Source organism: Phragmites australis, chromosome 4, assembly GCF_958298935.1.
Source record: "Phragmites australis chromosome 4, lpPhrAust1.1, whole genome shotgun sequence".
NCBI lineage: Eukaryota > Viridiplantae > Streptophyta > Magnoliopsida > Poales > Poaceae > Phragmites > Phragmites australis.
In genome coordinates, this window is record NC_084924.1 from 42,320,907 (window position 1) to 42,464,676 (window position 143,770).

General features: G+C 43.9%; 9 protein-coding genes and 2 pseudogenes across 12 annotated transcripts; 4 read left to right on the top strand and 7 right to left on the bottom strand.

The window, feature by feature from the left end:
• The first annotated feature begins 22,341 nt into the window (after positions 1–22,341).
• On the top strand, positions 22,342–23,738 carry LOC133914424 (calcium uniporter protein 2, mitochondrial-like). The gene is made up of 2 exons (XM_062357529.1): positions 22,342–22,924; positions 23,023–23,738. Exons 1-2 carry the CDS (start codon positions 22,388–22,390, stop codon positions 23,497–23,499), a joined length of 1,014 nt encoding a protein of 337 aa, XP_062213513.1. The 5' UTR covers positions 22,342–22,387; the 3' UTR covers positions 23,500–23,738.
• Positions 23,739–23,823: 85 nt separating this feature from the next.
• On the bottom strand, positions 23,824–24,891 carry LOC133914425 (pathogenesis-related thaumatin-like protein 3.5; annotated as a pseudogene).
• Positions 24,892–33,980: 9,089 nt separating this feature from the next.
• Positions 33,981–40,799, bottom strand: LOC133914426 (serine/threonine receptor-like kinase NFP; annotated as a pseudogene).
• A 9,876-nt stretch (positions 40,800–50,675) lies between these two features.
• LOC133916599 (probable E3 ubiquitin-protein ligase ARI2) lies at positions 50,676–56,232 on the top strand. The gene is made up of 7 exons (XM_062360338.1): positions 50,676–51,157; positions 51,260–51,292; positions 51,422–51,698; positions 52,321–52,801; positions 54,757–55,305; positions 55,377–55,549; positions 55,690–56,232. The coding sequence occupies exons 1-7, from the start codon at positions 50,984–50,986 to the stop codon at positions 55,845–55,847; spliced, it is 1,845 nt and encodes a 614-aa protein (XP_062216322.1). The 5' UTR covers positions 50,676–50,983; the 3' UTR covers positions 55,848–56,232.
• Positions 56,233–58,682: 2,450 nt separating this feature from the next.
• Positions 58,683–63,091, top strand: LOC133916600 (uncharacterized). 4 transcript variants are annotated; one of them, XM_062360340.1, is made up of 12 exons: positions 58,683–59,109; positions 59,245–59,336; positions 59,521–59,593; positions 59,749–59,832; positions 60,281–60,397; positions 60,568–61,005; positions 61,138–61,544; positions 61,692–61,791; positions 61,881–61,937; positions 62,026–62,112; positions 62,246–62,374; positions 62,498–63,091. In XM_062360340.1, the coding sequence occupies exons 2-12, from the start codon at positions 59,314–59,316 to the stop codon at positions 62,882–62,884; spliced, it is 1,902 nt and encodes a 633-aa protein (XP_062216324.1). In that variant the 5' UTR covers positions 58,683–59,109; positions 59,245–59,313; the 3' UTR covers positions 62,885–63,091. The 4 variants fall into 4 exon arrangements, with proteins under 4 accessions (XP_062216324.1, XP_062216323.1, XP_062216325.1 ...); XM_062360339.1 differs by having other exon boundaries at positions 58,686–59,109; positions 59,191–59,336; XM_062360341.1 differs by lacking the exon at positions 58,683–59,109 and having other exon boundaries at positions 59,192–59,336; positions 59,433–59,593.
• Positions 63,092–64,278: 1,187 nt separating this feature from the next.
• On the top strand, positions 64,279–65,380 carry LOC133914427 (non-symbiotic hemoglobin 2-like). Its single transcript, XM_062357530.1, has 4 exons — positions 64,279–64,506; positions 64,611–64,725; positions 64,848–64,964; positions 65,062–65,380. Exons 1-4 carry the CDS (start codon positions 64,385–64,387, stop codon positions 65,200–65,202), a joined length of 495 nt encoding a protein of 164 aa, XP_062213514.1. The 5' UTR covers positions 64,279–64,384; the 3' UTR covers positions 65,203–65,380.
• Positions 65,381–88,567: 23,187 nt separating this feature from the next.
• LOC133916601 (allene oxide synthase 2-like) lies at positions 88,568–90,281 on the bottom strand. Its single transcript, XM_062360344.1, has one exon. The coding sequence runs from the start codon at positions 90,159–90,161 to the stop codon at positions 88,716–88,718; it is 1,446 nt and encodes a 481-aa protein (XP_062216328.1). The 5' UTR covers positions 90,162–90,281; the 3' UTR covers positions 88,568–88,715.
• Positions 90,282–102,232: 11,951 nt separating this feature from the next.
• LOC133916602 (allene oxide synthase 2-like) lies at positions 102,233–104,004 on the bottom strand. Its single transcript, XM_062360345.1, has one exon. It carries the CDS (start codon positions 103,848–103,850, stop codon positions 102,411–102,413), a length of 1,440 nt encoding a protein of 479 aa, XP_062216329.1. The 5' UTR covers positions 103,851–104,004; the 3' UTR covers positions 102,233–102,410.
• An 18,147-nt stretch (positions 104,005–122,151) lies between these two features.
• On the bottom strand, positions 122,152–126,567 carry LOC133916603 (wall-associated receptor kinase-like 14). The gene is given in 4 exon segments (XM_062360346.1): positions 122,152–122,594; positions 122,596–123,742; positions 124,540–124,614; positions 125,582–126,567. Coding segments are annotated over 4 exon segments (2,109 nt in total). The 5' UTR covers positions 126,333–126,567; the 3' UTR covers positions 122,152–122,458.
• A 2,363-nt stretch (positions 126,568–128,930) lies between these two features.
• On the bottom strand, positions 128,931–134,926 carry LOC133916605 (conserved oligomeric Golgi complex subunit 6-like). Its single transcript, XM_062360348.1, has 11 exons — positions 134,563–134,926; positions 134,411–134,463; positions 133,745–133,892; positions 133,508–133,615; positions 132,999–133,066; positions 132,408–132,531; positions 132,185–132,331; positions 131,784–132,044; positions 131,420–131,704; positions 130,365–130,508; positions 128,931–129,676 (listed from the first exon to the last, which is right to left on the bottom strand). Exons 1-11 carry the CDS (start codon positions 134,776–134,778, stop codon positions 129,170–129,172), a joined length of 2,061 nt encoding a protein of 686 aa, XP_062216332.1. The 5' UTR covers positions 134,779–134,926; the 3' UTR covers positions 128,931–129,169.
• Positions 134,927–135,098: 172 nt separating this feature from the next.
• Positions 135,099–142,167, bottom strand: LOC133916604 (nuclear pore complex protein NUP133-like). The gene is made up of 8 exons (XM_062360347.1): positions 141,896–142,167; positions 141,567–141,691; positions 139,706–141,475; positions 138,492–139,207; positions 137,713–137,871; positions 137,198–137,516; positions 136,632–136,699; positions 135,099–135,975 (listed from the first exon to the last, which is right to left on the bottom strand). The coding sequence occupies exons 1-8, from the start codon at positions 142,069–142,071 to the stop codon at positions 135,439–135,441; spliced, it is 3,870 nt and encodes a 1,289-aa protein (XP_062216331.1). The 5' UTR covers positions 142,072–142,167; the 3' UTR covers positions 135,099–135,438.
• Between the last annotated feature and the right edge of the window lie 1,603 nt (positions 142,168–143,770).

Consider the following 143,770-nt stretch of genomic DNA (forward strand, 5'->3'; position numbering starts at 1 on the left):
CTATTACCTGACTCGACACGAGGAAACTGAGCAACTTCCCTGAGGGACTCTGAACGTGCACTTTTTCGGGTTCAGCTTCATGCGGTACTTTCGAATGTTTCCTGGAGGTTTGTGACCAGGTCATCCTTGGTCCTACTCTTATGACCACGTCATCAACATATGCCTCGATATTTCTACCGAGATGTGGTCGAAGGATGAGCTGAATACATCGCTGGTAAGTGGCACCGGCTCTTTTCAAGCCTAAACACATTTTTACATAGCAAAAGACATCGAAGGATGTTACAAAAGCGGTTTTCTCCTCATCTACCCTATCCATACTAATTTGATGGTACCCCGAATAGGCATCTAAAAAGCTTTACAGATCGCTATCGGCAGTTGAGTAAACAATCTAGTCGATCTGGGGTAGAGGGAAGAGATCCTTTGGGCATACCTTGTCGAGGTCGGTGAAGTCATCGCACATCCTCCACTTATCATTAGGCTTTTAGACCATGACAGGGTTAGGCAGCCATCCTGAGTACTGTATCTCTTGGATGAAGCCTACTTTTAGGAGCTTGTCGATCTCTCCGCGAAGTGCTTCCTTTCGTTGGGTACGAACCGATGCATATTTCGCTTGATAGGTCGCGTGTCAGGTTGCACAGATAATATGTACTCGATCACGTCCCTAGGGACTTCGGGCATATCAGACGGACTCCAAGAAAAGACATCCATATTTTTTCGGAGGAAAGTGATGAGCACAAGTTCCTATTTTGAGTCCAGGTCAGCCCCTATCTAGATCATGCTGGATGGGTCGACGTCATCTAGGCAAACTTCCTTGAGTCAATCGTTGCGATTGGCGACGATGTGGACCTTCATCGTGTGACACTAGGCTCGGTGATCTCGGGCCTTGACCTAGGAGTTAGCTCGACCATGTCGAGGCTCCTCTTGTCACAGTGTAGGGCCATCTTTGGATTGCCCAAATAGTGATGGCTCCTTTGGAACTAGGGATGTTGATCGTCTGGTACGCATAGTAGGTGATGGCCATGAACTGGGCCATCACTGGTCACCCAGGATCGCATTGCAAGCAATCCTAAAGTCCACCACATCAAATAGGACCTTCTCAGATCTAAAGTTACTCGGCAAGTTGAAGGTGATGGACAACTCGATCTGTGCCAACAGCTTGGCCGAAGAGCTGGGGGTGATTCTGAAGGAGGATATGGTTTCAATGTACTCCTTAGGATCTGCAGGGCGTCCAGTGCGTAGACGAAGAGGAGATTGATGGAGCTCCCTCCATTGATTAGCACACGCCCCGTTTAGAGATTATGCACCATGGGTTCGACCACGATGGGGTAATGACTAGGGCACTTGATGTATGTGGGGTGGTCCGCCTGGCTGAAGGTGAAGGGTACCTGATATAGTCGAGATGTCCCGATCTTTCGATGAGATGATAAATATCGATCTAGTGGATTTGGCTCTCGCGACCCAACTACAAACAAACAGTTTGTGACACCTTAGCAATAGCAGAACCAACTCTGAATGGTTATTGACCTTGATAGAGAACAAGATTAACTTGAACACAAGGTTCAATTCCCGCGAGCAATCGAAGAACCAACAAGAATAAGAAATGGCAATCTGAAATTGCAAATAGAACTAAAGATCTCAAAGTTGTCGACACAATAGGTGGGGTTCTCAAATGACTGTTTTGATAGGTGGTCATCCGACACAACCGAAGAACAGAAGTTTGCACAAGGGCTAAACTAAACACAAGAAAACCCGAGAAGCCTAAAGGGATGCCTAGCTATTTATGAGGGTGGGATGACAACAAAGGGGAACCCTAGGTCGTCCTCCACCAGGTTGAGGCGCACACACCTTGGGCCGGGGTCCCAAAGGAAGTTACAAGGCCCAAGGCCCGTTATAGGTTGTGCAGCACCTTGTTTCTTTAATTCCATATTACTCAAGATGAATTTTGAGGTGTTGCTAAATTCGTTGGAAAGATAATGATACAAGCTTTCTATGAAGTACAAGAACATCCAAGGAGCCCGTATGCAAAAGTGACGGCTGTTTGAAATTAGCGTTGTCATGGGAGGCCAAATTATACTCAAGAATATGTTCAAACTCAGTTCTCAATCAACTTTATTTATCCTCCATGCATGTCCTCCTTCCTTTACATTAATCCATACCAACACTTCTGAAAATGATAACATACACAACTCATGGTGCAACACACTTTGCTAAAATATATAAAAGGTAAATCTAAAATAGAATGCATGCACCATAGTTTCATTTTTGTATAACATAGGCATGGTCATATGTGAGCCAGCAATGTCCTAATCAGTACCTCCAACCACTTTAGCCACGGACTCGGAACCGGTACGGTCGCACATACTTCACGGACCATTGACTTGTACTCCCTATTCGAGAAGTACATTGCGGCGCCCCCAAAGATATGGTGGATCATATGCTCGACCTGCTGGAAGACCAGAGCCGACTGGTCGGGGTTGGCCCCGTCCTCGCCATCGTCATTGTGCCTAGGCTTGTGTTCCCCAAGATTCTGGTCAATTATGCATGGAATGACCTTGCATTCGGTTAGATCGTGGTCGTCGGTATGATAGATCGAGCAATAGCCTCTACCCTTCTCCCCGTCCTTCTCAAAGAGACAACGCAATTGGCTAGTTTGCTCAATAGCCATGACGTCGAGCGTTCTAGCCTTGCACTTGTTTTTTTCTTTCTCCTTCTGCCGACTCCTTTGAAAGAAGTGGGCTGGTCGAAGGTTGGATGCGGCTTCATGCAGATCTGGGGCTCTCGAGCCTCGGCAGCTTGTGCACATTTTTCTGCAAGCTTAAAGAGCCCGGTGGTGCTCCAAACTTCCTTGGTGACCAGCTTTTCGACCAATCTTCTATCTGTGAACCCCCTTCAGAATGTTATGACCACATACTCGCTTGTGATCTTTCAAATGGTATTTCGGCATTTGGTGAAATGCCGAATGTAGTCTTGCAACGGATCATCATGTCGTTGCCTGACTGGTACAAGTCATCCTCGACCCTTGGTCGGGCGTAGGTTCCTTAGAAGTTGGCAACAAACTGGTCACATAAGTCTTCCTAAGACAGAATCGACCCGTGGGGGAGGTTCATCAGCTAGGATAGTGCTGAACTGGCCAGGGCGGTCGCGAAATAGTTTCCCATGACCTTGTCGTCGCCTCCCACGGTCTGCACCATGGTGGTGTAGATCTGCATGAACTCATCCGGGTTGGTCGAGCTATCGTATTTTTTCCTAGGACTGGCCGGAACTTGTCCGCCCAGTGCACCTCTCGTAGCTAGGCAAAGAAAGTGTTGCACCTCATCTTGTACCAAGGAGCTGCACATTGTTGGGCTGCTACACGCGCTCGAGGAGAGAGCCAACGGTCCTGCATCCCTGGCAAAGGCGAGTGACAGGGCCGCTTGCCCTTTTGTTGCTCTCGTCGGGCGCGGTCCTCCTGTTTTCGGGTGGCCCACTAGCCATGGATTATGTCGCGGAGGTCACGGTGATGAAGCGAGTCACATAGGTTAGCAAGTGGACTATCCTGGCACGATGGGGGTCTCCTCGTATTCCCTACCACTGACGGAGTCTAGGGTTCCTCCTGCCGCAGGGCTCACTGTGAACCCTGTCAGCCACCATCTTGACTGTCCCTTATGGTGGACGGGGTGGCAGCTGCCACGGTCTAACGCCGAGTGGTCTCTACCAAGAGGGTGACATCGCACAGCCACGATGGTACCGGTAACCCCACTTGTACCTCCACCGGCGGGTGTCTTACTCAGTATGCAAGTTCTGCGTGAGGGTCATGGCCTTATATTTGAGTCGCTGACTACGGAGTGGTGAGAGATTGTGAGGGGGGAGCCCTCAGCACTCGCATTCCGCGTGCGGTGCGACGGCCTTGAAGACAACGCTGCCAAGGTCTCTACCTCATGTGGGCGTTCCCCCATGTGGTGTTGCTGTTGTCAGACTGTCATCAGACTGGTTTCCCTATTGGCCTCTAGATTGGGACTCACATCCGGTTTCTGTGGAATGAGAGTTATTGTTGCCCTCCCTCCTTCCCCCCCCCCCTCCGCTGCATGGCCCGCCATGCAAACTTCTTATTCAGTCTCAGAGTCTTTGGACTCCAGCTCAGTATCCCATGCTTGGAGCATACTAGGCTCATCTGGGTTGTATCCCATGTCGAAAACCTCGGGATGGTCAGGGTTCTCGAAATGGGACTCCACAGCCGTCATATATCTAGATGTGGGTAGCCTAACCATAGCATCCAAACTTGTAGAAAATGTGAAAAATGCACCCATACCTGGCGCACCAATTGTCTGGGGATGATCCCTGATAATGAATCCGGGATATACCGGATGATGGGTGCATTAATCTACATTTCTATTAGGTGTATATCAAACTGGACCATCCAGGTTAAGGCCTCTCATGGGATAATAGCTACAAAGTGTGTTCTCTTCTTTTTACAAGTAGGGTCTTCACCCCTTTATATATTAGGGGAAAAGATATTTATACAAATAGACCATGCCAAAATAGTTGATAGATCTACACATGACGAAGCCTAGCTATTCCTAGCTCATCACAATGGTGGGTACGCATGCCCACCCCACTTTGGTCATCCTGCACGCTTTGTACCATCACTGAATGATGTCACGCTCACTCGTCAGACAATCCTGTGACATTAAATGCTATGAGACGGGTCACTGCAATAACACGCCGCCCCACGACCATGCCTCACCAAAAGCCAACGCCTGGGGAAGGAAAATACTCGAGTAGGAAACATTGAATAAGACTTGACTAATTAAGTGAGTACCTACTCTGCGGCCAACAAGGGATGGTCGCAAGATCTTGCTTTGCGATCAGAAGGCTGGTTGCATGAGCCTTGCCGTGGTCGTGCGATGAGGTCGTTGTCTTGACAATATCTACTACCGGCTGACATTTGGCGATGTGAGACCTGCCATGTGGGGAAACCCCTTACCTATTACACCGACAGTTATATTCTCTACTACTAACTTTGAAACAGTGTAAACAAGATAACACGGGTTTTCGTTCCTAGGAGAGGTCACACCTCACTCCACATTCTCTATCATTGTATTTGGTGTATCTCTAGTACCACATAGCTTCTGACAGATAGAACTAGCAACCTCATCATACAAATATCTAGTCCACACACTCACTTGTCAAGGATACACATACCCCGAGTCTAACCAAGTGAGGTTATTGCTTTGCATGTCCATGACCATGGACACGGTTATTCAAATAGATTTACAGTCTATAGAGGTTATACATTATACCCACACGATATGCTCAGCTTCCAACCATTGCAAGCAGAGGAGTGAATCATACCAAGATGCTCCAATCACCTTCCCTTTATGTACTATACTACGAGACACCCCAAGTGCTTCAGATTTACGCAAGGGATGACAGGGTACCACCGAGACCTTCATAAAGAGTCTGGTTCCATAAACATCTGCGAAGCACCTGACAGACGCTTGGGTGCTCGTTGCTCCTCGGCCTCTTAGTACAACATCCAGCTTGGTTGGGAGATAAAAAGGTCTAGTCCTACCCATAACAGGACACATGGTTGCACTGGGGTAGCTTAGCATGACGGCACAATGATTCGGTACTTATACGGCCGAGGCAGGAATCTTCATATGGCAATGAATACCATCAGATAACTCAAGCCCCTAAAAGCATCCTCACCGGAGGACTACTCTACTTGCCCCCGCCAAAACGGTTTTCACCCATTTTACACACCACTCTCCATATCCCACACTACATCAAGGATTCCACAATCACCAAACATTCATGACATATGAGTTGAATTGATTACTCAGTGAAGCGACATCTCTGAAGAGATGTATTCCATAGCGACATCTCCGAAGAGATGTATTCCATAGCGACATCTCCGAAGAGATGTATTCATCCTAAGTTTGCTAGATATCAAGGCGTCGTCCAATGTTAATATAGATAACAACAGGTAATCCTATGTTGATATGTATTATGGATGATGACATTTAAAGTATGATAATTGTTTGATAGGATTTAACTATTACAAGCAGTTGAAATAGCACATACGATGATAAGTCAAGTTTTAAGTTGATCAATTAGATTATTAAAAACATGGGTTCAAAATGATTAAGGAGATAGAACTTGCCTTCTGTGAAGTCTTCTTCTAGACCTTGGTCGAATTCTGGCTTCTCTGATTCCTCAGTGAAGTCTTCCGGTTCTGCAAACGCGATCACGATTAACGACGACCTATACTAGAGAAGAATCAAATAATACCAAATAGAAAACCAAATGAGCCCTAAAGGATATCAAACTGAGATAGAAAGATATATCTCAAATTTAGATGAATTTAGACGAAAGAATAGCCGAAATCAAAGTCAGAACATAGAAATTATGACTCTTGGAAGATTTAATTTAAAATTAAATCGAACTAAAAGGTAGAATTCATGGGTGGGGCCCATAGGTGGGACCCACTAAACAATATTGGGGGCCACTAAATAGTACCCATGCAGGGCCCACTACACAGTGATCGGGTTGGCCTAGATATGGGCTTGGGCTTGGGCTTAGGCCTAGGCTGGGTTGCACAGTGGCTAAGGCAGTTGGGCCGGCCCACGGGGACACGGCCTTCGACCGATGGGCTAGCCAGCAGGAAGGCAGCTCCCACGCCGAGCCATAGCCTGCTCGGCTAGGCCGCGCCAGCGAAGCCATAGCTTAGCCACGCACGTGCGTGCTCGTTGGCGGAGCAGAATAGCGGCGGAGTGGGATGCGGCGAGCAATCACAGTGGCCTCGCGCCAGAGAGCTCGACAACATTGGTTTCTCGATGGAGCTCACGACAAGAAACATACCCCGGACATCTACTCACCACGAGGATCTCATTTTGGGTCTTATCAACAGCATGCAACAAGCAGAGTGATGTTAAACGGCAGCTAGAGCAGGTCAAGGCGGTGGAACAGAAGTTGGGCAGCACCTCCTTGCTAAATGCATGCACGGGGCATCTGCAACCTATGACTACGGCTTCCAACAGCTCCACTATGTGAAGGCCGGTACACAGGGATGGCAACGGTGGCTGGCGGCAATGAGGGGCTCACAGGCAGCGCCCACGGACCACTGACCAATGGTGTTGTGCTAAGGCGAGCTCCAGCTAACCTAGCGCGCTATGAAGAAGGGTAGAGGGAGAGATGAGGATACTCACCAGCGTCTACGGGGAAGGAAGACGGCCAACAACAGCGATGTTAAGCTCGGCCTCTTGTGGGTGTGCTTTCTCCTAGCTTTTGGACGAGGAAGGGTGGCACTCTACAGTGGACGGCAAGCTCCTCTTGCTCCTCAGCTGCTCGTGGGGAAGAGGCGGCGACGACAGGGTAGTGGCGGCGGTGGAGGAGCAGACATGGGAGAAAGGGGGAAAAGGGGCCGGGCTTCCCTTTTTGTAGGGTGAGGGGGAGTAGGTGGTGGAGGTGACGGTGAGAGGGAGCGGCTTGGATTCTTGGTGGTGGTGCCTACCAAAAATCACGCAGTGACAGTGGCACTGCGCTGGGCATCCTCTTGTGTGGTCACCCAAGTTGTGGCGTGTCAGAGGGTACCTCTTGTGGTGCGTCTGTGAGAGCAGAGAGAGGGGAGAGAGGGGGGCGGGCGGCAAAGTCGCCAGTGTCTTAATGGCATGAGAAAGCAATGCGGTGACTAGAAACAGTGGCGGTGAGCTGGAGGAGGGAGAAAAGCATGGCGGCAGGGTCTGCACATTAGTGAGGGAGGGCGAGCGTGGCGCGCTGGGCTGGCGCACCAGCTGGGCTACGCGGGCGAGCAACGAGGCCCGAGCGCTGAGGGTGAGGTGCTAGGCTAGCACAGGGAGGGAGGAGGAGTCGGGCCAGCGCGCTGGTGGGCTTGCGTAGAGAGAAAATGGAGAGGGAGACTCGAGAGAAATAAAAATGGTTTGGAATTGATTTTGGTAAATTCAAATGAAGATATTTGAATTTGGGTTTGGATTTTGGATTTGGGTTTTGGCATTAATTCAAGTAAGAGTATTTGAATTGGGACTTGCTGCTTGAATACTCCATCTGGTTGTAAATGTAGGTCGTTTTAGACTCCTCAACTATTCTCTAAATATAAGTCATTTTAAACTTTTATGTATTTTTTCTCTTTTGTTCCTGTCTTGCTCTTATTTAATAAATGTTATCACTCTCACAAATGAATGAGTTATCTTTTCCAATGCAGAATAAATAAAGGGCAACAAAGCCATTTGATCTACTTTCTTAATTCTTATGTACAAATCTAAAACGATCTATATTTGTAATCGGATGGAGTATTTGATTTCTAATAGTGCTGCTTGACACAGAAGTAGCATGTGGACGTGGCCACCAACAACACTTGCTTCTTTTGTGCTGCTTTGCCCTTCTTTTTCACAAGTATCTGGGATTCAGGCGGGAGAATTTTTTTTAACCAGGAATATCAGGTATTATATCGACAAAAAAATTGAAATGCAATACGCACTAAGCAATATTGAATTTCATACCAAGATCTTTAGCTCCTAAAGACAAAAAAAAAACTATAGGACTATGAGATGTTTACTTACTGCTACTGCCACTCGTAAGGGACAAACCAACATCAATTGTCTTCCACCCCGAATTGAAGGAGTTTCGAAAACTCCCAACAATCCGATGTTCGCACGCAAGTAGGAGACAAAAAATAGGAACACCTATAACAACTCATTAAGTATCTAAAGCCAAACTCCATCGTCGACTATTCGAAGAGGTGAAGGCTTAGATATCTGCACGATGCTTCTAGTAAAGAAAGCGATGTTAGCAACAACGCCAGTCGCCTGATATAGTAGAAACCAAACTAAAGATTTCTCACCCCACGAATAATAGGATCTCAAACGGAGACAAATGCTATAGCCTCAAAGGCAACGCCTCGAAGGAGGGAAACGACAACGACAATGACATCCACGGACGCGCCGTCGTCGTCAGATCTTAAATCAGGAGTTTTCACCCCAAGCTAGCATCGCACTGTCCCCTCTTAAGGCCCGTCGCCATGAAGGAGCACGTCGACCGGACCGTGGCCCCAAACTCACCGCCGCAGCTGCAGACCTCCGCCGATGCACGATCCCGTTGCCACGCCGATGAACAAGTCGTGCCCGAACGCACGACGCTGCGACACCACTCCGCTCACGCGGGCCGCCGCACCGATCCGCGGCGAACCCCGGCCTGGAGCGGGCTGCACGACAGTGTGCCGCTCAGATCGAGGATAGGACAGCCAGCCCCTCCGAGGACGCACACCGGCGCCGGCCATGGAGTCAACGAACCATCGTGAATTCGTGACCCGAACTTAAAACCTGGGAAGAAAAACGAAGAAAACGGGAAGGGGGGAGGGAGACCGCGGACGGTCGCCGTTTGTCGCCGCTGGCCACCGTCGGCCGGCGGCGATGACGATGGTCATGCTGATCGCGTGGGCGGGGGTGGTTAGTTGCTGGGGATTTGGTTGCCCCCCGTGTCACCTGGAGACGACGTCAGGCGGGAGAATGAAGCATCGAGAATCGTATGCCATGCCGCACTCCGCACTTGTGTTCTTCTAGGCGATACACTTGCATACTGCTAGGACAAATCAATGCTACGTATCTAACATATTCGTTGCAATCAGCTACAGCTGAATCTTTGCTAGGACGCTGTCACACCAGTTATCCAAGTTTTCTCAGAGATGCGAAATCCGGTGGATTCCAGTGTTCCAGTGGCAGTTGATGAGGCATCGCGCATTCACTGAGGGGGTGTTTGGATGCGTGCATCCACGCGTGCAACGTTGGCGTATAGGATGATTAAGACGGACGTTTGGATGGGATGACCAGAGCAGTCTTGCACGCGTGGGTGCAAGCATACGGTCGGATGTTGCATCCGCGTGTGCGTTCGATTCGGCCGTAGCTGCCGTCCTGACTCGTCGGATGCAACTGGGCCCACTCGTCAGCGATAGCGAGCTCCTTCCTATAGCTTTATATTCAGCTTACCAAACATAAATTTAAATTTAACCTGCATCCGCTCATCTAACCAACCAAACACATTTCTTTTTCAGAATACGAATCCCCTTAACCTGCTTCCTTTCATCCAGAATATACGATGCAGCTCTACAAAACCTCGTGCGGACAACCAAACACACCCTGAGATTCCCCAAGAGTATCGCTCCTCTAAGATTCAGCGAGATTTCTCCTGTAATTATCATACAGTGGAACGATTAGACAACAATGCCTGCTGAATGTTGATTTACGTGCAAGGCTAATAGCCTTACAGCCAAAGTGCTTTACGAAAAGCTAGCAAACGATCATTGTTGTCTTTTGAAGATTCATTAGCCTAGTTGAAATCCTGTTGCGGCTATACATATATCTTCGGATATAGAGGCCAAAATATTCTTTATATTCCATTATCTTAAAAGAAAGTTGAAAATCATATTTATTGTTAAGTGCATGTCAGTACTGTTAGTGCCAAAATCCTACAACTAGGCTTTCTGCGTGGAGTGGGGCTAAGTAACTCTAGTCGTGTTGTTTACTCAGACCAATATTCTTCTTCTTTAATTTGACCCTCGTTGGAACGTAAGATTACTTAACCCTACAACCAATGAAGGGTCATTTTTAGTTGACAAACTACCATATAGATTTGGGTTCTTTCTGACAATTATTATTCGAGAGTCATGTATCTTTCAGTCTGACTGATCTAGCACAATGAAAAGCTTAATTCCATTAATACAGTAAACTAAGCTCCAACTCAGTCAGCTTTTCACTAACCAACCGACTAAATTCTCTCCATGCATTCCAGAAAAGTAGAAAAGCAATTGCCTTGACTCTCAGAAAAGAAGCTTCAGTCTTCAGAGTTGCCCAAGAAATTAGTTGTTGATTCAGCTTGCCAACGCAGCATGTCATGTTTGTCATATCTTCAATTCAGTATGATCTGCTAGCTAGCCTTTGCCCGTAGGGCTTCCAATAAACCACACTAGATATTCTTGTCATATATCGACATGAACCGGTTCACACACCTTGAATGTAGAACTCATGTTTAGTTTCCAACTAATTTCGAAACCATTAACATTTCTTTTGGGGAAAAAAACAAGGCTCTTAACTAACCTCAATCTTTATTGAAGGATATTTGCAAGCATAAGAGCAAGTCCAATAGTTAACAATTACCTAGCTATAAGGATGTCCATGTCAGCTTGTTGGGAGAAAATATCCCAACCCATGGATACCCAGACGAGGTACGACGACATACTATGGCAACTATAATTTCCAAATTAGTATAACATAAGTAAAAGTAACAACGGGCCAAAAATAGCCTCATACGTATATGTTCGTAACATAATCTTAGGAGCAGGATGATAATTTTTCTTATCCTATCTCCCTATAAAATGAGCCCTCAAGGGTCAGGTAGAGGGGAACGAGACTTTCTTCACTCATTCCGCAGACTCTCTTCCTCTCACTCTCTCCCTCCTCTGGGCTCAGTGTTCTTCTCCAAGCTTAAGCCTCCTCTGTTGGGAGGGGCTCTCTCCGCGCTCTATGTGGGGCTATTTTTTGTGCCGTAACAGATAGCGCCATCTGTGGGGATCTCCAAGCACATCGCTATGTCGAAAAGGTAGGGAGGAGACTGAGGGGATGCGGCGTGCAACCACCTATGGAAACTACGTTGCGAGGGCATTGCGCTGCACATACGGCGGCAAGGGGGTCCGCTGCTCGTCCTTGCCATGGCTTCCATTTGTGTCGTCCGACGCGCCCAAATCCGCTGGTGTTCAGATCTCCACCGCTGTCTTGTTCAATGCCTTGACCACTGCTGCATGGCCCGTGTGGTGCTCGTGAGGTTCACATTCAATCCCAAGCCAACCCTGGACTAGGGATGAAAACGGATGGGATACAGACGGATAATGTAATTCCATATCCTTATCCTTATTTTCAATTGGAAATGAAAACAAATACATAAATCTCAGATACGGAAACGAATACGGTTAGCATCGGAAACAAAACGATGCGAATATGAATCGAATACAAACACGAATCTGGATATCTATCAAATTATAAAGACCTCTTAAATTGTGCGTATAAAAATAACAAGATAACTAGTATAACATCACACATAAGGGAAATAAATTATGTGTATAAAAACAACAAAAATAATAATATAGTTTAAGTATTTAGGGCTATGGTGGGATGTTGCCATGTTGGTGATGGTGATGGGCTTGTTCTTCAATGCACCTGGTGAATCTGATATTATTCGTATCCTCATTCGGATATTATCCGTTTTCATATTCGTATATGGCTCAAAAAGCGTTTATGTATCCTTATCCGGATAAGAAATATTCGTATTCGTAAACGATTCGAAAATATCTGTATCTGTATCCGGATAAGACCATTTGTATCCATTTTTCCAAATCCAGAGCAGAAAATATCTGAACCATTTTCAAGCCTGCCCTCGACCACAGGGGTTCAGGAAGCTACATATAAGTGTGCTGCCCCTACATAGCCAAATAAATAATCAGCATGAAGATTCTCATCGGTAAAGTTGCTCGCATTAAATTTAGACTTTGGTGCCTGTGTTTAGATATGCACGATGTCGCTAGACTGCACAGCTAGTGCCAAAAAGGGGGACAAGACTTATCAGTCCATGCACACTCTAAGCGGTGTCGGAGCATTACACCAGCTGCCAGCTATCGCTAGTCCCAGTCATAATGTTGGTAGACATACTGCGCATGCTCTAGGGACATGCGAGCATGGTCAAAAGGCATGTAGCTATCTACTCCAACTCATATGGCTCCCCAGACTCCGGCAACGAAGGCGTGTCGGGCCTTCTTGCCATGGCGGCTTTGGAAGACCCCGTTTTGGCCTTACAAGCCTCTGAGTTGGACTTGCGGCATCTACATACCTTCGGCAGCACAACTTTATACACATCGTGGTAGGGCAGCATGTCACCTTCCTATCCATAGCAGGGCATGGCGCCACAATGCTTTACTAAAATCCTCGCGTGGTCAGACCATGTCGCCGGGGTATTTATTTACTTAGTGTAGGAAATACTATTATATTTATTTACTTGTCGTACGCATACAAACTCTCTATAGTCTATGGTGTACATCAGAGAGTGCACGTGGATGGTACTGAAGGGTAGCTCTTGAGCTTTGTGATGTCCATATGTCCTTTCCGTTGGCAAGCTTATCTTTTTGTCAGAGGCAGGCGCATGAGGTTATGGCAATCCAGCGTGCCCACGTTTTCTAGGAATGTCTTGCTAGTACAACACTATGTATGTTGTAGGGTCACATCGATATAGAGCTCCATAGTAAAGTCCCCTCGCTATACCTTGATAGCTGAGTCATAGCCAGAACTGGTAGAGTGGCTTTTACTAGAATGCGTGAACTGGTCATTTAATTCATACTGAACCATGGGCAGAGCTATGAACTATGATAAATAGACAATAGTAAAAGAAAAAAAATATATGCATGCATGCTTCCTGCAAATGTGTGGCCACACAAGAAAGGATCGGGTTCGGAATGATGACATACGTGATAGAGTTGGTGTAGCACCAATTGAAGAGAAGCTTGTCCAACATCGTTTGAGATGGTTTGGGCATATACAACATAGGCCCTCAGAAGCGCCTGTACATAGCGGAAGAATAAAGCGTGCGGATAATGTCAAGAGAGGTCGAGGTAGACCAAACTTGACATGGGAGGAGTCTGTAAAGAGGGATCTGAAAGACTGGAATATCACCAAAGAACTAGCCATGGACAGGGGTGCGTGGAAGTTAGCTATCCACGTGCCAGAGCCATGACTAGACTTGCAAGATCTTATGGGTTTCATCTCTAGCCTACCCCAACTTGTTTGGGACTGAAAGGCTTTGTTGTTGTTGTTGTTGTTATGCTTCCTGCAGATCATGTTTGCAGCTGACACACATCTCGCGGAGCTCCAGCTTCACGCGTGGCCTCCGACTGACGGAGTTTGGAGCTCGCACTAGACCAGGCTCTGGCTTTGATGGCTTCACACTGGATCATGCCCCTCGGCCTTGTTCCGAAGCAACGGCTTAACAAGCCCAGCCTCACAGGGCTCCGGTTCGAGGCCAGCTTCCTAGGTTGTGTGGTCCGGGGTCAGTCCCATGTGTCAGCTCTGCAGCCCATGTACGCTGGTTGCTTCAGCATCGCACACAATTGCCTTTGCTTCATGGGTCGATGGATCGCTTTGACCTTCCCAGGACTCCAGAGTCGGCCTTCGTGGGTTGCTTTGACCCTTTGCAGGCAACCCTTTCGGCCTCATGGAGCTCTGGCCCGGAGATGGATTCACGAGCACCAGCACCTAGCGTCTACCGCAGGCTCCAAACGGCTTCACTAAACATGGGATGGCCCACGCGCACCCTCTTCGACCCGATTTTCCCCATGGGCCAAATCAACTCCGGACCGTAGAGTCAGCCGCACGGAGGTGAGCTCACGGTTGCACATGCATGCAATTTCATACACGCTTTCATGATGCCAGGGAGTGGCCCTTGCATGCACATGAATATTAATCTTGCATGCTTACATCAGTGGTATCTACACTTGCTCCACACCTCGTAGGCTATAAGTCTCGGTCGTACGACACATTGCCCCGACGGCCTCGTGCCTCGGTAAAAACCAAAGACAATTGGATGAGTACTCCAATCACGGTGGCACTTTCTCCACACATCGTAGGTTATAAGCCTCGATCGTACAATGCACTATCCCAACTACCCCGTGCCTCGGCAAAAACCCATGATGAGTGTGTAATCCCATCACAGTGGCACTTGCTCTGCACCTCGTAGTCTATAAACCTCGGGTGCATGATGCACTGCCTAGCTGCCCCGTGCCTCAGCAAAAACTCACAACGATGGCATGAGTAATCCCATCACAGTGGCACTTGTTGCGTACCTTGTAGGCTATAAGCCTCAGCCATGCAACGCATTGCCTCGATGGCCCTATGCCTCGACAAAAACCCATGACGATGACGTGAGTAATCCCATCACTATGGCACTTGCTTCGCACCTTGTAGGCTATAAGCCTCAGTTGCACGACGCACTGCCCCGATGGCCCTGTGCCTCAGCAAAAACCCACGACGATGGCATGAGTAATCCAATCACAGTGGCATGGCTCCGCGCCGCGCACCTCGAAAGCCATATGCCTTGATCGCGTTGAGCAACAAACACTCTGCACCTCAAAAGCCACATGCCTTGGTCACATCAACCAATACACCCTCCGCACCTCGAAGGCCGCAGGCCTCGGTTGTGTAGAGCCCTGCACCCTTCACACCTCAAAAGCCACATGCCTCGATCACGTCCGGTCCCACATCACTGCACTACGAGGACAACATGCTACGATCGCGTTGAGACCCAGCGCCAGAGGCCATGGGCCTCGGACCAAAAAGTTCACAGTCGTTGCCTCAGAGTTTCTAAGTTACTAAATAGGTGTGCTTGCTGCTCGCTCACGATCAAAAGACACGAGGGGGGCCAGGGGGTCTGGAACTCAAAATGTTGGGCACTATGCAATGTTCGAATTCCTTTTGGCGTGTGTGAGGGCAATTGGCACAAGACCCAAAGAGAATAGGCGCATTACCCTGTCAGACGTGCTGTCATTACCTTGCATCATCATGTACTTGCGCCAGAAAAAGAGAAGAATATCTCACCAGCACATAAAATCTCCGTTGTGACGTTTCAAATTTTGAAAGACTTGTTATCAGAGAGCCTGTTCGGACTGTCTCCATCAAGCCTAATCGCCACCACTCGTGGCAACCGCCAAGGGGGTCACGGCGCCCAGCCACCCCTTAGCCCCTATGTCGACCTCACCTCTGGTGGAGCCATCAACTCCGTCTTCGGCCACCACCACAGGGCTCTGGACCACACTGTCTCCATCGAGCCTCGTCTCCCCCTCGGCTCTAACGTCAACTCTGCCTCCAACCACTATTACAAGGCTCCAGACCACACCGTCTCCATTGAGCCTCGCTGCCGCCGCACGCGGCAACCGCCAAGGGGATTGCGGTGCCCTACTGCCCCTTAGCCACTACGTTGACCTCACCTTCGGTGGAGCCATTGACTCTGCCTCCGGCCACCGTTGCGGGGCTCCGAACCACACTGTCTCTATTGAGCCTCATCGCCGCCGCATGCGGCAACCGCCAAGGGGGTCACGGTGCCCTACCGCCCCTCGGCCCCTACGCCAACCTCACCTCCGGTGGAGCCGTTGACTTTGTCTCTGCCCACCGCTGCAGGCCTCCGGACCACACCATCTCCATCAAGCCTCGTCGCCGCTGCACATGGCAACCACCAAGGGGTTCGCGATGCCCTACCGCCCCTCGGCTCTGACGTTGACCTCACCTCCGGTGGAGCCGTCGACTCCGCATTTGGCCACCGCCGCGGAGCTCTAGGCCACACCATCCCCATCGCTCCGGAGCCGTCGACTTCGTCTCCGTCCACCGCCGTGGGGCTCCGGACTACACCGTCCCCGTCACTTTGAAGCTATTGACTTCATCTCCGACCACCGTTGCGGGGCTCCAGACCACACTGTCTCCGCCGAGCCTCGCCGCCCCACGGCTCTGACGTCGACCTTACCTCTGGTGGAGCCATCAACTCCACCTCCGTCCACCGACGCGGGGCTCTGCACCACACCGTCTCCATCGAGTCTCGCCACCCCATGGCTCCGACGTTGACCTTACCTCCGGTGGAGCCGTTGACTCCACCTCCATCCACCGCCATGGGGCTTCGGACCACACTGTCTCCGTCGAGCCTCGTCGCCATCACTCATGGCAACCGCCAAGGGGGCCGCTTCGCCACTCCACCATCGACTCTGCCTCCAACCCCCACCACGGGGCTCCGGACCACGTCACCCCCGTTAGGCCTCGTCATCGCTGGGAGGGTCGGAAGGCTGTTTAGGATATCCTGACTCTGAGGTGGGACTGGAGCTAGTTCTTTGTGCATCTGCTTGCCCCTTAGGACCTCGGAACCAACGGATGAGGGGGTGCTGTTGGGAAAAAATGCTCCAACCCATGGATACCTCGATGATGTACAATGACATACTATGACAACTATAATTTCCAAGTTAGTATAGCACAGGTAAAAGTAACAACGGGTTAAAAATAACATCATATATGCATGATTGTAGTATAATCTCAATAGAAGGATAGTAATTTTTTCTGCCCTATCTTCCTATAAAATGAGCCCTCAATGGGTAGGCGGAGGGGGGCGGAACTTTTTTTCACTCATTCCGCGGACTCTTTTCCTCTCACTCTCTCTTCTTAGCTCAGTATTCTTCTCCAAACTTAAGTCTCTTCTATTAAAAAGCTCTCGCCGCGCTATGTGAGGGACTATTTATCGTGGCGCAACACAGCTGTAGACCAGTTTAGAGCCTAACTCACACAACAACTTAATTGGCTCTTCCCGTGCTTCAATACAGAATATTTAATTACATCGGACCCATCTGTCATACTCTACTAGTCATCATCCCTTTCAACCTCTCTCCACTTGGCGGACCCAGCATGTGGGGCGGGAACCTCGGAGCACGCGTACAGCCGGTCGACGGAACAAGCGCCAAGCTCACTTCCCTCTCTTCTCCAGCTCACATGCAAACCTAATGTGTTGGGCGATACGACAGTTATTGGACTCGCTCTAATCGTCCATTGTCCCCTTGCCAATCCTCGAAAGCATTACATGCCATTTTCAGGACTAACCTTGAATATGCTACTGGTAGAACACAACTGAACAGGGACGTGTTCGGTGTTCCCTCCATGTTGCCAGCTCCCAACTTGGCTCAAATTAAGGTTCCATCCGGTGACTCGATTACTTGAGGATAGCAACGCGACCCAGTGAGACTTCATGTCTCAGAACAAGCATCGGCATCAGCACCGGTCCCGTATCCCGCTGGTGGCGTCCCCGTCGATCCTCAAGGGGCGGTAGAAGGAACCAAAAGCACGGAGCAAGTGCCCCGGCCCGTCGCATATGTTCGCAGCATGTTGATTTTAGTGGCCGGAATCGGAGATCCCACTAGCTTCGCTCGCTCAGGGTCCACGCTAATCCGTGGCATCCACCATCGCGACCATTTCGTCCTAGGAAATGCAGTGGAAAGAATCTTTCCGCGCAGTTGCAGCCTGACACGGCGCGCCCGGCCGGGGTGAGCGGTTCCCCGAGAATTTGGTGTTCTTGCGCGTGAGATTGCCGATAAGTTGGGGGTGGATTCAGGGATCGGCAAGCAGCTTGCCCTGCCTGTCTGGGCAAACGATATGAACATGATCTCGACGACAGCGAGAGGCTGCTTTGCCTTTGAGAGGATATGCATGCATCATCGGAGCCCTAATCTACTGCCAACTTGTGACGGGACGAATCGAACAATGCCGCGTATGCATGCATGTTGTCAGTGCTCAGTGCCTCAGTGAGGTGAGATCATGTTGTCAGTGCTCAGTGGGGGTGAGATCAGTGCCAGCTGTGTGGGGCATATGTTCCGAGGGTTATGGAAGCGAAGTCACCTCTGGATAGAGAAACAACCCGTAGATCATCAGCATTGCAATTTGCATTGTGGCTGCCTAACTGCCAATGCGTGCTGTCTGCCAATGCTTAATTCCACTGCAAAAATAGTTTCCTGCTCCTACAAGTTTACGTTGTACGCGCGCATTTGCTGACGCTTATCGTAGTTTCAGCTTTACATTTGTCATGTTCCTGCTTCACGCAGAGAGAAAACGGGTGAGGCTACTAATCAACATTGTACAATCTGGGTAAAATGGGTCGCACACCCAAAGCGTAACAATTGGATGACTAACTTGTAAAGCAGAATCACCCGGTACGAACCAGCTGACATTATGCAGTACTATACTACTATATAGTTCCCTCCCCCCGGAGAATAGAGGCGGTGTAATCTTCATGTCTTGCTAATGACTAATTCCTGGAGTGATCAGTGTCCATGAAGATTTGTTGTTGTAATTTACCATCTAATGTGAAGATGACTGGCTTGATTCACATGGTGTATGAAAAAATCTTCGCAAAAAAAAAAAAAGTTGGTGTATGAAAAAACCTTTTTTAAGAGAAGATAGCATAACAATTATACGATCTGGGTAAGATGGGTCCATGTGACACTCGTGCTGTCCTGCTAATGGCCATATTTTGATAGGTCTCAGTTTTCACGTGTTGTGAGTTTCTTTTCTTTTTTTAGTTACGTTTAACGTCCAACGTGAACAATCATGCATGGTTTTGTGATTTGATTCACATATATAGGGTGTAGCAAACAAGATTTTGTAAGAGAAAATAATTTAGCAAAGAAGTTGGCCAAACATGTTCTCAGTATGATAGAAAAAAGTTGGATTAACGTCAGCAAGAACTGAGTTCATGATTATTGTTAGTCGTGGTGGGTTATCTTATTCTAACTTTGTAGCGGTTAGCTTAATGATTTATTAAGAAACTGAGCCTAGCTCAGTTCGCGATTTTTTCTCTTTATACGATTGCTGAGTTGATGACTTGGTGAGAGTGTGTACATTCACCATCCAAGTCCGAGTCTTCTTCAATTCAATTTGGGTGTAAATTTTCTTCAGATGGAACACATGATGGTCGGGTGCCTCCTATCTGTATCCTCTTTTTTGTTGTTACAAAAATTTAATCACGTATTAGAAGGGTAAAAGAGTTTGATCCAGTTAAGTCGACACTTTTAACATGGGATGGCGGAACAGTCCTCTAATCGGATATCTGAAGCCCGAAACTCTAACCAAATGCAGTGAGCAGGAAAGATACTATTGACTGCTCATCCGAAACACCGTACGCAGTCTGGTGGATCATCAGCAAGGTATGGGGAATACATGTCCATAAGGACTTGTGGGCTCATGGCTTTATCTCAACTGTCCGTCTATCTCACCTGATGTTTATTTATCTATTAATTTTTCTTATATATTCTTTAATTTTTTACATATTTTTTCAGTATTAATTTCAACGCAAATAAATGATCTTAATCAATGTTCACAATTTCGCTGGCTATTTTTTTCAACCACGGGTGAAATCACCAAAATTCACAGAATTTGAGCAAAATTTCAAAAATTTCGGACAAAATAACCTAACCAAAATTCATAATGTTCGGTCAAAGCTGACCGAATTACCAAAAATTCAGGCGCACCGAGCTGCAACAATTGAGCCCGGTTTGATAGCATATTTGTAAAAAAACATAAATAATTGTGATATATGTCACAATCAACCTAACTAAATATACAAATAAAGAATCATTGTTTGCAACTGTACTGAAGATAGAATACATTATCATTGTTTTTACCAAGCCAAATGAACATTTGAAAAGAATCAAGAAGTTCCATTCAGACATTGACCCCATAGACATCAATATTTTATCTCTTTGAGGGTTGAAAACTGTCAGGTTCCTCATCCAAGTATTATATGCAGCACTAAAATTTCAGTGGGAGGAGGTTAAGTTACCGCTACAATATGATGAATAAAAATGAGTTATGGTGGTCCGGAATAAAGACCTGAAATCAAGCTGTGTCGACCTAAGTCTGTAGACACTCTGAGACAATCAACACCAAATACAAAAACACCAATACATCATCCAGTGTTGAATGCAAAAATCTACTAGCCATAAGTTGTCCAATTTAGACAGGTAATTAAGAACAAAAAAACAGGAACAAAATTGGCAGCATACACAAGTTGGGGAGTACAACAGTGGTAGCAATGCCCTTAGATGCCATGGGCAGCACTGGAGGGTTGTGGTATGGTACAACCACGGGCTAAAGAGGGGCGCAACGATAATGCAACACTTAAGCAAGAATGCAAGATGAACACTAGAAAAAAAGGGGGATGAAACCAAAAACACTAAGGATCTATGGGATGTGGCGGAATTTCTGCAGCAGCGCGGGGTCCTGGAGGACAGCGGAATGTCCACAGTAGCGTGGGGTCGCAGATGAGGCCAGGCAGCGTCACCGCCACTCAGGTAGGACGAGGGAGGCTGGAAGACGCACGGAACCACGGACGTAGAGGCTCGGTAACCGCCGCTCGGGTGGGACGAGGGATGAAGAGAGGCAGGAAGACGAGCGGACACAAAGGTTCAACCGTCCGGTGTGGCAAGAGGATAACGTGAAGAAAAATTAAATTTTATGAAAACCGGCTTTACATATAGGGAGTTTAGGCTGCTCTATCAATTAGGATCAGGTCCATTTAAACTAGGATGAAGTTTTTTATCGAAATAGACCAATTTCAGTCTAAGCCGAATTCGCAAAATTCACAAAATTCAGGTCATTTTGATCGCAAAATTTCACCAAATTTTTGCCAGTTTTTTTTTCTAGTCCTAATAAGTTATGTGTGCACAGGAGCTGGTGAAAATTTCACTTTGGCAAGGCATGGGTTGCCCCTCCGACCATCCATCCAAACATCCTACGTGTCCAGCCTCATCTGATCTGATATGATACGGTTGGCCATTTCTTTAATTTCTCCTAGCTACCTGCTTACGTACTCATTCACTATAATGAAGAAGATGAAGGTTATTAGAAAAATCAGCATAAACGATAGTCCCAAGCATGTCCCATTTTGTGTCTAGTCCCATATATTTCAATCGAACTACTAGTTTGACTTGTGAATAATGAAACGTTTTTGTTAGAGGATGACTCGATGAGAAGATCGATCCACAGAACACGGTGAACCCGTGCACGCATAATTCTAATCAGGATAACCATGCGACGCGGCGACGCGCCATGCTTATCCCGGTTAGGTGAGCAAGGGCTTGGTCTTTGCAGATGCATACACCTATACTGTTGTACGAGTCCTCCTTTTTCTTTGATAAAGTAAAGAGTTATGGTTTTTTACATCGTTCAGTACATACAATCTAAACTTATTATTACATCGTTTTAATATGAAGGAAACAAAGGATAAAACAACAGAACCTACAGTAATTTCACATTTTTGTACTGCAATGCTACTCAGACTCAGCGAGTGATATTTAACAATATATTAATGACAGTAATATTTTGTACTGTTAGCGTGACAAAAGAAATTACGGTTGCTATTTATCTCTCGGATGAGTTTTCTCCTCTGCCCGTCTATCGAAATTGTGCCTGCCGATTTGCTTTGGGATGTCTGTAATTTTTATGATCCCACAATGAGCGCGAGTGTGAATTCACAATCACACAACTCATGAATGGCATGCCCTGTGACAGCGATTGAGATAGATAGTTACCACTATGATATCCCTCAGTAGAAAACAGCGGAAGGTTAACAATGATGAGGCCTCCACCTATCCCCCTACATCCACACACACCCTTAGTTTAGTTGCACGACAGATTTGTGGCCGGCTTCACCACCCTTTGTGCCGCGTTCGGACTTGGCTGGCTTACCATTTCCCGAGTATAAATGCCACCCCTACCCTTCCCACCTCCACGAAACCATTCAAAACTCTATAGAGGTCGTGTCAGAACAGCAAAACAAAATGGCATTCCACCGAACAATGGCACGGTGCCTATGGGCGGGAAAGAACGGGGCCGCCAGCGCCGGGGCCATTCCCAAGCCTCCAGCCCCCATCCCCCCTGCACGGCGGCCGCTGCCGGCCGTGGACGACTGCCCCACGCTCGCATTTCTGCGGCCCCGCCCGGCCACCGTCGGGTACTCCACCGCGTCCGTCCCGCTCCCGGCGCACTGCTTCCCCGCCCTTCCCGTCGGGGACCAGCTGTTTTACCGCCTCCAGCTCGACGGGCTTATGCCGCCTGTGAGCACAATAACGCGGCCGCCTGAGGAGATGGGCGTGACGGTGGAGCAGCCGAGGAAGGTGGCAAAGGCGGCGGAGATGGAGGTGGCGAGGACGAGGTTGAGGTCCAACGCCCAGAGCGTCGTATCCGGGTCGGAGTTCGCAGCGCTCTGCGTCGACATTGCTGGCGGCGTCGAGGGCGGCGGCAGGCTGGCCCGGGCGCTGGACGAGTCCGGCGTCGTCATCGTCCTCGGCGACGCCGTCTTCCTCCGCCCCGACATGGTACGGCCTAACGAACACCCAAGAAACGTTATACGCGGAGTCATACAGAGAACAGGCCCCGCCTTATATATGCTTACGCATCTCCATGTGGTGTTCAGGTAGCGAGAGCGATCGGGAGCATTCTCCGGGCGAGACAGGTGGCGCCGCGCGCAGGAGACGAACACGAGGCGCGCAAGCGAGAGCTGGAGGCGATGGAGGCGCGGAAGGCGGTCATCGACGCGGAGGCGGGCGCGCAGGTGCGGCGCGAGCTGTGGTGCGGGCTGGGCATCCTGGCGGCGCAGACGCTGGGCTTCATGCGGCTCACCTTCTGGGAGCTGTCGTGGGACGTGATGGAGCCCGTGTGCTTCTACGTCACGTCGCTCTACTTCATGTCCGGCTACGCCTTCTTCATGCGCACGGCCACGGAGCCGTCCTTCGAGGGCTTCTTCCGGAGCCGCTTCGCGTCGAGGCAGCGCCGGCTCATGCGGGCGCGCCGGTTCGACGTCGACCGGTACAAAGCTCTGAGGGAGGGGGAGGGATCCTGTTGTGCCGTGCAAAGCGACCGCGACGTGTCTCGGCACGTGCAATACAAGTAACTCTGAGTCTCTGACCCCAAGAGGTTACAAGTCCGGAGCCTGGAAGAGTTCGCTTGGCTTGGATCAGGGCACGGGAAACGCGCCATGGTCAAGTCCCCATCTACTCGTGGATCAAACTTTCTGTATCGATTCACGAGGGGAAGTGTTGTAGGCTTGCACATAACGAACGTTCGTTTTGGTAGGACATATTTTCACTTGCCACTTATATGGACTGAACATCTGTGTTTTTTTAAACGCATACATGTCGAGATGAACAAACTGAACAACAGGCCTTTGCAATTATGCCTGTACATACGCTCACACTGACACGACCTCAACCACGTCCTACTGCTGCGATGGACAGAATGTGATGAGGTACTGCGCGCCGGTGCCGCAGGTGAAGGTGCTCGTGGGGTCGTCGTACGCGTAGCTGTACCGCTGTACGCCGCGGGGCACGCCGCCTTGAACAGCCTCGAGTACTTGGTCGGCCCGCAGCTGTTCGGGCCCCTGTGCTCGCCCGTGCAGCAGTACTCCGGCGTCCCGAACGCCTCGCAAGCGCTCCGGCACGCCACAGTCGACGAAGACGACGGCGTCTCCCCCTGGCCCGCTCCCGCCTTCCTGGACACCTGCAGCTCCGCGGGGCACAGTGCGTTCACGTCCCCGACGCACCCGGCGTACCCGCACGTCGCGAAGTTCACCCTGGCGCCCGTCGCGTTCACGCCGATGCCGACGTTGTACCCGTCTACCAGGCTCACGTCGTAGAAGTCCTTCCCGTCGGCGCCTCCCAGGGTGAACTCCGCGAGCGTGACGGGCGGCGCACCGCCGAGGGAGCAGCTCACGGCGCCGCTGCAGTTGCCGGTGGCGCACGAGAGGGACGACGCGCCGGAGGATGGCACGCAGCCGGTGCGCGCCCAGAGGCGGCGGGACCAGCCCGTGGGGGCCGGGCACGAGACGGTGGAAGAAAATTATATGAGATCCTTTACAGAAAAGTCCCCGTGAGACCCTGATTCACGCTATTCGTTCTGAATCTAACGGTCTGATTAAATATATGTGAGAGAAGTAAAGTATACGTGTCACATAAAGATATGGATCTTTCTGTGAGACCCGATCTCATATAATTTTCTTTCCAAAACGGTGGCGTTGGACGAGAGCTCGAAGCCACAGCCCCCGACGACCACGGCGCTGTTGCCGGACAATGTGGATGTGGCCGGCCAGATCGTGTGGGTGCAGTTGTTGTGCAGCGTGAACACCGTCGTGCCGGCTGCCCCAGCACCGAACTTCACATGCGACCAAATGACCCCTTCATGTGCAGACGTAAACGTGAGTACGGCATTGCTGCAGCATGAGCACGACATATAACTTTGCAGATGTACCAGTGAGGAGTAGAAGCTGTGCGATTCGTATGGCTCCCATGGAAATGGTTCGATTCGCGCTAGAAGAATCTCTGTTGTACTGAGGCGAATGACCTGGCACTGTCGGTCGATGGTGTCGTGGACAATGTATGTTGGAGCTTGCTGCAGCTGGAAGAGGAATGTGCAAGCAGTAAATTATCAAGCACCGTACTTGTCTGATTTATATAGACGTATAGTTTGTGTGGCTGTGTCAACGCGAGAGGGATGGCGATTAGGTGGGAACTCGGGAGGATGCATCGGAGTTCGTTAAGAATTCGAACGAAGGCACGGCACGCGCCCAAACGCCGTGGTTATGGGCCGAAGGAAATTTGATAAGACTTTTTGGTGAAATATTTTCGTAAGATCTTGTTTTACGTTATTTCTCTTTGATCCAATAGCTATATGTGTAAGAGAAAGAAGTAGAGAACACATATCACGCTCGACCTATGGATCTTTCGATAGAACGTATCTTATAAAATTTTCTTCATCCTGAGCAACTTGTGTACGCGTAAATGTAGGTGCAGTGGCTGAGATCAATTAGCACACAGTTTCACGTGTGGTTAATCCTGCTAATAGTTTGGGCCTAAACACTTTTAGTGGTTTGGTTCTTGTTTTGGGCTAGCTTTGGTAGAGTGAGAATGGGAATGGATTGGTTCGGTTTCGGTTGCTCATGAAAATGGCTTGGGATTGATTTGGTTATGGGCTTGAATTTTTGGGTTTCAAATGGTTTCTACAATTCTACTCATGTTGGTCCTGCTTCTCCACCTCATGCTCTTCAGCTCCATCTTCTCCTTAGATCCGTCGTCAGCGGATGTGGGATTCGGTTCCTCTGACTTCACTCTGGTGAAATCAGAGAGGAACGGCGTTTTGTGTGAGGATGAACAGTGCCTGTGACGCCGAACACTGTAGCAAATCCGCTGGTTACTGTAGTGCTTTTTACTGTCCATTACATTGTACCGTCAAATCTAGCCCGTTCATCTTAAATCAACAGTTGGCAGCTCATTGAAGTCACTTAACTTCACCCGAGAGTAAAGTCAGACGATCTCATTTCGCGGAGACGGAGCTTGCCCAGAAGCGGGAGGGACAAGGTGGCCATCGCAGCGCACCCGCTGTATGAGCGGCTCCTGAAGGCACACGTCGCCTGCCTCCGCATCGCCACCCCTTTTGACCAGCTTCCGCGCATCGCGCTGGTCGCCGCGCGGCCACGACCTATGGCCGTGGCGAGAGAACCACACTCCGGATGTGAGGAGCTCGATCTCTTCACGGTGGGAACCGAATTTTCTCCTTTCTCTCACGCTCTTACTGTGATGAAGCTGTAAGGTTGTCTGGTGGTTCGCTGTGTAGGTTTTGACGTTTTGTGATTGAATTCGGGTGAACTGTGTGGCTGGATGATGTAACTGGCATGATAAATATTTTGGATATATTATGTGAAAATCTGAGGATGAAATTAGGTAGTTATTCTGCAGCTTTTGCTTAATGTTACTGCAAATTAATCGCTTCTCAGTACTGTGTCGTAATCAAGAACATATGTTTGTTTTCTTGACCTTGCAGGACTAGATTTTTTTCTGTAAACAGGATTGTAGAAAATAGGAGAAGCCATTTTCTTGTGGATGCGAAAAGGATTTGAGTGCATACATTAATGAGCATTAGCTTGGGATCAGTTTTTCAGCACGTATTATTGCAGCCAGCAGTGATTAGTTTCCCTCTTTCTAGATGTTGAATTTTGGATTTCCTTTGACCCTTACGGTGGTTTTAGACTGCTGTATACGTACCACCTCTTTGTGAAAGAAGGCCATTGTTATCATTATCAGTTAGGCATCAAATCGAAGGTCTCCCTGTTTTAGTTTGCCCACTGTTATTTTTTATGCATAGTAGCATTCATTATTTGCATCTTCATGAGGACTCCTTAATGGTTTATAACTGAGTAGGTAACTATCCTAAGGTGTTAGGACAGTCTAGGACGTCAACTCATTTGCGTTGAACTTTGTTTAAGCTGCTCTTGCCTTAACATGTCTGTAAACACATGAGAGAACTCAAGAATCCATGATGAGCCTCCTTCCTCTCAACCACAACATGGTAGGAGGTCAAAGGTGTGGAACATTTTGAGAAGAATTTGGTATTGATCCATAGTCATTTGAAGGCAACGTGCAAGTAATGTGGACTAAAATTACATACTAAATCTAGCACTAGTAGTATTAGAACTCATATCACTGAGTCTTCCCTGGAAATGAAATTGTGGATGCCGATAGAAAATGTAGGAATGAGAATGATGATTAGAGGAGGGTGAATAGGCGTCTCAATAAATTTCTTTCGAAATAGATGATCTTTTCCTATTTCTCATCCAACGCACCTCAAAACGTTCAAGCGAAAGCAAAAGAATCAGAGAGACAAAGGAAGAAGACCAGTTCTATGGCAATATAACTCTACGGATGAAATATGAACCATAGGTTCCATTCAAGACTATTTTATGTGTCTTTGTGCTAAAAAACTCGTAACTTTCAAAAAAACTAGAAAAGATGGACACCGGACAAGGTTATCCTCCAAAATAATAGTCTAGTGGCAAGGGAACTCAAGACCCGCTCAAATGCATGAGTATGTGAGTATTTAAACCACTAGCATTAAGAAAAATAACCCTGAAAAGGTAAAAAACTGTAGCTCAAAGAAAAGATCACAAGGGTAAAGAATATCTCCAAGTTGATGACCTAAAGGAAAGATTACTCAAGACCCATGAGCATATACTCGTATGCTCAAATGAAATCCCAAATCAATTCAAATCACATCAAAGCTCATGTAAAACCGAAGATCATCAAACCAAATAAATGACAATGTCAATCACTCATCACAAGTAAACCAAGTCACATTTCAATTTGGTTTCTCAATATCCCCCTTGATGAGTGCATTAACAACCCTTAAAGTACAAAGATTTTGGTTTGAAGAAATTAAAACAAGTTAAGCTCATCCAAGTGACAAAACTCGAGAAAGAGCAAAATATGTCACTTGGTATAAGAAAGGTTGCAAAAGCCCTAAGAGAGGTAAAGACGAGCCAAAAATCTCAAAAGAGAAAAAAAAACTCAAAAATCCAAAAATACATCCCTTTGTTGAATATTTGTACATAATATTTTTGGGTATATTTTCTCCCCCTTTAGCAATACAAACATCAAAGATAACAGACTATGCAAAAGATGTGCAAATGAAATGTAAGCCTACAAAGCTTCACATATAGATCACAAAGCACTTGCAAGAATTAGAGATGTCAAAGCACTATGAGAAGTAAACAATACAACTCAAAGACGCACAAAATCTTGAAGTGAGTTCATGTCACAAACACCATGAGTGAAGCAAGTTTTGATCACGTTGTTCAATTATCTAAAAGATATCATCACAAAAGTATCCACGGTTTCATGATAAGTGAAAAGATTAGAGAAATTAGTGTTATATCAAGTTCAAACTAGGCAACCAAGTTAAACCCGACGGGATATACAAACACCCACATATCAATCCAAATCTTAATTTGACAATATGAAAAAGAACATTCTTAGCACATTAAAAAGCACAAGTTAACTTTCTCATTTGATCAGTTAATTTTCTCATTTGATCATTTAACTATCTTCAAGTGAGTTTTAAGCAATCATGGATTCACATCTTTTGCAAACCACATGAAGCCTTAAGCCATTATATTGGATTCAATTTTAGCTCAAAACTTGATTATTTATTTTATTAACTCAACATAGAATTCAAGATATACAATTTTTCACAAAGCCAAAATAAGTTGTGCATTTGCGATACAAAAGATCATATGCTCTCCCAAGGATTAATCATGGGATAAACATTTATATAGATAAAGGTCAAAGATCACCAATCCCCTAACTGAATAAAGCGGTCTAGCACAAGCTTTTCACAAAACTAGCTCTAATTTAAGCATTGATCAAGCTAAAGCAAATACTCAGGGGTGACAAGAAATTATGTTCACATTTCAAGTTCATTTTTTAGAAAAGACAAGCTTGCTCAACAGATTTTATGCCATATTTCAATAAGGATCTAAGCTTGCATAAATTGTTATACATCTACTACACTTAGCACAAATTCACAACTAGTACAAGAAAATGCAAAGAACATATAAGTGAAGCTTGCTAACATGATTATATTACAAAATACTATACAATGCAAATGCAATAAAAGTAAGATAGAGTATGTACAAAGGTAACTTCCCCTCACACAATATCATAGGGATGGCACACACCAAACTCTCCCCTTAAAAAGGCAAAACTTGTTGCATCTAGAGACTTGGTAAAGATATCGGGTAGCTGGTGTTGAGTATCTATGTAGCTCAACTCAATGTCTCCCTTCTCATTATAGTCTCTCAGAAAGTGAAATTTCATATTTATGTGTTTGGTTCTGTAGTGTTGAACTGGGTTATTGGCTAAGCTTATAGCACTGGTGTTGTCACACAAAAGTGGCACACTCCTGAAATCTAACCCAAAATTTCTCAAGAAACAACCATCCACAAAATCTATGAGCAACAGCTAGCAGCAGCTACATAATCAGCAGTAGACTGTGCAAGGCTAGATTGCTTGCGAGAAGACCAACACACAAGAGAAGTATCCAAAAAATGTCAAGTACCAGAGGTACTCTTCCTGTCAATTCTACAGTCAGCAAAATCCGTATCCGAAAAACCTCGAAGAGAAAGTGAAGAGGAAGCAGAAAAATAAAGTCCATACTCGAGAGCATGCTTGAGATACCTCAGAATACGCTCCACCGCTCGGCGGTGAGACGTCCTTAGTAAAACCTGGAAGCGAGCACACAAGCAGACGACGAAGTAGATGTCAGGTCTTGTCGCCGTCAGGTACAGAAGGGGGCCGATCATGCTCCTGTACTCCTGCTGGTCCACTCCTCGCCATTATTATCCGGATCAATTGTTATGCTAAACTGTTAATGTCAGGCACAACAAAAGGGGTGCTATTAAACATAGAGTGCAATAATGCTATAATCCATACATCAATTTTCGATTCAAAATCCTTGGTGGCTACGCAAAACTAAATAACTGATCATGTGCTTCGGTGGGATAACAACTGTGGCCAACCTCTGTCGAAGTGTCGAGTGGTACAGCTAGCTAGATATTTTCTTCTTCCTACAAAGCGCATGATTCAATCAAGGCAAGAGAGTCCTCCTAATCGTACGTAGGGAACTCCAATTTTTTGGTAGCAAGGCACACCCATATGTTCCATCTGATGCTAGCGCAAGGCAAGCCCTTAACTGAACATGCATGAGAGAGTAGTCTTGGGAGTTCAAAAGAATCTTTATTCACCAGCTGTCCTGAAGGATCCTTCGATATAGTCTAGTATGTAAAACTCCTAAAAAAGGAAAACTATAATTTGGCGAGCAACAAAAGGAAATTTTGACCATACTTATCCTGAAGTACCCTAAGATCATACACTTCCTCTTGCCTAGCCTCCAGTGGCCCATGGGGTTTGGACGATAACATTAGGCAACCAATTCTATATGTGCATAATTCCCAACAGCAATAAAAGCTAAAACACTAAAGGTTTATGACATTCAATCTCACATTGCTAGAAAAAGAAAAGGAAAAAACAATGCTTCTAAGAATTCTAGAGCAAGCAAATGGTTGAGAGGTCTACTGTTTGAAAGATAGTCAAGCAATAAAAAATTAAAAACCCCAACAACTACTGCAAATAACCTATCCAGTTGACAATTAATGAAGATACTTGTGCAATATTACGGTACCGAACAATTGAGTTAATCCATACATCTGATACGAGTTGTGCAGGAGATAGGATAGAGTAGGCGCTCAAAGTCAGAGGTGTGCGCATAAACCAGCCTAAAGTGTTCAGTGTTCATCCACATTATTATTCATGAAAATCCTCACTCCCCAAAACTCAGCTCCCTCCATGGGAACAGAGCTATACAGCATTACATGGCACGAATAGGAAGGCACGAATGGTGAGAGGTTGGGCTGGGGAAGAAAAAACCCCGTGCATGGCTCTCTGGCTCTATTTCTAACCCATTTCATTCCATGGTGAAACATACACTGCTGTGATGAAACAATGGAGAAGACTGCAATCCCGCAGGAAAATGAGAAAACTCGCAGCTTGAGGCACGTGGATTTCTTGCAGCTGCACGTCTTGGACCCTTCCCTTCCTCTGCCTTCCAACTGATCCACCCGACAGAAGAAAAAATATCAAGGATGAAAGGGTATGCAGGAGCCAATCGCACGCAACGAACCAAAAGAGGAAATCGGAGGCAAAGCCGAAACTTTGCAGAAAAGGGAAAGGGGAGGAGTGGCGTGTACTTCTTTTTCCTGTCGGAGTTGCCGCTCGGCTCCGCCGGAGGCGGCGAGCGGGATGGGGACATGTGCGGGGTTTGGAGCGAGAGGAGGGGTGGAAGGAGTAAGGGAGATGGGGAGATGGGCTTCGGTGCGGGGGGGGGGGGGGGGGGAGGGCGACGAGCCGGCGGCGGATACTGTGAGAATCCCGCCCAGGCAGCGTGGAACCGCCACAAATATCTTCTGGTTTTCCGAGGTTTCTCCGGGTTTCTAGGACGGTAGTCGGTATTTATGAGTTTTTTATTGAGTAAATTATTATTATATTACTTGTAATATAAAATTATAAGTATTGCGAATAGTAATATAAAATTATATGTATTTTGTATTAATTTTATATAAAATCTGATTTTAATTATATTTATAAAAAATGGTTTTATGTTTATCTAAAAATTTAAAAAAATTGTATGTGTTTCATAATTTATATGCAACCTATTTTAATTTGACTCACACAAAAATTATGTGTAAAATTTAAACTAAAATTATTTAAGAAAGCTATTTTTATAATGCCTAACAATTGTTAGGGAATCAAATAAAATCCTAAAAATATGAAAAAATTCACTAATATTTTATTATATGATGAACTAAATTTTAAAATTATTTTAGTCCTAGATTATATGTGAAAAAAAGGAGCTCCTTTGTAATCTCTATTTATATGCTCTATTTATATACTTACAAATAAACTCATTTTTCATCATATAACTTAGGACTGAAAATAATTTTAGAAATTAGTCAATCATATAAGAAGAATATCAGTGAATTTTCTATATTTTTGAAATTTTATTGAGGCACTAACAATTATAAGAAGTTATAAAAGTAAAAAAAAAAAGAGAATTTTAGTTAAAATTCTACACAGGTTTTTTTTAATCTAATTAAAATGAGTTGCACATAAATTATGGAATACATAAAAAAGTTACAGGATTTTTGAGGGCGTTCTTTCTTACAGCATGGGAACACTGGTGTTTTATAGTCCTTCATCATACGCTAGAACACATAAGACAATTTTTTGGGTGAATCTAATTAAAATAGAGTTTTGTGTGAAATTAGTGTATAATACTTAGTTGTGTGTTACTGAACACAATACTTGTAGTTTTGTATTACAATGACATAATATTTATAGTTTTATGTAATTCAATCTTTTTTATTTGATAGGTGGGGAGGTGGGAGTAGGAATATCAATGAGGACCCGATCCCCGATTCTCCACGAGGAATTCACCTATTAGGGGGCGAAGATATGAAAATTTTATCCCCCACAGGAATACAAATGGTAGAAAAATGATTCATATTAGGTCTAACGGGAACTGGTATGGGAAAGTATTCCCCATCCTCGTTTCTCACAGGGACCCATCTCAGGCCCATATATTCAAATTCAGCACTGCGTGGAAATTATCTGCTCACTATTATGTTTGTTCGTGAGGACGAGACTGCAAGAGAATGATAACGAGACACGTATGTGTCTTGGTCTAACACCAAACCCAGAGAAGAATGAGCCAACCAGACTGTCGCATGAGTGGACTCGAGGCACTCCACACATCTTGGGATGACGAGTCACCTCCTTCCTCAGTCATAGAAGGCCCTAGCCTGGAAGCTCCCTCACATTGCCCATCACCAGTACACCTGCTATGCCACACCTGACGGGAGAACTGCTGCATGCACCCGTGTGCTCCACTTAGTAGAAGGGACAGGTTCCCCATTCCACATGAGGAGACAGGGATGGGAAAGAAAGTAGTCCTCACGAGCGGAAGTAGGAACAGAAATGAAGAATTTTCCTTCCTTCGAAGACAAGGATGAAGAATCATTCTCTGACGGGGAATTTCCCGTTGATATCCCTAGGTGGGACGATGCACTAACCACCTTTGTACTTATACGGTAGAAGAGATAGATATTTGTTTGTTCTTCGGCCTAATGTGTCATTTTTTTCAAAATTCCTATTCAGCTGAGGTCAAAGAAGAAGCTGGCTTGCCAGCAGAACTGAAATAGCGTCGGAAAGCAATCAATCCAAGTGTAGTTCATCAGTTGAATCAATCGTCTATATTAGCATCTTATTACCAGCGTTAGCATCAATCGTCGGACTTTAAGTTCAATCCTAGTTTAAAATTCCTGCTGGAATACTTATCTGATACAGTGCAGCTTAAGAAGCTGCTGGTTAAAAGTTCCTACCAGTTGTTGAACCTTTATTTTCTTAATGACATCGACAAGTTCAAGCAAGAACAAAAAGGCATAAAAGCAGACACCAAGAGATCATTCCAGACTTGGTTCAGATTCACGCTGCGATGTAACTAACCATCATAATGTTCTTCTTCTACAAAGTAGGAGCATGTTGTGATTGTGCCTACGTTTATGGCATGCTAGGAGAGGAGTGCGCTTGTTTAAATATTTCATCAGGCCATGCTGATCTCTGACCATTTACTTGATTGGTCCGGCCAACGATCAGTTCACAGTGGTTCATGTGACAAGTGGCTTCAAACTGTCCTAAGGACACTGGTTAGAAATGGTTCCAAACCGTGTTGAGGACTTTGGGTTGAGGTGGTTTGGGCTGAATTTCCAAGGTGTGGGTAGCGGCGTTTTTGAATGGAAGTAGCTCTGCTCAGCTAGCCTTGTGTGGAGAAAAATCTCGTTGAAAAGCGAGAAAAAAAAAAGGGAAGCCGAACGCTGCCTGTGTGTAATGGGCTAATGAGCCCTATTGGGCCAACCAAAACACTGTTTGTAATCGTCAAAACGTCACCACAACAGAATCCTCCGCGACTCGCTTCAGCCCGTTAATCTTTTTCATCTTATTGGGCTGCTACCGCATCGGCGATCCCGATGTTGTCCTTCGAGCTGGGCTGCCATAGCTTCTCGAACGCGTCGGCCACTGACGACGGCTGCGCCAGCACGGCCGCCGCGCCGCGTCCTCCTCGGTGCAGGCCCTCGCCATGCCGGCCAGGCTAAGAGCAGCGTCCATATGGTACTCGCTCGCGAGGGTGGGGTCCACCCATTTCCTCAGCTTCGCCTCTCTCTTGTCCCCGGCTTCCAACACCACCCGGATCTCCCGCCACAGCATGCCGCCCTCCTGCCGGACAGGAGCTCGAGGAGCAGCAGCCCGAACCCCGAAGGCGAATACGTTGGAGCTCGTCGCAGCGGCCTCGAGGCTTGGCCAAGGAGACGTTCGATATCTTGGCCCTGAAATCCGCCGTGAGGAGGATGTTCCGCGCGTGGATGTCGCCGTGTCCACCATGCTCGGCTGCGTGTGCTCGTGCATGTAGAGCAGGCCGTTGGCGACGTCCAGCGCAATGCTCAGTCTCTGGTCCCACGAGAGAGTTGCCACGATGCTCGACGACGGCCGCGAGGACGGCGGCTTCTGGTACAGCTACTTGTCGAGCGAACCCTTCTCGGCGAACTCGTAGACAATGAAGGCGTAGTCCCCGTCAACGCCGATGGATATGCCGGCCAGCTTGATCAGGTTGGCGTGGTTGACCATCTGCATCATCCTCGGCTCCGCCGGCTTCACCGCAAACACCTCCCCTTTGAGCTTCGCCAGTTAGTACGAGCTGCGATCTTGCACCGTTCGTCTAAATTCATCGTCGCTTCCACGATTTCTTCTTCCACGAAGATGATAGGCTTGTCGATGAACTGGGACACGCCGGTGAGGCCAACTCCAGCCGACACTGTATCCAGCCCGGGAGCGGCTTCCACGTCGGATGCGGGGTGGGTGGCGTGCGGCATCGGTCTCCAGCAGAGACGCTATCGGGGTGAACAGCGATGCGGGGAGAGGAAAGGAGTCGGCAAAACTGCGGAGGTATGCGGCGGCTGCATCACTGTGGGCGAGGGCAGTTGTGCGGCGCTCGGCACTCCCGCGGTGGGAAGGAAGCGGAGCTGGAGGGCGCGTGCGGAGGGGAGGCGGGCGGCGTCGACGGCCGACGCAAGCGGGAAGAAGCAGGCGACACGGCCGAAGAAGAGGTGTCCCCGACTGCGGAAGATTGGGCGGCGGCGGATCTGGCGAGCCAGCTCCCTGGATCCCCAACCCCTTCGGTTTGCTCCGCCGCGCTGGCAGGTGGTCACTGGTACGTCGTCTTCTTTGCTTGTTCCCGGAAGGTGGGGGTGGGGAGGGGTGGGGAATGGGGTTAGGCTGCATAGGCGGTGCGCCGGAGGTCGTAGGAGGACCCATCCGGCACCACGTCGGGGAGGGCGATTGGAACGATTTGGATCGAAAATTTTGCGACGATGAGCAGATGCAGCTGTGGTGTGGGACTAGGTTGCGCGTAGGGTACATTGGAGTGGAGGAGAGTGTTCGGTGCAATGCATTTGAGGTCCTGGCTCTGTGTGCCGGTTGAAGGCGACGGTGATCTTCGCCGACATGAGGTCGCCGTCCCTCTTTGTCCAGTTGGTGCAGGAGCTTGTAGTTCCAATGAGAAGGGGACGGTTGTGTGAAGGGTAGCATCTCCTGCAGAGATGCAGAGAGAAGCCAGTGGGCCGAGATTGAGATGAATTAGAGATTAAGCTAGTTTGTTGTATGCATTGTGTGCTAATTGCGCCGAGTTTGTATGTTCATTCTCAAGGTTGTGTTACTGCAATGTTAATTTCAGTCCAGGCATTGGTTTATGGAATATATGAACACAATTAGGGTAAATCTTTTGTGCTATTTTCTGCTGATCATGTCACTTCCATGGGTTATGTTAGTTTGTCCTTTACCTAGTTTAGGAGGTTAATGTTTATACTCAAGGTTGTGTTACTGCAATGTTAATTTCAGTCTAGGTATTGTTTTATGGAATATATGAACACAAATAGGGTAAATTTTTTGTGCAATTTTCTGCTGTTCATGTCACTTCCATGGGTTATGTTAGTTTGTTATTGACCTAGTTTAGGAGGTTAATGTTTATACTTAAGGTTGTGTTACTGGAATGTTAATTTCCCTACAGGCATTGTTTTATGGAATAGATGAACACTATTGCCTAAATCTTTTGTGCTATTTTCTGCTGTTCATGTCACTTCCATGGGTTATGTTAGTTTGTCCTTGACCTAGTTTAGGAGGTTAATGTTTATACTCAAGGTTGTGTTATTGGACAAAAGTTTTGCGGACACTACGCGTGTGCAATGCGTAGTAGACGCAGCAGTACCACGGAGGGGGAGACGGTAAGATATTGTATGCTGTCTTCACTCCTTGCTTATAAATACTTTTGTAATCGGCTTGTTCTATATGTTTCCCTGTTGTGCAAATTGTGGAGGCTTGCAAAATGTTCTAGGCAGTTGAACATAAAGAGTTCACGTTGCTTCCTTGTTGGCGTGAATTGAGGCACCATCCGAAGTGGCAGTCCGAGGCGTCGCGGAAGAAGCAAAAAACAACCGGTGCAGGAGAAGGTGGCAGCCCTTCCTCGACTCAGAACATGCAATCATCACAGGCTGCGGGTGTACCACAAGAAACAGGTAGCGAAGGCACGGTAAGAGCTATGAGGCCTGTTGGCCGGAGCCGGTCCAAAGAATTAGGTCGCGGTTCGACGTCTTCAAACTCGCCATCGGCACCAATGAAGGAAGTTTTTGACAGGCAATTTAGTATGAAGGAAAAGTTCGAGAAGGAAAGGGCCGAGAGGTTCGCGGAGATGATGAATGTAGAGCGGCAGCGCCTTCGCCTCGAGGAGGAGCGAATGCAACTAGAGAAGGTGAAGGAGGAGATGAGGATAATGAACATGGATTTATCGCAAATGGACGATGAACAAAAAGAGTATTACAAAAGTCTTCATCAGAGTATAATTGCTGCTAGGCGAGCCTCATCTGGTTCTACTTTTTGATACTTCGGTTGTGAGCTAAACAATGTTTTTTTCTTCGGACTAATATGCCTTCCTTCGATTATATGATATGGTCAGACTTGTAAGGTTCGGGTTAAGACATGTATGTGTCGGTTCATTGGTGTTTCGAAGTCTGTGATTGTGTTCTGAACTTATCCATGGTTGTGGTCTCCAATGGCAATGATATGGTGTGAAACATGGATAAGTCTGTGATTGTGTTCTGAACTTATCCATGGTTGTGGTCTCTTTTTTCAGGTTGTGGTATGCAATTTCAGGACTGGGTCTGAAAATTTTCAGGTTGTGGTCTCCCATGGGAATGATATGTTGTCAAACATCAGCTTGTGGTCTGAAATTACAAGTTATGTGGTCCGAGGTCAGCTATTCTTATGATATGTCATGTTGTGTTCTGAAATTACAAGATATGTGGTCTGAAATTTTTCAGCTTGTGTTCTGAAATTGCAGCTTATTCTTCTGAAATATCAGGTTGTGGTCTGATATTTTGTGATTTTGTTGTCACAATTCTGCTTGTGGTCCGAATTTTCGGAATATGTGGTCTGAAATTTCCCAATATGTGGTCCGAAATTGCAGCTTGTGCTCTGAAATTACAATATATGTGGTCTGACTTTTTCAGATTTAGGTGTCAATTTTTGAGATTGCGATATCTGGATGTGGTCTTGGAATTTGCAGGATAAGTTGCATGCGATACATATGGTAACTAAATTTTTTCAATACCAAGCATAGTCCAAAGCACTGTACGTGCAGCTTGGCACCTTTTACACGATACATCGACAATCACAAACTACCACAGTACATGTAAGACAATACCACACACTATCAGTACCGAACACAATACAATGCACTAAACGTGCAGCTCGATACCGATAACACAATATAGGGAATGCGGAAACATAGCGCATCCAATTACTACCATGACGCTAGAAGTCGCCTCCGTGTAACTGCCAAAGGTGTTCGACTAGGTCTTCCGGGAGATGAACATGGGACTGCTTGCATCGAATAGCATTGTACCGTTGGCTCAAGACCATCAATGGTGGCGTCACGTCGTGAGAAGGTTGGACGTCGTCACCTGCTCCCTCGTACATGTACTCCACATCGTCGTCTTCGCGCTCGTCTTCAATAATCATGTTGTGCATGGTTATGCATGCGGTCATGATGGCAGACAAAGTTTTCTCGTCCCACAACCGTGTTGCCCCCCGAACAATGGGAAACCGCGACTGGAGTACTCCGAAGGCGCGCTCGACATCCTTACGAGCCGTCACTTGTTGCACGACAAAGTGTTGGCGCTTCTGGCCGACAGGAGACGGAATGGGTTTCACAAACGTGGCCCATTCCGGATAAATTCCGTCGGCAAGGTAGTAACTCATAGTGTACTCGTGACCGTTGATTGTGTAATTAACCTTTGGTGCCTCTCCGGCGGCTAAGTCATCGAGGAGATGTGATCGGTGGAGGACATTGATGTCGTTTAGCGAACCAGGCATGCCGAAAAAGGCATATCAGATCCACAGGTCCTGCGACGCTACCGCCTCAAGAATGATAGTTGGAGCGTTAACATGCCCCGTATAAGACCCGGCCCACGCCGTGGGGCAGTTCTTCCACCTCCAATGCATACAATCAACGCTTCCTAACATCCCGGGGAAGCCTCTGCGCGAGTTGATGGCTAGCAAACGCGCAGTGTCCTCCTCATTAGAAGAACGAAGGTACTCATCGCCGAATGGCTGCACAACAGCATTGACGAAACGGCGCATACTCTCAATGATGGTGCTCTCAGCAAGCCGAAGGCACTCATCGAGAGAATCAGCCGGCGCATCGTATGCTAGCATACGAAATGCCGCAGTCACTTTTTGCAATGCTGATAGCCCGAGCTCTCCAGTTGCGTTTCTCCGCTGCACGAACCAGGGGTCCTTCTCTTCAACAGCTGCAACTATATTCGGAAACAGGTTGCGTTTCATCCGGAACCTGCAACAACGCACATGATTACGAACAACACACCAATTTTTTGAAACATTAACACTTGCGAATGTAACAATACCTGCGTCGAAATATGTAGTCGGGGTACACGGGGGGATCGGCAAAGTAGTCGTTGAACAACCTCATATGGCCCTCGAGCCGGTACCGGTTGATGCGCTTCCGACCTGGGACTGAGCCGCCCCATGGTCGCCTCTCTGATTCCTCCAGGTCGGCTTGCCAAGCTCTCATACCCTCCATGAACAAATCATCTTCTTCATCAGACAAGTCGTTGGACGAGAAACACAACTCCCTCAAGTATTCCTTCCAAGCTTGTCGAGGATCCATTTCGGTGGCTTCCAATTCTAACCATCCTCCTGCCTCTTACTTATAGTGCCTCACACAATCTTTTGGCGGAAGCAAACTCCCTTCCTTCCACGAGAAGCCACTACTCCAAAACCTTCGTTTGCAAGCCACGTTGTCTTCCGCAACAAGCCCGACCAAATATCATACATAATTTTACGAATTTAAAAACCTACTGAATGTCAGCACAAAATTTCGAGGTTCCATTTTTTGCATCACATGAACCCCGAATATTAAAAAAAAATTCTACAACGGCGGTTATGGCGGTTGCCCACATAACATTAAAAAATATGAAAGAGAAAAAAGAGGTCCAGATATAAGGGTTTTGCTGAAGATGGATGAAATGAGGGAGGCTGTAATAGTGATAGGGGATGCTGTAATAATGTTTTAGAGGATGAAAATTTAGAGTAACTACTGGAGTTAGCCTGAGCAGCTTGTCCCCTCCTTTCATCATGTGAGCATAGGAATTGCTCCTATCCAGGCCGTACTGGTTCTTGGCCCAAGAAAGCTTCGGGCTCAGGAGCCTTGACCCCAAATGCACCAACGGCCTCTTGTGGTACCTCCAGTGCGCCAGGAGTGTCAAGCACAAAGCAGCGAGCGCCACGAGAGGCCCTGAGACGCTGGCCCCTATGATGATACCCCGACGGCACGAACTGGACCTGCCATCGCCTGTACTAGCAACGAATACCAGCGGCGGAAGCTGCGGCCGCTGCTGAACTGGGATCAGCATCGGCGGCCCCATGATGGAGGTGAAATTGCTGGTGACGTTGTTCGCCTCGGCGATGGCGTCCACGGTGGTGCTCATCAGCTTGGTCACCTCGGACATGTCGTCCCCTGCAGGTTGCCACACGTAGGTGATGAGGTTCTGTACCCCCACGGCTCCGCGCCGCCTGAGTTGCGCACCGGCAGAAGAGCGGCACAGTGACCTCCTGCCCGGAATGCAGCTTGGTGGGCTCCAACCCCGGGTTCAGATATTGTACGAGGTGGTACTCGGTGAGGTTCTCGTAGGTGGTGACCGCGAGGTTGTAGAAGATGTCGCCGAGCCGGATGGGGCACAGGTTCGCGAAGGACCGACCGCCCGTGGCACCTGACGGGCACGAGCAGCGGCACGCCGACCTCTAGGACAGGTTGTTGGCGCTGGCGACCCGCGCCCGGCTCGTGCCGAGGAGGTCCGAGATGCTGCCCAGGTCGAGTAGGCCCGGGGACTGCGTCCGGTACACGACGAACGTGTCGCACGGCGACGACACGTTACAGGCGAAGCGCGCGGGCACGGTGCTGTTGGAGACATCCTGTGCGCCGGCACGGCAGAAGCCGAGGAGGACGAAGAGGAGGAGGAGAGGCAGCAAAGGGCAGCAGAAACGGCAGGGTTCCATTAGGCTCGCGTTGTCACGGCGTGTCTCTCTCTGAGCTCGTTTGCTAACTGGAGTTGAGAAGTAGCGAGGCGATGGCTCGATTTTTGCTTAGTTAACGTGCAATCCTGCTCTCTCAGCACTGTTCAAGTCATTAGTTCAGCGCTTTGATTCGGTTCTTGAAGCCTCGCTTCGCGAGGCAGGTGCCATTCGTGCTCTGCCTGCATTAGACTTGATTAGTGTAACGGTCTGTTGAACTAGTGGAACAGGGATGAAGAATGCGACAACTATCTTTTGAAGGTCGCTTTCATGGCGACTGCTTGCAGTCGGAACAACGGAACGGGTCTGCCGCTCTGGTTGCAGAGAATTGCTGTCAGAAGATACTACGCCATCGTTTTCGAGAGAAAGGAAAATGATTATGATATGGTAGACATTAACCAACATAATAAGCTACGCTAACCAACGAGGTGTTGATGTACCCAATGCCCAAGTATGATTTTTATTAGCAGGAACTGATTGTATGCAGATGGAGATGTTTACATCTGGATGCCATGGTGATAAACAGATGAATCAAGTCATTCTAGTCACTCTTGACATTTTGACATATGTTGGTGAATGTCCTGTTGAACTAGTCCGAAATCAATAGAGAAAGATGTATGCTACCATAGCCCCGTGTCCAAAGCATAAAATACATGAATTAAGCCATTCTAGTCAAATCCATTTCGTGGATAAGAAAACGATTATTCGTTTCCAAAGATAAATAGTAGGAGACGATGCTATTGTGTACATATATTAGGGTCTTTTTTGGTAGGTCGGGATTCTAGCCCATCCATATGGGTGGACCGGAAATCTAGCTTAGCCTTAATGCTGCGAAGAGGGGACAGGCACTCAGGCTAACGTCCGTAGCCTTCGAAGCACCTGAGTGAACGAGGGAACATAGTGTAACAAGAGTGGAAAGTGATCTTTTGTTTGTCTATCTTTGCGTGTACAACATGAGCATCGGCACATGTACATTTTGTTTATAAAGCTCATTTTCTCAAATGCTTCTCTTACTGGTAGAGGCAATTGTGAGTTTCAACCATGGTTGCTCGTGCCAGGTCTTGTAGCGACACTTGAGACTAGCAGTTTGGCTTGTACCTACCAATTTAAGAATTTTGAGGTGAGCAACTATGATCTATATATGCAATTGCGTGCACTGAGATTGTACAGTATCTATGTCGTAGATAAACATAATTCTGAAGAGAAAATGGTTCTTTAGATAAACATAATTCTGAAGAGAAAATGGTTCTTTTTATTCGTAGCAAAACATCATTGAATTAACCAAGTTGCAGATCAATAAAAAAATATACTTGTGATGTAAATTAGTAGAGCTCTCCATTCCCCACTTGGGATGGACACGATGTCTCAAAGAAGGCCCGAGCATTCCGCTCATCCATGAACGGCAAGTTTGCCCATATGTGGGATGGGTCCGTGCGTTGCAACCAAAGCCACCTGAAGCAAAACGTGAAGCCATCGCAGATAGGTCCAGTAAGCCAAGGCCACCATAGGATAGGGGGCGATAGACCTGGGGTCAAGCGACCAAGTAGTGCCCGCTGGAAACTGTTTCACTATGCCGCCAAAGGAAAGCACGACGTTTCTTATCGATGGCGCGTATCGCCCATGGTTGGATGACGGTCGAGATCGACAGGTAAATTGGAATCGCCGAAAGGGTGACTTTGGTGAGAAGAACACGACCCCCTCTAGTAAGGAAGATTTCCACGTTGGCATATGATCCGCGACTGTGTCCATAATCGGTTGCAGTGTCATTTTGCTCAGCTTCCATGGCAATAAAAACATTCCGAGATATTTAATTGGAAATTCCACCTGCGCACAAGAAGAATTGCCAACGCGGCCTGCAACTCCTCCAATAGACAGCGGATCGGGGTTAGAGAAATTTGCCCATGTTCGTAGCTAACCTAGCAGCATCCTGGAAGCACTGTAGAATTGCTTTGATAAAATGGAGATCTTGAGCGACGGGAAATAGAAAAAGGATCAAGTCATCCGCATAAAAAGAAGCCCTACATTTGATCGCTTGCTGTCTCATGGGGGCAAAGAGACTGACCTCCTCTGCCTTGGTGATCAATGAAGTTAGACATTCCATGATAAGGAGAAATAGCAACAGAGACAAGGGGTCTCCTTGCCAGAGACCTCTTCCGTGACAAATGCGGTGACTCGAAAGGCCATTGACCAGGACCATCGTGCTCGTTGTCGACAGGAGCACGGTGATCCATCTACACGCGATAAACTGGCTTGACATCTTTGGAATGCAGTATGTCGGTGGTCGCTCCATCCGCACACTAGCTCCCCCTCTTTGGAATGCGGTATGTCGTCGAGCGAGGAACGTGCGGTCAGTTGCAGAGGGGTGCGCACATGGTCGCTGGATCAGTGATATCACAAAGGTGCTAACTGTTCTCGTGATGGTCGAGTACCTTCAGATTTGGGACCGCTTTCAAGGAATGCATCTGCAGGCTGCCGTCCTAGACTCCTTTCGCTGGCTCTGGACATCGAATGAGCAATACTCAGCAGCCTCAGCATATAAGGCCCTGTTCACAGGACAGACAAAGATCTTTGGCGTGGAGCGTTTATGGAAGACAAGAGCCCCACTAAACTGTAAATGTTTCGTGTGGCTCGCCTTATATAGACGCCGCTGGACCTCCAAATGCCTATGTCGGCATGGACTGAGATTAGACGCCTTATGTGCGCAAGAGGAGGAATATATTGGCCATTTGTTGGTGGGATGTGTTGCGAGCCAGGAAGTTTGATACACCATCCTACACCGATGTGGCTTACAACGGATCTTACCCTAGCCAACCGATGTTCTGCCAAAGTGGCAGAGTCGTAGCCGGAAGTCGATCGCCAAGGAATGGAGAAAACGTTTCGACTCACTAGTCGTGTTAATTATCTGATGGCTATGGAAAGAGAGAGAGAGACAAAAGAGTGTTCAACAAGGAAGCCCTTCTGCCGGTCCCGCTAGCACAGTCCATTTTCGAGGAGACGCAATGGTGGTTCTTAGCAGGTTACAAAGGATTAGGTTCGCTACCTATAGTTGTAGTTAGTCACGCATCACATCATGAGTAGTTAACTTGTAATGGTGGTCGCTTTGTAACTCTCTTCTTCTTCTTAGTGAATTACGCTCAGCGTGTTCTCGAAAAAATGTAAATTAGCAGAACTTTTGTGTCGTGGGCATTCAATTATGTGGAGTTCCTTTATTTTATTTGAGACAATGAATATGAAATATGCATCATACTTTTACATTTTGTGCAGGCCAATTTTCTTGGTGTGGTTAGCTTGGTTTTTGCAGAAAAATGTGAAGTAGCAAATGAGCAATAATTCAAACAGATTTGGGTTCAAATTCTGATAAGTTCTACGCGTTGCATCGTATTAGAGGTGATGTTCGGTAGAATTTCTTGATGAAAAGACAAAATCAGATCTCAGATGGATATGCAACAACTTCATATTTCCTTTGGATGATTTTGTTCTTAAGATTTTTTATGGGTTCAAAATCTTGATTATCTTTGGTGATGTATCCGAAATAATTTACAGGAAGTGCAACTAGAGCAGAAGTTGTAACGAAAATGACTCTATTAGGTTATGATTATGATTTTGATGATTAATGACAATATAGTCATTGTGACTAACATATTTGTCAAGTATACACTTTAGTAGGTTTTATAGATGCAATACATAAAGAAATCACTGTAGCCGAAACAAAGATTGACTGAATTAGAGAAGTTCTAGTAGAATCGCTCTCGTCTAATGGTCCGGTGCTCTGTGTGTTGAACTCATCGGAGTATTTTTGACAAAAGGGAAGAGAATACTGAAGACCTCACCGGATGGTCTGGTGTTAAATGGGTAGAAGCAACAGAGTGTTGTTGACAAAGGGGAGAATGCAAATGGTTTCACCGGATGGTCCAGTGATTACCGGAGTATCACGCCAGACTAATTCTTGCAGAGAAGAATCCAAGTCCAAGAGAACGAATATCAACTCACCGAAAGGTCCGGTATCTGTATTGTACATACCAGATGCTTCACACTAGAGTATTTCTTGTAGAACCATTTCTAAGAGTTGAAGATAGAAGAATACCTCACCGAATGGTCCGGTGATTGGTGTTGTGTACATCAGAGGCTTACACTAGAGCAATTCTTGCAGAGAGTGTTGCAGGTGTTGAAGATTGGAAAACAACAAACTGGAAGGTTCGGTGATGGGAAGTGTGTACACCGGAGGATCACACTGGAGTATTTTTGTGCAGAGAAGAATGAAGTGGCTCGATTGGCTTAAAATAACTCACCAGATAGTCTGGTGATGGTTTGAATGTTACGTTGGATAGTCCGGTGTTTAGGATGACTTTGAGTGAAAGTCCAACAGCTAATTACTAAAGATGTACTCACCGGACGTTCTGGTGTTAATACTACTGTTCTCACCGGATCATCCGGTGTTAACAGCTTTTCCGAGCTGTTGGAAAAATAGCTAGTTGACGGGTTTGAGGCTACAAATACCCCTCCACCTAATCATTTGAATGTGTGGCATGATGCTAGAGTCCAGAGAAACACAGAGACACTTAAGAAGATATCCAAACCACTAAAGTGCTTAATGTGTCATCTAAGGCAATTAAACACACGTTTAGTAAGTGATTAGTGCTTATATGACTAGAGAGAGTGTTGCTAGTTGATTACTGCCTAGAGAGTGAATTAAGGAGTGTTCCTAACTTGTACCGGGTGGTATGTCGGTACCTTGGAGTCTTGGTGACTCGCCGGCACATTGAGACAGAGTTGCTCAATTTTGTTGACCCTTCGACTTGGTGTGGAGTGATGACAAGACATATGTACGGAGACGCGGAGACTCTTGCCTTGGTGGCTCAAGCTCCAAAGTGATCACAGCGATAAGTGATCGGAAGAGAGACTAGTGGTGAGATCTTGCCTTGGTGGCTTGGCTACTCATCCGGTTTGAGGCCTTGCCTTGGTGGCTTGATGGCTCAATAGTCATGACCGGGTGCCGACCGGGAGCATATCCTTGGTGGAGCTCCAACGTGAACTAGAGATAACATTCATACCATCAATAGCACGGGATGAAAATCCTTTATGCCGAGTTCGTCTCTCTACCTTATTTACGTTTCGTAATTACATACTTACAATCTACTTTTGCGCATTTATCTTCCCAGAGTAGTTTACTAGGATTGACTATAGGTTGTAAACCTTTTGAACGGTAGAATAGACACAGCAGATAAAACTAGAGCACATTTAAATAGAAATTAATATAAGTTTATCTTGTGAAGTTTTAGAGTCGATTAGGTTTTAGGCTTTTAATGTCCTAATTCACCCATATCTTAGAATATCACTGATCCTTCACAGAAGTCTTAAGTCTCAATCCTCTTAATACATATTTCCTTTCTAAGAGTACTAGTGTGCAATAAGTTAGAGCGTGATTAGTTGTTCGTATGGATCTTGCCCGAATGAACTATATATGGAAGCTGAGGGGAGTCATATTTATTGAAAAGAAGAATATTTGGTTAGTTGTATATGTTTGGTTAGGCTGAGCTGGGTTTCTGTTTGGTTGACCGAATCTGAGGTTACATGAGCGGGTGCAAGAGTTGAGACTGTAATTGATTGCTCACATGAAGATGATTTTGTGAAACTAACAAGTGGGTCCATCTGTATGAATAAATACATAAGCTTGTATCTGTCAGGTCAAGCTATGGAGGGAAGCTCGAATCGAGCCAGGCTGCGGACGTACATTTGCATCCGTCGTGCCCAGGCTAGAACAGTATATACGGGTAACCAAACACGCTTCTCTGAGATTATACGTATCAGCTAGGCTAGGTTGTTCCATACAGATAACCAATTAGACCTTTAGTTGCATGGCATGAACATGTTGTTAAAGTTGTTTTCATATAGCTTAATGATAGTCAAGACACTTTTTGATGCTATGATTGGTTCTCCATCTAGTCTATGTATATAGAGCTTTGATCAATGATAGTGACATTCCTTCGAACCGCTGCATATGAAAACGTGAACTACCCTTAAAGATTAAAATGTTTCTATAGTTCCTTCGTAACGGCATTACTCTAACAAAAAATAATCTAGTAAAATAACAGTGGCAAGGTAGCACTAAATGTCATTTTTGTACATGGATGAAAATAATACAATACTTATTCTTTGATGGTCATTTTACTAAATTTATATGGCGTGTGATACAAGTTTTATTTGGCATTAATTCTCCAATAAGTGTTTCAAATATGTTTAGAAACCAACTCAATATGATTTGTCAAAAACTTAAATATCAAATTATAGTTGGAGCAAGTTTCTTTGTTGGGGCATTTGGTTAAGCCGCAATGACATGGTCTTTGACAAGTTTGTTCTTCTGTGTATGCACTATTCAGAGGTATGTATTGGATTTGCTTCTAGCCCTTGTTACATAAGGTGAAAGAGCACCCCGGATAAACGAGGCATGTCGCTGTCTGGAGACCACTCCGGATAAATGAAATTTTTTGCCAGGCTTGAACTTTTGTTAGCCATAACCAGGCGTATGAGATATTTTTCATTCCTACTAATGTGTCGGATTTTGTGAACAATTTTGTAATAATGAACTACTGTGAGTATCACGTGATACTACGATAAAATCTTTATTCCTTAGTCTTAAAAAAATCCTCGGGGCTGATGCGCCGGAAGTCGTCTGGGAGGATCAAACTGTCGGTGAAGAACCCGGCGCAGATGTGGACGTTGTACACCGTGCCGTCGATGGATGTGTTGATGATCCTCACGAGTCACGATGAAGTCCCGGAGGCCGAGCTGGCCCAGCGTAGGCCCACTGTCGTTCTGATCCACATGCACGTCCTCGTCGCAGCTCTCCGACGGCGGTTCGGTCTTACTGGTGCCGAGAAGCTTGCGGATGTGCGCCGGTGGCTGATGCTGCTTCACCGGGGAGGAAGACGAGAATCGCCCGAAGCTGCCGCTGCCCTACAGGCGATAATGTTTGGTAAGTTTATCATCGAGACATAGATAGATACAACGAATGAATTCAGGACTTGCACACCATCACAAGCTAGGAACAGGAGGAGCAAGCTGACGACCACGACAGCTGCAAAGTTCTGCAAGCACCCCATGGCCTTTCTCACACACACTCGATCAGCGCTCAACACTAACCTGAATGGCTTGCTACTTCTATCAGATGCAAATGATTACGTGACTCGTGGCGCTCTTATACTACTTGTCAAGGAAAAACGCCCATGCATCCTTCACCAAGTTACCGTGCGCGAAACTGAACCACAAACTATGCTTGCAAACAAAAGAATCGAAACCGCTCGCTCGAAATAGCACCACAAACGTAGAATTCCAATGCAGCCTTTCCCTTTGGGGCGTTCAACCATCCTATAGTGACATCAGGTGGTGCTACAAGCCTACATGCATGATAAATCTGGCCTTTTGCCAACTGCAAAGTACAGCTGCAAATTAAGTTGGAACTACAGGTCTGCATTACGTTGCCAACTGCCAAGGACAACTGTGCAAGTTTCTGGTCATCTGTACACCTGCGTGATGTATCACTGGGTGCCGTGGTGATAAACAAGCTAGTCCAAAAATCAATAGAGAAAGCTGCATGGTACCGTAAGCCCGTGCAGATGAATCAAGTGATTCTAGTTACTATTGATAATTTTACTCCTGGTACGATGCACATTCTTATTCTTTGTGTGCCATCATCTGGTTCTGGGCTAATAGGCAAGCCCGGAAAACTGCATGCTTCCAGCTCCCAGCACAACTGGCCATCTCACACTAACCAAGTGATCTTTTTGCCTGCCATTGGCTTCACACAGACACACAACACAGTTTTTTTTTTTTTGAGAAAAGCACAGCCACACAGATGAATCAAGATTTTTTTAATATATTTTTTAAATACGAAAAGTGCAAATATATATGTTCTTTTTGAAATTTTGCAACATGTTGCCCTTCTAACAGACGACATGTTTAAAAAATAAATAAAAACTCAGTATTCTAATGCTCTCAAAATTTAATATACTATCGAAATAATTATGAAAAATTCTGAAAAAAATTATGATGTAGAGGATTTCATCTAGCTCTCTAAAAAATTACAAACAAAAATATGACATGCAAGATAAGAAGCAAAAGAAAACTTAGATTTGTCTTTTTTGTTTCTCATTATACAAGTAATTATTTGAGTTAAAAAATTAGAGCACTAAATTATTGCATCCTATATACTATTAATATTTTTTAGAACTTTCATGACAATTTCGACAACGTTTTGAATTTTGAGAGCATTTTTAAACTTATCTCACTTCCAACGGGTGACATATTTTTTAAAATAAATACACAACATTCTAATGCTCTCAAAATTCAAAACACTATTAAAATTTTTCTGAAACTTTTTAAAAAAAAATTATGGTATGGAGGATGTTATAATCTAGCGCTCCAAAAAATTTGAATGCAAAAAAAAAACTTGTACAATGAGAAACAAAAAATAAAAATTTCAGCATCCCTTAAATTTGTCTTTTTGTTTCTCTCATTTTACAGGTCATATTTTTATCTAAATTGTTTTTGGAGAGATAGATGATAGCATTCATTACACCAGGGTTTTTTTTCAGAATTTTTCATAACTATTTTGATAGTGTTTTAAATTTTGAGGATATTAGAATGCTGTATTTTCATTTTTTTAAACATGTTGTCCGTTGGAAGTTACAATGGGTGACAGGAATATAGAGTTGCAAAATTTCAAAATGGATGCATATATTTACAATTTTTAGATTAAAAAAATATAAAATTAAAAAATTCGATGAATCAACCCTTAGTTGACCAAAAACAAACATCCCATGGAGGCCCACTAACAAGTGGGCATGGCCCATGAGCGCTAGGAACTTCTTTTTTTCTTTTCTAATCCTTCACAATAATTCATTGTGGTCTTCGGTGCGCACTAAACAAATTAAAGACTTGATTCAATATGAGAAACCTAAGTAAAAAATTTGCAGAAACATGTTCAAAAGTTTACATCTAATTTGTTGAGACAAGTATTTTAATTATTGAAATAGTACATTCCAATTGTTTGTTTGTTTTAAAAAATATCACGCCTCATTTCACAACCCCTCATCATGTTTGGTAGTACACACATAATAGGGAGGAGGGGATCGCCCCTTCTCTTTTGTTCGGGGAGAAACCTTGACAAGAAAACACAAAAAACTCAATCTAAGCATGTTCAAGGGCGTCAGCCTTGTGATATAGGTCCCACAAGCCTCTCTCAACGACTCCAACTCAAACTCCTCACACCTAACAGGTTCCATTTGATCAAATAACTGAAATAGACTCGGACCCAATACAAACCGACATTTGTTTCGACCATTGTGATGTGCACACGACGAATCTACTTATGGGGTTGGATCTGTCGGAAATATCTTGGAATTACAGCCAAAACAATTTTTGTATGCGATCACTATTGCATTTCTAATATGAGTCTGTCTGGCTGAACTCAACCTAAACACAACTCGAATTTCTATAATGTAATCCGGCTCAAACGGACTCAAATCACTTAAAGACGTAACCTCTTTCTTCTCTTTCAACAAAACAACACTAGAAGAATTATGCAACTCAATGCAAGAACTTTCAGAAGTGCAAACTGAATTAAATGAGGGCTTCATGCTGATATCAATTTATGTGAAATTTTGCCATATCTTTTTAGATAAATAAATAGACTTGGTAAAATGCTTAAACACGTGTAAGGCTCTTAACTTGGTGGTCCAAATTCTAATTCAAAACTCTATCCACTATGTGAGTTTGAATATAAATTCCATCATCTCCAAAGTCCAAATCTTCAGAACCAACCTTTTGTAGGATGGTGCAGGTGTGAGTGTAAGCAAGATTCAAGTCATGATACCACGATTTACACGGGTTCCAAAGTCCAAAGCCTTGCAATAAAATGAAATTCAAATATTCACACTAGAAGGGAAATAAAAAACTGAAATCGTATGCAGTCGGTGCCATTTTTACATTTACCCCCATTCACGTCGTCGCTTGTACCAGCACGCCGCACCGCACCGCACCGCACCACAGCCCAGCCTTCCCCAATTCCGGCCACACCCCAACGCCTCCGCCTCCGTCTCCCCCCTTCGCTTCCCGTGCAAGCTTCTCCGCCCGCATCTCCCTCCTCCCTTCGCGCCGCACCCGCGCCGCAATTTCTCCAACCCCCTTTCCACGCCCGCGTAGTCTAATCCGCCGACCGTATCAGTCAATCTGTCCCCCCTTATTCCGTGCGAGTCCTATCGCCGGCCGTTCGATTCGAGGGACTGATCCGATTGGTGTCGCCAGATGGGTCGCGACGCCGAGGAGACCTCGCCGCCGGTGTCTTCGTCGGAATTGGAGCAGGAGGAAGACGACGAGGATTGCTACCTGAGCGATCAGGAGGACGATGCCCTAGAGGAGTCCGTCCTCCAGGTCCTCGAGGATGAGCACCTCGAGGACTGCCATTGGTCCGCCTCATCCGTACGCGCTCTGCCCTGATTTTGCCCTCCGCGTCTCCGTTGTGAGACTACCCTCTGATTGCTTCCTTTTACTGACGGATTCCTTCCTCGCTTGTGTTTGCAGGTGATCACCAAGGAATCGCTCTTGGCGGCGCAGGTGACTACGGGGTCTCTCCTCATTCGATTTCCACACTGTGCGCGATTTCTGATGGTGATGCTTACCTTTTTTATTTTATTTTTTTCTATCTCGTTTGGTGGTTCTGGTTTGGGCTTTTGGGGTTTGTAGAGGGAGGATCTTAGGAAGGTGATGGAGCTGCTAGGGTTGAAGGAGCACCACGCCCGGACGCTGCTCATCCACTACCGCTGGGACGTGGAGAGGATTTTCGAGCTTCTTGATCAGAAGGGCAGGGACAGGCTCTTCTCGGAGGCTGGTATTCCTCTTCAGTACGCCAATAATGCCGGCCTACCCTCCTCGACGGAGGTGACCTGCAATGTTTGCTATGAGGATGTGCTCCCCTCGGCCGCCTCCAAGATGGACTGCGGTCACAACTACTGCAACGATTGTGAGTAATGCCCATTTAGGATGACTAAAACTACTTCAGCATTTTCATCTTTTGCACGTATAATGTTTTTAATATTCTGATGGAAAAATTATGTAATTCATAGTTCGTAGTAAAGCCATTGGGTGAATGCCACCTTATGACCACTATGCTATTTAGCAGTCTGAATTTCTCCCATTAGAAGTTACAAATATATTTCGTATGTGGAAGCTGCGTTGTTTGCTAACAGCTTTTGATCCTTATAGTTACAAGAATATGGTGCAACATTCTTTCTTCCTTTACCTCACTTGCATCATTCAGGGCATTTCTTTTTTCACATCATACGTGAAACAAAGCTAGGGGACTAGGAGGTATCACTTACTATTTGCATGGGTAATCATTATGCTACTCTTTTAAAAACATCGCACTCATGTGCATTTTTTTTCAAGAATGATGTGCTAATTCATGTACGCGTGCTATAGACTTTATCTGATCTTTCTTTTAAGAAGTCGACTCTCAATTCTATGATAGTAGTTTCAAGTTATATGGATGACACAATTTCTCAAAGGGACAAACATCCTATGAATTAGCTCTGTTGCACCTAGTTTTTCTCCGATTAGCCATTTACTTGTGCATTCCCTGTCAGGCTGGACTGGATATTTTATTGTGAAAATAAATGAGGGTCAGAGCCGGCGTGTCAGGTGCATGGCTCCAAAGTGCAATGCTATATGTGATGAGGCAATAATCCGGAAACTAGTCACTGCAAGGCGCCCAGATATCGCAGAACGCTTTGAAAGATTTTTACTTGAATCATATATTGAGGATAATGATACGGTAAAGTGGTGCCCAAGCACACCACATTGTGGAAATGCTATCCGTGTCAAAGGTGATATTTGTTGTGAGGTGGAATGCACATGTGGATGCCAGTTTTGTTTTAACTGTTCCTTACAAGCACACTCACCATGTTCCTGCATGATGTGGGAGCTCTGGATCAAGAAATGCCGTGATGAATCAGAAACAGTGAATTGGATAACAGTAAACACTAAGCCCTGTCCCAAGTGTCACAAACCAGTGGAGAAGAATGGTGGCTGCAACCTGGTTGCATGTATATGTGGACAAGCATTCTGGTGAGATTACTTATTATTCACGTTACTTCTTCAATACAAATCAATTCCTCAATGCATGCATGGATTGATGTAGAGTTTACTGAATACATGACATTTATCTTATTTTCAAGACTGTTTGATGTACTATGAAATGGTATAGCATAACAGATGAATTTTACCTTCTGAAGGTCTATGACTTCACCTTAATTGTATTAGATTGTTTTGCTATGGGCTTATGGCGTACCAGTGATGTTTGATATGCTCAAGCCTACTTGGGGACTTGAGGCTTTGATTACTTGAACTGCCATCGCATTGACATATCTCTGATGTCTGTATTCCCTCAGTATCATGACACTTAAATCTTGTCGAAGTAGCAGACTGTTTTTTTGGTTCTTGCTTCAATTTTAAGTGTTTTATTTCACTCCCCCTGGTCACAACTAAATGATTGTTTGGACATTAACACGGTCCCAAAATGCAACTTTCACCACTACTTCCTACTGCAATGTGTCTATAAAACCTTCTAAAGCTACAGATTATAGAGTACTCTTTGTGACAAGGCTACATAAATCATTTTCATTTTTTATATCTAAATTCATATAGATATCGATAGCTAAAGTTTATTTGTTTAAAAGGTTCGACCACACTCGTTGCAAGGGAGTAGATGACGCCTATTCTTTATTCGAGGGAGTAGATGATTACCAAAACAATACATGTTTAAGCATCATGTTTTGTGATAAATTTTGTGCTTATTTTACATCAACATCATTGCTGTTCCTGACACCTTGAATTATCTAGAAGATGGTGCTGTTAATAATGCAAATAGTTTTGTAACAGGGGAGAATGATAGACTTAGGTAATTGCTAGACTTGATCTTACCGGATAGGGATATTCTTTTTATGATAAAATCTTCCACTTCATTATTCTTTTGGCAATATAACACTATTTTATTGTTTCCTAGTTTCTTTTGCCATATATAATCATTGTAATGTAGTTTTACTGTTTTATCATAGCATGACCACACCTTCATAACTAGTTGCAAGTTGTTTCTCAGAAGAAGATTGTGAATTTAATTTACCTTCTGCTTGTATCAAAAACCTGTAGGTAATGTATGCACAAATGATTCAGGTTATCGTTTACAGGAATACTCAGATATAGTGAGTTAACTATTATCATGAGCACATAATATGGTGGTAGTATCTATAACTAAACCATGGGCATATAATTAAGTGCTGGCAAAGTGCATAGCTTTAGTCTCTTTGATCAATTAGATCCTGATTCATTTAGCACTGATTGATAGCTTGCATATGAGATAATTGTTGTATCAATTTTGGTAGTTACATATATGCTTGTACCCTACCATTGATTGCTCTTTTAAATTACATGTTTGGTAAGAATAAGATTTGTGACTCCGTACTTTTATAACCATAATAATGTTTTTTTGGTCAGAGACCACCTCGATTGCTACAGAAATTTAGTTGCTGGTGGCGAGAATGAATCAAGTATTTTACTAATGTTAGTCTTAGGTAGCATTGGACGTAAGCATATATGGAGGTGCTCCTAATTATGTATGCTAAGTACTCAGGATCCTAGGATAGGCATATAACATGGCGATAAATTGCTTAGTGAAAGTACTATAGTTTTCTTTTTTATCAGCCCACCAGAGGCTTAGAGGCAACAGTGGCACTGCTCTTACAGGAAGTATGGAGACCATATGGCATAGGCTAGTACAAAAGACACTACAGACTTCAATTGTTTTGTCAAGGGCCTAGAAGGGCCCTTCATAAGCATGTGGGAGACAGGCAGAAAAGTTCTGTTAGTTGTTATCCTTGGCATCTCATTATGTTATCCTGAAAGTTGCATGCTCTACTGATTGAGGGTGTCTTCTGTTCTTGTTTATCTTTTTAGATCTTATCCTCTTTCCCTTTCTTGATTAAGCTTTAAGTGTTATTTTGCTGATGTGATGCTTTTGGATGTAGTTGGTTATGTGGTGGTGCTACTGGTAGAGATCATACATGGTCAAGTATTAATGGCCACAGTTGTGGCCGGTTCACTGAAGATCAGACTAAGAAGACAGAGCAAGCAAGGCGAGATCTCTATAGATATATGCACTACCACAACAGATACAAGGCTCACACCGATTCTCTCAAGCAGGAAGCCAAGCTAAAGGGTGACATCCAGGGGAAGATTTCAATTTCTGAAAATAAGGAATCCAAGATAAAAGATTACTCTTGGGTGATAAATGGACTAAATAGGCTATTCAGGTCAAGGCGTGTTCTATCATATTCTTATCCTTTTGCATTCTACATGTTTGGTGATGAGATTTTCAAGGATGAGATGACTCCTAAGGAAAGAGAAATGAAACAGAACTTATTTGAGGATCAGCAGCAACAATTAGAATTCAATGTTGAAAGACTATCTGGTTTCCTTGAGAAGGATTTTCAAAATTTTACAGATGATGAGGTTATGGATACTATGAAGCATGTCATAAATCTTTCCAATGTGGTAGATAGGCTCTGCAAGCAAATGTATGAACTCTTCTGAACAAAGCTCTGGTAGTTCGCCTAGAAATTATTGTTCTAAGTACACTGTTTTGCAGGTATCAGTGCATTGAGAATGACTTGTTATATCCTCTCCGCACGCCTCACAACATAGCTCCATACAAATCTAAGGGCCTCGATAGGGCCTCAGAACTCCGTATTTGTTGGGATTCTGCTGAACAAAGTTCACACTCAGTGAAGTGTAGTAAGGATGAACACAGGAGCCAACCTGGTATGTATAACAATGAATCTGGTATTGTATGTGTCATTTCCTTTTCACAGATTATGATCGTACGAGAAGGACAACCAAATCCAGAGTTATCTCATTTATTTGTTTTTAGTTGCTGATGCATATTTCAATATGCTGTGCAGGATCAACTATTCTGGGAAAGCGACCTATTGTTCAGTTACATGGGTCAAATTCTGATAACAGGGGGCGCCCCTCTCACAAGCGAGAGAGGGGAGATGCTAATGGTGGTGGTGCACTTTTTGATCTCAATGTGCCAGCTGAAGTGTCTGACAAGATCTGAATCTTTAATATCTGATGGCATATTCCTTGCAACTTGTACAGCTGACCTGAGCTTCTTCAGCTACATAAAGGAAAAATACTGTTCTTTTTTGCTGCCTTACCGCCATAGAGTGCCTTCATTGCAAACTTTTTACCTTGATGCTAGGATCCCAATATATAAGACTAGTTTTTTCGTGGTATCCTGTATATCATGGCAGGATTTCAAGCCAATGTTCATAGTTCTGGTAGCTAGTTCTACTCCTCAAGCAAGATGAGGGCATTTTGGAAGAGAACATTACCATCCTTGTGTTGCCAATTTCAAATATAATGTATGCAGCATGGTGAAGGAACTGGTTTTTAACTCATATGTGGTGCTTGTTTCCTGGAAATGGGTGATTATAGGACAATGTGTACAATGTTATAAAACTGCTACAGATTCGTCATTCTAATTGTTACATGTGTGTGGCAACTGGCAACCATCTAGGTCAGTTTTGCATTCTAACTCGGAAAGCTCGGTTTTCTGAGCATGCATGACTTGACTTAAAGTGTAAGTTGCGGCTGCGGAGGCGTGCGAGACTCGATCTGGTCTTCAGGTAATCTACTCTTGGTTGTTCAGAGGAGGTTCCTTCCCTCGTTTCTTCCAAGGCTATATACATATTTTCAAGTCAAGGTTTGGACCGTGCGTTGAAACGTCGCATCTAGCCGTGCTAGCTTTCTAGAACCCGTGCAAGGAGACACGCATACGGTGATCCATGGGAATCGGGGAGCACTTGTACGATGCACACACTCGGGAATCTGGTGCATGAAAGAACCCTCAATATTGTCCTCTTCGATTTCTGAAGTATCTCGCAGCTAGCTTGCCATGTAGCCGAAGAAAATTGCTCGATCTCTGCAGCCCTCTCTGACTTCGCCAATAAGACGCCCATTGCCATCCTAGAAAGGGAGTATTTCACTCTACTGCAGTTGTTGGTAACTTTAGCGTCTGACAGCTTGGAAAACTGATGAGCAGAATCTTTTCTGGATCTCGGCCTGAAAGGCTTCCATAATCAAATGTTCCAGTCCTGGAACTGGTTTCCAATGTGCATCGCCACCACATCCGTGGTTTCTTACTGCCAGTGGCTCGCTTCACCTACTCTTTCTAGAGATTGTTTACAGCCAGTAGATGGACACAGTAGGAGAAGAGGGTCCAACAGCACATGAAACCTCGAGCATGTTTGTCGCCGGGGCGTTTCTTTAATCCACCCACTGAGATTTGATTATGCAGATAATTAGGCTTACCAAAGTTCCTCTTGTCGTTATAACTGGCACTGCTTCCCTGGTAGTCATTGGCAGCATCATTGTATCTTTACTGGTATCTGGTGGTGATGATAATCATTGTAACTGAGCTGGGGAAAGAAAACAGCAACGCGCGTGCTTTCTTCTGCCTCCTTTGGAGCACTGGAGATGCATCAACAAGTGGCTAGTTTACATAACCAGCTCATTTTACACGTACAAACAAAGAGAAGCAAAAACCTTTGAGCAACTATGATTTGTAGCATGATTCACGAAAGATTGGTTCAATCCTTGCGCAAACCAAAAGAAGCCGCTCAGATGTTGCTGTAGTACTGTACCACGCGCGCATGCATGTGAGATGGGACGCTGCCCGTGCATCCTGTTTCGGGGACAGTTGGTGCAGACCTAGTGACGCCGAGCCCACAGCTAATTGCATTAGGATTTAGGGCACCCAAAAGCACCGAGATTCTGTGACAAGCAGCTACATGACGCTTGGGGCCGGGACGGTTGGGGCACACCACAGAATACAGATGGTATCGAGCACCTACCAATCCAGCTGATATACCTCCCTTGTAGCGCTTGTCAAGTATCCTCATTCTGCTACATGGCCAAGAATAAAGCGACTGGGCATGATTGGCACGATCAAACCATGTGTGTAGTGTACTAATCTTACCAGCAGTTTTTTCCTGGGTAGTGTTTGGTACAGAGAACTCTGTTTATAGTAACTAATGCATCTCACTCAAACTGTAAAAAATGATTTCAGTCATTTGAGGGAGGAAAAGGAGATGCTATGCAGGATTAGTCAAAACATGAGTAACTGCAGGCTGCTATAGCAGCAGGACGGACGGTGGCTGTGACGACCTTGTGAGCATTGGTAGACCGTAGACCGTGTCACATGACCTGCCAAAAACTTTCTTTTGGAGGCACAACAGGCAACAGAGGCAGCACCAGCAATGACAGTGTATACCAAGGCAAATGAGCGCCTCTTTCTAGGCGAAGAGACGCCAATCTCACCCCCATCGCCTCAACAGCAGTCCAGTAGATGTGTGGCGTGGCCTGCCCATTTCTTGGCGCTTCTCTGGAGTTCCAGGCAAAACTCTGCCTCCGCTACATCACCCTTGGTCATGTCTGTGGTGTTTGGTCATGCAGGCACATAGGACGACTTCCATCAATTACCGGAGCAGAGTGGTCACAGGGTCAAACAAGAGCCATGCATGCCACTGTCCTGCTCCGTTGCTCACAGTACTTTTCATTTTATCTGCATGTGAGCTGCTCATCTCATCATTGCTGGGGGAAAACTTGCATACAACAATGCACTTGTATCACCCTTTCTACTGACAAAAATATGAATACCTTAATATAGAATGAAGAAGAAAAACTGTATTAACCTCTTGGTGAAAGCCTTTTCTGAGCTGAACTGCAGATGCTTAATGTGGCAGAAGATTCCGTTATTTAATCGATTTCTGATGGACTGATTAAGATGTGACAGAGGTGAAAAGGTCAGCTGCCTTGGACGAAGTAAAATTACCCTGCGTGCATATATAAAGTAAATCGGACAGATCTGAATAGAATAGAGTGAGGCCCTTTCTGAGCTCTGGCCTCTACCTTTCACAAAAAAGAAAAGAAGTTGGTAAGTCTTAGGACAGACATAAATATAAACTTGCCACGATAAACAAAGTATCGGAATAGCCGGACACACAGGACCGATCTGGAGAGCTGTTCCTGTTCTGATATAGCCTTTGGAACAGTACCAAAACCACCGCAACATCTATCCCAAAAAAAAAAACCCCACTGCAACAGCAGTGGAGTGGAGCGCATCAAGTTCATCAGCCTCCTCGCACACACTTCTCACTTCTTCGGTCCTCACGGAGAAGGGAATGGGCATGGGAAGAAGAAGCAGCTTTTGGACAAGAAAAGAAGGCAAAGGTATCGGCAGGTCAAAGCTTTAGTAGGTGATCAACTCCTCTGCAACAACTCCAGGCTCCTCTTGTTGTGGATTGTTTCTCTGTAAGGTAGATTGATGCATCTCCCTTTATAGTCTCTACCTGTACCATCTGCTCGCTTCAGTTCTCTAACCTGCAATGCGGTTACAGACTTTCAGCGGTTGAATTGGCTAGCCTCACCTGTGCAAGCTCACAATGGAGCAGGTCTTCTTGAGCTCAGTGGCGGAGACCTGCGGAGGAGCTGTAGCCGTGTAGCCCCCTTCCTAATTAGCAATGCATCACAGCCGCTCCAAGAGGTGCGCATATTGTTTGTATTTTGCAATTGTAACAGGAATGTGTGTTTAGCTTTGCTTACAACACCCTGCTTGGACTATTTTGCTGTCAAGTTACAGAAATTAGTCCCGGCCAAGATATTTCTAGTTTTTTTAACAAGCGGTTCTTGGCTAATGCTCTTGCCTCTTGGGGTATTTGCATCGGCAGTGATTCTATCAGAATGCTCGGAATGGATAGCGTGGATTCGTCTTCTCCGAGATGCCATGCTCAGAATCAGCAGGTAAATTTGCTGCAGTAGATAGAAAAGGGCCGAAAGCCTCTTGCTTCTTCACTTTCTTGAAAGCATTTGCTATGTGCCATGAAATGCAACTGTTTTGAATCAGGCATTATCTGACCTTTCTCCTTGCCTCTCTTACCATTTCTGTTGTATGGAAGGATGCCGGAGAACTGAAGGATCAGAACAGCACCAGTAAGATGCCGTCCCATAATACTGAGCTTCCTTGCTCTTTGAAGCGAGAGGTAAAATCAGATATCAGATTTTCTTTTTTTGGAAAAAGAAATCTTAAAATGTTCCTGCCTTATGACCATAGCCATAGCTTAGTATTCATTTCCGACCTCTCCAAGTCAGTTGTCTCAGAGTTGCTCATCAATCTGCCTTGTCTCCTTCCCTAAATGTCATATATATGAATTAATTCAGCCGTGTAAATTTGTTAATGATAAGAACGTCAAGGTTAAGCTGGCCACTATGGAACTCCGTGAATAGCAAATTTCATTCTTGCAATATGTACAGAATCTATTTCTAAATAACTTAGATAGTAGACTAACTTTTGGCCAGAATTTTTCTGTCCTAGTGTAGTGTAATACTGAAGAATCAGTTCTGTTGTATTGACTATTGAAAAACTGCCTGAGTCTATGCTTATTATGATATTTCTATTTGGTTTTGATACTTATGATGCTAGCTCTGCAGGTTCAAATCCTTGAGAAGCGACTAAATGATCAATTTGTTATGCGTCGTGCTCTAGAGAAAGCATTAGGTTACAAGCCTTGTGCTATTCATTCATCAAATGAGAGCTCCATTCCGAAGGTGAAAGTGCTTTTTTGATCTAGTGAGTCTGGAAGAGACAAAAAAAAATATACATATTTTACCATCTCATTGTAATGACTTACTTCTGAATTGTAATATGCACATTGTTCTGAGATAGGACTTTTCAGTTATTAACACATTGCAACTTTCTTTCTTTCGTGATATCTCAGCCAACTGAGGAGCTAATAAAGGAGATTGCAGTACTAGAGCTAGAGGTCATATGCTTGGAGCAGCATCTCCTAACACTCTACCGAAAGGCCTTTGAACAACAATTTTGCACTGCACATTCTGCTCGTGACATGGAAAGTAACAAGGAACCATCAAGGTCTTTTTCAGGCATACTATCAGAAGCTTCAGAGCTCGATTTCTCAACCCCAAGGAAGCACAAACTGGTGCAGTCCAGTCGAATGGTCCTGGCACGCAAGTCGACACCAACAACTTCTACAAGCGAAACCAGCATTTCACAGCCCCATGAAAAGATCAGTATTGGACGCAGTCATTCCTCACTCCTGCACCGTTCTATTTGCTCAGCTAGAGTTTCTCCTTCAGCAAATAATCTTGCTAGAGCTCTGAAACCATGCCACACTTCGCCTCTATCTTTCGTTGAGGTACATAATGATGTTCAAAAACCTCTCTTTCGTTCCTAGTCTTTTAACCAGTTTGCTGTAGGATTTTGCATTGGTTGTAGAGAGCTTGTAGCAATTTTGATTTACCGATCCTAACATAATTTCGATGACCAGGAAGGGAAGTGCATGGATCCTAGCATAGTAAGCTTGGCAGATATCTTGGGGACCAGGGTTGCAGATCATGTTCCTCAAACGCCTAACAAGATATCGGAGGACATGATCAAATGCATTGCTGCCATATACATAAGGCTCAGAGATGTTCCTTCCGTGCAACATGCCTTCTTCCCCTCACCATGCTCATCATTTTCATCGGCGAGTGGACTCCCATCGAAATATACTGCAGATATATGGAGCCCCAGATGCAGGAAAGAAAGCTTCATTGAGGCGTGGCAGGACAATGCATTAGGCACCGGTGAATCAAGGGAGTTGGGTCTGCAATATGATTCTGTAGTTGAGATATCTGCTCTTTGCAAGGGAGATCAGAGGTCTGCTGATGTTAAAGATATGTTGCGCAAATATAAGTGAGTAGTTTTGATGTCATTTTGTTCTCTTTCTTGAAAGGCAGAGCTCCTGCCATTTTACGTCAAAAAAATTTGATCTTTTTCCCTTTCCTTCATAGCAATCAAATGACAACTATTTGCTGACTAGTTATAGATGCCACTCTGTAGGTCACTTGTACAGCTGCTAGAAACTGTTGATCTCAGTGGAATGAAAAATGAAGAGAAGCTTGCTTTCTGGATTAATGTGCATAATGCCATGATGATGCATGTAACTAGTTTCTTGGCCTCTACTGTTATATCTTCCTATATATATTTTCGAAGAAATTCAGTTTACTCGTAACAAATTTTCATTTGCAGGCCCATATCGAATACGGCATTCCGCAGAGTAACGGCAAGAGAATATTGCTTACCAAGGTGGAAATGACCTCAAATTGCAATATCTTAGGCAGAATAACATGTCGGTATCTGGAATTGAAGTGTGACGACAACTTTTGTGCCACAGGTATCCTACATCATTAGTGGTCAAAGAGTAAACGCGGAGTTGATAGAGTACCAGATCTTGTGCTGCCGAGCTCACTCTTCAGGACAGGTTTGTTCTGCCTCCTGCATTTTACCTCGCCCTCAAGCCTGAAAAAGGTCACTTCAGTCTGATCTTCTTGTCAGAGTGGTCGGGACTTGTTCTAACATTAGTCCATACGTGCTGGTTCCTCTGAATCCTGCAGTGGCTTAGACTGCTGCTGTACCCGAGATGGAAGTCCAGAGACAAGGACGAGCTGCAAGGCTTCGCCGTCGACCGCCCCGAGCCGCTGGTGCACTTCGCGCTCTCCTCCGGAAGCTACTCGGACCCAGTGGTACGTTACGTACGCAGCATCAAACACACCACCACTCAATGCCCCAACATCCAACGGCACACGCACATCACGTACCAGCGCCAAGGCATTCATCCAATTCAACCGTCACGTTCCATGCATCAGGTGCGGCTGTACAGCCCGAAGAGCTTGTTCCGGCAGCTGGAGGCGGCGAAGGAAGAGTACATCCGCGCCAACGTCGGCGTCCGCGGCCGGGGGCAGCGCAAAATCATCCTCCCGAAGAACCTCGACTCGTACGCGAGGGACGCCGGCCTGGGCGCGCAGGAGGTGGTGAGCATGGTGGAGTCCCACCTGCCCGAGGAGCTCCGGGCGGGCGTGCGCCGGTGCCAGCAGTTCGGGAGACCCCGCAGCAGGGGCGGCGCGGGCGTGGAGTGGAAGCCCCACAACCTGGCGTTCCGGTACCTGTTGGCCAAGGAGCTGGTCGGCTCCCCCGCGTGCAGCAGGCAGCTTGAAAAAAGCGGCCCGGTTGGTCCGCTGCGTGCTGATGTGTGATGTGACCACCGTGGCCGTGCCGAGCGGAGCCCGAAGGTGTAACGAGATTTATGATGTGCGTGAGCTGCGTGCCACTCTTTCGGGCAGGCTGGGGTATGTATGTACAGAGAGATGGACAGAAAATACTAGTATCTGATTTAGCATGTATGTGCTCTGTTGTCAATACCCACAGATGAAGTTCCCTGGAAAAATCTTCGGTGCAAACAAGCAAACAGGTATAAACAGCGAATTATATTCTGTCTGATCTCTATCCGAAACCTAAAATTGATCCTACAATCCTACTAGTGGAGGGTTATTTCACAGTATAAATCACCCTCCTGTGGTGGGAGATGGAGGATTAACCATAACATTTTGATAAAGATTAGACATATGACATTCGCTATTTGCACGTATGTACCTATTTGATTTTCCATCAAAGATTTTCCTGAATTCCCCTGCTCCCTCAAAAAAGATTTAGGCTGGAACGCAAGAATTTTTAACGAAATTTTATTAAAAAAAATCACTTCACATAATCTTTTACCACTTTCGTTTTTGTTACTTATCACCAATAATTTACTGTAGCATTTTTGACCATGCGTTTTAAAAAAAATTACGAATACTTAAAAGCAGAGCCTTTTTGCAGTGAGCTGCGACTGACTTGAGGTACAAAGCTATGTTAGGCCCGTCCAGAAGGAGACCTAACCAATCAGAGTCCGTTACCCGGGCGGAAAAAGGCCGGACACTTCGCCCATCTTTGTGGAAGGTCGCGTCATTGGCCCAGCCCTTTGGCGAACACGAAAACGCAACTCCTTGTTCTTAGTGGACAAGAAAGAATGGAACGAGCCTTTGACTAGGATTCTTGAACCCGCCCCCGGTTTTCCGCGCACCCAGCCGCCTAGGCGCCTACGTTGTTGACGCTCGCTGCAGCTTCAGCTGCTTTTTATTTTTATATTTTTTAAATAAAAAATATAAATATATATGTTTATTTTTTAAAAAATTAGATATCGAAACTCTTGTCGATGGTTAGGAAGACATTTTTATTTTTAAGCCTAAGGTGACAGGATCAGGAGTGTAAATCATACCGGATATATATATATATATATATATATATATATATATATATATATATATATATATATATATATATATATTTATTATTAAAAATAAAAAAAATAAAAAAACTAGCTTGCACGACAACCCAACCCAACCCAAACCCCCCCTCGCTCTGTCGTGCGGCACACGGTTTCGGCCTTTGAATCCAATCCCATCCGCCGTCCCCAGCTATCAGAGGAACAACACAACATGGCCACTGCGTCCGGTCCATGCATCCTGGCTCGTCAGGAGCCCCAAGGGCCGCCCCAGCCTGGGGCCGATCGACCTATATAAACCTCTGCTCTCCAGGACGGTTCGAGCCACACCCAGCTTTAGTACTACAGCCCGATACTGGAAAGCGCATCGATCCCACTGGTGCCCGGTGCTCGGTTATACACGACGCCAACAAGCCGAGATCAGCAGGAAGGCATGGCGCTCGCGGAGGGCAACGGCGCGGCCAGCTTCGGCGAGGAGCAGGAGGCGCTGGTGCTCAAGTCGTGGGCCATCATGAAGAAGGACTCCGCCAGCCTCGGCCTCCGCTTCTTCTTGAAGTACGTGGCGTCGATTAGCTCGTCCCGTGTAGCGCCGACGTGCTATGGCCGTGGAGCACTCATTGACCGTGTTGCATCTCGCTGCTACGCCTCCGCTCGTGCAGGATCTTCGAGGTCGCGCCGTCGGCGAAGCAGATGTTCTCGTTCCTGCGCGACTCCGACGTGCCGCTCGAGAAGAATCCCAAGCTCAAGGCCCACGCCATGTCCGTCTTTGTCATGGTACGTACGTGTTTTTTCACGCCAAGCTAGATCGATGTCTGTGGAGGTTTTTCTGCAGCGGGGAAGGCTGTCAGCTGACAAGTACGTACGCGTTGTGTGTCGCGATCGGTGTGATGGTGCAGACGTGCGAGGCGGCCGCGCAGCTTCGGAAAGCCGGGAAGATCACCGTGAGGGACACCACCCTGAAGAGGCTGGGAGCCACGCACTTCAAGTACGGCGTCGCAGACGCCCACTTTGAGGCAAGTCACCAACTACCCCATCGTCCACTGTCCGTTTCGGGAGATAACGAAAGCATTCTAGATAATGGTTGCGCGTGTGTTCGTCACGGTGCTACAGGTGACGAGGTTCGCGCTGCTTGAGACGATAAAGGAGGCGGTTCCGGCTGACATGTGGAGCCCGGACATGAAGAGCGCCTGGACTGAGGCTTACAACCAGCTGGTCGCGGCTATCAAGCTAGAGATGAAGCCTGCTGCATAAGACTACTACCACTGCACTTCCAAGTTCCCCCATGACGCACTATCTCCAATCTACCGTTGCTGCTTGCCGATTGAATTGTGTGATTTTCTCGTTGGGGAAGTGTGTATTAATTTGTGAAAGCGTGCACTACTGTCTCTTTGACGATTCGTAAATAAAGATGTACTGTCGTCTGTCGACCTAATAAGACTAGTAATGTATTTTTGTTGGCAATACCTGCTTTTTTCCAAAAAAGAGAAGCCTAATCGCTCTTTACTTTGGAGGTTCGCTGGTAGTTAAACTGCGCGGCATAATCACAATTCGCACTAAAGAAATATGTCCCCATGCGTGTGGGATCAAGGATTTCAATTTCGTTTTACAATTTTTTTTCGTTCATCGACAAAAAGACCGAAATTTGCGGAATTTTGCCGAAATTTCGGTCATTTTTCGTCCTCTGCTTCCTTGATCCCACATATCAGTGAAAGAAAATTTCAGAATAAAATATTTCGTACACCATCGAAATTATCAAAATTTCGGCGAAATTTTAATCACTGGTGGGGATGGGTCGGGATTTTTCTCTTAAAATGTACATGCAATTGGAAAACTATTTGAACCGTGACATTGTTCTAACTAACAACTGCATACATGTTTCAAACACGTGAAATCAATCCAGGATACATTAATATATGAAAGATAAATATTGAAGGTTTAAATATGGAAGGCAAATATTGGATGTCTACATATGAAAGTCAATTAATATAAGATTAAATGTATTTTTAGAAGAGCAATAGGGGAATCTTTGCATGGTGACTGTTTGATCAATTCGGATGGACGGTTGAGATCTTCGTTTCTGTCATAACACATGTATTTTATAGGATTATAGATATTGATAGATAAAAAGTATCCATATTGAATAAAATTTATTTTTGTGTATTATTTTTTAAAAAACCAGCATTTTAAGTATAATATTCCCAACAAGTAAAATGAACTATCTAAAAAAACACATATATAAATATTGGAATTGTCTTTGCAAATTTTTGAATTAGGTTTCACAAATTATTGTATAATTTTAAAATAATACCACATTAGACTTAAAAGATGTTGAGTAAATTATGTCTAATTGTTGGATTAGGTTTCACAATTTTTTTAATATGATCCTTTCCTTCGATAAAGGAAAGGTTTCGCAAATTTGTTGCATCAAGTTTTTAAACCTAGACTATACCCAATTAATTATAAGGAATAGAAAAAACCAAAAGAAAACGGAAAAAGCAAACCTTCTGCCACGTAGGCCCATGAGCTAGGAAGCCACCCTTGCACGCGGCCCACTAGAACTAATCATGTGGCCCACCAAAACTCAACTGCACGACCTATGCTCTTAAATCGCTGAGCTCCTTATTTGGTTCTAGGCCTTCCCTAGCTAAACCAAAAATTGGCCTTGTCTATGTATTTTAGCCCTCATTTAATTGAAGGTCAAAATTTAGCATGTCCCTAAAATTTTTTGCAGCCCTACTACAGGGCGAGTAAATCGGAGACCCCGATTTTGGCTTGGCCACTGGCTGTGTATGTGCTGATGTGGCAGCATCCGGTTGGTTGCATTAATGGTTAAGATTTTTTTTATACGTAAGGTTCAAACAATTATATCTCCTAATTCATATATCTGATTTATAAATCATTTGCACTATTAAGTTCTTACAATTAAATCACCAATTCAAGACCCAATTTGACTGTATTTTGACGACAATTAAAATATTGACATGTGGGTTCCATTTGTTCTGCTCACAGTTTTGGTAAATTTTGGTATGATCACCATCCAAACATGATTTTCCAATCCAAGATTTTGGCACTATCCAATTTCAACTTGGTCACTAACCAAACACTATAAATTAAACCAAAAATTTAGTATAATCCTAACATTGGCTATAACCAAATTTTGGTCATGCTTCTTAAGGTCTACAATCAAACACACCCTTGGTCCCCCATCGACACCCCACCACAACTCGTAGCCATCCTAGCTTCTCTAACAAGCTCTCCACCCAATAAAAAAAGTTGTTCCGGCATGAGATTAGGATGTTCCAATTGGAAAGAAAGTTGTTCCGACTAGAAAGTCCAATGTTCCAATTAAAGCTGCACAATTGAACTACGCCTACAAGACCGAACTGAGGCATGTCACTATAGGCACGGCCTGACTACGTCGTCTCACCCCCATCGTCAGTCGCCCTATGCTGTCGCGCCAGCCACCCTGCCTCCATCTCCCCACCCCACTATCCCCCCCGCGTTGTCGCCATCCTGCCATGACGCGTCTCGCCATGCCCGGACGCTGACCTTAAGTGGGCCGTGCCTAGACTGAGGACTTGGCACATCACAATTCGCTTGGCTAACGGGCCTAACCAGACCGTGATGTGCCAGACGGCTTATTTGGCCAGGTCTAGTTCCAACCACAATAATCAAAGTTTCCAACAACAAAAATCGATCGAATTTTCCAACACCTCTTCTTCTTCCTCCTTTCAGGTCATCAGGTGTGGTGAGGGGGAGGAAGTTGAAGCCATACTAATGGCGATAGTAGGTGGGACGGGCGGTGGCTCCACCATCGTAGCTGTCAGCGTGGCAAATCCTAGCCCAGTTGGCTAGCGGATCCGTCGCCAAGTGCTTGAGGAAGGCGGGGTGGAGGCTACCGGAGGCCACTGGAGCGAGGCGACGTAGAGAGGCGAAGCACAGGGGAAGAGCGGTGCCCGCGCTCTCCATTGCCTCGCGTTTCGGCTTTCGTTGCAAGAAGAAGAAAAGGGTAGCAAAACAAAGGAACCGAAGGAAATGAGGAAAAGACAAGATTCGGCCCACACAGAGAGGGTGTGCTAGACACAATTTGTGTTTGCCATAATCGACGCATAACACCGCTTCAGCCGCGCTCCCTCCATCCGGCGCTGCTTCCTCGGCCTGGGGAGCGAGAACAGACTATTGAGAAACAACCACTACCAGGTGTAGTCCAACGGTCCCTAAAGAGAACAATTGCAAAAAGAGACACACAAGTAGGTGAAAGACTGTCTATTCTTTATTCATCTATGTTTACAATGAGAGGTGTTTCCCCATATATATATAGTGCCAAAACCTCCTAAGTGATAGAATCAATCTCTAAGAGATAGAGACATGTTCCAAGATGGGCAAATCTTCAGAGATCGAGACGGGTCCGAATTCTATTGTAAAACTCCAGGTTTTCTAACACTCTCCCTTGGGCACTTCTCGTAAAATGCATATGTCTCATCAAAACTCCCCAAAAACCCAGTGAGAAAAAAATAAAAGAAAGAGTACATAGCTCGTGACATGGTCACACAAATTGCCTCGTTAAAATTTTTAACATGAGAAACTTCAGGAAAACTCATCTAAGGGAAAAAGAGTATAATTCATCCAAAATACTTCATATAATCTTCATAATTAATTTTGGATACTTAATATTCTTAATTAAGATTTAATTCTTCATAACGGTATTATGTGAAAATTCAACCCCTGAAATGTGCAACTTTCTAAGCCTTATCATCCCAATGCCACGGACACTTCTTTCAAAAGTAGATGCAGGGAGAGACTTAGTGAATAAATCTGCAAGATTTTCACATGACTTGATATGCATTATCTTTATTTATGCAATTCATGAGCATAAAAGAACTTGAGGTTGATATGCTTCATTAAGTTGCTTTTCACATATCCCGATTGCACTTGTGCGACACATGCAACATTATCTTCCTAGATAATTATAGGGGTGTTAGTAGTGTTCAAACTACATGACTATTGCATATGATTAATCACTCTTCTAAGCTATGCACATTCCCGTATGGCTACATATGGAGCTATTATTTATGAGTGGTTCATCGAAGTAGATACAAGACTTTGCTTTGACGATTTCCAAGAAATTATAGTTCCACCACATAAGAAAACACAGCCAGTCTATGATTTCACTGTATGTGGATCTGATAGGTACCCAACATCTGCGTATCCAACCAGACTTAGGTCCTGATTTTTTCTGTAGAATAGACCCAGATCTTTGCTACCTTGCAAGTAGCGCATAATATCCTTCAAGACCTTTTAATTCCTTTTAGTGGGATCTACACTATATCATGTAAGTAGTTTTACTACAAACGCTATGTCTGGCCTAGTACAATTAGTCAGATACATTAGCGCACCTATTGCACTTAAGTATGGGAATTCCGGTCCCAACACTTCCTCCCCCTCTTCTCTAGGTCTATAGGGATCTTGATCTGCTTGCAATGATCTTTCGACCATGGGGGTTTTAACGGGAATTGATTTTTCAAAACCAAACAACTCTAACACCTTCTGTGTGTAGTTTGGCTGATGTACAAAGATTCTATCTGCTACATGCTCTAGCTACATGCCCAAGCAAAACTTGGTTTTATCCAAATCTTTCATTTCAAATTTAGACTTCAAATATGAACTTGCTTCCTCTATTTCTTCTTCTATACTGATGATATTCAGATCATCTACACACACAAATATTATGCAGAATCTATTCTGGGACATTCTTATGAATACACAGGGACAATCTGTGCAATTCGTGTAATCTTGTTTTCGAAGAAATTCACTCAAACGATTGTACCATATTCTATCTGATTGTTTCAAACTATATATCGATTTATTCAATTGTACGCTATAAAGGTGTTTATCCTGATTGAGTAAAGATATTCCTTCAGGTACCTTCATGTAAATGGCCGAATCTAGACTCCCACAAAGATATACGGTCACAACATCCATCAATTTTATTTTTAACTCCAGGTTGACTGTCATTGAGATTAAATATCTAAAGGTAATGCCACCCATCACCGAAGAGTAGGTTTCTTCATAATCAACGTATGGTCGTTGAGTGAAACCTTGTGCCACTAGTCGTGCTTTGTACATTGTAATTTCAATCTTTTCATTCCTCTTACAAACAAAAAATCCACTTGTATCCAACTGGTTTGATGTGGGGAGATGTGCGGTATACTGGTCTAAAAACCTCTCTTTTGTTCAGGGATAATAGTTCAGCTGTTATTACCCTCCGACAGTCTTCCCAATCTGACATCATTCTACACTCAGTGAGCGATGCAGTCTCAGGGCCAAGATCTATAACTATGGCAATTTTATTTACGAAGTATGTGTCAACTATTGTTGTTACTCTATTATATGATTTCCCTTAATTTACATAGTTTATTGCTATTTCATCATGGGCTGCACTTTCAGGTGCTTCTTCATCTTGCTCTTCACAATTTTCTTACTTTTGGAGCAAGATCTTTTAGTTTATCAGCGTCGATTTCAGCGTGCGTATTTTCGCTGGTTTCTTCCTACGTATGAAGATTCAAATCTGGTATGCCTACTTCCTAAGGTTCCATACCATCGCCAGGTCACAATTAGCTTCCCTTCTTTTTCCTTTGGGGTACTTTTTGTGATCGGTTGTGGTAAACTCTCATTTCCCACATTTGCCAGACGTCTTTGGCTGTTTGGGACTTGAGAAACCGAATTTCTTATCTTTTTATTATTTTTCGAAGCTCCTAGGACAAGATGAGAGGTACTTTTTTTGGGTATTTCTATCATCTCCGGTGCATTGCGTGTAGGCACATGCGACTTAGTCACGCTCTTCAAATCAAAAAATGATATGGCAGATCGTTTGCTAATTTCTGCAACTCAATATTTTTTTGTACTTCACCATTTGCTTCACTAGTGCGAGTATCATGCACCGTAATTTCTTCAGCCTGCCATATAATTTTCCGATATTTTTCATCGAAGGGTATACTTCCTCCCCCTAAAGACGAAAAATTATTTTCATCAAAAATGAAGTCAGCGAAGCGAGCCGTATGCAGATTTTTAGTTGTTGGTTCTAAATATCGGATTATAGATGCAGTCTCATAACCGACATATATTCTAACTTTCCGCAATGGTTCCATAGCGGTTCGCTATGGCGGCGGTATTGGCACATAAACCATACATCTAAATTTGCGTAAATGAAAAATCGTCGGATTACCCCTTGCACTAGTTGCATAAGTGAATGGATGTTCTATGAGGATGATATATAATTAATGAGAGCTGCCGTATGTAAGACTACATATCCTCAATATTTAGCACGCAAATTACAGTGCTGCAACAAAGGTCTAGCAATGAACTCTATTCTTTGTATCAGTGCTTTGGCTAGTCCATTCTGAGTGTGGACATGCGGTACAGAATATTTAACTTTAATTCCCGTACCAGTGCAATAATCGTCAAATGCTTTAGAAGTAAATTCTCCAACATTGTCCATTCTAATGGATTTCACTCGATGATCTGGAAAATTATTCCTGATTTGTATGATTTGCGAGATCAATTTTGCAAAGGCGTGGTTACGGGTAAATAATAGACATATATGCGACCACTTCGAGGATGCATCTATTAATACCATAAAGTACCAAAATAGGCCAGAAAGCGGTTGAATAGGACCACAAATATTCTCCTGGATTCGGTTTAGAAATACATGGATTTTATCTCGTACCTTCAAGGTAGACGGTCTTATAATTAATTTCCCGGTAGCACATGCAGGATATACAAAATCTTCATGATTCGGAAAATTCTTCATATTTATGTTATGACCGTGTGAGTTAGTAATTATGTTTCGCATCATTCTAAGACAATGGTGACTTAATCTATCATGCCATAGAGAGAATAATTATGCACTACGAAACACGTTTTCAAGGTAGTGAACATTTTAGGTGCCCTAATTTGAGTGTAGTACCAGCCACTGCTCATGGAGGGAAGTTTTTCTAGTATTCTCACTTCGCTATCACGTATAGTGATGTGTAGGTACTCCCTAACATCTTCTTCTCTAGTTTCTACATGGAAACCACTAGTGCAGATATCTTTAAAACTTAAGAGATTTCTTGTAGATTCAGGGTACACCAATGTTTCTTCAATGTACAAAGTAGTTCTCATAGGTAGTATGACTGTGGCTCTTCTAAAACCTACTATGCATTTATCACTACCAATGATAGTCATCATTTTTCCAGAGCTATTTCTTATAGACTGAAAATATATCTTTTCTCTTAAGATGGTGTTTATGGTTTCACTATCCATAATACACACTTCTCTATGCGGATGCCACACATATTCTATAAATAAAACATTCAATCATTCATATGCAAGGAAGTAGCATATGAAAATTTAGCAACTAAGTAAATGACTAATTACTCTAATTCTATATAAAGTCTGTGAAATATCTAGCCACTTCATCTTCAATGGCTTTCTTTTCTTCATCCTTTATGTCATCTTCTATAGCAATAGAGGAGGGCAAAGTAGAGGCCTCTGCATCCTTCATTGGGGGTCTTTCACTGTCAGTGTGGGAGCGTCATCAACTTCCATGTGAGATGCTTTCCTTTTAACTACTGCTATTTTATCCACTTCCATCCCCACTGCAATGGTGAGGTGTGCTTCTGGCTGTTCCTTTTTCCTTTTACAGTATGCTTTCACAACATGCTTTGGTGCTTTGTATATTCGGGACTAATGACCCTAAACACCGCACTTATAGCATGTTTGGTTCTTCTCACCATGTAGCTTGACTTCTTTCTTTATCTTATCATCACCAGACTTGACTTTGTTTGCCACCACTTTCTTTCATCCCTTCTCTCACTTCTTATTGTGGTTCTTGCACGCTTTGAAAGAGCTATGATTGACTTTTGGGCCACCGCTCTTCCCTTACGGTTGGGATAAGAAATTCTTGTTTATGACTTCGTCATGAATTTTATGGAGTTGCAACACGTCAATCAGTTCAGAATACTTCTTGTAATTCAATTGACGGTGATAGCGTGCAGATTCTGCCGCATTCGGGTGGAAAATGGAGAGAGTCTTCTCAATTTTTTCCTCTTCGGTGATCTCTTTCCCACAGAGATATAGTAGTGTGCAAATGCGGTGTAGCATGGAGTTGTACTCTCTGACATGCTTGAAGTCATAGAAACGGATCTGGACCCATTCTTACTCTGCGAGAGGTTTGATGGTGTACTTAAGGCGCTCAAAACGCTCTTGCAATGTGTCCTATAGTGTGTTAGCGCTGGTCATTTTCATGTACTCATACTTCAAAGTGGGAGAGAGAGGGTGGCAAAAAAAATGAAGTGTCTGATCATTCTTATCCTCTGTGAAAACCATTGCACTACTTTTCCCAAACCAATTGCAGCGCAGAGCCTTTTCGCTCTTAGTACAATCTGGACATCCGACGCTCAAGTAAGATAGTTGCGGCCATTAGCACTCGGCTCAGTGAACTCCTTGTTCGTGATGCCAGCCATCTACATATTTAATAACGTGAGCATTACTACTAGTAAAGTTGCATCATGTTGCTAAATTAGATTACTGCAATTTTTTTGATATTTTTTATGCTATTATTCGAATTTTGTTGAATTTAAATGCATAATAGGCAATTTAAACTGTAAAAACAATAATTAATAGCATAGAAATAATAATGATAGAATTAAGTACTGCATAATTGAAAAAATAGGTACAAAATTCGAATTCCAGGGGTACTTCTATGCAAAAATAGAGTGTCTAGATAATTTTCAGAACATCCAGGGGACTAAACGCAAAATTTTAGAGATTGCGCCCAAATACAGAATAGGGGGGTAAATGCAAAATTTGGGTTTTTTCTTTTTTTCTTTCTTTCTGGTTTTCACCCTTGTCGGGCTGGCCTTCTTTACATCTGGACCGCACTAGCCCAAAAACATTCGCTCGCCTCTTCTAAAATGGGGGCAACTAGGGTTTCTAAACCCTAGCCGCCACTCGGTCTGTCGGTGGCTGGCGCTTGGTATCTAGGCGCGAGGTGCGGCTTGTGTGGGAGCGGCGAGCTGCAGGGCCAATGAGGCGACGACGGTGGTGGCTTCGAGCGGTCGTGGTAGTGCGCTACGAGTGACAGTGGCGGCATGCTACAGTGCCGACGGTGGCTTCGAGGCGGGCGTCTGCTTCGGGCGGTGCGTACGGCGGGCGATAGCGCTTGTGCGGGGGCAGCGCCAGCATTGCGACGCACAGGGGCTACTTCGGGCGGTGATGCGGTGAGCTGTGGGTGGCCAGCGACAGCGATTTGGCGGCATGATGACCCATCAACGTCGCTTCGGGCGACACCGACTGTCCTCCACGGGTGTAGCAGTGTAGCGAAGCAATAAAGCCACCGGCTTCTATTCTGGTGGTGTGACCCTTTTTTTTTCTTTCCCGATGTGTTACGGTGGCCTTCGAGCCACCGTGATTTCTTGCAGGGGGAAGGTTGCCAGTTTCTCGACCGGCAGCGTGGTGGCAGTGGCTGCGGGCCTCACCATCTCGCCATGTAGATCGTTCATGCGTTGGTACTGTTGACACTGTGATGCCATTGCCATGCAGATCCATCTCACTATGCTATTGTTCATTGCATGATTACTCATGTAAACATGCTACTATACATGCATATACAGGCTACTGTTTATACAAGATGCAACACAGCGATGGTATTCATACGAACTTGTTACTGTTCATGCGATTCAGATGTATTTTGATGTAAAATATACAGTAGCAGCGAGTATACATACCAAATCGATTGTACCTTTCAATCATCGTGAGCGAGATGATCCGATTCCCTAGCTTGTCTCATGGCAGAGTCTCGTGCTGATAGCGTGAGCGTGTTGAGAAATCGCTCCTACCAGGTGTAGTTCAGCGATCTTTTGAGAGAACAATTGCAAAAGGAGACACATGAGTAGAGAAAAAGTTATCTATTCTTTATTCATATGTGTTTACAATGAGGAGTGTTATCCTGTATATAGTGTAAAAAACCATAAGAGATAGAATGAATCTTCAAGAGATAAAGACTTATTAAAAAAACTAAATCTTTAGAGATTGAGACAAACCTAAATTCTATTATAAAATTCCAAATTTTCTAACATGGGCTGAGCGAGAAATACAGGCTGTTAGCTACGATCAGCCGGCCATCTTACCGCATGCTAAGAACCCGCGAGTGGGCTGGGCTGTGCTCACGAACGTGGAATGTTGGAGCCCCCTCTTCGTAGGTTTTACAGTCCATATACAGACCAACCGGGCCATGGCCCGTCGGCCGAAAATGTCTATTCCTTCCAACTGTATGAAATGGGGCACAGTTTCGAGTTCGTGAAGTGAAAGGATACGAAGAGAAGTAAACAGTTAATAGCAACCTACTGAATCCTACTGAAATGAATAGCATCGACAGATCTAGGGTCTCATACTCTAAGAAGATCAATTACCTAACATCAAATCATCCAACAATAGATCTATTAGCATATCCATAGCATAACAAATTAACAAGGGCTTCATGCGGATCAGAGAAATTCCAGCAGAAACAGTATAGGTGGCCTTCTCTGACGACCCAAGCAGGTGCTGGAGTCCGCCTCGGGCGGCAGGACGTCGACGAGCGCGTTGGAGTGGTGGTGCAGTGCGACGGACACAAGGGCTTGAGCAGCTCGCGATCAATGCACCGCAGGGGGGACGACGGGAGAAGCTGGAGGACGAGCAGCCTTAGTATTCCGACGATTTTGAGGCGACAGCGGCCGGAGCAAGGGGCGACGGGCAGTCGCCAAAGCGTGGAAGGCAGAACGATTTGAGTGAGCGAGATGGGTCATGGGAGAGGAATCAGGGACACAGTTCCAACCCGCACGGAAGGCATAATGATCTTAGCACTCTTTCGGAGAGAGGGTCGGTGAAATAGACATGTCTGTCAAGATGCGGGCTATCTGCGCCTGAACAGAAATACCCTATGAAATTTTAATGTTCTCTAGGGTGAGACAGTGATGATAATTACTTCATAACTGTACGATAATATATGAAATTAAGGTTGGATGAGTACTCTTTTAGCTGCTCCACTAAAATGAACTATGAGAGGGATTGCTAGTGAAGTTGGCTGATCCACGAGTTAGTAGATCAAGGAGTATTTGGATGAATTTGTGCATATTTAAATTTATTTGAATTCAAATTGAATTAAAAAGAGAATATAACATGAAATTATAAAAATGCATATAAATAGAGCATTACAAAGGAATTCACTTTTTCACAAAATAATATAGGGTTGCAAATAATTTTATAAATTAGTATGTCATATGATAAGAATATTAGTGAATTTCCCTGATTTTTGAGAATTTATTTAAGATATTAAAAATTACTAAAAGTTATAAAAGTAGGTTTCTTCGGAGATTTTAATTAAATATTGACTTAGCCTTTTTGGACCAAACTAATTAAAACGGATTGCCAGTAATCTCTAGTTTGCTCATAAAAATATTTTAAAAAATTTGATTACTCTTATACTCTAGATAAAATCGAGAATTAAATAAAAAATATAAACGCCACATGTACATACACCAGCATGTACAAACACCACAAATGAGCTAGATGAGCTAGCCTGGCGCGGGGATTTATATAACAAAAGGTATCACCTGAAAAGTGGGCAACACCTGGTCGTGTTGTCGGTCACGGCATAGTTGCAAGTAGACAGCCTACCGTTGTCAGCATACGGTCGAAAATTATGTCCCTCTGGTTCCGCTGGTTCTGTATGTTTCCGAAAAAAACTGTTTGGAGCGCGTGCACGACTTAGAAAGTCGCGGCGTGCTCGGACAGCTCACGCGCGTGTTCGTTTCCGAGTCGGGGTGCACGGTCTGCGGGGCGTCGGGGGCGTGTGGCCTGCGGCCCAAGGCCACAGCGCGCGAGCAAGTTTGCAGTACCAATTTTGTGAATAAATTTTTATTATAAGTTTTGCGAATAAGTTTTATTATAAGTTTTTGTTACAATTTTGTGAATATATTTTTATTATGTGTTTTGTAGACAATATTTATTTTAAATTTTATGAACAAGTTTTTATTATAAATTTTATGAATAAATTTGAAGTTAAACTTTTTCTCAGCCTGTGGCCTCGCGCCCCGCTGCCTGCTCCCACACGCGACCATGGGCCTCGCGCCCGCGGCCTGCTCTCAACGCGCACTCACTTCCCGCGGCGTGCTCCCCACGCACCCGCCCGTCCCGAGCGCTAGCCTCCGCGCGTTTTGTCGCCATGGTGTCGGAGCACGTTGCTAGCTCGTTTGCGCGTGGGCGCGCGCGAATTAGCGCTGCACGTATGTTTCTCTGTTGCTTTCTTTCCCCTAATCTCATTCCCCGTGAACCCCTAATCTCTTTCCCGATTCCCTGTGCTGCGTGTACTTCCAATCCCAATCTAAATTCCTCTACATCCATCGCAAGAAGATGAGAACAGGGCTTCCACCATGACAACCATCACCGGCTCCGATCGCGACGGTACTCCTGCAGGAATTTGTCTTCACCACAACGACTTCGCCGGTCATGGCTTCGACTAGGACAGCGCTTAGAATGGAAAGGGCGTGTATAGCCACGGCATCGCCTGCGCGGGCTTGGACCATGATAGCGTTTGCCGGAGACAGCCTGTACGTACCAGTACCTGGCCGCCATCGATCTCCTTGTTCCTGGATATTTTGGGATTTTAGACAACAGACACCGCCGTATTTACGAAAATAGATAATATGTTGACGTATTTACAAATTTAGCATCCGTATTCGGAACCTCAAACGTCGAAAACTGACTTTCGGTAACTCAGAATCCGAAAACAGTCCGGCCCCACAATTTTCGGCAATTCAGTTGCCGAATACGACACTGTTCACCGTATTCGGCAACTCAGTTGCCGAAAACACTGTAAACAGTGCCGTATTCGGCAACTGAGTTGCCGAATACGACCTCTGCATGCGCCGGCGCCCGGAAGAAGCTAGCAAACAAAAGTGTATAAAAGTGCATGTTTTTTATTTAATTCACGATTTTTTTTGAAAATACAAAAATAGTCCAAAAATTCTAAATGTTTTCATGATCAAACTAGAGATCACCAGCAACCCATTTTAATTAGTTTGGTCCAAAAAGCCTGAGCCAATATTTAATTAAAATTCTTCAAATAAGTCAACTTTTATAAATTCTAGCAATATTTAATGCCTCAAATAATTTCTAAAAATCTAGAAAAATTCACTAATATTGTTATAATGTGATATACTAATTTATAAAAATATTTTCATCCCTATGTTATTTGGTGAAAAAGTGAGTTCCTTTGTAATGCTTCGTTTATATGCATTTTTATCATTTCATGTGATATTCTCTTTTTAATTCAATTTGAATAAAAATAATGCAACATGCACAAAATTTTGGTTCTCATATTAATATTAAGCCTTTGTAATGCTCCATTTATATTTTTTTTTATCATTTCATGCCAAATTATCTTTTTAATTCAATTTGAATAAAAAATTATTACATCAAAGGATGGATTGTGTAAACAAATGTGACAAGTTATGCTTGAAGGACAGCACATTAAGTTATATTAAGTGTTAGCTGCAATGGAATTGTTTGGACATTAATACAAATAAAATAGTTACAGAAGTTAGTTTTCCCATAACGTATGTTAAACACAAAAGGTAGTAGCACAAACTATCTTAAGAATGAAGTGATAGCCTAGTGAGAAGTAGGTGCTTGAATACTGCGAATCGTAGAGCAGATAATAATTGTATGCTCATTTAATAAGATTTGCACAGGCTGAATTAATTATAAAAATGGATAAACAAACAAAATTGTCATCATAAATGTCCATCACAAAATGTGACAGAAGCAGTCTACCTCCATGCGATATCCCGCTCTTGATGCACACATTGCATGGTAATAAGTAGAGCATTTCCAGCACTGGGTGCAGGCACCATGCATCTGCTTGCATATAACGCATGTCTGGAGTTGACATGAAAGCATCACGTTAACAAAGATTAAGTGAGATTTGAACAAATAAGCACAGACAATAAATATCTTGCACAAAATTGAGAAAATACCAAATCAAAGTATTAACCTTCTTAAAGTACTCTACAGGGATGCTCAGTATGCCCATTGTTGGCTCCATTGTCGCATCAACTAGAAAAGAGACTTTAGGTTGAAACCAGGCGCATGTAACATGAACCCACAGTTGGTCAACATCTGTTGGCTTGAGAGCACCACCTGTGGCAATGCAAAAAGGTGGTAAAAGTTTAATAGCATGAAACAGGGTAACAAACCAGACTGGTGAAAAAAACAGATACCATCAAGCACTAGTAGAATATATCTAATAAAAGAACACAACTTGAGCATGGTGTGAGGAACAACAATAATATGAAATATCATTTGAAGATCCTACTGGTTGATGAAACTATGGAGCAAGTGAACAAAGAAGGTAACACATCAAAATAAAAAAATAATACCTTTGACAGGACATGAAATGATAAAAAATACATATAAATAGAGCATTACAAAGGCTTTAATATTAATCTGAGAACCAAAGTTTTGTGCATGTTTGAATTTTTTATTCAAATTGAATTAAAAAGATAATTTGGCATGAAATGATAAAAAAAAATATAAATGGAGCATTACAAAGGCTTAATATTAATATGAGAACCAAAATTTTGTGCATGTTGCATTATTTTTATTCAAATTGAATTAAAAAGAGAATATCACATGAAATGATAAAAATACATATAAACGAAGCATTACAAAGGAACTCACTTTTTCACCAAATAACATAGGGATGGAAATATTTTTATAAATTAGTATATCACATTATAACAATATTAGTGAATTTTTCTAGATTTTTAGAAATTATTTGAGGCATTAAATATTGCTAGAATTTATAAAAGTTGACTTATTTGGAGAATTCTAATTAAATATTGGCTCAGGCTTTTTGGACCAAACTAATTAAAATGGGTTGCTGGTGATCTCTAGTTTGATCATGAAAATATTTAGAATTTTTGGACTATTTTTGTATTTTCAAAAAAAATCATGAATTAAATAAAAAACATGCACTTTTATACACTTTTGCTTGCTTCTTCCGGGCGCCGGCGCATCAGAGGCCGTATTCGGCAACTCAGTCGCCGAATACGGCACTGTTTACAGTGTTTTCGGCAACTGAGTTACCGAATACGGTGAACAGTGCCGTATTCGGTAATTGAATTGTCGAAAATTACGGGGCCGGACTGTTTTCGGATTTTGAGTTACCGAAAGTCAGTTTTCGGCGTTTGAGGTTCCGAATATGGATGCTAAATTTATAAATACATCAACATGTTGTCTATTTTCATAAATACGGTGGTGTCTGTTGTCTAAAATCCCAAAATATCCCTTGTTCCTTCCAGATTATGTTTTTAGCACTGGATGCATGCTTTTTCATCCTCTTGTAATTACTAGATCAAACAGACTTCACTGATCACATCTGTTTTTACTTTTGGAGATCAGTAAATGCATAACACTCTGCTCTGAAACAAGATGTGTTCAGCTGATGTGCTTTTCTCTGATTCTTTTCAAATAGTACTCATATTTTGTTCAATAAGGATTGCTCTGAATTTATGTGTGTTCATGGTGAATGGCAGAACTCGTGAACATGAGTAGGGAAGCAAATTTAGACCAGAACCAGCAGATAAATTTTCAAATTATGTTTCATGGCCAGTACTCATTAACAAAACAAGATTGACTAGCAGTATAAAATGTTGTAGTATTTCCATGAGCTTGAAGTAGTAGACTTGTAAATTCTCCTTGATAGTAGGAATAAATGTCAAAGGCTGTTGAATCAACGATGGAGTCATATCCAATTGGCTGCCCACGATCCAGATTATTGAGGCTCCACCATGGTCGCATGTTGCACCAACGATGTGGTTGTTCTCTTTTTGAACGGAGCACCATTTGTTGAACTCCTCGGCGGTGCCAACCATGGCGTCGTGGTGAAAGTCATCTCCAACCCGAGCGCCGTCGTGGTCAAGGTGCGCACCGGCGACGTCCTCATGGCGAAGGCCCTTCCCAGCTCGAGCACCGTGGGGCAGGCCCTCTCCAGCCTCGTCGCGGTGGAAGCCCGGCATGCGCTTGTTCTAGTCTTCTTGAGTTGGAGAAATTAAGGTGGGGATTAGAAGCGCAGGAAGGGAATCAGGAGGAGATTATGGATTTGAGAAGTCAGATGGATGCTTTACGATTTGTGCTGCCAGTGTCATTGTTAGGAGAGGGTCTAGCTTGATGAGCCCGGAGACCTGGCTTCATACGATTTTTCTCCGTGTTTGTACTAAACTATCTTATGGAATGCACGTGTAGTACGTGCATTACAAGTTTTTAAAATATATTGGCGTCGTTTGTCGTGTCGCATGCATATCTGGCGCGTGTGCGAAACGACAACGATAATGTAAACGCCGTATCCTTGAGATAGTTGAGTTGCACGTGACAACTCCGGGCAATCAGTGCTGTACGGACTCGATAAGAAAAATCTTGTATTGGCTGCTACGAACGGGACAGTGCTACAGTCCTGGTTGGGCTCGGCTCTGAAAAGTGATCAGCCGCTACTGTTTGCATGTGCCTATATGCGTGACCAAGCAGTTCGAGAACTGCATCGGCATGTGTTTGTGTTTGTGCACTGGTACTAGAGATTTACATGTGTGTGATTCTGATACGGAGCAATATTTTTACACGATTTTGTTTGGTGGGACCGAGTAGAGTAGGCGAGCAGACCGGCGAAGAAAGATTGATAAGACGACAAATCAATGAATCGATCATTAATTGTTGCTTAACAATAATGCACCCACGACCCACCCGGCCGGCCGCATCCCACGCAAGTCCGTCGCATCCGTTCCAGCACATCGATCTATCAGCACTCGCCATTCGACCGCGAGGACAGGGTCGCCATCACCAATTAATGTGGCCATCCATCAGCCATGTGATGCATACGTACCACCACCATCCAGGAACCGATTTGGGAAGTTTTCTATTTTATAGGTCATGTAGGGCGCTATCGGTTTGTGGCGAGGATCGTGACGCGTTAAAAAAATGGCCGCGTGTTACATGCTTCAAAACTTAAAAATAGTTGCGCGCACTAGGTACGACTAGGAGCTGCTTTCGTAAACCATTTTGCATATTTTAGTACTTCTCTGGTCATAAATACTTGTTATTTTATAATAAATATATATATATTTTTAAAACTTAATTAAAGATATTTTTAAATATTTAATTTAAAAACCTTAAAAAACATATTTGTAAATTTATTTTGAATTTTTTTATAATATTATTAAATTTTAGATGACATCTTAGTTAAAATATATATATTTATGATCAGAGATTATCTTTAGCCTTGTTGGTTAAAAGAGTAGTAGTAATATTTTATCCGTTTCGTAATATTTATTCATAACTTCGAAAATATCCATCTTAAATTGTTTATTCATTTTAGTAATCAAAGATATTTTATAGTCTATTTTACTGTTATACCTTAATGCATGTATGCACGCAAGCTGATGAGTTACTTGTTTTCATCGTTGCATTGATTAGGGATAGTATTATCATCTCACTGTATTTTTTTTATTTGATTTTAATATTTTTTAGTTTTAGTTTGTACAAACCGGAGGGAGTAGTAAGTTGTACCGAAACCTCAAAGGGGTACTGATATAAAACCTGACCAACTTTATTGGAAAAAGAAACACCATAGGCAGCTGGGGACCGACAGCGAACAAAGCACGTGGATAGCTTGAGTAGTTGCACCAATAGCTATCACTAGTAACTATGCACCTACGATAACCACGTGCAATGTTTATATATCTACAGTTTTTAATATAATTTTAAAGTATCAAAAATAAAAATGAATGATATAACTAATAATATATGATTAAATAGAAAGTTACGTGCAAATACAATATCATAATTAATTTATCTTTCGAAACATTTAATACCTGATCAGTATAAATTGTACATAGTTATGCGATGGAGAAGACTTACTCTATAAATTGCTAGTTCTAGTATTTCTTAATTTCATGCACGCATGAACTCGATAAGGAAGGAACCAAAAGCGTTCCAACATAACAATTAATTATTATATTTGCACTTCACAAACAAATCAGTTAGTGAGGTTAGAAGCAAGTTACCAATCATGAAACCGAGGAACAACACGAGATAGCTTAAGAGGCCATCTCAAGATATCCTAATTCATGATAGGGTTTGCTACTTTCATGGCAAGCTGAAAGTTCTTGATAATCTTTTCATGTTTAGGTTTATAGTTTATATAAAATGGAACTTCAAATCACGTTGGCACATGAAGCGGGTATAGTATAAATATAGTTCTATTTATCCATATCCATTGCGAACATAATATAGCTATCGAGGAAAGCATGTGGCAATAGAATATGTATAAAATAGGTGTTAGCAAAGCGTAAACAATAACACTGACTAACCAGCGATACAATCTTACCAACTTGCATATAGAGATATGATAGTCTATCCCAAGGCAACATTCAAATGTTCTCGCTAAGCGTTGAACATCAAGATTTTCACGGAACGACATCAATCGATAAAAATTAGAGACGGTCGGGGATAATAAATAAAAAGTTTAAAAATATGAACCAAAGAGTTAATATGTGAATATAAGACTTATACAAACTGTAGACCAATGTAGTGAGAATGGTATCACTCAATAGATGGATCTCATCGCAAGTGAGCATCCGTACACGTATGTTAAAATAATCGTAGTCCACTAGTTTATGATCATCTAGTGTTTCCTGGAGTTTTCTAAGGTTTAAACCAAATATGTTCACTACTTTGCCTGTGGGCCATGTTGGCAGAAGACATGCCACCGCTATCAGCGTTTGGTGCTTAATGTTATCGATTATTTTCATACACGAGCATGATCATTATTTCCATACACGAATAAGATTGATTTTTCGATTATTTCCATACACGGATACATGGCTGGTTCTTCAGTCCTTGGTGCATGCTAGTATGAGAAAACAAAACTAATTTCATCAAATAATTCCAAAACAAAGCGATTAACTTGAACCTTTCTGGTCATCTTGCCAAATCTTCCTGCTTTATCATTGGCATATCTTAATGACAGAGCAATTTCATTTGGATTCATAAAATTGTACTTACTGCCTCTTCTCAATCTTGTGATTGTCTATAGATCTGTTCGTTTAAATCCATTCCTCATCTGTGCTCTTGCAGTTGCATGATTGCATCCATTTCTTAGTAGACATTAGCCACCATTTCTTGCGTGATAGCTGATGGCATCCATGGCGCCTCAGCAGCATCGTTCTCCGAGAAGATCGAGGTTGGACTGGAGCTCCGGCCTCCTGTGGGAGCTCCTTGAGTCCATTGAGAAGCGTATCTCCTCCGGCCATGATGCGGCGTCCTTCCGATCCATGTGTTCCCTGTGGCAGGCTGTCGTGCTATTTAAGAGCTTTGTGCCGCTCCTACTGCTCCCATTCGGTTCTGAGTCAAAGAACGTCACCTTCTACAGTGTGTTGGAGGGGAGGATGCGGACCCACCCACACCGCTAATGTTGGAGCCATCTAATAAAAATCCAACAATAAATTTTGTCAGTAGTTGACAGATAAATTGTGCAATACCGGTAAAAAAAACTACCACTTCAGTCATATGTTAACATTACTTGTAATACCGATGTTAGTCAGGTCATTAAATAGCGTGGTACAATCAGTTCACTTCGAAGACGACAGATGTGAGGAAAGGATATCTGACCATCTGATTTTGGCACATGAAAATGGTCATGATCAGGTTATTATAAAATGAATATTGTTCATCATGCAATATACTGTTGCAACCACTAACACCAAACTAAATAAGTAACTAAAGAAAATTGCATGAACAATACATGCAATCTAAGTAAAGGAACAATTTTTTAAAGGGTAGATCAAAAACAAGAAGAAGATGAAAAACTACGGCATAGTTATACATGTTGCAGCCGAAACGCCGCCACACCACCAACAGACATGTGACCTAGTGGCTGACTAACAGAGAGTTCTAACCTTGATCGTGGATGAGGGCAGGTTGTCGTTGGACCTTGCCATGTCGTGTGGAGGGCACAACGACATGTGCATGTGTCTTGTGGTTGTGGACGTGGACGTCTGCTCCGGTGGGTGTCACGTGTAGCTCGTCGTGTCTCGTGGACTTCTGCACTAGCGGCGGCAACGTACAAAGTTCAGCGGTTGGCACAACGGCATGCACATGTGCCTTGTGGTCGTGGACGTGGACGTCTTCTCCAGCGGGTGTCGCATGTAGCTCGTTGTGTCTTGTGTGGACGTCTGCACCGGTGGCAGCAATGTGCCGAGTTTAGTGGTGCAATGGATACGTGGGCGAGGGCCAGGCCACTATCAGCATTTGGTGATTAACGTAACTGATTATTTTCATATGCAAACATAATCAATTATTTCCATACGCGACCATGATCATTATTTCCATACGTGAATAGTCTAATTATTTCATATGTGAACAAAATTGATTATTTCCATACGTGAACAAGATCGATTATTCCATATATGAACATGATTATTATTTCCATACGTAAACATGATCTTTATTTCTATACTCGAATAGGATCATTCTTTCCATACGTGAACATATTGAGATACTTTCCATATACAATGAGGCATGAAGACATGATGCAAATCAGGTAGAACAGGTAAGGAGATGTTAGATTTGATCCGGAGACCTTAGATGGGATGCTCAACTTCAAACACATTTGTAGCTTTATAGTTTAGATAAATAGTGCATTAGCAGAGGCGTGCTTAATTCTCCGGCAACTTTCATCATATGCCAATGTGTTGGGCCTCTCTAACACTTTGATAGGCTTTTGCGTTGTCATCTACGTAATCAGGTTTAGCTTGCGCTAGCTCGGATCGTATTCTTCACTATGTCTTTTTTTTTTTCTGGAGAGAGATGGTGAGCCGAGATGGTTCCTGAAGCCACCTCTCAGGTGGGCGACCCGGGTTCGATCCCCGGCACCCACCCCCGGAGGCACTGTTCAGCACCTGCGTGGCTGAGTAGCGTGGGTCTCCTTAATGAAAAAAAAAAGAAAAAAATGTCTTTTTTTTCTTTAACGATGATGTTCACTATGCTTTTGTCATTATTGCACCACTAGATGTCGCTAATTCTAAGGCAAGTAGTTAACCTCATTTCTCATACTAAGAAAAATGTATTTACTTTGTTTTGATTTAAGTTTTGAAAATAGTATAGCTAGTTTTGTCTTGAAAAATAACTTCAAAATATTACAACTTTGTTATATTTTTATACATTTTATATTAGCAATCAATGTTCAAAGTAATACATTAGTAATCATAGTGATATCTAAAATTATACTTTTGTGAGGAGTAATATGTGTAAGCCCCATTGGATCCGGATAAAAAACCGGAAGGTTGCGACCTATGGGGACAATTATTAGATTAGCTAGATTTGTCAGATAAAGTTTTTTAGCGTGAGCCCTCACGCAGGCAGGATTAAAAAACCGATGGTAACTGAGCAAAAATCGTGATAACCGACTATCTCGGGCATGTTCGGTTTCAGAAACTGAACGGTAACCGAATTTGAATTCAAAAAATTCGAAAAAAAAAAAAAAAATTAAAAAAAAATCCAAAAATCTTATAAAAAACTAGACACAATTCTAAGACCTTTTGTGAATTTGTTTTTCAAAAATAATGTAGTTTGCATCATATTCTACAGGGAGGAAGTTTGAAAAAAAATGAAAAAAAATTGAAGCGTGCGGTTCAGTTATTAACTCATGTTAAGGAAAAGTTTAACATGCAAACACATATTTTTCTTGTGTAAAACGTATCTTAAGAGGATCTTTAAAATTGATTTCACTTTATTTATAGTTTTATTAATTTCTCTATGATTTTACAAAGTTCGCAAGCATAAAGTGAATATGCTAAGAAACAATACTGTAATTAACTTTTTCATGTCTACTATTATTTTTCCTACGTAAATCATAGTATAAATAAACTAATAAAAGTGGTTTCACTAATTTTTGAGGTGTGATGGATCAATTATGAATTAATCTAGTCACAATACATTTATACAATCTTGCATGTTACAATAACTAATTCATGAGTTCATGTATTTTTAAAAGACATAGGATCATGTAAGAAGGCTAACAAAATTAGTTTCATGATTTTTGGATTAGAAAAGAGTAAACTACGCATTTAACTTGGTTTAACAAATACATTTTCTCACAGAAAATTTTGAACTTTTTTATGAGTATAAAAACAAAAAAATTTGTTTCACTTGATTTGAAACTCAGATGAATTAGTTATTGATTTTACAAGATTGAGATAATTTTTGAGTTTTTTTGTTGAACTTCACTAAAAAAAATCGAGAAAACCGCTCGATAAATCGAGAAAACCAAGTGGGTACCGAGAAAACCAAGTGGTTACCGATAATACGAAAATTTTTAAGAAAACCGCTCGATAAATCGCAAAAACCGCTCGGTAACCAGTCCAAACCGACCGGCTAAAATCGTGATTTTTTCTCCAAATTTTAAATTTTGCCAAATAAATTTTATTCGATTTTTTTTTGAATTTTCGACGGTTAACACGGTAACCGTGACTTTTCGGTTACTGCTGAAGCTGGGTAATCGAGCTCCAATCGGTAAGCCTAAGCCTGCGCGCAGGTCGGACATAGGGAGACGATTCCGTGCTCAACTTGGTCTATTACTGTAAGCATACGGCATAGATCAAAAGTCGCAATTCAGATAAGTTGAGGTTTCACTTCGTCAACTGTTTTTAATAGGATATGCAAGACTTCCATGAGATTCCGTCGATCGCGGTTCGCGCGGCGTACGTGTTGCTATCCTAGAATGTGAATGCACGCTTGCGTTGCGTGGATTGTGAAAGATAATATCGGATGATTCACTGCAACATGCATTAGCATTACTAACACACTTCCTGAAATTTAGAAGTTGAGATCAGCCGACAGATTTCAACGGTCGGCGGTGGGTTAGGTTCTAAGATTTAGGTTTTTTTTATAGTTGTTGGATTTATAACCTGTTTGTTTATATTTCTGCTTCTAGTTTCTCTGAAAAATTATAATTTTATTTTTTTTAAAGTAGTTTTTAATTGGATTTTACAATATTTTTTTATTCTCAACCCACCGCTTCTCAGAAAAACTACTCTCAATTAGTTTCTTAGTTTCTAGTTCATTTTCTCAGAAGCATGCTTCTGATTTCTCCAGAAGTTACTTTTCAGCAAACCCATTTGTCTGGACTTCTGGCTTCTAGGCTTCTGATAGAAGTAGAAATCAGAAGCAATCTGAAATAAACAGGCCCTTAGAGAAGGTCAAGAAAGTAGACCAGTTTGATGTAGGAGGTGAGCGCGGGGGCGGGACAGTGGATTCCGCTGTTGGCTGCCGGTGGCAGAGGATGACCAATGAGTACGGTTAGGATAGTGACGAGTAGAGATGAGAAGTTAGTGAAGGAGCGGTAGTGTCCACGAGCTCACCTCCGAAGATGGCTAGAGGAGGGCGAAGATGGAGAAGCGAGCCGATGTCGAATGCGTGTGGTTAAAGACGGCTATGAGTTATTAGATAGCTATCCAATAGCTCATCGTCGTCGTTAGGCATATGAATAAAACATCCCCTTGCAAACGGTCAAACAAACTCCAGTTACACGGGAAAAGGAGATACTGCATCTTATTACACGGGGGATGGCGAACGAAAAGAAAGCACTCATTCAATCATATCCATGCAAGTAACTGCGGGTGCCGCAGGCTTTACTCGGCGCCAGGACCGGAAGTAGCTTTCGTCACTCCGGTGAAGACCACACTGGTGCCGAGCAGTTCCGTGCCAACCTCGGCGGTGAAGGTGTCGTACCGGAGGAACAGCTCGACGAGGAAGAGCCTGCCGACGAGCACCACAAAGTTCTTGCCGGGGCACTGCTTGTTGTCAACGCTTGGGTTCTCGGTCTCACGGCCGTTGGACCAGTACACGTACTGCAGCAGCTTGCTGCCCTCCTCGCCGACGAACCGGTCGGGCACGAACTCCCTCGCCGTGGGGCCGAACACGCGGGCGTCCTTGGTGGCTAGCGGCTGGTAACCGAACAGCATCTCCCCCTTCTTCACCTGGTACACCGCGTCGTGGCTCTCGATCTGCAGGTCGGTCTTGGCGTGCCCGTACTGGAACTTGACGGGCGGGTCCAGACGCAGCGCCTCCCACACCGCCGACTTGGTCAGCTCCATCTTCTCCAGCGCCGCGATAGTGACCTTGCCGCCGGCTTCGGCCACGGCGCTGCGGATCTCAGCCGCCAGCTTCTCGTGGAGCTTCAGGCCGGCACGGGCGACGTTCGCCAGGATCCCGGGGAACAGCACCTTCAGGCCGCCGTAGCTGTTGAACGTCGTCGCGAACAGCAGGTTGTGGCAGGCCTCCTCCCGTGACAGGCCGAGGCTCTCGGCGGTGTCGAGCACCTGCGACGCGGCGGTCGAGAAGTACTTGTACAGCGCCTTGTAGTCGCTGCTGACGAGGAAGGGCGGGAGGGGAAACGTGTGGAGGAGCGGCTCCTCGATGATCATGGGAAGGCCGAGCGTGACGAGGGGGTGGAGCTGCCAGATCAGCCACTTGGCCGCCTTGGTCGGCCCGCCAGCGCCGAGGTCGGTTGCTGAGGGGCGCACACCGAAGTAGGCGTCGCCGATGAAGTCGAAGGAGGTGACGTCGTTGAGCTTGTTAAATTCGGCCTTGCCGCCCTGCGCGAGCTGCGACTCCACGGTGGCGAGGAGCGAGGAGAAGTTGGAGCGGAAGGTCGGGATGACCGCGTCCTTGCGGGAGAGCAGGAGGGAGAAGAGCAGCTGCTTGACCTTGGCGTGGGTTGGCTCGGACGGGTCGAGGTAGGAGCAGACGCGGTAGCCGCCGGTGAGGGAGGTGGAGGGCATGTAGGTGCCCGTGAAGAGGTTCTTCTTCTCGACCTTGGTGACGTCGAAGAGGATGGGAAAGCTCTTGGCGTCGAGGACCGCGACGACGCGCGGGTCGCGCGCCATGAAGGGGCCCGGCGGGACGTTGATGCGGACGACGGTGGAGCCATAGCGCTCGACGCGGGACTCGAAGTACTTGTCCTGGCCCTGGAAGTAGTAGAAGTCGAGGCGGTCGCGCACCGCGCCGATCAGCGGCAGCCCGTAGCTGCCTGGCACAGGACGCGGGGAGCTGCTGGAACCACCGGAGCTCGCCATTCTCGCTTCGGTGCAACCTCTCGTTACTAGCTTAGCTCTTGAGAGCTGTGCTGTGCTCAATTTCCTCCCCTTCACAAGGTTTGGCGGAGAAGAGGAGACGATGTTTGCGTCTTGGTTAACGCGAGGGGCGGGGGTACAAATAGCCCGACGCGCAGGAAGGCATGGCAAGTAGGTCCACGTTATCGTACCGGTACGTGTTCCACGTGCCTTGAAGATGCAAGGACCGATCTAGCGAGCAAATCTGACAGCCATGAATACGACGGAGCAGAATTAAGAGGTGTTTAGCAGGAGTCCTAACGATGGATCTTAACGAAGCCTTGTCAAACGGGGCGACTTTACGATTTTGTAGAGCAGTCATATTCATAGATCTCGTCACTTTTCTTTGTAATTATGTGGAGCAGTTAAAAGTTGCTCTAAATATGGATCCATTTTATATAAATCAACCAGCCTGCCAAGTTAAGAAGATATATATTACTCATTTTTACAATCAATTTACTGATGGATCTGCTCTAATCTAATCTGTAGAGTAAGTTTGGAGTTGAAGCACTATCAAATAGACCCTAAATGTTGCGCCATGGGGCTTCACCCACGCGTTTCACCAGCTAGGCATTCCAGTCCACTTCCTGGCTAGCTTGGCGATCGATGTTCGTGAGAGGTCTGCAAGGGCCGGGTGGCGTGAATCGAACTGAGAAAACTATCAACCTTTTTTTTACAGGAGCAAAAAAAGTCTCATGTGCAAGTTGCGAGGTAATCAAACGCCGAAAGAATGGTCGTGGTCTAGTGGCAAGAATAAACTATACACATGCACATTGAGATCCAAGTGGGCAAATTCAACGTCAACGAACTCCACGTTCCTTGCAGCTGCGCCTAGATGATTTACCAACAACAGAGAAGTGGCCTGGCATTTGACTATTATTTCAGTCTTGCATTTGCAGAGAAGTAAACAACTTACTGCAACTACCAGCTGCTAAAACTGCTATATGGCATTTGCAGATAATCTTGCAGTAGCGTATATGGTTTTGCCTCGGATTCTGTCGTCAAGGCGGCTCTGCCATCAGCTGCTAAAACTGCTAATCATCGCCTCAGTAAAGAGTCATCAAGTCTCATATAGTTCTAACTTCTAACTGGACCTTGCAATTGGCTGTTGCTGATCGAATTAAGCTGCTCTCGTTCACATCAAGCCGCTTGATCACTGCTGTGCAAAGTGCAGGTTCACAAGGCTAGGACTAGGGATGCATGGTAGCAGTGGGGGCGGTTTGGTTGCCCTACGGCTACATTGGATCGCTGCCGTGTCGACGGGTGACTGGGCGATAGTTAGACTATCTCCAACCATATTCCTTTCATTTCGTTCCCTTTCCAATTCCCTTCCCTGTTCCCATTCCCTTTATTTACTCTCATCTCCAATAGTTTCCCTTCGAGGGGAATCGCGAAGGGAACGGAGAGAGAATCCCGTCCTGAAGGGAATGACCTTGGGAATCCCGTCGTGAAGTGAACCGTGAAGGGAAACCGTTGAAAACGTTGAAGGGAACGGAAATCCCTTCACGACAGGAATTTGCCCGTGAAGGAACTCCCTTGGACTTGATCTTAATATGAAAGCTGTGTTTCTTTTTGTTGTACCTTTGGCTGACTGTATGCATGCATCTATTATATATATTAAAGGGTTAAGATTTAAAGTAATTTCAGACCAACTGTATATACTGTTCATATAAGTCCTACATATGTATACAGATATATACTAATATGTATATGTGTGCATATATGTATATGTACATATACATACATGTATACATATACGTATATGTATGCGTATATATACACAATTTTTTTTACAAAATTCCAGAAAATAGCGAAACTAATAATAGTTATATTGATAAATCGGCTAAAATAATCTAAAATGCATAGGAAAATATCTAAAACTCAAAAAAATGAAACAAATTTAGTTAGGTTCGTATTACTGTCGTCTACATGTAAAAATTATATGCATGTATGAAAGTACCACTGTTTTTTCATAATTAAATGAATATGTTAAATATTAATAATTCATAAATAAATATTAAAATGTACAAAATTGGTGAACTCAATTTTTTTAATCTTCTTTTGTCATGCTCTATCTAATCGCCTAGTTATGTTTAATACCAATCTAGGGCAATTTACCTTAGCAAAACTCATTTCGCTTTCACAGCAACAGACCTTTTTTAAGAGAAGAAAAAAAGAACGTCGCTGGGTTGGTTGGAATAAGAGTATACTAGTTTAGTAGGATAGATCAGAAAAGTCACCGTGCATCCGTTTGGGCCACCCAGAGCTGGGCCTTGGAGGCGCATCTTGTGGCCGTCAGCACACGCTGGGCACACGAGAGAACCGGAGGAGGACGACCTTTTTTTTTCTTTCCAGAAAAATGGTTGACGACATTCTTCATATACGCGTAGGATTATGAGGAGGATCCAAGATCGTACCATAGCTTGGATCTGCACAAGGTCGCAAGAAGAGAAATCATCTCGCGAGTTGCTTGCACTCGTGGTTACATGTCAGTTGCTACCCGCCGAACGAAAGCTAGAAAGCGAACTTGTATTTTGTCACCATTTCATAGTGCAGAGCGCCAGATACTATGATATTTGCTTGGATCAGCAAATATGGTTTTCGGGGATGATATATATAGTTGACTTTATTGTGCATGCCTAGATGAGCTTCACTGGGATGACAACTATCTAGATGAGCTTTCAATTGGCACTACACTACTGGATTGTAGTTAGAACAAAGATGCCCCACATTAGGTTAGCAATTTGAGAATCTGCACTTGTGAACTGCGAGGGCTTGATCTTTCTGTGGATTAGAGTGCTGCTGAGCAATAAGCTGCTTGAACATCTATTTGAGCACCTCTCTGATATCTTCTCCTCCATTTTTCATACATGGCTTTGTCGCATCATACCCATTTCTTCTCATGGTGGAATGGGGTGTCGTGCAAACCAAAGCTAAAATCGACAATATGTTTATTGACGAGCGTATGGTTTGTAATAAAGTCAAATACATTATACCAAAAGTTTAGGTGCAGTTTCAGGGATGGACAAAAGAATTATGGTAGTTCTTAATCATTTGAGCGGTTAGCTTCATTTTTGGTGCTACTCAAATGGTGGAGATGAAGTTCACAAGATGGTATTGCATCGCATGTAGGTGTCAGTATTGGATCCAAACCTAATCCCAGAATTTGTGGGTGGTATTAGGGATTATTTGTATGAGTTGCAATTTAGAGTGGAGCAGGCTAGAAATGATATGAATCCTAGGCCGATGAACATGGATAATGATAGTAACACTGATGATGAGCAAAAGAAAGAAGATGATAAAAGCATGCATCAGAATGAGCCGAAGAGATCGAAGAGTGAAGCTGCCTCAAGGGATGGCACCAAGGAATGTTTGGTAGGGCTCCAAATCTGGGATCACGATAGATCTGGGATAAGCCCTGTCAAACAAGGTGGTTTCACAATTTTGTGGGGCAGTCTGATTCATAAATAGTTTCACTTTTCTGTGCAATTATGTGGTACGGTAAAACATTACTTTACATATGAATCCGTCCCATAAAAACCAGCTAGCTCACCAAATTAAGATGATATTAGTATTTGTTTTTGACATCGGACATTCCACCAACACTCGAACCCCTCCCAACTCTCCTCCCTTCCGACTTGGCCCGCTCCTCTCTTCTCATGGCCAGCTCTTGCCCTCTTCTCATGTCCCCGTGAAATACCAGGCGACTGTGGCCACCTAGGCCACCAAACTCCGGCCCATACCCCATCTATATGCCCTAGTATTGTCAGAGTCCTTCTCCCTCCCAAGCTCAAGGGCCTCAAAGAGGTCGCCATCTAGTTTTTTAGCGAAAATGACTCTATTAGATTATGATTATGATTTTTAGTGATTAATAGCAATATATTTATTGGGACTAACATGTTTGTCAAGAATATATATTAGTATGTATCATAGATGCAATACATCAAGAAACCACCGTAGTCGGAACAAAGTTTGATTGAGTTACAAAAGTCTCAAAAATATTTGTCTCACCGGATGGTCCGATGCAGAGGAGTTTGTACTCACCAGAGCATTGTGTCCAGAGGCTGATAGCTTCACCGGATAGTCCGATAAATAGGATATGAGACCACTGGAGTGTTTCTAACAAAAGGGGAGAAGACTAAGAACCTCACTGGATAGGCTGGTGATCTACATTGGGTAGTACCAGAGTATTTCCTACAGAGAAGAATGCAAGTGCAGAAGACTGAAGATCAACCCACCATATGATCTGGTGCTTGGTTTGTGCGCACTGGATTATAGCACCAGAGCATTTGTTGCAGAGGTGACTACAAGTGTTGAAGAATGAAGAACAACCCACCGGAAGGTCCGATGCTCTGAAAATCAATACACTAGAGCATTTCTTGCAGAGAAGAAGTTACGCGATCTAGCTCAAGCTAACCCACCGAAAGGTCTGGCGATGGAGTAGAAGATCTCACCAGAGTATCCGGTTTTCACAGAGGCATCGAGTGGAGTTCGAACAGCTAGTTTTTGATGTTGTACTCACTGGATGATCCGGTGTTAGTACTATTGTTCTCACCGGATCATCCGGTGTTAACAGCTTTTCTGAGCTGTTGGGAAAACGGCTAGTTGGCGGGTTTGAGGCTATAAATACCCCTCCACCCAGTCATTTAAAGGCGTGTGATGCTGCTAGAGTCTAGAGGAAGCTCATACACACTTGAGAAGACATCTAATTCAACAAAGTGCTTAAAGTGATCATCTAAGATAATTAAGCACAAGATTAGTGTGTGATTAGTGCTTATAGGCCTAGAGAGTGGGTCAAGGAGTGATTCAAACTTGTACCGAGAGGTACGTCGGCATCTTGAAGATGTACAAGGCTGGAAGTTAGGCTTCCCAGAACACGTCGAGAAGTACAAGAAGAGGAAAATGTCAGGTCCAATCTATGTGCAAGCATTGACCCAATCAATCATGAAGAGCGTTTATCAAGACCTCATGCAAATGTTTGTGTCACAGAGAGTCATAATTCCTAGTGCACCATCTAGTGATAGCCCTATTGCTGGATGTAGGAGTAGTCAAGCCTCTAAAGAGGTCGAACAATATCTTCTCACCATCCATAGAGCCGGATACTATAGACCTTCTCGATGGGCCCACACCATGCTCACTACTCATAACACATGGTGGCTACCAAATTGAGGTTGCAAAGGTTAGGTGCATCCAGATGTCCAGGTGTTATATACAATCCCGATATGTCCTAGTTATGCCGTGGTCTTCATGCATTTTATACATGCCAATATCGTGAACACAGATTTGCCTGCCCCCCCCCCCCCCATGATGAGATCTGAAAATTAGATGAAGCTCGTCTTCAAAGGATCCAATGGAAGAGGGTGACATCTTGGTGCACACAGAACTATCTAGGAGCGATCCGCCTAGACATTCAAATACATTGAGTTCCCTCAGCCTCAAGATGCGCCAACTGTGTTGCCTTTTCCCACTCCGCCATCTCCAGCTATGGAACCTGAGGATAACCTAGAGAAGAAAAGTCCAAGCTAGGGTCCAAGAAGCAGTTGCCGAAGAAGTCCAAGTCCTCTAGTAAGGACTCAAGCGCCAAGAAGCACGTGATAGGAGCAACTTGGACTAAGGCTAACCCAAAATTTCAGATTAGGAAGCCCTTATTGACGGCAGATCCACTGCAGAGGGTGGGACAACCTTGTGTCGAGTTGCATAATTACTACCTATAAGGTTGTAGAGTGAAGAAGAGTTCCATTGTCTTCCAGTACCAAAATCATCACTTCTTGAATGGGGATGACAACTTCCTCGTGAGCTTCAACGACTTATATGACCTCTTCAACCTCGATGGTCTAGACATGAGGTTATTGCGATACTTTACATTGTAAGCCCTTTCAAACTAGATGTTCATTAATTATTTTCACTAATTTTCCAATCTAACTAACTTCTTATATGTAGACATTTGGTGTAAGAAACGAGGCAGAAGGAGCCCTTCAGATTCCTTGACCCCTAAATTTTGACGATTTCTGTGATTGAACAAGATAGGGAATCCATTGTAGGATATTTGGCTAAGGCAATGAGCCACTTTTCGAAGAAGGAATGCCTGATGGCCGTCCACAACACATGTGACTATTGGATCTTACTGGTCATTGCCTCTAAGTGAACCTTGGTCTGGTACCTCAATTCTTGAGGACTAGTAGTAGGACGTAATAGTGAACATGAAGTACATGACTATACTTTGGTCATAAAAATCCTTAATGAGTATGTTCTTCATGACTTATGGTACATATTGAACTTTTTAAACTTTTTCCAAATGTTGACTAATGGATGCCTCTTTGCATGTAGGGCTTTTGACACGTATATGCGCTGTGATCCAAAGTACAATTCGAATGAGCCTTGCACACTGCCACATAAGACCGCATTCATGGTACGTGCCATCAGACATATTTGCAAATACTCTACTACTACATCTTGTTCTTTCGAACTGATGGCTTCTTTTCTCTCCAGTGCGACCAACAACCATCGGACAATGCCTGCAGCTTCTATGTTGCGCGTCACATGCTGCTAGCCACAGCAACAAAGGATATGAAATCTCGAGATGTATGATAATGGCATATAGTCTTTTCATAACTGCTTTCATTCATTTAATATCTGATAATAAAATGATTTTGCTCAAGATAATTGCATACTTTTTCCATTACTATTTTCATTTAGTAGGAATTTTGCATATGAGACGGTAACATCAAGGAGTTTGCACTCTTCAACATTCGAGGACGGATCATCTTATTCATAATGACATAAGTCGTCTCTTCGAAAGGCGGGTTCTATTGTAGGGAGGCGGCACACTGATTTGTGTAATTTGTGGTTTCACTTTCAACTTATGTAATTTCTAATTATCTCGATGTACACTTCCAACTTATGTATATTATTATTTAAAGTTGAGTGATCTCGATGTGTTACATGATGTCGATATGGTGGATGTACTGCTGTGATATGTTTGATATGTTACCTGATATCGATGTGGTCGAGATGGTGAATATATATATTTCCTGGTGTGATATGTTTGCAGGAGAAGACGACTGCCAAATCTTGACTTTGTTTCAGGATGTAGCCATGAAACAAGTAAATCCTTTCGGAGGACGAGCACATTAGTGATGAGTGCATTTACCACCTGTCACTAATGACTGAGTACCAGTGACGGGGTGAAAATCTATTGATGGCAGAGTCATTAATGGTGCACGGTAAATGCAACTATCACTAATGACTCTGTCTTTAGTGACGGGTCATAAATGCATCCGTCACTGATGACTGAGACATTAGTGATGGGTGGTAAGTGCATCCATCACTAATGACTATCATTAATAACGGGCAACAGACTTGCTCATGCCATAAGAGACACAATTTAGTGATGGATATCAACTATCTCCTATCATTGGTGACCAATATTAGTGACAGGTCAGCACCTATCACTAATGGGTCATCATTAGTGACACGATAAGAGTGATAGGTAAGGGTACGTGACATGTCACTAATGTCGGTTATCACCCGTCACTAATGAACTGTTATGACGTAGTGAATTGGATGCAAAGGTCCTCTCGATGGTGCATCGCACCTCTCTGGTTGTTGAACAGCACACCACTTGTGCCATCACTTCCCCGGTGAGGGAGGAAAGGGTGGCACTTACCACCAATTGGTCCTGTTGGAACTAGATGGTGTACTCTGGGTTGACGACGATGAGTGGACCACCTTCACCGTCCTGTATGATCGTGGGATTTGAACGAACAATGGTGCCATCGATATAGCCCATAAGACGTTTGATTTGTAGGTATGTGAATAGCTATGCAGTCATCAGTAGGTAGTTATCCCTGGATAATTTGGCAGTGACCATATGGTTGAAGGCTAGTGTGGGGAGAAGGCCAACTTGAGTGGAACCAGTGCTGGTGATGGAGTCAGAGTTGGAAAGGGAAGGATTGCTACTAGTATTAGCCATTTAGAAGATAGATTGGTGAGGAATCAGAGTATTCTTGGATCATGGCCCTGATATCATAAACAAATTTTGAAGATTCAGAGTTGTGCCAAATGCACTGATCCTCTTGATCGAGCTTGTATTTATAAGCAGGCAAGTACAACAATAGCAGATCTCTGATAAAAGAATTCAGTACATGATATACACATTCATCAACTAATCCAATTAATGTGTGCTTGATCCAGGGTTTTATTTATCGATAGAAGGAATTTATCAAAAGTCACAGATAAACATGATTTTTGGATTTATCATAATTCTATCGGCGATAGAATTTTTTTTTGTCAAAATGCAAAAAAAATGGTTCAATTTCTCTAGAAAATAACACTGATTGTCTCCAAACTATTTGACATAAAAAACCTACAAATAATAATATAGAAATAAGATAGTATCACACTTTCATAGCACACATTCGATATGTCCCAATGGATAGGTTCATATCCTTTCACATGCAAAGGTCCATAGTCCCAAATATTACATGTTTGGAATGAAATATTACAAACATAGACATCAATCCATACTACATAGTCCCAAATATTATAAGTTCAAACGAAATTGCACTAAAATAAAAATCAATCCATAGTCTCAAAATATTACAAGCACATGAACCAAAACAAGGCCACATGCTCAAAATCTGGTGACTATATCAGTCCATAATCTAGAGGCTCGGATCACTACAAATGTTGACATATGCTCAAAATCTGGCCACAAAATTACAATTTAATGTTTATATATGAGGGCAAGAGGTTTATCTAACCTTGTCATGAAAGTATAGGTCATTGAGAGAGAGTTTTTTCTGTCGTGTTGATCTTGGACGGAGAGGGGTTGGTTGCTCATCTCTAGCACATACAAAGTCAAATATAAGTCTATTAGCGCAAGCTACACGTGAATTTAAATGCGCATGTGAAATTGAGTGTACCACTAGCTTTACTGCCACCGAATTCACGCCATTAGCTCCACCTCCATCACCACATGCTCCACTACCACTAGCTCCACCTCTATCAACAGCAATAGCCCCATCACAGACACCTTTGAGACAAAACAAGATTTTCAAGAAAGTCACATGCTCTTGAAAAAACTTAAAATGGCATGTGCTCAAATAATATGTAGAATCCAATCAAATTTGAAACTCACCATCACTATCGCTATCCTCAGACTCGGCATAAATTGGGTTACCATGTGGAGAATCTGATTCAAAATTGTCTTCAATAAATTCTTCCTCCAATCCTACCTTCCTTTTCTTCTTACCACCCTTTCTACCAAAATCAATCTTCCTCTTAAATGCAACCATTTCGTCATCATCCATCCCTGACTCTTCTATGACAAATCTGCTAGGGTTAGGTGATTCAGTTTTATTGTCATCATATTCAACAAGAGTTGGCATAGACTCAGTCCTAGAGTTACACAACCAATCCATGATTGGATCGCCTTCATCATACATAGCAACATCCATCATGATGCTACAAGGATCGGACTCCCTTTCTGGTTAGGCTTGTATTTCTTGAAGACTTTGCATGTCGGCTTCGAAATGTTGGATGCACAACTTCAAATTATAGGGCACATAAACCAACTTGTGAAGCTTCTTATAACCTAACCAATTCCTCAATTTGGTATGAACCATTCACATAAGGCACACCATGGCTCCATGGATTCTCAATGGATCCTGTTAGTTTCACCCGTCTCCCTGTAGCACCACATTATAGAATGAAACATGCATGAAAAAGTAGTGCAAAAGAGTACAACTTGGCATCAAAAATATGACCAGAATGAAGCACTACTCATGATATTTCTAATCTGAATGAACAAAAAAGATAATAAATTCACAAGTTGAAGGAACAAAAGTGTAAAACGTGTCAATCCATAACTGGATCACACAATTAGCACCACCAATAAGTGCAGTGCTGCAGCTGCTGCAACAAGGAATTTGTGGCATTTCAAAGAATGAAACAATACAAACGACAGTAGAGTAGAAACAATTAAGTGACATGCAAAGGCAGACAACTAAGATAATTTTAAATCATGTCAACCCATAACTGGATCAACAATTAGCAATAAATGCTAGTAGGTACAATGCTGAAGATTCAGTTCATCAAATAGCACACCATGAATACAACAAACCATTTACACGATTATTGACCTGGAGTCTAAGAGAGACCAGGATCCATAGACTGGCTGGAAACCTTAGCTTGTCAGACCAATTAAAACCGCAGAATATTCCACGACATATTACGGCAGATACAACAAGTACAACAATAAAGAAATTGGGGCTACCTATCACCAGATTTTTCACAACATCTACTTAACACCTACATTCTTAAACACCTCCAAGTCAAATTTCAACTGCATGAAAAAAGAAGAACTGAGATGACCAAGGCAGCTTGCGTTTAAGTAAAATATTTTGTGACTGAATTATACATCGCTCAAGATACTGACATGTATACCTAGCCATACCATCTTGTAAAGGAGAATTGCAACAAATAGCTACCGAGAGAAAGGTCTATTCAACCTAGATTGTAACAAATTGCTCTTCATGGAAACTACAATACTGCATCATATATTCAAGGATACAACGGTAGAGTACTTGTGTGCCGCTTTACCTTGTTTGGTGACCACTTCAAAACCGGCATCCGTCATCGTGCTTCTATCAGTGGCACCACTGGACGACACGCCGGCGATGCCCTTGCCCCTGCCACGGTGCACCACATCTCCCTCTGTCAAAGTCATGGCAGCACCAACAAACACCGGAGGACGCGCGCACACATCATCACTCTCGTCCCCTGTTGCCATCCTGTAGCCACACACCCACTCACCGCCGGCTGCACTTCATTGTTCAGCCGTTCAGCATCGCGTGCGGCTCGCGTCCGCCGTCCTCGTGAGGGGCTCAGGGGCAAGGAAACGGATGGGGAGAGGGCACCTGATTTGCTATTGGAGAGCCGGAGAGGGCGCTGAATTTGCTGCAGGAGAGGGTCGGCGACACTCTGCTGATTGGTGCTTGGGACTCGGTCACTCGGGAATGAATGAAAGTAGAAAGGGGGGAAATAGATTAGGGTTAGGTGGTTTGCGGCTCGCAGGGGTGATTTTTTTTTTTGTGGTTGCAGGTGGGAATTTAAAAACAACAAAAAAATTGGCCGATATTGAATTTTATCGGACCCCACCGATAAAATAGAAATACTATAAAAAATATCAAAACCAACATTTTTTTCCCTGGCTCCTATAGACCCGGACTCCTCCTGACCAACTAACCGAGATGCCCACACTGAAGTCCGACATCAGGGGGTTATCTGAATATCTTTAGATAATACACACACGCACACATTCAGAGAATACAGAGAACGCACACACGCAAATACATAATTCTAACAAACAACAGTACATGGTAAGATTATCCCGCGTCACCTGCTACACATATATGGATTATACACCCCATCCAATCACTACCTAAGTGTAAGGTTAGTACTCATCTATTAGGCTAGCCTTTTGATTAGGAGATGCCCCAATCATCACTTTGTTATTGCCCTTGTTCCTGGTCTAGCTCTAGCTAGCTTGTTTAGCAGTGGAAGTTGGTACACTCGCTCAGTGGAAGTAGAGCCGAATACTCGTTTATAAGTCCGAAGAGACATGTCTATGGATGCGGTCATCGTGGCTTAGAGTGCGGAGCCAAAGGTATAATCAAGTTGAGAGAGAGAGAGAAAGCTTGGGATTACATATTCTGATTCTCATCTAATTTTTATTTTTCTGTTATTGATGGATTCGCTTGCATGCATTGAGTTGCATGTGTGGCGTGATTTGCATGCAGATGCATGTATGCAAGAGGGTTCTGCCCTTTGACCGGAGTAGAGGTACGTTGTGGTCATGACATAAGAATCGGTCAGTTTGTTAGTTGGGCGTGTGCATGCATGTATGCTAGAGCAAGTCTTTATGGAGTTAGTTCGTTATTACAACGTGTGTGCATGTTGCGCGTTAACAATGGGCAAAGTAGTGCACGTAGTGCATCCGTATATATAGTTGATGATTGCTGAGATAATCGAGAGGTCTTGCACGTAGCGCGTTAATATATGTACCACATGTCTCTCTGTGAGAGCGTTACAATCATACAAGTACAGTACTGGAGGAATGATTCCCTAGATTGAGGCAGGAGTTGTGTGATTTAGCTCCCATATGCATCCAACCAATCGCATCGATGGGTATTAAGGAACGCTGGTGCAAGTTTACTCAGTGGCAGGACCGGAAGTAGCTTTCGTGATGCCGGTGAAAGCAACCTTGGCACCGAGCGCATCAGTGCTGACCTCGGCGGTGAAGGTGTCGTAACGAAGGAATAGCTCGACGAGGAAGAGCCTGCCGACGAGCACCACCAGGTTCTTGCCGGGGCACTGCTTGTTGCCGACGCTGGGGTTCTCGGTCTCCCGCCCGTTGGACCAGTACACGTACTGCAGCAGCTTGCTGCTCTGTTCGCCGACGAACCGGTCGCCGACGAACTGCCCCGCTGTGGGGCCGAACACGCGGATGTCCTTGGTGGCGCACGGCTGGTAGCCGAACAGCATCTCCCCCTTCTTGACATCGTACACCGCGTCGTGGCTCTCGATCTGCAGGTCGCCCTTGGCGCGCCCGTACTGGAACTTGACGGGCGGGTCTAGGCGCAGCGCCTCCCACACCACGGACTTTGTCAGCTCCATCTTCTCCAGCGCTGGGACCGTGACCTCGCCGCCGGCGTCGGCGATGGCGGCGCGGATCTCTGCCGCCAGCTTCTCGTGGAGCTTCTCGCCAGCATCGGCGACGTGCGCCAGGATACCAGGGAAAAGCTTTTTGAAGCCACCGTAGCTGTTGAACACCGTCGCGAACAGCAGGTTGTGGCAGGCCTCCTCCCGTGACAGGCCGAGGCTCTCGGCTGTGTCGAGCGCCTGCGATGCGGCGGTCGAGAAGTACTTGTACAACGCCTTGTAGTCGCCGCTGACGAGGATGGAGGGGAGTGGCACCGTGTGGAGGAGAGGCTCCTCGAGGAACAAGGGAAGGCCCAGTGTGACGAGTGGCGCGAGCTGTAGAAATAGCCACTTGGCCGCCTTGCTCGGCCCGCCGGCGCCCAGCTCGGTCGCTGAGGGGCGGACGCCGAAGTAGGCCTCGCCGATGAAGTCGAAGGAGGTGACGTCATTGAGCTTGTTGAAATCGGACTTCCCACCATTCGCGACCTGCGACTCGACGGTGGCGAAGAGCGAGGAGAAGTTGGAGCGGAAGGTCGGGACGAAGGCGTCCTTGCGGGACAGCAGGAGGGAGAAGAGCAGCTGCTTGATCTTGGCGTGGGTGGGCTCCGAGGGGTCGAGGTAGGCGCAGACGCGGTAGCCGCCGGTGAGTGAGGTTGAAGGTATGTATGTCCCCGTGAAGACATCCCGCTTCTCGACCTTCTCAACGTCGAAGAGCACGGGGAAGCTCTTGGCGTCGAGGAGCGCGACAACGCGTGGGTCGCGCGCCATGAAGGGACCCGGCGGGACGTTGATGCGGAGGACGGTGGAGCCGTGCCGCTCGACGCGGGACTCGAAGTACTTGTCCTGGCCCTGGAAGTAGAAGTAGTCGAGGCGGTCACGCAGGGCCCCGAACACCGGGAGCCCGTAGCTGCCTGGCACGGGCCGCGCGGCAATGGAACCTGCGCTCGCCATGGCTTCGGAAGCAATCTCTCGTTGCTAGCTAGCTTCCTCGCAGCTCACTTGGACGTTAAGAACCTTTTGAAAGGTGCGACGGCGACCAGAGCTACAGCTAGCTTGCTCTGTGCTGCACGTACTCTAGGCAAGGTTTGGAGGAGACGTTGTTCGTGTGTTGGTTAACGCAAGGGGTGGGCTACAAATAACCCGGCGGGAGTGCATGGCAGTGCAAGTAGGGCCACTCTATCCACGATGGAGGTGCGCTATTGGTAGTACGTGTTTTGCGTCCGTCCAAGATGCGTGGCGCGACGCGCTGAGCGACAAATCTGACAGATGTGCATGATCTTGATCGGGCAAGATTCGATGATCACTACCATAAAAACACACATATTTCACTTTATCACTGGCTGTTTATCAAAAACGACTATCAGTGATGATTATCAATGATGCTTCTTTAGCCCCGAAAAGCCAACCATTATATGGTAGTAAGAACTGTCAGCGATAATCTCATATTATCATTAACGGTTTAGAAACCAATATTGATATACCGATGGTGTCCAAGATATTAGATGTTCATATGACTGCATAAGGGCTAGCTCAAATGTCGGAATGTGAAGCGAGTGATATAGATCGGACCAGAAAAACACACAATAGTTCGCAACATGAGAACGCAAGTTTGTGAGATAATTAAAGCATATCGAAAGAATGCCGTTGACTTTTCCACCAACGAAAGTAGTGGCACATGGTGTGACATTTTGACTCATGTAATTGTAAATACTACGCGAAATAACGATGCACAACTCTTGTAACCAGTAGTGTAATGCTCCCTTCGGTCTGGAAGTTGTATTTTAGACAACAATCCAAGTGCCAAGGCAAAGGTACTTGTTACTCTTTCGAAATTGCTATATCGGTACCTGTCGGATGGGGACCAGCTTGCAACAGGATGATTTCCTGTCCAAGAGGACCGAGATATGCTATCAGAAAGGGTGAACATACGCTTTATAATTTTTTAAATAGATACTCTATTCCTTGTTTACTTAATGCTTCTCAAAAATGCATAAACGAAAGTATAAATTTTAGAGAGACAAAACGAGAAAAAAATTCCAAAGTAACATGACTTCGCAGATGGAATTTGAATCATAAATTGTATTCAAAATCATTCTATACGTCTTTGTGTAAAAAACTTGAAACTTAAATGAATAACGAAGCAAAAAGATAGTCACTGAAAAAAGCAACCCTCCAAGTTAATAGTTTAGAGGCAAGAAGATTCAAGACCCTCTCAAATATATGAGTATATGAATATTTATGCCTCTAGCAACAAAAAAAATACTTTACAAAGGTGAAAAAACTACAGTTCAAAAAGAAAAAGAAAATCACAACTAAAAAAGAAAAACTTGTAAACTTACAATAAAACCAATAGAGAGACTAGAAGAAAGGGAATTCAAGCATATATAAAAATATAAACTTCATTATTTAAAAAGGTCAGCCCTATTTTAAATGGATTACAAAGATTTTTATTTTAAAAACTCTAACTTATTACATAGGCTAAGCACTTATCTTACTTTCCTCTAAAACCCTAACACTAGGCTCTTAAATGGGTGGCATAAGGGGTTCAAATGATTAGTTAAAACTCTCTTATAGGCTTACCCCTCTATTTATAGGCTTAGAAAACTTGACCCATAAGTTTCGCCTCGACGCAAGCTTCACGATAGTGCCACATACCCCTCCAGTCCTCATACGATTTTGAGGCCCAACCGTGAAACCCTCTGCATGCTTTTTAAAGCGTGACTCACCACTTGCTTACTGTCACACCTGGTTTTAACAGACAAAACCAAATATAGCTTATATGTGCCTAAAAAGTTTAACATACATAAGGATATCATAAGTGAAGTAACAAAAATAACACTTTAACTTACAACCGTTTAACTCTTACATAAAGATTTCACCTAAACAACTCTAATAACCAAACTATAGCAACTAACCGATGGCAGCGGAACGAAAGTATCGGCAACCACATCAACTCCACAGGCACTGACTGGGGAACGCTCTCCTATAACCCTAGGTTGTCGTCTTGAAAGTCTTGAAAGTCCTTCACTGAACAGCATATAAATTACGGGAGATAGCAAGAGTGAGTACATAGAGTACTCAGCAAGTGTAGGAAAAATAATGATATATGTACTTTAAACAAGAATAGGCTGACATATGTTATATTTGTATAAATACGAGTAAAGAAAATAGTAATGTAATTAAAAAGTATTAAACATTTATTAAGTGATTATACCCGTATCACCCAAACCATTATTATTCGAGAATAACCACATTACAAACCATTATTAGCTAACCATCACCAAAACCATACCCATAACCAACTAATCATGTGACGATCCAAGTCTCCCATAACCGCGGACATTACTGTTATAATAATTTTACACTTTGCAGAGATTATCAACTTTTAGCCACGAGTTGTGATATCCTTGTTGCCGTATTTGCAAGACACTTAACACACGCTAGTGGTGTACCATCAGGAGAATCACTATGAAGCATGGTCCATCAATTAGGTCCTAATACTCCAACAAATGCCAGCCATGTATCTAATCGATATGCTAAGCTTTACCATATCAGTCTCGTGTTTGGTACAGTATTTCTTACGTTGTCACTCCATAAACCGGTGCTTAATTAGGTTACACATGTTTCATTTGTTCATACTTGGGCAAAGACTATCCAACTGGATAATAACCATCAAATGTTAAAGGATATCCAGAACCTATAAAAATGTTAACGGACATCTAGAATCGTAGCAAATGTCAAGGACATCGAACATATCATTATGCTTGGAACGTATCCACAAGTACCAACATTATCAAAGCCATCTCTTTACCCAAGTCCTAAGTTCTATATTGCTACGTCATGTTTATCACCATAGTTGCATATGTCCATTAATCAATTATATGACACTCCCCAGCATGACTAAGCAATTCTACCTGAAAGACTCATAACAACTACTACTTAGACTTCAAGGAATATAAAGGAAGAACTAGGTAAACCCTAACATAGGTGACTACCCATCAAATTGACATACATTACATGCAGTTTTGTAAATCAATATTTAAAAATATAAGTTCAAAATAATCAAGAACTATTGCATTCTCCTTATTGTTGCTCAGTGTACTCTAGCTCCTAGTCTTGATGTTCCTCAAACTGATCTGGGGTGTTGTTGACTAATCGTATAACTACCAGCAAAGCACATAAACAAAACATGCTAATAAAAATACATAAAATAAAATAACAACAAGATAAAACCTGTCTATAAAGATAGAACTCTGAAAAACGAAACCAAAGGCGCAAGAATCGTTGAAAAATGAGCTAGAATGGAAAAGATACGCTAAAAACAATGTTAGGTTTGATCTAAAAAACAAAAGGCCGTATTTTGAATATAACAAAAAGATTAAGGGCATATTTTAAAAATAGAGGGACATATTTGTAAATATAGAAAAGTTGAGGGGCTAAACTATAAAAATATGATATTTTTAGTAAATATAGAAAAATTCAGGGACCTAATTTTAAAACTACCAATTACTAGAATTATTTGGAATTATTTTTGTACTAAAAACATAATTTATTATGCGGACACTAACTGGGCTTGGTGTGTGGGCTAGATGGCTGACATGGCATTAACGTGGCAGGGTGACTCGACAAAGGGAGCTGATTGTGATTATGTGTACCATGTGGCGAATTCTAACTGGTCACTGAAGAGGTACGGGGGAGATCTAATTTGGACAGTCGGCTACATCTCCGACGACGGACAAAGGGGGCGGTCGGGGAGAGCTAATACGGTGGCACCGAGGAGGTAGCGGCGGCGCATGTTCGGAAATCTCGTCGGAATAGGGTTCTGGCTCACCGGCGAAGACGATGAGCGGTGGATCTTGGAGAAGGGAACACGACGAGTCTGATTTGGGGCTTACCTCAGGCGAAAAGGCACTGGAAGGTGATCGGCGATAGAAGGGGGTAGCAGAGCACACGGGTTCTCATCGGGACAGCGGCTCCAGTGGTCAAACGGCGAAGGTGATGGTGGATTGAGCTCCGGCGAAGGCAGGCGGCTCTGATGGTGGCTTCGGATGGCACTGGAAGGCACTGGTGCGGCCCGGCGATGAGCTTGGCCGAAGGTGGCGGCAATGGCGGCTTGGTGCTCTAGATCTCAGTGGCTATTCGAGATGTTGGTGACTTCAGCGATGGGAAAACCTAGAGGGGGTCACGTGCATAGATATAGGTGGCAGATGAGGGCTTAGGGATGGCCAGGTCACTTGAGCAGTGGTGGGCTCATGATTGACTCGGACACAGCGGTGACCTCTGACTCGGAGACGATGACGGGCGTGATGTGGGGGTGAAGGCGAGAAGCGGCTAGGCGTCTTCTGCGCACGGGGTGCTGTGCTAGTGGGCCAGGACACACGGCTGGTGGCCCAAGCAAGGAGAGGAGCGGGGAAATGGTTCGGCTGATGCAGGTTCAGGGTGTGGCTTGAACCCTCCAAGAAGGGTCCGGAAACTCTCCAAGAAGGGTGCGGCCTGCAGGTCTGCCCGTAGCAGAGAATCGTAATCTTGTAATGGAGCCTCGCGACGATGGACCCAAGGTTTCAGAGCTTGTGCACGGACCGCGGGGGATGCCTAACAGTGATGGATCGTGATGACAAAACCTTCGTCGGCCCCCAGAGCTTGGGCCGGGACGATGTTGGCCGTTAAGCGAGCGGCGGTGGTCACGCAGGCAGGTTCTTGCACATCCCGTAGGGACACGTGCAGATCCTCCAGCCGAGCCTGAAGGGCCACCACACGCGATAGTTTCTCGGCTGAGGCGGCATTCACAATGACGGTGCTGGCTGCAGGTCCTAGGGATGCAGCGGGGCCCTCACTTTGCTGTTGCTGGGCCTCCAAGGCAGGGGGCCACCTAGCGTCAGTCACATCTAAGATCGTGACCGGGTTGGTGGTGGCCATAGGGCCCTCATTCCCCCCAGTTGGGGAGCTGTCGTCAGCCTAGCGTGCACTTGGTCACAGTGGTTGTGTGGATTTTCGCATAGGCGTGGACGAAGAGTCTGCCGCTTGTGATGTGACCTTAGTGGTCTTCTTTTTAGGTGGCATCCTACCTCTATAGTACTTCTATATTCAGAGTCCCCACGGGTGGCACACTGCTGGCGGAAGAGAAGATGTCTTCCACGAACAAAGTATGGTGAGAGTTCCTTCTGGAGAGGAGACTCAAGCTTGGAGAAGAAGCAGAGAGGAGGAAAAGTCAAAAACGTGTTGATAGTAAAAAGATTGGTCCTCTAGCCTGATGGCACATGGGTCTGTATTTATAGTGTTGTTCAGGATGTAAATATGTAAGCATACCCTTACAGAGATAGCCATACAAACTATCACTATACCACAGGGACCTAGGGTCAGTCGAATCGTCCAGTATGGGTCTAGGTATGATGCATTTACTCATAATCAGAAGATATTATCTACTATAGCGCTACAAATGTGCGAGTGGCCCTAAGTGCGTGGTATGGTACTTAGCCGGTCGCTTATTGCGATGCCACACTGTCCAAGGTGTCAATCCGGCTCCTACTTATGCTAGGATGTCAGAATTACGTCCACTTGTATTGGTAGTAAATGTCAGTCACTTCCTTGTGTGGAGGATTGCACGTGGAGGACGGCTGGTGAGTCCTCTTTGGCTGATCTTTCTCTAAGACCTGATGACTCCTGTGCTTTGGAGAGCCTACCCCAGCTCCGGAGGACTAGAGCTCCAGAGAGTTTCGGAGCCTAGAGATTTATAAGGCCTCCAAAACTCTCTGGAGCCAGGGATGTCGAGAGTCCTTAATGACGACCCCCTACAAAGATTAATTGTAAAAGTAATATTATTTTAATCTTTTGTCTTATAATTTTAATACGTTGCTACAAGTTGATCTAAAATAGGGATTGCATACTGAATGAATAGCTATTTCCCTAGCTTGCATCATTTTGGACTTGAGTGTGATGAATTGCAAAGTGTATATATGTTGCATGTGATGAATGCACATGATGAAAATATGTGTATATTTACTGCCTGTGATGAATGCATGTATATTCTAATAATGCCTATAAAACACAACATAATCGTTTTTTGCTTAAACCGACTGTGATATGATATGTAAAGCAACTGGTTTAAGAAAAACACAATCTCTCATACGAACTTAACACAAACGTTTTAAGAACTAAATTGTGTGTGATATGAATACATCGTAGAAGGTTTTGCCGAACAAACCGTCTATTATATGGATATCACAAACTGTTCTTATTATCTGTGGTTACTTGGACAAGACATATCTCATATGGTTCTTTTCTTGTTAACTATTTGTCATTAGAGGGGTTATCACAAACATTTTACGATAGATTAAAGAAAAAATGTCTGGCATTGAGGTTTGGAGCCGTGTAGAATGAATCATTCTGTAGTATTGTTCATAGGTTGCTTATTCAACTTTTAAATTTGAATGAATAGATTTTTAGAAATAGCTAAATTAATATCGATTAAGATATGATGGTCCTAGAGAAATGACTTGTATAGATATAGGCATGCTAAAGTTAATTACGGTCTAAAGGGTAGAATATGCCTCGTTCAACCCAAATGATAAGTTTATGCAAGTAGCCCTAAATTAAGGACGTCTTTTCCTTCCTGGACGCAATTTGTTTCTCTGTCAAATTCTGGAATAGAGGATCTTAGACTCTGTCAGTGTGCTGACGCTGCCACCCTATGCATCTGAGGCGGAGTTGGCATCGCAGCACAACGTGCCGGAGGAGGAAGCGGATCTGGTGCCGCCACCCTGCTTGCCTGAGGAGGAGGTGGAGCTCGGCAACTGCCGCCAGGGTACTTCCGCCCTCTGCTACCCGGCTGCCTTTGTCAGGGGAGCCTTTATTTTTTGAAAAGTCCATTTGGAAAATTTCACAAATCTAGAGCTGACTTTTTTTGCATTTGAAAATCTCAAATCTAAAATTTTCAATATGAGAGAACTTTTTTAACTGAGATGAATCTTCTAATCAAGTTGAAATTTCCAATTCGACTTGAACTTTCTGAAACCAAGCTGAAATTTCTAATTCGAGATGAATTTCTGAAATCAAGCTGAACATTTTCAATTCGAGCTAAACATCCTGAAAACGAAGTTGGAAATTTTGATTTTGGGATGAGAATCTTATTGGGGAGAGGAGGAGAAGGAAGTAGGAATTGCTTTCCATATAAGGACAGGGGGCTCGACTACGACTTCGCGTGCTCGCGATTATTAGGAACCCCCTCTTCCACCAGCTAGACATTTTTTACCCAGACTCACAAACAACGGACCTGCAAAGTGGGCAGTTGCACGAGCGCCTTCATTTAAATAGCGGCTACTTCAGTTCCCAAGCTAGGCATATGAAGTGCAGAGGTTGTAATATAGTTACCCTCGGCTCCTCAGGGGCGGGGGGCTCTATAGCCCTCTAGCCCTCAGCTCCTCTTCATTTTTTTCAGAAGAAGAAGAAGACGGAGATGAGGTGAAAAAGGAAGAATAAGATCTATTTTTCTTTATAACTTTGTTACATCCACCACTGATTGTTATTGGATAACATTCTCATAATGAGTGGTGGAGTCGTGGAGACGGTGATGGGGATGAAAGACGCAGCTGCTTGGTCCTTTGTTGGCTGCATGTGTGCAATAATGTGTTCACGCAGAACGCCGAGATTGACATGAGTAGCATGCATGGACTGCACAATATTTGTTTGAAGGCACGCGGCTACACGTGACTCAATGCATGAGCGAGCGAGGAGGGTGTGATTACTTTGTTCCCATGCATCGAAATAATATCGCAATAAGTTCGTTCACATATTCAACGGTCGTTACCACAGGAACAAATAAAGGTCTTGAGCATAATGGCCAAAACCGTCGTGCGCGCGTCAACGGGCTTGTGTCCGACCGCGATCGATTTTCCGCGCGTGAAGCACACAACCACGGCGGAATCCTTCGCCGCTTCATCGATCTGCCATCTACCGGCGGCGGCCTCACCGAGCGCGGCGCCATTCATGCCCCGTGGCTGTCACACGCAGGGAATGAGATCCTCTAACTTTAACAGTTAATGAAGTCAGATAACTTTAAATTAATATGAATCTTTGGATTTGAGACAGACAGATCTGATATGATGTTACAGTATCATATAAACTGATGCTACAATATTTTTCGATATATTATATTTTACTATAGTATTTAAAGTTATGTACTATTTATCCACTCATATTTTACTGTTTATCCGTGATTCCATTTGTTGAAGTCAAAGGATTTCGATCCCGGACGTAGGGACGCCCGGCTCTCGCCGCGTCCAGATTCACGCTCGCACGTACAAAATTTACACGAGGACGGACAGGGGAAGGGCGCGTGCAGGTATGCCGACCTTGCTTTCAGGAGGTTTGGAACGTTGTGTTGAACTACACGTGTGAATAGTTGTAGCTCGATACTTTGGACCATTGCTACTCACGGTCAGTTATGGAAGAGCGACAGGGCGATATGTATGATTGCGTGACAGGCATGCAGGGATTCTCAGGGCCACATTGTCACGCCTATTATCTGCATTTCTGTGGAGCCTGTTGCTGTTGCGAATTCTGAGCAATTAACAAACGTACTAGTATCTGCGCGGAAATTAGTACGTTTCGCTGGCACGTGCTTTTGTTTTTTTATCCCTTTATTTTGAGCAAAGGAATGGACCCCTTCCTGACTGTGAAACTGGACTGGAAAAGTAGTACCGTTACGTGCTTCTCTGTGGCAGGCTTTTTCTTACGCAAACAACGTGCTCAAATGCATTTGTTAACCAGGAGACCAAGGGCGTTTTACTGACTCGCAAAAAAATAAGGGCGTTTTACTGTTCTACTGATGTTGATGGAAACGTCGTCACTAAAACTCAGCAAAGCTATTTGTCATTCCTGGTCCCTGGATGAAACTTGAGCACAAAAGATTGCTTATATTATTATATACCATAACGTCGGTCAGTAGCAGAATGCTGAAGTGGTGTTGGCAAGGGCAAATGGGCAATAATGCATAGGGCTGGATAACTAGCCGGCTCAATTCGTTTTGTTAATATAACATTGCATCAAACTATAAGTTCTAATTCATGACAGTAAGACGACTAGCAATTGCAGCTTCAACTTGAACTTAGTTAGATGTTGGTGTTGCTGTAGCTTGTGACGAACTGGTAGTCGTGGTCACAATTTTCTACAGCCATATGCATCTCAAATCAGTACAACAGTTGCACTAGATCTAGCAGGACTAGCACAAGAGAAAGGACGGAAAGGGTTAAAGGATACATCAGGATGGAGGATGACGTGGCCTGGCTGCCGAAGGACTATTGGTGATGTGAACAGAAGTCCACAATGACGTCAAGCAACCGAGGTGGATGGGGATCTGGGTGGCCGATGGGACGGACGTCATGGATGGAGGACTAAGGACTGCTATGGACGGAGGATGGCATTGCCAATTCACCGCTCATGGAGTCACCGGCAGCTGGCGGCTTGGCGCCTGGGCCTCACAACCCTCGCACCCATGCCTCAAGTGGTCAAGAGCACCTGTTGCGACGGCTGCGGGAGAATAGAAATGTGATGCTACGTTAGGGTTCCTAGGAGTGGAGGAGGTATATATTTGGTTATGCAAATGGGCTACTGGGTTGCACATGTTATATGAGCTGCCTCCCGACTCGTTTGGTTTGCGAGCTACTCGCGAGTTGGCTCGAGCTAGCTTGTTATCTAAACGAGCTAGAATTCTACCTCAGCTTGTTAGATTTTGAAACGAGCCGAGCCGAGCTAAGCCAGACATGAGCTGAGCTAGCTTGCGAGCTTTGAACTTTTCGTCCAGCCCTAATAATGCACAGTAACAAAGGAAATGGCTAGAGCAAAACAACCAGGATTAAGGAAGTAGAGTTTTAACTTGGTAGTAACTCTACAGCCTAACCGCTTAAAACTGATTCGCCGGATAAAATTATTCGGATAACAACAAATACAAATAGGCATTTTCCTTTGTTCTTTTCTATCCTGTGAAGAAGAGGAACTGGTGTAATACGATGATGGATCATGGTATTGAGTCTCTCAGGGTGAGAGTTGTAAGACTCGGAGTGCAAGAAGTCTCATAGAGATAAGATGAAAACACATGATCATAATCCTAACAATTCCTATCAAGTCTAGGTATGTCGTGATCCTCAAATATACTCTAACATTACTCCACAGTCGTAGTGGTAGCATCGTAGACAACAAGAGCGTCGCGGGTGGTTATATTGGAGAGGAAGCCAAAGGTAAGGAACCGTTAGACTGACATCCCCCGCAGTTGCAACGGAAGCATTTGGGATAGCTATGGTGTTGCGGACACAATGACTGTTGACGAGGAATGAATAATTAACCATTAAACATTTAATATAAAATATGATATTCCCATGTAACGGGAATCCACCGTAACACCGTACGTGTGTACTTAACCCAATATGATATGTTTCATAACTATCATGGGATAAATAAGGCATGTGCTGATATTCTAGAAAATTCATCGGAAACCATCCTCAAATTAGGAAGGGGTCTTATAGCTATCCAAAAGTAATACAATATGAGAAGGTTACATTTGGAGTTTTCGAGTGTAATACAACTCCTCTACCCCGACTATATAATATAAGGAGGAGGAGGGGTACGCCAACCCCCCCCCCTGCCCCAGGAAATTAGATCCCAGAGCCATAGCAAAAAAGAGTTGAAGCCAAAGATCGCAAACCATATATCTCAAACCAGATCAAATTCCCAGTAAGGAGCTGGATAAGCAATACATATCAATCCTAGTCGGATAGGAACAGAGACAACCCATTGAGATCCACAATAGAGTCATACCACCACAAGATGCATCCGACAAGGGCTTTCGAACTTAGAACATGAGAGAACTCGCCGAGAACCTTAGGATTAGATCTAGACATATCCCAATTATAATTGTTTTTTCCTGAGATTAATCAAGGCAAAACATGATGTATGGCTATTATTCTAAGGGAGGTATAAACCTATGTAAAATCTCATATCTGTTTCTTCGATACACACAGTTGAGGACCATGCAAGCCTACTTTATACTAGTATTAGCGTAATCGACTTTATCAATCATTGATAGCTAGCGCCGTCCATAGGGATATGACAAGACATATCTTCATCAATTAAGCACATCAGGTCTCTGGCAATGGGCTACTCTAACAATGGGTTCTACGACGACTTTGGACATGACATCTACATGAAGCCTGGTGAGTTGGAGGAAGCTCGTCGATCTCTGATGGCAGTTTTAGATTGACAAGCCTTAGGGTTTGCTAATCAAGATGATTACTCACGTAACCATATGGCTTGTGAGTTGAAAAAAATGACCATGATTGTGGTCTCAACTTCTGATAGCTCTCTCTACCAAGTAGATGCTAATATCGAGAAGGAGATTCTGGAGGATGAACCTCGCTTCTTGGTATTCGATGCATCTACATGTGAATAGGACATAGAGGATTACAATGTCAATGCACTCTTCGTTAATCCTCTAAGAGATTAGGCAAATGCTAACACTAGGCATCAAAGTCCCATCACAAAAAATGATGATGATGCTCCACGAAGGGTTTCGAGTCCATCAAGACTCCCCTCTTCACCTCACGATCACAATGGAGATCAATGTCGCATGATTCAACAGATGTCGCCTTTGGTTTGATAGGTGAACGGTTAATGGTTTTCCTCTGGCATTGCCCAATACCTACAAGGTGTAAGGACTCTACTCTCCAATCTGTCTCAGGGAGGATTAGATACTCCAATAGGGGCGTGGTAGTTGAAAGACATTATTGGAATTGTTATCAACACACAACAATGGGCAGAAGCCTCAACCTCAGCAAGATCTACTACTCAAACGAGTAGCACACCCTGACACATTTTCAATTCAGCTTCCCCCAGTTGGAGGCGGGAGGCTAGACCAACCTACGAGAAGGCACACACTTGTGGTCAATGGGTACATCATGTGACACCTCCTAAAAAACGCTCAGATGTGGATTTACGTCACGAGATTAATGAACGTCGTGACAATAGGAAGATCGGGATAGCTCTCCAAGAAGAAACAAGCCAAGTTCCAGAGTCAAGCTAATTAAATTCATGAGGGTCAGGTTTATGAGTCTTGACGATAAATAATAGATAGTTACCATATCCAGGCACCCTAGTGTTTCCCGTAATTCTCGAGGCATATCTTTATCTCCAAGAAGGAAATCTCTGAATAAAAGAAAACCACCCGTAGGTACCCAAAGCGTCTCATAACAAGGATGGTTTATCTCCAAAAATAGGAATGAGGAGTCCAGATGACGTACGATACCCCCATATATATACGAAGCTAGGGGACCCTACGGAGGACAAGTCGAACCAGAGCAACATAAGCCAACAAAAACCAAGCAAGGGATTCGCCCACTAGGTTTAGATTCATCTAGGCTAACCACAAACTCCCTTGTAACAGGCTCAGATCAATACAAGACAGATATGATGCAGAGTCCTTAGGGAGGCTCAAACCTATATAAAAAAAACCCATGTGTGTCCTCCTGCAATTCGTCTACTCAAAGCATCCCTATTTCTTCAACAAGTCCATTGCATCGACGGTTCATAAATCATCAATAGCTGGTGCCGTCCATGGGGATCATGACAATAGGAGTTGAAGAGTCTACATAGAACATATCATTGGTGTCACCAAACCTTCATCGAGAACCAATTTTTCGAATGAGGGGTTCTACGATAACTTTACCCCTCCTACCGACGAGTAGGTGATTGATCATATGAACTTTGATGAGGAACTCTCCAGCGATGACTCCAACGATGAGGTAAGTCAATTTATGGATCAGTGCGCCTAGGATTACGCCATCAAGTTCGAACCACTCGGATGCCAAAATGATGGTGAATGACCTATTCACCACAACCTGGGATCCTCCCTCACAGTTTTTGACAATATGGATTGTTGAGATACATACCTAGAGCAATCCGATGACAAATTCATGATGGATCTAGACTCTTCTAGTAGAGATTACCCTCGAGAAGTCTTCGCCATTAGAGATGGGAATGACGGTCTAGGCAATCATGATGATGATCCCCTTATCATGGCCTTTCGTGACTTGAGGGCTGGATATTATGGGGCCCTTCCTGGTAGCATATGAGGGCTTTTAGTTCCTTTTCATCTCCATCGGTACCTTTACCAAGAAAGGACTCAAGTTATGACATCATTCGAATATCAAATCCCCCAGAGCTACTACGACCAAGACATCAGAAAATGAACCCTCCAAACTAGGAACCTGGTTCTACGATCTGTTCAGAGCTAACGTAATGGTAACAATCTATCCCCGAAGTGGGAGGGTCTCTACACGGTGGTCAAGCCTACTCGCCCTGAGTCCCTTAGCAATGGAAGATGAATAAGTCTTCGATGATTCTTGGAACGTCAACCAACTCTAAAAGTTTTATATGTAAGTACTGAGAGTAAGTTTACACTAGTAAATGTTCATATTTCCCGTATGGTCTCTTGAATCTCTCTGTGTTCATTTTTTTCTTACCTAAACTAAACGTTTGGCACTCGTAAGACGGGTACACCAGTAGTAAGCCATAATACAAGTACATTTACCTATCGTGCGCACCCGGATAAGCTCGGACAAAGTCACACAGGAACCGACTTCAGGAAACAAGGGTTTCTATGACCAGAGGGAAAGTATGAGCGTTCAATTCTTTTCTCTTACCCCGGTCGGCTAATTCATAATGGTTGGTCAGTAGTTTTTATCTCATTATCTTTGACTATCTATTTGAGTTTTTTTCCCTGATAACCAGTCGTGGCTGGATGAATACAATATACCAAGACCTAATGATAACATATTGTGCGTGTGCCAAAGCGACTTCCTTCATGTGGGTATGTTGTTCTAAGTTATGACCTCACAAGATGTGATAAAGGTTCATTATCGCGTCCCTGAATGTCCGGGGGCTACGACGCCTCCCAATCACTCCGAGCCTAGGGCTAACGAAGTTATCCTACCCTAGCCAGAGGAGGAAGCAAGTAACACTAAGCATGTTAGGTTGTCGTTATCTCCTCAGTATCGAGTTCCTAAGAAATCCCACCGATTTCATTTACATTCTTTTTGTTTTTTTACTAACAAAAGAATAAGTTTCTATTCCCAAACACATGTTACAGAAGAAAGCCTAAGCGGACTTGACGTTTCTCTGACTAGCCACCGCGATGGTTTGGAGTACTACTCGAAGCTATGACCTTATATGGGGTCCCATCACATTTTCTGTTCGGGATATCTTCTGGAGCACGTGGGGGCTGTTGGTACAAAATACCAGGAGAGCTGGTGCACTACATCGATAAATGTGCTCAGTTTTCAAACGTCATCATGATCTTTTGCCAAAAAATGAGGAAATAATTTTTTCACCACTACACAAAAATTCCATTGCGACAGTTCAACTTCTGAGCCTAGCCAGCGATGAGTCTTATCACCCTCGTACCTTTGCAAGGATGGGATAATATTTTTAGTGCAATCAAAAAACCTACCTGGATGAAACACCTTCTCAGGGACTCGCTTGAGAACTCGGAGGCATTCAGAATCCCGAGTATATAATCTGAGAACCTAGAAACCCCGATTAGACATTTTATCCTAATCAAAAACCCCAACCTTACTCGATGACATGATCGGACAAAACGCTTATATTTGCTAGCCATATACTTGATCCATCGAAGCCTAATTTCACTTACTAATGAGGGGCTTCTTTATCTCCGGGAAGGGGATTCCTAGATGAAAGAACCACCTGTAGGTATCCAAAGTGTTACGTAACCAGACAGATTTATCTCTAAGAATAGGAAGGAAGAGTCCAGAGGATATATGACACCTCAATATATATACAAAGCTTGGGGACCCTGCGGAGGACAAGTCGAACCAAAGCAACACAAGCCAACAAAAGACGAGCAAGGAAGTCACCAACTAGATTTAGATATATCTAGGCTAGTCACATATCCCTTTGTAATAGACTCGGATCAATACAAGATAAATAAGATGTATGGTTATTATCCTCTGAGAGGCCCGAACCTGTATAAACCCCCCCCCCCCTATATGTCCTCTTTAATTCATCTATACAAAGCATCCATATTTCTTCAATAAGTTCGTTAGATCAGCGGTTCACAAATCACCGACAAGTCTAATTACCGAATGAGCGTTGTGGTAGTTATTGGGTTTCAAGCTTTTACGCTCGACCTCTGAGCAATATGCTGGCCAGATAGATTCTGACCCGGCAGGACAGAGAAATATGATGAGGGTTCTAATCTATTGGAATTCCTTCATATCTATACGACAGCTATCCAAACGACTGGGAGAGTCGAGAAGGTTATGGCCAACTACCTTCCCATGATACTTGATGGGTTTTCCCATTCATGCTTAACCAGATTACCGACAAAATCGGTCTACTTGTGGGAACACTTGTGTGACCTCTTCTTGGCCAACTTCTAGAGGACTTATAAGCTTTTTGGGAAGGAAGACGGTCTGCATCACCTACTCTGACTATTTAAGGAGCGGGATGGGTACACAAGCCCCTCGGTAAATTGGACTAGAGTCAGAGCAAAAAAGATCTAGAGCTAGAGATCTCGAACCAAATCGAATTCCCAATAAGAAGCCGGATAAGTAATACAAAGCAAACCTAGTTGGATCAAAGTAGAGTGTAGAGACGAGAGGAGGACGGGGGTGGGGGTGGGGAGTGCCAGGAGGAATAAGCAACGATTGGAGGCAGAAGAAGCTTAGGGAGGAAGACAACCGGTGACCATTAGATTCATATCGGGCGTCTTAGTTTCCTCGAGTGTAAAATTGGGCATTTTCAGTCACCTGAAGTACATCCCCTCATTTTTTTATTGGCTTGGTTGCATATTTTTCCATTCTCCCGGATGGCTATTTAGCATTCACATGATTTTTCAGATCTGATTGATGATTAGTGCTCTGGTCGACGCAATCGTCTTCTTCGGCTAGCTCGGTATTGAAGGGATGAGAAGGGGAAAGCCCTTGGCGTGCGGTGGCGGTGGTAGACATGAGGCTGCAGAAAAAGGAAGCGGTGGGTGTCGTGGCTGGATTTAGGAGGGAGGGGATGAGATTATGGTTATACAAACTAGCGCATCAACCCGTGCGACTGCACAGGCTAGAAATTTAGCTTACGGTTGAATTATAGATATTTGTATTAATAATGGTTGTATGCTAAGATACATCAACTATTTATATTTAAATATTAGAATATAAAATATAAATATAATTTTTATTCATAATATTGGAATCATGTTTATTATTTGTGAATAGATCTAATTTATAATTTTCATTTTATGTGTTATGCAAATTGATTTTTATTTGTTTCTTGATTTTTTGAAATTATTATTATTATTAATGTCATCACCGTATCTCATATTATTTTTTTTGAAATACATTATAAATTCTTTGATATTATTTTTGTGTGATAATCCGTAATATATTTGCGTTATGTTGTTTTAATTTTGTAATGTTTGATTATAATTGATTTGAAAAAGTATGTTGATTGCTAACATAACTAAATTGGAGTTTGCTAACTTAATCTTGTTGGACAAATGATATCTGCAACAAAAAAGGAAGGGAAGGCAAGGCAAGAAGTAGTCTTGGAGCTGGATTATATGATTTGTTTTTTAATTTTCTACGTTGTTTCGTCTGGTTGTTGATCTATAGTTACAGTTAGTCAATCAATTAATTCGACGGTTGGATGTTTTGCTTTTTTATGGAAATTTTTAGGATATTCTTAGGATTGACGTGGAGGTATCAAAATGAGCTTTCAATTAGTAAATATAAGATGGGGGGCTTTCCATCCATTGGATACAATCCAATGGCATAAAAATTCGACTGATTTTAACCTCTAATATAAATCTATAAAGGGGTTTGGAGGCCCGGGAGTTTCAGTGGGATGAGAATAGGGAGTTTGAGAACTGAACTGCCAACATTCTAAGCCCAGAGGGGAGTGGGAATTCGGACGGAGATTCTCTTTACATAAGGAAGAACAAATCTCAACCCATTTCTTTCATATATTAACCTTGAATTGAGTTATATATGTGGTATACGTACCGTCGGTTGGTTAGATCAGTGTTGCATGAATTTCATACTGATGGGAATACCAGGATGCTTTTGCATATGCTATATTCCATTTTATTTTACTGTAAGCAATAGTTACAGAACTAGAAACTGTTCCAGTGTGTTTTAGACTGAAGATCCTCCCATCTTCTGTTTGCACATCTGTTCCCAGAAACATACACAGCAGGGGCGGAACTAGGGCCATGCCAGCGTAGGCTTCAGCATGCAGCGTAGGCCTAAATTTCTATTAGATTTTACTGTATCAATGATAGATTTTTAAACCCAGTATAAACTTGAATGGGCTAGCCTGGGACTTGGCCCATGGCTGGTTCCGCTCCTGATACACGGTAACAGAAGAACACTGTAATCACAATTGCACTGCTCATAATGAAGAATGCTAATGTTAATGTTTCTGCTAATGCTCATTCAGCTGCTGGGCCATGAAAAGAAACGTGCTCATAATGAAGAAGTGCAGGTCACAGTTGATTATGAGCAGGAAGGCAAGAATGTAAGCACTCACCAAACAAAGGAGATGATGTTGATTTTGGAACCTCGCAAAAAAAAAAAAAAGATGTTGATTCTGGAGAAAAGAAGAGCCCCCGTTTTTTTTAACGGAACGAAGAGCCCCTTTTGTCTGGGAACTATCTATATTTGAACCATATTTACAAGTTTTTTTGTGGTTCACTTGATTTCATTTTAATCTTGTCCTGTAGCTATTTTAGTTTCGTGGCATAGCTCTTGCGATGGACCAAACTTCCTAATCCAAATAGGCAAGAATTGGCCAGATTCACGACATCTTGCTTAACATCTCTGTCTCAGCAGATTCAAAAACTACACAAGGTCAAACAACTGGAGAATTATGATCCATCATTTTTGCAGGTACCCAACAAATCATCTAAACGTGGCAAACGAAATTACCTGTTCTAAAAATATTGCCATGTATTTTAGATGATTCATAGAGTTGACTTGGCTAAGTTGTATATATGAACTTCAACTCTCCAATGCCTTCGTGGCATGCGCGGTGACATTAGAAATGGTAAGCAGATTTAGCCGGATACCATTCTGTTCAATAAATGAACCATTGGACCACTAGCAATCAGGTTCTTGCCTTATTGCTTCGTCGTTCTTTCCTCAATCCTCACCCACATGCATGCCAATTGCTAATGGAGCCAACAGCCCCCAAACAGTACAGCGCAACCACTGCATCTCATATTCTCGTTGCCAAGAAACTAATCACAATCTTGGAGCTGAGCACATGTACAGATGCTGGCGTTCCTACGCTCATGCCCAAGTCCGGTTAGCCATAGATTTACTCTAGTAGCATGAGAACCGAGCGTAGCGAGACTAGATTTCATTTACAGATAGTCCCAGATTAATGGGAGCAAAGAGAAAACGAGAATGCGCAAGAATAGATCAACAAATTTAAGCGTTCTAAATGTATGTCTAAGCTAGATTGACGATACTTTTAGAGGAGGAGCAATGGCGTGTTTCAGTTCAGTGCAGGGCGCAATTGCCCAGCAAGCTATTGGAGGAAGGGGAGGTCCTCTCGTTGAACCACCTCTCCTGCACTGACACAGGAGACTCCACTGCGCCCTTCGTCGTCTCTTGCGCGACCACCGCATTCACCGCGCGCGGCCGCTGCCGCCTCCGTCCGGCTTCTGCCGGTCCCGCAGGACCTGTCCGTACCGCTCGTCGACAGTGCCGAGGAGCAGAACGACGACGTCGTGGACATGAACGCGTTGTCCGCGGACGGCGCCCATCCGCTGAGCTGTATCTGCTCCAGCTCATCGGCGACCTCGGCCATGGACGGCCTCATCTCGCTGTGGAACGCCAGGCACCGGAACGCCAGCTCGGCCACCTTGTGGATGGACGAGAGCGTCCACGCGTCCCTGTGCGGGTCCAGGTATGGGTCGACGATGTCGTCGACGCAGCCCCTGCCGATCCTGTCGACGGCGAACTGCGCCAGGATGACCTCGCTGGGCACCCTGGTGAAGTCGACGGCCTTCATGGCGGTGATGATCTCCACGAGCACGACGCCGAAGCTGTACACGTCGCTCTTGTCGGAGAGGTGGAAGTTCTGGTGGTACTGCGGGTCGACGTACCCCGGCGTCCCCTGCGGCGCTGTGGAGATGTGCGAGGAGTCCAGGGACGTCTTGCCCATCCGCGAGAGCCCGAAGTCGGCGACCTTGGAGTTGTACTCGTAGTCGAGCAGGATGTTGCTGGACTTGATGTCGCGGTGGTAGATGGGCGGGTGCACCTCCGAGTGCAGGTACGCGATGGCCTTGGCCGTCTCGGCGGCGATGCGGAGGCGGACCGTCCACGGCATGGCGGCGGGGCCGCGCTCCCGCTGCAGGTGCTCCGCCAGCGTGCCGTTGGGCATGAACTCATACACGAGGATCTGCTGCCCCTGCTCGATGCAGCAGCCGAGGAGGCGGACCAGGTTGCTGTGGCTCACGCAAGACACCAGCTTCACCTCGTTCATGACGCCGTCCAGCCCGGCGTTGTCCCGCTGCTTGATCCGCTTCACGGCCACGAGCCGGTTGTCGCTGAGCCGCCCCGCGTATACCGTGCCGTAGGCGCCCGTGCCCAGGCGCTGGTCCTCGGAGAAGCCGCTGGTGGCGCGCTCGATCTCGCGGTACGAGTAGAAGGGCACCGCGCAGGAGGCCTCCGACAGGAGCTGCTTCGTGCTGCGCTTTGACCGGATCGACGCGGACCGGCGCTTCAGCAGGTGGTACACCAGGCAGGTCACTCCCGTCACCATGCCACCAAAAATGATTCCTGCGCACGTAAAAAAAGCTCATTTTCTTTCTTTCCGCCTTCTTTTTTGAGAGAGAGAGAGAACGAAAAGCTCATTTTCATCAATGTGATATCATGCTGCCATTCACCATTTCGTGCTCCTAAGTGTTTCGTGTAGTTGCATAGTATGCCAATGTGAGCGCTTTGGTTCCTGCTATGCTGAAAGCTCGAAAGTGAAGCCCGGTCCAGCCTGAACTACTCGGCTTAACAGAAAGAGGCCTTTGATCGTCCAGAATATAACCCAAATCTGCCAGTGCTTAGGGCCAGGGGATCATGTCTACACTACAGACCAGATAATTTGGGCCTTGTGCAAAAAAGACAATTGGCCTGGCTCTGACCTAACTTTTGCTCAGATAGTCAGGTCCACCATGATATATTTGTAATTGTTTTTCGTCAGGAGACACTGCAAAAACATGTACATTCACTGTATGGCACCTCTCCATCTATTATATTATTATTTGAGTGTTAAAAGAAGCTATCATATTCTTTCTCAAGGAAATTATCATGTTAATTAAAAAATGATCTAGACTACTCATTGTTATCATCAAATATTGCAGCGAGGCTAGTCACGCTATTAGTGTGAGCGATCCCGCTAGTTAAAATAATTTACCCGACTGCTACAGGGAGAGAGGAGGAGAAAGGGCATTTCTGCTAAGACCAAAAATGTTCAATTATCAATGCAATGTTAAAACCAATTCAACCAATTTTAGACAAGATTGATATATCATATATATTCTTTGAATTATTAGCTAGTAGATATTATGAGCAACTTATATTACCTGCCATGAGAAGGGCGATTTGGACCGTCTTGCCACATATTCCTGGTAGGTATTTTGAAGGATTGCACTTGGGAACTGAAACCATTGAATCGAAGTGTAAGATTGGAGGAAATGCGGAAGAAAAAGAAGAGGAACTGCAAATTATCAAAGTTGATTTCACATGTTGAACAATTTTAACAAACTAAAACTGCAGTTTGAAGAATTATTCTGTCTGAAAAGCAACCATTTGAAGACAACACGAAATGCACGATACCGCGTCCCCAGTTTGATGCACGCCTATTTGTTTCTCTTATAAACGATTGACATAATCACAACATGTTGGCTACATGCATCATGTTGGATGCAGAGACCGGAACACTATTTTATCTTGATATAAAGCTTTCTTTATCTAAAAAATCACAACATGTATTATCCTACCGATGCATGATAACATACAAATCACCGTTCCTCGGCACATTTGTAAGCAAACATAAAATCCTCGGAGGCCTAGTGGCCACCACCAAACCCATTGGCCCAGCCCATAGGCCAGGAATCCTACTTCACTTCAAATAGCATTGTTTCTCATACAATGATACACGTTTACCCAGAAATAAAAAAAATAACTCGACTGTTTGGAGGAGTAGTAGTAGTTGGATTTAACCACAGTTTACCCCGACCAACCATCGGTTTTAGCGGCCAGTTTCTGGGTACATTTTGCCAATTTGCTACAGTACACTGTGAGTGTTCATTGACGACAGGATCTTTCACAAATATACCAAGAACGGAGGCGGCGATATTTATCGGCGAGATAAAGATTTTCTTAAAAGTTGTTAGGCAGAGCCCTTCATGGTTTAATCAACCATGTCTGTGGTTTGCTCAGGCCACGATTAATTATCGCGTCAAGGTCGACGAGCCATTGGTCCAAGCCATTCTGGCGCCGTGACTTGGATGCGCGGAGTCAACCCATTCTAATAATCGCTAGCAGCCTAGCTCGCAGAATTTGACTGACCAAATCAATTGACGAACACGCGAGAAAAAAGAAACAGTAGCCGCGTGTACTGACCTCTCCGGCAACCGGCGCCATGGGCGAAGCCGTCGCCTTCGAACCCCTCGAGGCACTCGCACCGGAACGCGTCCTTCTCAGCCGGCGTGGTGACCCGGGTGCAGTTGGCGTGGGGCGAGCAGCCGCACGGCCCGAGCACCCACCACTCAAGCTGCAGCGCGCTCAGCAACAGCGAAGGTGCCGGCGTGTCCGAGCAGCTCACCGCCGACACCAGCCCGTTGCATTCCGAGCCGAGCGTCCGCATCTCGGTTCTGTTCAAGAAACGGTGGACCGCGCTGACGTCATTGCTGGGCGGTGATGGCGGGACGCAGAGGATGGACTCGGCGGCGCCGCAGTGGGACGAGCTGTCGAGGTAGTTGCCGGGCGGGATGGTACAGTTGGTGGTGCCGGCGGCGTGGCTGCACGAGCTAACGACAAGCGCGTTCAGCGAGCCGGGCGCGTAGTTGTCCGAGAAGAGCGCCTCGACGGAGGCGTTCAGCCAGCGGGAGCAGTCGGGTCGCAGGGCGATGACGAGCGCGCTCGCCGTGATGTTGTGCACGAGCAGGCCCAGCTCGCGCGGCCCGACCCACGCGGTGCCGTCCGTGTGGTCGCACCCGAGCGGTATCTCGCAGCCGGAGGAGAAGCCGAACGGGTACTGCACCGTCATGCCCCCGCAGCTCCGCGCGTAGCACCCGCTGCCCCCGCCGCCCGCGGCTGCCGCATGCAGAAGCAGCCACGGCAGGAGCAGCAGCGCCGTCGCCGTACCCCGCATCTCCCACTGAAACTTAGCTAGTCCCTCATCCAAGGCAAACAGGGCAGGCTGCCGCTGCGGCGTAGCTAACTGCTAAAGAAGACGGCGAAGGATTTGGTTTGCTTGAGCTGCGGTTGCTGGCTTTGTTTTGGGTTTCCTTGGTGCAGAATTCCGCATTAAAGCCGGGGGCATCGGGCCAACGACCAACCTACTCCTCCTGCTACCGCTTCTCCTACCCCATAATGTACTGCACACGCAGCTCATCGCTGGGCCCGCAAGGAAATGATGAACTCTACATTGACCCAGACATATTTAATTTCGTTTCGTTCGCTCGTTCCTTCTGCTTGATATTAATTTATATGTTAATTTTTTCCATTTATTTTATAATTTTTTACCAACAAAGATAAATCTCAACTAAAATAAAGAATCACGATAAACCATATGCGCACATTTCACTTCCAGCCCCGACGAATATAACACTCCAAGTGCCGTCCACCTCTACTTCATTCAGGATCGCATATAGGGGCTGTTTGGTTAGGGTAAAAAGAGCCAAGCTAAATTTTAGCTGTGTTTTGAAACTTTAGTTTATGTTTGGTTTTGAGATTAAAATTTAATCATGTTTCGAAAAAATTTGATCAGCTAAATTTTTTTTATAATATTTAAATCTCGGACGGTTAAATCATCCGTTAAAATTTTTGACGGTAAAATTGTAATTTCATCTCAAACTAAACATAATTTTAACAACTAAAATTTAATAGTGTTCTAATTTAATCTCTAATCAAATTTTAGTTTTTTTTTGGGGAAAAACTAAACAGCCCCGTAATTCGTCAAGCGATCGCTTCATCTTCTCGGCGTCTTGCCGGTGTCGTGTAGAGGAATGCGGAGCCGTCGTCATCTGCCGAATCGTTGACGCCCGTTCCCACACGGTCCCGTAAATCGCTCTCCCGTCACGCTCACGGCGCAGTGTCACACATCAGTCTGCGCCCGAGGGCCGTGACCGGCGGCCTCGACCCTCCCCACACGTTGCCCCACTTGGCACTCCGCCCGCCAACGCACGGAAGAACGAAACCGAGCTGATCCACGGTCAGACCAAAAGTGGAAGAGAAAACACCGGGGCAATTGGACAGTTTTTTTATCCTTTAAAAAATTATAATGTGCTGAGGTTCGAAAGTCCATGCGGTAGCTTAGGATGTGTTTAGTTCAGGATATGAAGGAGAATAAGAGAGGGTATTTTTGTTTTTTTGTTTGGTTTAGAGATCATTCCTCGTATAAAATATTCTCTCAATATGCTGAATGAAGTTATCCTTTCAAATCGGTGAGACGGAGCCATCTATATTTACTAATCATGCTAATTAATAAAATAATTAGTGATATTAGTATATTATATTACTAATTAGTATATATTACTACGAGATTAGAGTTTGTAGAGGTTAATATGCTAATTAGTAGTAATTAATGAGCTAATTAGAGTATGATTAGGATTAATTAGCATATTTTATTGTTAATTAGTAATGACTATGACAAGAGTAACATTAATACGTGTTAGTGCATGTTGATTAGTATATTATTAATGATTATTATTTAAAATTAAAAGATATAATTAGTTGATGATTCTCGTCATATCTGTCATATCTCTAACCAAACAATAAAGAAACTCATCTCATCTATCCAACCAAACAAAAAAGATGATCATCTTTCTCTAAAAACAAAAATAACTCTATTCTATTTGCCTCCCAGCCAAACACACCATCCCACTTTGCCTCACAACCAAACGCACCCTTCAATTACGAGCTGAATTAGGTAGTAGAAGCATACCAACATTTCCAGATTACACGAAGCTGATGCGGTACAATACTGCGATCAAAGATGGGACAGCAACCTAGCCCTGTTAGTCTCCACCTAACACATTTTTTGTTCATAGGAACAGTATTTTAACAAACTGAACAATTAAGCTTATAATGCCGTGAAAACAACTGAGTTAAACTAGCAGCATAACTGGAACCTTGTGCTGTTATGAGTTGAACATAAAGGCTCACAGTAGATAATCTGTTAGGCTTAACTTGCTCAGAGAAATTTCATCCGTAAAAAGAAGAGAAAAACTTCACAGCACAGCAAGAGAAAGCATATCCATGTGCACCGTGGAAATTAAGGATACAGAACGGTCACTCATTCCGATAAAGTTAAATTGCAACCAAACCCTGATATTTCTTCTTCTTCAACCGAAGACAGCCTTGGATCTTGAGTTCTTGATTGACAATAATAATTTCCACACCTGCCAAACCTCAGTGTACATTCCTCAGGCTCAGTCAACCATTCCAGCTGGTTAATAAGCCAAATTTGCACGAAAAACAAAGCTTACAGTGCACAAGCTACAGGAAAACTGAATCTACTTCAAGTGTGGTACTGAATATAACAGAGAAGGCTGCAATGGATTTGGATGTTTAATGTTTTGCTGAAGAGAACAAACAGTATTTCGTATCAAACTGAAGTATGAGTTTTTCTTTTTCAACTAAAGTTGGCAAGTTGAACTTGTTATTCGTCACTATCTTCAGCAACGCACTAAACAGAAGCAGAAGTACTTGCTCGAATATTAGACAAAAGCTATTTTAACACGATTGCTTCTGGTGTACCACTGGTATCATTAATCGGTCAAGCCGGACATCAAAAGTACATCACTAATATTCATGTGGTTTTATAAAGCAAGAAAGAATTAAGGAGAGACACTATGATACAAGAGTTCCGTGAAGAAGTACAGTGTACACCACCTATATTTTGGCAATGAACTGAAACGCTGCTTGTAGTTGGAAATTTACATCACATTGACTGCTCAGGGTTTTAAAAGGCATAGTGCATAGCCCTCAGATTTCCAGTATAGTTCTTATCTGCTCAGGTGAGTGCTTAACCAACGACCTCGGGTCAGGATAACAGTTCTTTGGATCCATCACTGCCTTATAAATGAGCTCATAAATTTCTGCTAGAGCTCTTGCCAAACCATAGCACGCATCTGAACGTAACCTTGGAACCTGCAGTTGCTCAAATTCAGGCAAGGAACCTTCTGTTCCAGTCACAAGGCCATAGAATGCCTTCAGGCAGTCCAGAAGCATTTGTGGCGATGTCTCGACAACATCTGCCAGAGGTCTTGCATCAACCTTGCTGTCATAGTCCTTTATGTATGGCATCTTATTTGACAGTTCACATTTCCTAAGAATGCTGTCAACTTCTTTATCTACAAGGGCACAGATATATGCTTCAATCATAGAACGCAGGTTGTTTGCATATCTTGCAGCAACCTCCTGGCCCATCAATGGTTCCTGAATAGCTGATAAGCAGTTGATGAGGTAGACCTTGGACAAAGATTCGGCGCTCTGCGTTTTCATGGAATGAATAAATAAAGGGGAAATGGTGATGTATAAACAAGACTAAGTTCCTTGGATGAAAAGCAAGTGTCTAATTTGATCCTGAAAGCTAAAGAAAAAAAATCCATCTGATTATGAAAAAGTTATTTAGTGCACATCAGAAATCATAGTATCATCCCCTCTTTAATATAATTTTACTGGAAAGGGGTTATTAAGAAAATTAAATCAAAGCCAGAAAAAACAATCATGAAATACAACATGTGCAGATTCCTCATAGAGCAGTGTCGGGGAATGGAAGAATGACATGTTTACAATTTAGCAGATGAACAATCATAACTGTTTTTCGATATCATATAAAGACACCTGAAACATAATTTGAAATCACTTGAAAAATGTCTTGAGTTTTAATATTGCAACTACAAGGAACTTTTTAAGGCTTCTCCTTACATAACATCTATGTTTATTAGACCATATGATAAGCAGTTATGATAGAACTGGAAATGAACTTGAAAAAAAAATCCTAGTTTTAGTATTTTAGCCAGAAGGAACTTTTCAAGGTTGCCACACAATGTACATATTATGCTGGTTCAAGTGAACCACAGTTAACATAAACTATACACTCAGTAAAGTAGCCACATATTATTTAATATGGTCTAGTCATCCTATATATGGTAAACATAACAAGTACGCTGCTAACCAGAACCAATGCAGATAAATTCTTTGACAGAATAGCATCAACTGATATAGAATCTCTGCTATTTCCACTAGGATCAGAGCTAGTTCTACCACGGCGTGCAAGTGAACCTTTTGACTTTTGCGCCTCTGCAGCTTGCTCACACATCTGAAAAGTTAGGAATATTAATAGAAGTACCACATGTAAATAATACTGCAGATAACATCAAACTATTCTGTTGCAACAAGAAATGCTACATAAGATATATTGTTATACATAAATTTGCTGGGCTATATACCTATTTCTAGGTATAGAATACCACTTTTTGTACCAGCAGCACATGTCATCTGTAGTAACTGGCTACTTGATGTGTATGAACACATTAACCTAAAAATGTGGTTCTGCAGCAACTAAATGACGAGCAACTCAAGTGTTATGGTGTGTATTGCAGCCATTTGCTGCATGTGGGCTGGTGCTAAATGAGAACATGCTCGCTATCATATTCTTAGGCAACACTAGTAGCCTAGCACTACTTCATATAGTGCTATTACCAAAAACAAAATGTACAATAACGACTTCCGATGTTTTGTGGAGCTAGTAGGCATAGATGTGCAATTTGTTCATCATCATGACCAAATAACATCTTAATAACATTATCATAACCAGCCAGTATTGTACGCACCCTGCTGAAGTCCTAATCTTCTCTCTCTAACTTATTTTCTGACTGTGAGGTACACTTTTCTTACATCATCACATAAAATTACTTATCAACATTACACTGATTCATGAGGGTAAGAGACAAAAGGGAAGGAAAAGTAGACGGAAAAAACATTAAACAACTGAAGAGTAATAATTGCTTGAATTAAAGGATGAGGAGTGCAGGAATAGATATGCTGCTACTTCCAAGGATTGCCCCATGACATTACAGCGAGCTTTAATGACTATTGTCTATAATAACTCTTTAAAATCGTACTATGGGTAAACTTTAGCAATCGAATGACAGTTTTTTATTTGCCAATAACACCCTTCAGATATAGGCATAACATTACAAGGCACACTCAGACACGAAAAAAGCTCACCTGAATTATAGGATCCAGTAATGCAGAAATGACAGGATCAAAGTTTGGTCTTTTCCCAGAGGCAGGAACCATCATGCTATTGTAGGTATCTATAAGCTCAAGTAGCAAAGAAATCCCTTCTCTTACAGCTGGTGGGGGAGAGAGGTCCACTGCAACGAGTGGAGGATATCGCAGTAACTTATCTCCCCGACTCTTCAGGATATTGAAGAATGTCTGCTGTGCTGCATCTCTTAGTGACCATATTGTATTGCACAATGCGGTGTCCCCACCCAACAGTTCTGATATCTAAAATAGAAAGAAATTATATGTAAACAGAAACATATTTTGATTTACTAAACTGCAAAAGGTAGTACTCTGGACTCACTGTGTAGCCATAGAATTCCAAGGTATTGCTAAGTTTGAAAGAAACTATCAGGCTTGGTTGTGACTGCAAAACTTGCTCAACTCGAACTTTAAATGGCCGACATGCCCCTTCAAATACTCTATCAAGCACAAAAGTTACATCAGACTCTCCTCTGGAGGAATCACCATCTCTTCCAGAATGACGAGGAGTAGTTGGACCGCTGTCAGTCATTGCATCAGGATCAAGCAAGACGACTATAAGCTCTCTTTCAGATGCCAGTGCCTTCACAAATTAAAGAATGAACATTCAGGAAAGGCTAAAGCAATATCTAAAGGTAGAAACACTGATTTGAAAATAAATAAAAAAGAATCAGTACTTGTTGGTTCCTATGTCTAGCAGTAAGGAAAGCGCAAGGGAAACACCTGATGTAGCCAACCCAGCATTTCTCCTACATAACGAAGAGGATCATGAGCATGCACTTCTATTGGTCTTGGGAACCCTCCAGGTCCACCTCTAGTAAGAGTACTTATAAACCGCCTGAATAAGGCATGGTGTCTCATGTTGGCAACCTGTGAATGAAGACCGCCCACCATTAGATATCATTTGAAATAGAGGTGACTTTGCAATGTAAAAGGTATAGCATACCTCTTCTGCACAATACTTGAATAGAACAGGTCTTTCCTTCAAGCAGCGAACAGCCCTTTTCAAAAGTTCACTTACTTCAGGATTGTCACTATCACCTAATTTTTTACATTCAGCTTGAACCCACCTGATAAAAGAACGGAAAAATGTGTTGCATGCTTGCATGTTAATGTCATTTGATAATATATAAAGAGCATAATGCAATCCAAATCAAAATAAAGTAAGATGCTATTTTGGCAGTACCTATCCTGAGAAAGGTCAAATTAGGGCACCGATCGACAACTATCAAAGTTGCCAAAGAACATTTTGAAGAATTTTACTCCCTCATTCCACAATATTTGTCCAATTTCATGGTAACCGATGATTCACAATGTTTGTCCATTGAAGAAATCAAGACTAGTAATTGCAATATTTCCAAACTATACCCCTACTTTAATGCTGTGAAAGAGGTTAAATGGTCATAGCATGATATTGGTCATTTTTAATTAACTAATAGTAAACTTAGCACCAAAAGCAAGTGGAGTGAAAAATAGTGTCCTATCATGCATGAAGAATAAATGAAAGGAAAAAAGCCATGACTATATAAGGGCATACCTGCATAATCTTTCATAAGCCCCTTCTTGGTACACAGACATCATATCCATAAGTTCCAAACCAGCACGCTGAAGAAATAAACAAAAAGTTTGACATCTGGTATAAGTACCCCATGCTGTTTGACTAGAAAACTAGCTAGTGGAAGTTTAGCCAACTATGGAAAAATCATAATGTCAAAGCATCGTTGAGTTTACTCCATAATTGGCAAAAGATGGGTTCGTAGACATTTAGCCTTTTGGAGGAAAAAAATCCAGAAAAAAAGTTCACAATTGAGATCTGTTAGGTGTTTCAAAAAAATCAAAAAGTGGATAGTACTTATTTTTCTCTTTTGGGTTTCATGAACATGACCCCCTTTATTATAGCCAGTTAACAATCCACTTTTCTGCTTTGATTGAAGGCATGAGAAGAGAATGTGATATGTATAACTTGTACATATTACAGATATCACAAAGTTGTTTATGGTTTCTGAAGAATCAAGTATACAAAACTTCAAGGACAAGTGACGGTACCTGGTGGTGTGTTCGCAGCAGGACCTTGCAGTTAGAGTGTATTTCTTGGACATGCAGCAGTGCCTTGAAGAATTTCTCATCTATCTCTTCTTCCCGCAGTGCATTTATCTTTTAATCATTAACAAAAGAATACCAGATGAAAGTCGTGAACAAACTCGATCAATATATCCTCCCTAAGACAATGACTGGGGCATGAAACTTTGAGTCGATTAATTTTGTTAAGGTAGGAAGTGGTACCTCTTCATTTGAAAGTTGGTAATCCTGCAGGAAACATGACACAATTTCTTGCCGCTGAGTGATAACCTCAAGTTCTTGTTGCAACCTCTCTGTTGTACTAATGATATCACCGGTACTTGCACTACAACTGCTCAACGCTTCCTCGATCCTAACAAAATTAAAGAGAATAAAAAATAAAAAATAGTAGGCAAAGGAAGCATACCTTGAGATTAAAAGGAGAATTAAGGGGCCAATTTTGTGTAGTATAAGAAATCACGTCATGATTCTTTTAGTCTCTTATAGAATGTTCTTATCGCAAAGTATTCAGGCAAGCAAAAAGAAAGAGAGAAAATTATGCTAACCAGTAAACATAACTTCTAAGTAACACAATTCAATAATTCATGATAGAATCCCACTGCAACTACAGTGCAATATTACCAGTATCTTCTCTATTGCCTTAATTAATACTCACAATAAGACGCGCCTGACTCTTCATCCAAAATCTAGCTTGTGTTCCTAACATGTAACAATTCGGCCGTTCCTATATACTGAATTACTAGTCTACATAGCACCTAGCTTAACCTGATTTAGCAATATCGGGAAAAAAGCTAATGCTAGGATTCCCGGATCCATTTCCAGGCAGGCAGAGCAGAGAAACGCACTGAGGCAGTGGACAAAGCGACTCACTTCTTCCAGGAGTCGTTCAGTGCATGCACCTCCCCCTCGACGCGATCCAACGCCTACACGCAAAAGGGCAAAGCAAAGCAATCACCAAAAGCGCGAGCACGGCATGGCACGGCCCCAGCGTAAGGAGGGGAGGAGGGTGCACAACACTGCACCTTGTGGGCGGGGAGGGAGGCGTCGAGGAAGTGGCGGTTGATGGCGAGCGCGCGCTGCTCGATGGAGGACTTGAGGTTGCGGCGCGCCTGCGGCGTGTTTTGGATGTAGAAGGTGGAGAGCGCGCCCAGCGAGGCCAGCAGATCTGGGCTGTCCGTCCGCGTCTCCAGCACCTTCTTCAGCTTCCGGGACACTCCCGGCGCCAGCGCCGACGCCATCCCGCCCACCTGCCCGCCGCCGCGCGCAACGCCACCGGCTAGCGATCTCAATTCGGGCGTGATCTCTCTCCCCCGCCTTTCCTCCGCCTGCGAACGGAGCTTGGTCGTTCGGGATCTGGGGAATGATGGCTGATGGGTAGTAGCAGCAGGACGCGGGGGAGGCTTCTCCCGTGCAGAGCCGTGTGGCTACCTATGTTGGGCCGTTGTTCGAAAGCTGGGCTAACTTTACTAAAGCCCACTAGAAGCCCAATAAGTAGAAGCTGTACTACGCTACCGCTACTTGTCAACTGCCAGCATCTAACCTAAAAAAAAAGCCATAGCTGGGCCATCTATAAATTGAGCATCCTGTAAAACAATATCTATTGATTCAGAAAAACTGAAACACTTTTGGGTTTAAGCAACACAGGATTTTCCTCTCTAGAGAAATTAGAGGATACCTGTTTGCAAGCCACAACTCATGCTAAAAAAGGCATGAGATGATAATCTTGCAGTATCTGTGACGAATGCTTCTGCGATCGCGCAGAATAGATACAGCTGAAACTACATATTTCGTGCCGCCAATACAAGAATCTCGCGACTATGAAACTACCAGACGGGCTGCATCACAAATGGAACGACTGTAGTTTGGAACAGTCTACCCTACAGGTCTAACAATATGATTCATGAATCCAAGTCCACAGGTTCTGCAGCTGCATAAGAGAGCTCTTTGCCCATTATCACTGCGGTCATCATCAATTTACCGGCATCTGGAAAATCCTTGTGCTGCATCAGCACTTCCTCCACTGAGAAGCATTTGCTCTCCAAACCTCTCAGGTGTACATCCTCTTTCTTCACAGGCAGCACATCCTCAAAAGTACCGCCATACATCACTGCATCTGGGCTATAACACAGCCTGGAAGCGTTGAAAAGGACAGTTCCTTGAAGAGATTCTTGGATGACTTCGTCACTCCAACCTTCTGACGTGGATGCCTCTGAAAGCTTCACCCAGTCATCCTGGTTGGCTGCATTCATCCAGCATGCCTCTAGAAGGCCTCTATTGGAGCTTCGGAATGAGGCTTTTGAAGCAAATACTTCAAAAGCTTTAAGAGAGAGCTCCCGGTCTCTATTCAGGCACATCTCAACCAGTTCTGATGGATCAAGTAGCTTGTTTGTATATTTGCCTTGTGCATATAATGGATCATGCTGGACAATCTCTTCCTGTACAGAAAAGAAACGGCTAAAATTAATATGGTCTGCTGATCATCCATACTTCACTCCAAAAGAGAATTGCAGTTTTTAGGAATTGCCCATGCCTAGGTCAGTAAACAAGCGGTTACAAGATGGTTGCATGCCAGTTCCCGGTTTAAATGTGGTCACTTTTCATATTCTCATTTTTCTTTCAAACACTTAAACTTTCAACTTCCAATACGTTCTAACAGCCTTCAAAGTTGAAAACAACCAAAAATAGCTCAAAGTAACATACTTCTCACTGGGAGCTACAATTCTCCTGGTGTCTGGTACCCACTGAGATTACAGAGTTACTGACGGAATTTGGAACCCTGATGTACATACACCTAGATTTGAGCCTGCAGGGTTTTCCATCTTTTTGTACAGCTTGGGTTTGAGTACTCAAACTACATAACTAATAACTATATAACATTCTAGGAGTTTGGAAATACTAATGGACATAGTGTCATGCATCTAAATATGAAACATATAAAGTCGTGAGACGGCACAGATGTAGATCTATTGCTAAGTAGATTCTGGGTTCCTAGAATGCGAGAGGATGCCATTTTTACATTGAGGTTCAGAAACAGATACCATGACTAGAAAACAGAAATACAACACAACATGTTATGTATAAGACAATTCACCTGCAGTTTTAGAATCTGCATGTCTGCTTCTATCCGCGCAACCTTCACTTCGTAATCAATATCTTTACCTAATTGTTGACGAAAATATATCAGGAGTGCATTATCAAGAGAAAAAAAGAAAGAATCCATGCCGTCTAATAAACAGGAATGAATACGAACAAATGACGCAAACTTATGTTCCATTCTCTAAAGTAATATTCTAGACAAACAGTAACAGAGCATTTCTTATTCGGCAACAAGTTCAGTAGGTCAGTAGGATCCGGCAGATTTTCTTGAAATCATGATAAGATGCTGAGTGGCATGCAACATGAGACTGTAAGAGTTTGCATGGGGGCAATGCAAGCGCTAATTGCTAAGCATGTGAAACAACTTTAATAACCGGGACAAACACGTGAAATTTTTCAGACAAACTTTGCAACTGATAAACTAGCATTATCCATCATCCAGAAGAAAATGGAAGTCTACTTTGCATAAAGCCAAAAATGTATGAGAATATGAAAACTTCCTGAATTATTGTTTCAGTGCACAGAGTATAACATGAAAGTAGAACAGAAGAAACAGCTAACCTGCTGTTGCAGCAATTTTAGAGAGATACAGAAGACGTCTTCTTTCAACAAAGGACAGCGGCTTTCTGCTGGTTGTGAGGTTAGCATCTTCCTCAGGACTACCACGCAGAGCATACATATGAAGTGTCTCAGAAGCAGATGAGAACTGGTTTAAGAATATCTCATGAAGCCACAGAAGATCACTTCGCTCTTTCAGAAAACTGCCTAACTCTTCCTGGAATTCTTCACCCAACCTTAACAGCTTAGCGTAATGTCGGTTGTTGACTAGCTCTTTAAAAATGAAGAAACTGAATCCCCCATGAGGTCCCACACTATCATGCTGCAACAAGATCAATTGTTAGAATCATGTCCCAGAATACGTCTTGGTAGAGGTTAGAAAGTGAATGACCTATTCTTCAATGCTAAACCATTGAATTAAAAGGCAACATGTTATGTCCTGCATATCACAGTCAATATTATAGCAGTACAAAAAAAGGATCTGGGAATAAATTTGAGATATGGTCGTGTGATTATACCATAAGACTACGGAGGAGACCTGTATCGCTGAGATCATAGCAAATCTGCCACAATGTTTGGTACCCTTCATGTCGTTTGGCTGTTGCCAAAATAGGAGAAATAACCTCTCTAAATATGGATTCTTTCAGATCCAGATTGCTGGTACCTTCTCTTGACTCCTGACATGTAAGGAAAAGATATTAGTTGTTCCATATGAAGATCAAGAAGCTTTACAGCTACCAAAGTGCAAGACACCATCCCAACACACCTACATGTAAGTAAAATCGATAATCATTCAAATAGACCTTTGTCACACTTTACATTCATGGCAGCTCACCATATGATTCTCATATTATCATCGGAGAGTATTATGAGTCAATACATGTAATAGTGAATACTAGACAGAATGACTAATGTGAAAACCGATCAGACAAATAAAGAACCAATCAAACCGCAAATCACCCAAATGCAATTGGAAATTATGGATTCAGTACTGAAAATATAGCTATCTAAATACCAAAATGGTACCAGAATTATTATTAGTTATTACATACATGTGAAATCAAGCTAAAACTTCTGCAATCCATTTTCAGTAGGACAGTGCATCGTCACTTAGATAAGCTATGCTCATATTAAATAAGTACATTATTATCTGAGGGAACGAAGGACAAATTATCAAATATAAAAATGAGGTAACAGAACAGGCAAATAAAGGGACAACACAAAATTACAAAAGTTAAGCACCTTACTGCACTAAAGACAATTATTAGGAAAATAGTGATGTTTAGTTAAATCAAACCTGATATTTGGCCTCCACTATTTGTTTTGCAAGGTTGTAGAGGGATCCAAGAAGTTCATCTCTCCGTTCACAATATTCTTGGACTAGCACACCATGTTCCTCCCCACGTTCAAATTTGGCAGTTAAAAGACCTATATATGCCTCCAATAGAATATCTGTGAGCCCTTCCAGCTGAGACCATAGATTGGACTTCATTGACATGTCTGCAGCTCCTGATTCTCTCAAAAGCTCCATAATGAAGAATGCTACACTCCAGATTCCAGAACGTATGACTGGGTGGCTATTCCATGTTACCAGTCCTTCAGGAGAAGGATACCACTCCTTGTGCTCCTCCCTGTAGCACAATGCTGCCTGAACTAAGGTGATACAAGCATTTGATAACTCAAGTGTGTGTTGCATCTGAACAGAAGGGTGTTCCTCTCTATTAATAATGTATTGAAGCTGATGAGATAAGCAATAAAACAGATCCTCTATATCAGAAACTCTACTGTAGAACACTTCAGCATTATCACGATCCATTAAGAGAACAGTGTTTCTTCGAGCTTTCTCACCAACCAATTGAATGAGGTTCCAAAGGGCACCTGTAGTTTGGGTTTTTGACTGAGGTGATAAATGTGTGCCTGAGCGTTCCTGGCTAAGAGTGTTTTGTAATTCCCTAAGCTGTATCATTCCAGACAGCTTTTCTCCATGCTCCATGATAGTTAGCATTGCAGCTCCTACAGATTGAACACATTGCTTCTTTTGTCAAACAGAAGTATCATCAAAAGAAATCAGTGACAATTAAACTCAAAGAACAGAACCGAGCTCCCTTGTATATCTGTATTCTGTCACTGTAGTCCTACCATACTGTTATTATTACTACATTCAAGTAAAGAAAATAGCTAATGTGGTCATAAGACAAATGGCTAATAATTAGCTGAGACAAAGCCCATGCAACACAGCACAATAGTAGGATTATAAAAGGCTTGGTCAGAACACCCCTACAAGGTAGAGTACATGCTCTAGCTCATGAGCTGTTGGCAATCAGTCAATCACATATACAAGGATGGCAGACCGGGAAGAAAAATTCTGCAATTGTACTCAGCTTTTAAGACCAACTCGAAGTATTTTGTGTTCGCGTGATTTACAACAGCTCCTACACTTATAACTCCAATCAAAATAACATCATCTAATGGTGTTAACAAAAGAAAATGATGGTAAGAACAAATCCATACTTTGCTTTGAAGCGAGTTCTTCATGGCACTTTGACAAAACAAGAAACTGAAGGAATTTCTCATGTTTTTGCTGCTTCTCAACAAGAGATGAAACAATTGTCGAGGCAAGAAATTCAGCTTCTCTAGTTGTTGTCCAGTGTTTAGCTAATGAGTTTACAATGGATTTGCTCATCCGAACAAAAATGTTCATCTCACCCTCTTTCTCAAATGCTCCTGCTGCTCTAAGCTTTTGAAGTGCCTCATTACCTGCACCAAAGATAATAAAATCATGAAATAACCGGTTCAGTAGCATTTCAGATTCTTCATCAACCACAGCTTGCTGAGTTATGCCAGTTAATGCAGGCCTTTGCCTCTCTCCAGCACTCCAAGCCTCAGAGCTAGCTCTTCTGGGAACAACACTGGCACTGAAGACCTGAGTTCTTCTTTTCTCTTCAGCAACTGCTTCATTACAACTACCTTTTCGTGATAAGCTGCGCTCTGGTGGTTCAACCCCACCAACTAATACAGCCTTTTCAGGTATTGCCCAGACTCCTGCCTTTTCTGTTAGAACAACCCAAGCGCCTTCATCTCTGTCCTCAGCAGATGGAATAACGGAAGCATCTAAGACCTTTCCAGCATCCCAAGGCAGATCGAACTGATAAAGTCGGGTAGAACCTCTCCAATATATGGCCACTGTTGCTGTTCCATCACCTGAGAGGATGATTACAGAACCAGAAGGTTTACCACCAGTTTTTAGCCTCACGGAGAACAAGGATTCTTCGTCCTCTACTCTAGCCTTAGGGATTATCACCTGGGAAGGAGCTTTTTTCTCCAAAAACTTTTCACTTTTAACCACATTATCTTCAGATGAAAACTTCTTGTTAGGTTTGAACAGCATTGTCAAAAGAGAATACTGAGTGTAGTTTGACCCACTCACCCGATCTTTACAAAATGTAGCAACAAGGATGCTAAATTCCTTTCCATGCTCATCTATCTGCATGTCCAAAATCCATATATTCTTCTGCCCAGCTATATCTTTCTTTATGCTCACATCGCCATCAGTACCAACAATTTGCTGAGACCACATTTTTTTTACATTGATGCCATGCAAGAGTGAAATACTCCAACATTGTACCTCATGGTTAGCCAACAAAAAGAACTTTCGGTCAGCAGACTCAGATGATACATTACTTGGTAGCCAAGCCAAGGACCTTCCACCATTACTTTTCTGGGAATGCTCAGCACCACTATCTCCTAATGTATCACTATGAACTTTTCTTTGATGAATCCCTGCCGGTGAACACTGGAATAACCATAATGCACCTGCAGGCTCAGATGCTATTGCAATACATTCATGAATACCTCCTGGAACTGCAGACGCGATAATGGAGTTGAACCTGAAACAATCTGATGCACCATCACTTGCAGATGCCTCACCATAACCAAAGGGAACTGGACTCCTAGTACTTTCATCATATATGTCAGGCCAATAGGCAATAGCTTGTGCTCTTTTGTTGCAGAGGATAACACCAGTCGAACTTCTTCGATGCAATATCTCTTCAGTGTTCCTTGTAGGTGCACCACTACTGTGCCATCTCATTATGCAAACTGCCCACTGAAAGCCAGAGAGGGATTTCGCATCCTTGTTTCCAATAAGAGAAGATGGAACCTCAAGTACAAGACAGTCTTTTGCAACAGAAGCCAAGTAGCTCCAGATAAAAAGTTCATTCCCACATATCATCCATGCAAGGGATGTGTCTTTATCAATGCCACCAGCAAGCATGTTCTTGCCTACAAGAGATGCAAAACAGGTATGTATTGTTCAGTATGGTACACTATTACTGGAAAGAATAGCACAGGAACACTGAGTGGAAACAGTTACCAGAAAAAATCTTCTGTAGAAGGCTGGCTTGGGCATTCCGAACGACTTGGGGAAACTCTGCTACGTGCACCGGTTGGATCTGGTCCGAATCACCAGCCCTGTCAGTTCGCTTCGATGTCGAAATTCTGGAAATTTGCACCAAGAGGCGAGACATGGAACAATCAGAGGTCATTTGCCTGTGTTAAACGCGCTAGGCTACTAGAAATCTAGAATGAAGAAAGCAAAGGTAACCGCGCGTTGCTCGCTTCCGGCGCCTTCAATTAGATACCGCCATACGACGGAATGCGGTGGGTTTGGTGAAAGCGAACCAGGTGAGAAGAAAGGGGTACCTGGCGAGGAGGGAGGAGGAGGTCCATGGGGCCGGAGTGCCGGTGGCGGGGCGGTCGAGGACGGCGGATCCACGAGTCGACGGGGTATGGGCGGGACCTGGAGGACGAGGTGAAGAAGACGTCTCCTCCCTTTCCCTGCGGTGGAGGTGGGGCTTCCTGATCGCCGGCGAGAACATCTTTGGCGGCGCGGCGGGCGAGCTGGGCTCCTCACACTCTCCGACCAGCCGGCCTCACGGTCTCGGTGCTCCCTGCTGTGGACTAGGGTTTTACTAGTGTTTTGAGTTTGGGAAATTTGACTATAAAATATTTAAAATTAACGATATTTTGATTATACGTTATATAAAAACTAATTTGTAACAAAAATTTTATACTAAGTATTATAATTAGATCTATGCACCTCACAAAACTTTTTTTTCAAAACTTTTTTTTTTTGCCCTTATGCAAAAGGGAAAAACCCTGATATATCCATCGGGATACAAAATTTCCTTTGTTGTGTCACGACTCACGAGGGAACGTGAGGAGGCCGACGGGCAGAGGGTGCAGCACACGCGGCAGCCGGCGGGTGAGCATGCGTGGCTGCACGCATGGCTCCACGCGCGACTGCACGAGCAGAGCTGCAACTTCTTCTCATAATTGTGGCACGGCTCCTTGCCGGATTGGTGTTTCAGGTGAGCTAATTAATCAATTTTGTTTGATTTGGTCTCATGTGTGTATTGTTAGTACGAGATTGTGGCCACGGAAAACAGCAGCGGTAAAAGAAAATATTGCCTCTAAGCTTCAGAGCGATAGTTACTCGAGTCGTAGCGCGGACAAGCAAGGCACATCCAAAAGCACGGTGTGGCCGGATCTAAAGGAGAGAGACGAAGAAAACAAGAGAAAAATTTGAGGACCTCGCAGACACAGCGGTTACCGTGTATCAGATCTCAGCGCGATCAGAAGGTGCGATTGAGAAGAGTAAACTTGTTTATTTATATGGTTATTTGCTTTTCATTTGTAAAAGATACTATATATATATCGTCAAACTATACAATCAACTTTAGACATATAATCAAAGCTCATCAACTTTCGACAGTTTATAAAAAGGCTCGTCAACTTTGAAACATATAATCAAATTTCCCTATGAGTTTCTTCTCTTTTTGCGCTTTACCCCCTGCTTAGGGACACCAGAACAGGAAGAACATGAGATCAGTTGAATCGGAGCAAACTTTTCAGACTGCGAAATCCTTATTTTTTTAAAAAAAATTGCATGAGAAATTGCTCAACACGGCATAAGTTTGGGGTTTCGTAATTCATGGGTTACTATGATTTGAGGAAGTCAAGGGCATCCTCAAAAGCAGAAAACTTTGAGCTTGAAGACTCCATCTTGGAAATAGTGAGGCCAACCCAAATTAAAATTTAAACTCAACCTAATCACAACTTTGAACAGCTAATTATTCTAAAACATCAGCTTTAAACTCGAACTAGTTGGGACTTCAAAAACACACGACATCAACTTCAAACTCGAAAAGAAAAACACCTTTAGATTCAAAAGTTCTTTTTGAACTCAAGAAAAAAGAAACTTTTTAATACACAACAGAAAGTAAGGAGGGGCAAGGGAAGGGGGCGCTCGTCGCAAAGGAAGATGATGATACACAAGGGACAAATTAGAGCATGTCATTCGTTTTATACGATGAGAGTGCGTATCGAGGGTGTATGCTGAAAAACTTTGCAATAGATACTTGAAAAACTGAAATCCTATTTGAAAGAGTTGTAATTGAATTGCTATCGGAATCTATTGTCACTTTCTAATAGCTTTGAATATTTGAGACAACAATAACAGTGAGAATGGACAAGCTGCTGATGTGATGCTGGTAAGAAAACAATAATAGATGAGTG

What these genes read in the sequence shown, in the direction of transcription:
- LOC133914424 (XM_062357529.1), top strand. Translation starts at nt 22,388, where the DNA reads ATGGCATTCCACCGAACAATGGCACGGTGCCTATGGGCGGGAAAGAAC. An exon ending in TCTTCCTCCGCCCCGACATG is followed by an intron (nt 22,925 to 23,022) that starts GTACGGCCTAAC and finishes TGTGGTGTTCAG; the next exon opens with GTAGCGAGAGCGATCGGGAG.
- LOC133916599 (XM_062360338.1), top strand. Translation starts at nt 50,984, where the DNA reads ATGGGTCGCGACGCCGAGGAGACCTCGCCGCCGGTGTCTTCGTCGGAA. An exon ending in GCCATTGGTCCGCCTCATCC is followed by an intron (nt 51,158 to 51,259) that starts GTACGCGCTCTG and finishes TTGTGTTTGCAG; the next exon opens with GTGATCACCAAGGAATCGCT. An exon ending in AATCGCTCTTGGCGGCGCAG is followed by an intron (nt 51,293 to 51,421) that starts GTGACTACGGGG and finishes TGGGGTTTGTAG; the next exon opens with AGGGAGGATCTTAGGAAGGT.
- LOC133916600 (XM_062360340.1), top strand. Translation starts at nt 59,314, where the DNA reads ATGCATCACAGCCGCTCCAAGAG. An exon ending in ATGAGAGCTCCATTCCGAAG is followed by an intron (nt 60,398 to 60,567) that starts GTGAAAGTGCTT and finishes GTGATATCTCAG; the next exon opens with CCAACTGAGGAGCTAATAAA. An exon ending in GATATGTTGCGCAAATATAA is followed by an intron (nt 61,545 to 61,691) that starts GTGAGTAGTTTT and finishes GCCACTCTGTAG; the next exon opens with GTCACTTGTACAGCTGCTAG.
- LOC133914427 (XM_062357530.1), top strand. Translation starts at nt 64,385, where the DNA reads ATGGCGCTCGCGGAGGGCAACGGCGCGGCCAGCTTCGGCGAGGAGCAG. An exon ending in GGCCTCCGCTTCTTCTTGAA is followed by an intron (nt 64,507 to 64,610) that starts GTACGTGGCGTC and finishes CCGCTCGTGCAG; the next exon opens with GATCTTCGAGGTCGCGCCGT. An exon ending in TCGCAGACGCCCACTTTGAG is followed by an intron (nt 64,965 to 65,061) that starts GCAAGTCACCAA and finishes ACGGTGCTACAG; the next exon opens with GTGACGAGGTTCGCGCTGCT.
- LOC133916601 (XM_062360344.1), bottom strand. Translation starts at nt 90,161, where the DNA reads ATGGCGAGCTCCGGTGGTTCCAGCAGCTCCCCGCGTCCTGTGCCAGGC.
- LOC133916602 (XM_062360345.1), bottom strand. Translation starts at nt 103,850, where the DNA reads ATGGCGAGCGCAGGTTCCATTGCCGCGCGGCCCGTGCCAGGCAGCTAC.
- LOC133916605 (XM_062360348.1), bottom strand. Translation starts at nt 134,778, where the DNA reads ATGGCGTCGGCGCTGGCGCCGGGAGTGTCCCGGAAGCTGAAGAAGGTG. An exon ending in ACCAACTTTCAAATGAAGAG is followed by an intron (nt 133,616 to 133,744) that starts GTACCACTTCCT and finishes AATGATTAAAAG; the next exon opens with ATAAATGCACTGCGGGAAGA. An exon ending in TGGAATTCTATGGCTACACA is followed by an intron (nt 131,705 to 131,783) that starts GTGAGTCCAGAG and finishes TTTCTATTTTAG; the next exon opens with ATATCAGAACTGTTGGGTGG.
- LOC133916604 (XM_062360347.1), bottom strand. Translation starts at nt 142,071, where the DNA reads ATGTTCTCGCCGGCGATCAGGAAGCCCCACCTCCACCGCAGGGAAAGG. An exon ending in AGAACTCGCTTCAAAGCAAA is followed by an intron (nt 139,208 to 139,705) that starts GTATGGATTTGT and finishes TTCAATCTGTAG; the next exon opens with GAGCTGCAATGCTAACTATC. An exon ending in GTCTCCTCCGTAGTCTTATG is followed by an intron (nt 137,517 to 137,712) that starts GTATAATCACAC and finishes ATCTTGTTGCAG; the next exon opens with CATGATAGTGTGGGACCTCA.